This window comes from Conger conger, chromosome 16 (genome assembly GCF_963514075.1).
Source record: "Conger conger chromosome 16, fConCon1.1, whole genome shotgun sequence".
Classification (NCBI taxonomy): Eukaryota; Metazoa; Chordata; class Actinopteri; order Anguilliformes; family Congridae; genus Conger; species Conger conger.
In genome coordinates this window covers 30,279,237-30,423,415 of record NC_083775.1, presented here as the reverse complement: position 1 = coordinate 30,423,415, position 144,179 = coordinate 30,279,237, and the positions used below count along the sequence as shown (strand labels likewise).

The window sequence follows — 144,179 nt, the reverse complement described above, 5'->3', positions numbered from 1 at the left end:
CATAAAGGAAATTTAAAAAAGCATCCACTGCGAAGACACCAAAAAACTATTTACTTACCAAACCTTACCTCTCATGTTGTTCTCTCTAATGGACCCATTTTCTATATTTAAAGAGGCTACAAGCAAAAATTAATATTTTCTGTGCATGAACATTATCATTTCATGTATTATTTTCAAGGTGTTTTTTTCCCCTGGTCCTCAATTGCACAGTAATTCATGACTATTACTTGTTTAAGACATGCTAATTATTTCTGCTACAATTATAACATAAAACTTTAGAAATTCAGTCATTCAAGTTCCTATCTCTTAAAAGTTTCATTCACAGAAACTAACGCGCATTCTTTTTTTGTAGATCCCGCCACCACCCCCCCACTTTGGAGGTCAACTTTATTAATTCAGTCATTCAAGTTCCTGACTGGTAAAAGTTTCATTTCCAGAAACTAACGCGCATTCTTTTTTTGTAGATCCCGCCACCACCCCCCCACTTTGGAGGTCAACTTTATTAATTCAGTCATTCAAGTTCCTGAAACTAATTTCCAGAAACTAACGCGCATTCTTTTTTTGTAGATCCCGCCACCACCCCCCCACTTTGGAGGTCAACTTTATTAATTCAGTCATTCAAGTTTCTGAAACTAATTTCCAAAAACTAACGCGCATTCTTTTTTTGTAGATCCCGCCACCACCCCCCCACTTTGGAGGTCAAAATTATTAATTCAGTCATTCAAGTTCCAGACTGGTAAAAGTTTCATTTCCAGAAACTAACGCGCATTCTTTTTTTGTAGATCCCGCCACCACCCCCCCACTTTGGAGGTCAACTTTATTAATTCAGTCATTCAAGTTCCTGAAACTAATTTCCAGAAACTAACGCGCATTCTTTTTTTGTAGATCCCGCCACCACCCCCCCACTTTGGAGGTCAACTTTATTAATTCAGTCATTCAAGTTCCTGAAACTAATTTCCAGAAACTAACGCGCATTCTTTTTTTGTAGATCCCGCCACCACCCCCCCACTTTGGAGGTCAACATTATTAATTCAGTCATTCAAGTTCCAGACTGGTAAAAGTTTCATTTCCAGAAACTAACGCGCATTCTTTTTTTGTAGATCCCGCCACCACCCCCCCACTTTGGAGGTCAACTTTATTAATTCAGTCATTCAAGTTCCAGACTGGTGAAAGTTTCATTTCCAGAAACTAACGCGCATTCCTTTTTTGTAGATCCCGCCACCACCCCCCCACTTTGGAGGTCAACTTTATTAATTCAGTCATTCAAGTTCCAGACTGGTGAAAGTTTCATTTCCAGAAACTAACGCGCATTCTTTTTTTGTAGATCCCGCCACCACCCCCCCACTTTGGAGGTCAACATTATTAATTCAGTCATTCATGTTTCAGACTGGTAAAAGTTTCATTTCCAGAAACTAATGCGCATTCGTTTTTTTGTAGATCCCGCCACCACCCCCCCACTTTGGAGGTCAACTTTATTAATTCAGTCATTCAAGTTCCTGACTGGTAAAAGTTTCATTCACAGAAACTAAAGCGCATTCTTTTTTTGTAGATCCCGCCACCACCCCCCCACTTTGGAGGTCAACATTATTAATTCAGTCATTCATGTTTCAGACTGGTAAAAGTTTCATTTCCATAAACTAATGCGCATTCGTTTTTTTGTAGATCCCGCCACCACCCCCCCACTTTGGAGGTCAACATTATTAATTCAGTCATTCAAGTTCCAGACTGGTAAAAGTTTCATTTCCAGAAACTAACGCGCATTCTTTTTTTGTAGATCCCGCCACCACCCCCCCACTTTGGAGGTCAACTTTATTAATTCAGTCATTCAAGTTCCAGACTGGTAAAAGTTTCATTTCCAGAAACTAACGCGCATTCTTGGTTATTCATAAAGGAAATTTAAAAAAGCATCCACTGCGAAGACACCGAAAAACTATTTACTTACCAAACCTTACCTCTCATGTTGTTCTCTCTAATGGACCCATTTTCTATATTTAAAGAGGCTACAAGCAAAAATTAATATTTTCTGTGCATGAACATTATCATTTTATGTATTATTTTCAAGGTGTTTTTTTCCCCTGGTCCTCAATTGCATAGTAATTCATGACTATTACTTGTTTAAGACATGCTAATTATTTCTGTTACAATTGTAACATAAAACTTTAGAAATTCAGTCATTCAAGTTCCTATCTCTTAAAAGTTTCATTCACAGAAACTAACGCGCATTCTTTTTTGTAGATCCCGCCACCACCCCCCCACTTTGGAGGTCAACTTTATTAATTCAGTCATTCAAGTTCCTGACTGGTAAAAGTTTCATTTCCAGAAACTAACGCGCATTCTTTTTTTGTAGATCCCGCCACCACCCCCCCACTTTGGAGGTCAACTTTATTAATTCAGTCATTCAAGTTCCTGAAACTAATTTCCAGAAACTAACGCGCATTCTTTTTTTGTAGATCCCGCCACCACCCCCCCACTTTGGAGGTCAACTTTATTAATTCAGTCATTCAAGTTCCTGAAATTAATTTCCAGAAACTAACGCGCATTCTTTTTTTGTAGATCCCGCCACCACCCCCCCACTTTGGAGGTCAACATTATTAATTCAGTCATTCATGTTTCAGACTGGTAAAAGTTTCATTTCCAGAAACTAATGCGCATTCTTTTTTTTGTAGATCCCGCCACCACCCCCCCACTTTGGAGGTCAACTTTATTAATTCAGTCATTCAAGTTCCTGACTGGTAAAAGTTTAATTCACAGAAACTAAAGCGCATTCTTTTTTTGTAGATCCCGCCACCACCCCCCCACTTTGGAGGTCAACATTATTAATTCAGTCATTCAAGTTCCAGACTGGTAAAAGTTTCATTTCCAGAAACTAACGCGCATTCTTGGTTATTCATAAAGGAAATTTAAAAAAGCATCCACTGCGAAGACACCAAAAAACTATTTACTTACCAAACCTTACCTCTCATGTTGTTCTCTCTAATGGACCCATTTTCTATATTTAAAGAGGCTACAAGCAAAAATTAATATTTTCTGTGCATGAACATTATCATTTTATGTATTATTTTCAAGGTGTTTTTTTCCCCTGGTCCTCAATTGCACAGTAATTCATGACTATTACTTGTTTAAGACATGCTAATTATTTCTGCTACAATTATAACATAAAACTTTAGAAATTCAGTCATTCAAGTTCCTATCTCTTAAAAGTTTCATTCACAGAAACTAACGCGCATTCTTTTTTTGTAGATCCCGCCACCACCCCCCCACTTTGGAGGTCAACTTTATTAATTCAGTCATTCAAGTTCCTGACTGGTAAAAGTTTCATTTCCAGAAACTAACGCGCATTCTTTTTTTGTAGATCCCGCCACCACCCCCCCACTTTGGAGGTCAACTTTATTAATTCAGTCATTCAAGTTCCTGAAACTAATTTCCAGAAACTAACGCGCATTCTTTTTTTGTAGATCCCGCCACCACCCCCCCACTTTGGAGGTCAACTTTATTAATTCAGTCATTCAAGTTCCTGAAACTAATTTCCAGAAACTAACGCGCATTCTTTTTTTGTAGATCCCGCCACCACCCCCCCACTTTGGAGGTCAACTTTATTAATTCAGTCATTCAAGTTCCTGAAATTAATTTCCAGAAACTACCGCGCATTCTTTTTTTGTAGATCCCGCCACCACCCCCCCACTTTGGAGGTCAACATTATTAATTCAGTCATTCAAGTTCCAGACTGGTAAAAGTTTCATTTCCAGAAACTAACGCGCATTCTTTTTTTGTAGATCCCGCCACCACCCCCCCACTTTGGAGGTCAACTTTATTAATTCAGTCATTCAAGTTCCAGACTGGTGAAAGTTTCATTTCCAGAAACTAACGCGCATTCTTTTTTTGTAGATCCCGCCACCACCCCCCCACTTTGGAGGTCAACATTATTAATTCAGTCATTCATGTTTCAGACTGGTAAAAGTTTCATTTCCAGAAACTAATGCGCATTCTTTTTTTTGTAGATCCCGCCACCACCCCCCCACTTTGGAGGTCAACTTTATTAATTCAGTCATTCAAGTTCCTGACTGGTAAAAGTTTCATTCACAGAAACTAAAGCGCATTCTTTTTTTGTAGATCCCGCCACCACCCCCCCACTTTGGAGGTCAACATTATTAATTCAGTCATTCAAGTTCCAGACTGGTAAAAGTTTCATTTCCAGAAACTAACGCGCATTCTTTTTTTGTAGATCCCGCCACCACCCCCCCACTTTGGAGGTCAACTTTATTAATTCAGTCATTCAAGTTCCAGACTGGTAAAAGTTTCATTTCCAGAAACTAACGCGCATTCTTGGTTATTCATAAAGGAAATTTAAAAAAGCATCCACTGCGAAGACACCAAAAACCTATTTACTTACCAAACCTTACCTCTCATGTTGTTCTCTCTAATGGACCCATTTTCTATATTTAAAGAGGCTACAAGCAAAAATTAATATTTTCTGTGCATGAACATTATCATTTTATGTATTATTTTCAAGGTGTTTTTTTCCCCTGGTCCTCAATTGCATTGTAATTCATGACTATTACTTGTTTAAGACATGCTAATTATTTCTGTTACAATTATAACATAAAACTTTAGAAATTCAGTCATTCAAGTTCCTATCTCTTAAAAGTTTCATTCACAGAAACTAACGCGCATTCTTTTTTTGTAGATCCCGCCACCACCCCCCCACTTTGGAGGTCAACTTTATTAATTCAGTCATTCAAGTTCCTGACTGGTAAAAGTTTCATTTCCAGAAACTAACGCGCATTCTTTTTTTGTAGATCCCGCCACCACCCCCCCACTTTGGAGGTCAACTTTATTAATTCAGTCATTCAAGTTCCTGAAACTAATTTCCAGAAACTAACGCGCATTCTTTTTTTGTATATCCCGCCACCACCCCCCCACTTTGGAGGTCAACTTTATTAATTCAGTCATTCAAGTTCCTGAAACTAATTTCCAGAAACTAACGCGCATTCTTTTTTTGTAGATCCCGCCACCACCCCCCCACTTTGGAGGTCAACTTTATTAATTCAGTCATTCAAGTTCCTGAAATTAATTTCCAGAAACTACCGCGCATTCTTTTTTTGTAGATCCCGCCACCACCCCCCCACTTTGGAGGTCAACATTATTAATTCAGTCATTCAAGTTCCAGACTGGTAAAAGTTTCATTTCCAGAAACTAACGCGCATTCTTTTTTTGTAGATCCCGCCACCACCCCCCCACTTTGGAGGTCAACTTTATTAATTCAGTCATTCAAGTTCCTGACTGGTAAAAGTTTCATTTCCAAAAACTAACGCGCATTCTTTTTTTGTAGATCCCGCCACCACCCCCCCACTTTGGAGGTCAAAATTATTAATTCAGTCATTCAAGTTCCAGACTGGTAAAAGTTTCATTTCCAGAAACTAACGCGCATTCTTTTTTTGTAGATCCCGCCACCACCCCCCCACTTTGGAGGTCAACATTATTAATTCAGTCATTCAAGTTCCAGACTGGTAAAAGTTTCATTTCCAGAAACTAACGCGCATTCTTTTTTTGTAGATCCCGCCACCACCCCCCCACTTTGGAGGTCAACTTCATTAATTCAGTCATTCAAGTTCCAGACTGGTAAAAGTTTCATTTCCAGAAACTAACGCGTATTCTTTTTTTGTAGATCCCGCCACCACCCCCCCACTTTGGAGGTCAACTTTATTAATTCAGTCATTCAAGTTCCAGACTGGTAAAAGTTTCATTTCCAGAAACTAACGCGTATTCTTTTTTTGTCGATCCCGCCACCACCCCCCCACTTTGGAGGTCAAAATTATTAATTCAGTCATTCAAGTTCCAGACTGGTAAAAGTTTAATTTCCAGAAACTAACGCGCATTCTTTTTTTGTAGATCCCGCCACCACCCCCCCACTTTGGAGGTCAACTTTATTAATTCAGTCATTCAAGTTCCTGAAACTAATTTCCAGAAACTAATGCGCATTCTTTTTTTGTAGATCCCGCCACCACCCCCCCACTTTGGAGGTCAACTTCATTAATTCAGTCATTCAAGTTCCTGAAACTAATTTCCAGAAACTAACGCGCATTCTTTTTTTGTAGATCCCGCCACCACCCCCCCACTTTGGAGGTCAACTTTATTAATTCAGTCATTCAAGTTCCTGACTGGTAAAAGTTTCATTCACAGAAACTAAAGCGCATTCTTTTTTTGTAGATCTCGCCACCACCCCCCCACTTTGGAGCTCAACTTTATTAATTCAGTCATTCAAGTTCCTGACTGGTAAAAGTTTCATTTCCAAAAACTAACGCGCATTCTTTTTTTGTAGATCCCGCCACCACCCCCCCACTTTGGAGGTCAAAATTATGAATTCAGTCTTTCAAGTTCCAGACTGGTAAAAGTTTCATTTCCAGAAACTAACGCGCATTCTTTTTTTGTAGATCCCGCCACCACCCCCCCACTTTGGAGGTCAACTTTATTAATTCAGTCATTCAAGTTCCTATCTCTTAAAAGTTTCATTTCCAAAAACTAACGCGCATTCTTTTTTTGTAGATCCCGCCACCACCCCCCCACTTTGGAGGTCAAAATTATGAATTCAGTCATTCAAGTTCCAGACTGGTAAAAGTTTCATTTCCAGAAACTAACGCGCATTCTTTTTTTGTAGATCCCGCCACCACCCCCCGACTTTGGAGGTCAACTTTATTAATTCAGTCATTCAAGTTCCAGACTGGTAAAAGTTTCATTTCCAGAAACTAACGTGCATTCTTGGTTAGTCATAAAGGAAATTTAAAAAAGCATCCACTGCGAAGACACCAAAAAACTATTTACTTACCAAACCTTACCTCTCATGTTGTTCTCTCTAATGGACCCATTTTCTATATTTAAAGAGGCTACAAGCAAAAATTAATATTTTCTGTGCATGAACATTATCATTTCATGTGTTATTTTCAAGGTGTTTTTTTCCCCTGGTCCTCAATTGCATAGTAATTCATGACTATTACTTGTTTAAGACATGCTAATTATTTCTGTTACAATTATAACATAAAACTTTAGAAATTCAGTCATTCAAGTTCCTATCTCTTAAAAGTTTCATTCACAGAAACTAACGCGCATTCTTTTTTGTAGATCCCGCCACCACCCCCCCACTTTGGAGGTCAACTTTATTAATTCAGTCATTCAAGTTCCTGACTGGTAAAAGTTTCATTTCCAGAAACTAACGTGCATTCTTTTTTTGTAGATCCCGCCACCACCCCCCCACTTTGGAGGTCAACTTTATTAATTCAGTCATTCAAGTTCCTGAAACTAATTTCCAGAAACTAACGCGCATTCTTTTTTTGTAGATCCCGCCACCACCTCCCCACTTTGGAGGTCAACTTTATTAATTCAGTCATTCAAGTTCCTGAAACTGGCGGCACGGATGGTGCAGTGGGTAGCACTGCCGCCTCACAGCAAGGAGGTCCTGGGTTCGAATCCCCGTCGGCCGGGGCCTCTCTGTGCGGAGTTTGCATGTTCTCCCCGTGTCTGCGTGGGTTTCCTCCGGGTACTCCGGTTTCCTCCCACAGTCCAAAGACATGCACGTTAGGCTGATTGGAGAGTCTAAATTGCCCGTAGGTATGAGTGTGTGAGTGAATGGTGTGTGTGCCCTGCGATGGACTGGCGACCTGTCCAGGGTGTATTCCTGCCTTTCGCCCAATGTATGCTGGGATAGGCTCCAGCCCCCCTGCGACCCTGATCAGGATAAGCGGGTTCAGATAATGGATGGATGGATGGAAGTTCCTGAAACTAATTTCCAGAAACTACCGCGCATTCTTTTTTTGTAGATCCCGCCACCACCCCCCCACTTTGGAGGTCAACATTATTAATTCAGTCATTCAAGTTCCAGACTGGTAAAAGTTTCATTTCCAGAAACTAACGCGCATTCTTTTTTTGTAGATCCCGCCACCACCCCCCCACTTTGGAGGTCAACTTTATTAATTCAGTCATTCAAGTTCCTGAAACTAATTTCCAGAAACTAACGCGCATTCTTTTTTTGTAGATCCCGCCACCACCTCCCCACTTTGGAGGTCAACTTTATTAATTCAGTCATTCAAGTTCCTGAAACTAATTTCCAGAAACTACCGCGCATTCTTTTTTTGTAGATCCCGCCACCACCCCCCCACTTTGGAGGTCAACATTATTAATTCAGTCATTCAAGTTCCAGACTGGTAAAAGTTTCATTTCCAGAAACTAACGCGCATTCTTTTTTTGTAGATCCCGCCACCACCCCCCCACTTTGGAGGTCAACTTTATTAATTCAGTCATTCAAGTTCCTGAAACTAATTTCCAGAAACTACCGCGCTTTCTTTTTTTGTAGATCCCGCCACCACCCCCCCACTTTGGAGGTCAACATTATTAATTCAGTCATTCAAGTTCCAGACTGGTGAAAGTTTCATTTCCAGAAACTAACGTGCATTCTTTTTTTGTAGATCCCGCCACCACCCCCCCACTTTGGAGGTCAACATTATTAATTCAGTCATTCATGTTTCAGACTGGTAAAAGTTTCATTTCCAGAAACTAATGCGCATTCTTTTTTTGTAGATCCCGCCACCACCCCCCCACTTTGGAGGTCAACATTATTAATTCAGTCATTCAAGTTCCAGACTGGTAAAAGTTTCATTTCCAGAAACTAACGCGCATTCTTTTTTTGTAGATCCCGCCACCACCCCCCCACTTTGGAGGTCAACTTTATTAATTCAGTCATTCAAGTTCCAGACTGGTAAAAGTTTCATTTCCAGAAACTAACGCGCATTCTTGGTTATTCATAAAGGAAATTTAAAAAAGCATCCACTGCGAAGACACCAAAAAACTATTTACTTACCAAACCTTACCTCTCATGTTGTTCTCTCTAATGGACCCATTTTCTATATTTAAAGAGGCTACAAGCAAAAATTAATATTTTCTGTGCATGAACATTATCATTTTATGTATTATTTTCAAGGTGTTTTTTTCCCCTGGTCCTCAATTGCATAGTAATTCATGACTATTACTTGTTTAAGACATGCTAATTATTTCTGTTACAATTATAACATAAAACTTTAGAAATTCAGTCATTCAAGTTCCTATCTCTTAAAAGTTTCATTCACAGAAACTAACGCGCATTCTTTTTTTGTAGATCCCGCCACCACCCCCCCACTTTGGAGGTCAACTTTATTAATTCAGTCATTCAAGTTCCTGACTGGTAAAAGTTTCATTTCCAGAAACTAACGCGCATTCTTTTTTTGTAGATCCCGCCACCACCCCCCCACTTTGGAGGTCAACTTTATTAATTCAGTCATTCAAGTTCCTGAAACTAATTTCCAGAAACTAACGCGCATTCTTTTTTTGTAGATCCCGCCACCACCCCCCCACTTTGAAGGTCAACTTTATTAATTCAGTCATTCAAGTTCCTGAAACTAATTTCCAGAAACTAACGCGCATTCTTTTTTTGTAGATCCCGCCACCACCCCCCCACTTTGGAGGTCAACTTTATTAATTCAGTCATTCAAGTTCCTGAAACTAATTTCCAGAAACTACCGCGCTTTCTTTTTTTGTAGATCCCGCCACCACCCCCCCACTTTGGAGGTCAACATTATTAATTCAGTCATTCAAGTTCCAGACTGGTAAAAGTTTCATTTCCAGAAACTAACGCGCATTCTTTTTTTGTAGATCCCGCCACCACCCCCCCACTTTGGAGGTCAACTTTATTAATTCAGTCATTCAAGTTCCTGACTGGTAAAAGTTTCATTTCCAAAAACTAACGCGCATTCTTTTTTTGTAGATCCCGCCACCACCCCCCCACTTTGGAGGTCAAAATTATTAATTCAGTCATTCAAGTTCCAGACTGGTAAAAGTTTCATTTCCAGAAACTAACGCGCATTCTTTTTTTGTAGATCCCGCCACCACCCCCCCACTTTGGAGGTCAAAATTATTAATTCAGTCATTCAAGTTCCAGACTGGTAAAAGTTTCATTTCCAGAAACTAACGCGCATTCTTTTTTTGTAGATCCCGCCACCACCCCCCCACTTTGGAGGTCAACTTTATTAATTCAGTCATTCAAGTTCCTGAAACTAATTTCCAGAAACTAACGCGCATTCTTTTTTTGTAGATCCCGCCACCACCCCCCCACTTTGGAGGTCAACATTATTAATTCAGTCATTCAAGTTCCAGACTGGTAAAAGTTTCATTTCCAGAAACTAACGCGCATTCTTTTTTTGTAGATCCCGCCACCACCCCCCCACTTTGGAGGTCAACTTTATTAATTCAGTCATTCAAGTTCCTGAAACTAATTTCCAGAAACTAACGCGCATTCTTTTTTTGTAGATCCCGCCACCACCCCCCCACTTTGGAGGTCAACTTTATTAATTCAGTCATTCAAGTTCCAGACTGGTAAAAGTTTCATTTCCAGAAACTAACGCGTATTCTTGGTTAGTCATGAAGGAAATTTAAAAAAGCATCCACTGCGAAGACACCAAAAAACAATTTACTTACCAAACCTTACCTCTCATGTTGTTCTCTCTAATGGACCCATTTTCTATATTTAAAGAGGCTACAAGCAAAAATTAATATTTTCTGTGCATGAACATTATCATTTTATGTATTATTTTCAAGGTGTTTTTTTCCCCTGGTCCTCAATTGCATAGTAATTCATGACTATTACTTGTTTAAGACATGCTAATTATTTCTGTTACAATTATAACATAAAACTTTAGAAATTCAGTCATTCAAGTTCCTATCTCTTAAAAGTTTCATTCACAGAAACTAACGCGCATTCTTTTTTGTAGATCCCGCCACCACCCCCCCACTTTGGAGGTCAACATTATTAATTCAGTCATTCAAGTTCCTGAAACTAATTTCCAGAAACTACCGCGCATTCTTTTTTTGTAGATCCCGCCACCACCCCCCCACTTTGGAGGTCAACTTTATTAATTCAGTCATTCAAGTTCCTGAAACTAATTTCCAGAAACTAACGCGCATTCTTTTTTTGTAGATCCCGCCACCACCCCCCCACTTTGGAGGTCAACTTTATTAATTCAGTCATTCAAGTTCCTGAAACTAATTTCCAGAAACTACCGCGCATTCTTTTTTTGTAGATCCCGCCACCACCCCCCCACTTTGGAGGTCAACTTTATTAATTCTGTCATTCAAGTTCCAGACTGGTGAAAGTTTCATTTCCAGAAACTAACGCGCATTCTTTTTTTGTAGATCCCGCCACCACCCCCCCACTTTGGAGGTCAACTTTATTAACATTAACAGAAACTAACGCGCATTCTTTTTTTGTTGATCCCGCCACCACCCCCCCACTTTGGAGGTCAACATTATTAATTCAGTCATTCAAGTTCCTGACTGGTAAAAGTTTCATTTCCAGAAACTAACGCGCATTCTTTTTTTGTAGATCCCGCCACCACCCCCCCACTTTGGAGGTCAACTTTATTAACATTAACAGAAACTAACGTGCATTCTTTTTATGTAGATCCCGCCACCACCCCCCCACTTTGGAGGTCAACATTATTAATTCAGTCATTCAAGTTCCTGAAACTAATTTCCAGAAACTAACGCGCATTCTTTTTTTGTAGATCCCGCCACCACCCCCCCACTTTGGAGGTCAACATTATTAATTCAGTCATTCAAGTTCCTGAAACTAATTTCCAGAAACTAACACGCATTCTTTTTTTGTAGATCCCGCCACCACCCCCCCCACTTTGGCGGTCAACTTTATTAATTCAGTCATTCAAGTTCCTGAAACTAATTTCCAGAAACTACCGCGCATTCTTTTTTTGTAGATCCCGCCACCACCCCCCCACTTTGGAGGTCAACATTATTAATTCAGTCATTCAAGTTCCTGAAACTAATTTCCAGAAACTAACGCGCATTCTTTTTTTGTAGATCCCGCCACCACCCCCCCACTTTGGAGGTCAACATTATTCATTCAGTCATTCAAGTTCCTGAAACTAATTTCCAGAAACTAACACGCATTCTTTTTTTGTAGATCCCGCCACCAATCCCCCCACTTTGGAGGTCAACTTTATTAATTCAGTCATTCAAGTTCCTGAAACTAATTTCCAGAAACTACCGCGCATTCTTTTTTTGTAGATCCCGCCACCACCCCCCCACTTTGGAGGTCAACTTTATTAACATTAACAGAAACTAACGCGCATTCTTTTTTTGTAGATCCCGCCACCACCCCCCCACTTTGGAGGTCAACATTATTAATTCAGTCATTCAAGTTCCTGACTGGTAAAAGTTTCATTTCCAGAAACTAACGCGCATTCTTTTTTTGTAGATCCCGCCACCACCCCCCCACTTTGGAGGTCAACATTATTAATTCAGTCATTCATGTTCCAGACTGGTGAAAGTTTCATTTCCAGAAACTAACGCGCATTCTTGGTTAGTCATAAAGGACATTTAAAAAAGCATCCACTGCAAAGACACCAAAAAACAATTTACTTACCAAACCTTACCTTTCATGTTGTTCTCTCTAATGGAGCCATTTTCTATATTTTTCTATTTTTTTGTAGATCCCGCCACCACCCTTCCCACTTTGGAGGTCAACTTTATTAACATTAACAGAAACTAACGCGCATTCTTTTTTTGTTGATCCCGCCACCACCCCCCCACTTTGGAGGTCAACTTTATTAATTCAGTCATTCAAGTTCCTGAAACTAATTTCCAGAAACTACCGCGCATTCTTTTTTTGTAGATCCCGCCACCACCCCCCCACTTTGGAGGTCAACTTTATTAACATTAACAGAAACTAACGCGCATTCTTTTTTTGTAGATCCCGCCACCACCCCCCCACTTTGGAGGTCAACATTATTAATTCAGTCATTCAAGTTCCTGACTGGTAAAAGTTTCATTTCCAGAAACTAACGCGCATTCTTTTTTTGTAGATCCCGCCACCACCCCCCCACTTTGGAGGTCAACATTATTAATTCAGTCATTCATGTTCCAGACTGGTGAAAGTTTCATTTCCAGAAACTAACGCGCATTCTTGGTTAGTCATAAAGGACATTTAAAAAAGCATCCACTGCAAAGACACCAAAAAACAATTTACTTACCAAACCTTACCTTTCATGTTGTTCTCTCTAATGGAGCCATTTTCTATATTTTTCTATTTTTTTGTAGATCCCGCCACCACCCTTCCCACTTTGGAGGTCAACTTTATTAACATTAACAGAAACTAACGCGCATTCTTTTTTTGTTGATCCCGCCACCACCCCCCCACTTTGGAGGTCAACTTTATTAATTCAGTCATTCAAGTTCCTGAAACTAATTTCCAGAAACTACCGCGCATTCTTTTTTTGTAGATCCCGCCACCACCCCCCCACTTTGGAGGTCAACATTATTAATTCAGTCATTCAAGTTCCTGAAACTAATTTCCAGAAACTAACGCGCATTCTTTTTTTGTAGATCCCGCCACCACCCCCCCACTTTGGAGGTCAACATTATTCATTCAGTCATTCAAGTTCCTGAAACTAATTTCCAGAAACTAACACGCATTCTTTTTTTGTAGATCCCGCCACCAATCCCCCCACTTTGGAGGTCAACTTTATTAATTCAGTCATTCAAGTTCCTGAAACTAATTTCCAGAAACTACCGCGCATTCTTTTTTTGTAGATCCCGCCACCACCCCCCCACTTTGGAGGTCAACTTTATTAACATTAACAGAAACTAACGCGCATTCTTTTTTTGTAGATCCCGCCACCACCCCCCCACTTTGGAGGTCAACATTATTAATTCAGTCATTCAAGTTCCTGACTGGTAAAAGTTTCATTTCCAGAAACTAACGCGCATTCTTTTTTTGTAGATCCCGCCACCACCCCCCCACTTTGGAGGTCAACATTATTAATTCAGTCATTCATGTTCCAGACTGGTGAAAGTTTCATTTCCAGAAACTAACGCGCATTCTTGGTTAGTCATAAAGGACATTTAAAAAAGCATCCACTGCAAAGACACCAAAAAACAATTTACTTACCAAACCTTACCTTTCATGTTGTTCTCTCTAATGGAGCCATTTTCTATATTTTTCTATTTTTTTGTAGATCCCGCCACCACCCTTCCCACTTTGGAGGTCAACTTTATTAACATTAACAGAAACTAACGCGCATTCTTTTTTTGTTGATCCCGCCACCACCCCCCCACTTTGGAGGTCAACTTTATTAATTCAGTCATTCAAGTTCCTGAAACTAATTTCCAGAAACTACCGCGCATTCTTTTTTTGTAGATCCCGCCACCACCCCCCCACTTTGGAGGTCAACTTTATTAACATTAACAGAAACTAACGCGCATTCTTTTTTTGTAGATCCCGCCACCACCCCCCCACTTTGGAGGTCAACATTATTAATTCAGTCATTCAAGTTCCTGACTGGTAAAAGTTTCATTTCCAGAAACTAACGCGCATTCTTTTTTTGTAGATCCCGCCACCACCCCCCCACTTTGGAGGTCAACATTATTAATTCAGTCATTCATGTTCCAGACTGGTGAAAGTTTCATTTCCAGAAACTAACGCGCATTCTTGGTTAGTCATAAAGGACATTTAAAAAAGCATCCACTGCAAAGACACCAAAAAACAATTTACTTACCAAACCTTACCTTTCATGTTGTTCTCTCTAATGGAGCCATTTTCTATATTTTTCTATTTTTTTGTAGATCCCGCCACCACCCTTCCCACTTTGGAGGTCAACTTTATTAACATTAACAGAAACTAACGCGCATTCTTTTTTTGTTGATCCCGCCACCACCCCCCCACTTTGGAGGTCAACTTTATTAATTCAGTCATTCAAGTTCCTGAAACTAATTTCCAGAAACTACCGCGCATTCTTTTTTTGTAGATCCCGCCACCACCCCCCCACTTTGGAGGTCAACTTTATTAACATTAACAGAAACTAACGCGCATTCTTTTTTTGTAGATCCCGCCACCACCCCCCCACTTTGGAGGTCAACATTATTAATTCAGTCATTCAAGTTCCTGACTGGTAAAAGTTTCATTTCCAGAAACTAACGCGCATTCTTTTTTTGTAGATCCCGCCACCACCCCCCCACTTTGGAGGTCAACATTATTAATTCAGTCATTCATGTTCCAGACTGGTGAAAGTTTCATTTCCAGAAACTAACGCGCATTCTTGGTTAGTCATAAAGGACATTTAAAAAAGCATCCACTGCAAAGACACCAAAAAACAATTTACTTACCAAACCTTACCTTTCATGTTGTTCTCTCTAATGGAGCCATTTTCTATATTTTTCTATTTTTTTGTAGATCCCGCCACCACCCTTCCCACTTTGGAGGTCAACTTTATTAACATTAACAGAAACTAACGCGCATTCTTTTTTTGTTGATCCCGCCACCACCCCCCCACTTTGGAGGTCAACATTATTAATTCAGTCATTCAAGTTCCTGACTGGTAAAAGTTTCATTTCCAGAAACTAACGCGCATTCTTTTTTTGTAGATCCCGCCACCACCCCCCCACTTTGGAGGTCAACTTTATTAATTCAGTCATTCAAGTTCCAGACTGGTAAAAGTTTCATTTCCAGAAACTAACGCGCATTCTTTTTTTGTAGATCCCGCCACCACCCCCCCACTTTGGTGGTCAACATTATTAATTCAGTCATTCAAGTTCCTGACTGGTAAAAGTTTCATTTCCAGAAACTAACGCGCATTCTTTTTTTGTAGATCCCGCCACCACCCCCCCACTTTGGAGGTCAACATTATTAATTCAGTCATTCATGTTCCAGACTGGTGAAAGTTTCATTTCCAGAAACTAACGCGCATTCTTGGTTAGTCATAAAGGACATTTAAAAAAGGATCCACTGCAAAGACACCAAAAAACAATTTACTTACCAAACCTTACCTTTCATGTTGTTCTCTCTAATGGAGCCATTTTCTATATTTAAAGAGGCTACAAGCAAAAATAAATATTTTCTGTGCATGAACATTATCATTTCATGTATTATTTTCAAGGTCTTTTTTTCCCCTGGTCCTCAATTGCATCGTAATTAATGACTATTACTTGTTTAAGACATGCTAATTGTTTTTGTTACATTCATTACATAAAGCCTATTGCTAACAAAGCAAAGACAATCGTGTAAGTAGAGCACCGATAACTAGCCTCTTATTCATCGTTACCGCAAGTTGCCTAATTATCTAATTCAAAATCACCTTTTCTCGTTCTGCTAAGTATGGTTGGGCTTAAAACATTTTGAAAGACATTGGCTACATTCATTTTTTAACATATTGCTAATCGTATACAAAAGTAAATGTACAGTATTCACGTTACGTATGTACGTCTCACCTGATTAGATTGATCTTCGTTATGAGCCGTTAAACGTGATAAATGCCCTGTTTATATTATTTGAATCCGTTTCACCCTTGTGACGTAGATAATAGCTCTTCTTTCGGTCTATCCGATCATCGTCGACGTCCAAAAGGTGGGCAAAGTGTCTGTGACGTCACCCATTGACTTTCCTTGGATTTGAAATAAAACGGGTGGCCACTCAGCCGCGGAACGCAGTAATGTTACTTAAAAGTAAACTGAACCAGAGCTATGTACAAACCATTAGCTAGTTAACTATGCCGAAATCGTGTTGTGTTTGGGACTTAATGCCAAATATAATCTGGCACACAGTGGATTGAGTTTTTCCCGATTCTTATAAGGGAGGATAACGCGGATCCTACAGTCCGTTTACAGGGCGGCCTCGGGTGCTTGGCACAGACATGTACGTTTCAAAGTGTCAGAAACATGGGGGGAAACAAAAAACAAAACCAGAACTTCTAATTGTATTGGTCATGTCCTTCACAAACGTTATTGACAGCTAACGTTCGCTAATAAACACCAGACGCTCATCGGTGGCCGTACAGAGGAACACTGGGATGATAACTTGAAGAAACATGAAACGATTAAACGTTAAATCCGACCTTGCTTGTTGTAAAACTAGTTCGCTAGTTAGCTAGTTTTGGTGGTAACGTTACAGTAATAGGATTTCCAATAACGCTAGCTAGCTAGTTTGCACTGGTCGTTCATGTTAATGATGTCGGCTAGCTAACGTTAGCTACAACTTTGGGGGCTATTTATATATTCATATAAATCCTATAAATAAAACAATGAAAATGAGTGTAAATAATCTATACCTTGTTGTTTGTTTGTATATTGTTCCGACAGTACTGTACAAAAGTCAAAGACCACCTTTATTTAATTTACTTTCCAGTTATTTTATTTTCAGTGTCAGAAAATAATGCAGCAAACATATTTTAACTCCATAAAACCCTCCATAACTATATATGCAATATAACATCCTTCAGGATTTACTGTGTCCACTCTTTGCCTTTATGACAGTTTCTTTTCAAGTGACTTGCTTTGACTTTTTAAAATTAATCTGCCAGGATATTTTCCATGCCAGTGTGAGTTTTATTTTTTAAATAAATGAACATGAAATACTGCTGGCTGCTCCCTAATATGTGCATTACATCCACAGGGGGGAGACAGAGGACAGGCACAAAGGCAAAATAAGGTAACCCAGGAAAGGAATATCAGGCCAGAAAGATTTGACAATCATTTGGGATTGGGGAAAACCCAAAGGTCCTGCCCCACACACAACATGCCATCGACGGTTAGCATCATAGTGGTTAGCATATTAGCATGCAGCATGAATGCAGGGCAACGTAAACAAACAACACCACAGGGAGGTGAACTTACTACCTTTCGACAAAATGTGCTGTTTTGATTCTGAAATTAGTGAAGCACATGCATAATGTAGGTCCAATAAGAAAATAATTTGGAGGGTGCAGAGTCTCATCATATCCAATTGCCGTAGGACTACACAAGGTTGTCGACCCATTTGTTCTTCAATCGATTGTTGGGTCAGAAAGAAGGAAGCCAGTCATGTTTTAAGCAGCTCCATCACATCGGGCACCTGGATGCACATGGCTGGCTGCATTGTGTAGCCTGACCACAGAACTGACACTCCTGGAAAATCTCTGACATGTAAACTACCTGCAAAGGGGACAGCACGCCCTGGTGAGATGGAGGTGTGACAGCAGTCTCCATGGGTCCGTTTGGGCTTGGGCATCCTGGGCAAGCCTACATTGGCCCTGCTGTGGGGAGACATGGAGCCGATCATGCAGCTTCTCCAGGTTTCCTCTGGAGTTCAGACTGAATCGCTTCAGCTGCAGGTCCAGTGCTCTGCACGGACGCACAGCGGAATCATATTTTAGCCAGGTAAGTACTCAAAATACAATAAACTAACAATGGCATTTGGCAGATGCTCTTATCCAGTGCGATGTACAGTTGACTAGACTAAGCAGGAGACAATCCTCCCCTGGAGCAATGTAGAGTTAAGGGCCTTGCTCAAGGGCTCAACGGCTGTGTGGATCTTATTGTGGCTACACTGGGGATCAAACCACCGACCTTGCCAGTCCAAGTCATTTATCTTAACCACTACGCTACAGGCCGCCCTTTACTTTAATTGCTTGCAATTGAAAAAGACACCAGTGTTTGTTGGAGGCCAATCTGTATATACAGCTCATTCTAAATCTAGGCTATGAATCACTACTTTTATAACAACCATATCCCACGACTAGTAATTGTTTTAACCTCTGGGAGCAGTATACAGATTTTCATAGTTGTGCATTTTTCAATCAGAGACTTTATATATTATGGTGCGGTAGCTGTTTGCATTGGTTGGGTCTCCCATTGGAAACATCATGATTTGAACCTCAACATCCCACCTGTTTCAAAACCAATCCAAACCAACCGCAATTTCGCAGGTAAACTGCAATGGCAACGGGCTCGCCAACTACTGATTGTACAATCTAGCGTTCATATATGGAAGCTGTTGAAAAGGCAGTGTATTAAGGGGGGAGATTGTAATCTAGCATTCATATATGGAAGCTGATGAAAAGGCAGTGTATTAAGGGGGGAGATTGTAATCTAGCATTCATATATGGAAGCTGATGAAAAGGCAGTGTATTAAGGGGGGAGATTGTAATCTAGCGTTCATATATGGAAGCTGATGAAAAGGCAGTGTATGAAGGGGGGAGATTGTAATCTAGCGTTCATATATGGAAGCTGATGAAAAGGCAGTGTATTAAGGGGGGAGATGCTGGTCCTCACTTTACAAAAAATGCAACCCATCTAATTTTTGTGTCATATATAAATGGTAAATGTATTACAGTTGCAATCAAAATTATTCAACCCCCATTGCACATTAGGTTTATTGGCAAAATATACAATTTCTCAGCTGTTTGCAATAAACAAATTACACGAGAACTGTTTAAGTAGTTCAATGAAACATAATATTACAAAATATTACAAGGGTTTTTATCCACATTCAACACAAAATGCTACTTTTAATCACTACTGCAGTCTCAGAATTATTCAACCCCCTGTCTCAAAATTATTCTACTCCCTGTCTCAAGCACACCTGATGCAACTAATCAAAATTACCCAACCCCCTGTTTCAAGCACACCTGGTGCAACTAATTAGTTCAGGTGTGCTTGAGATAAAACACATAAATACCTGGACTGGCTAGGGGTTTGTTGAGAGTGATTGATTGCATGTTAGAAATATGGCTAAGTCAAAAGAATTGTCCAAAAAGTTCAGAGAAGAGATCATTGCCTTGCACAAACAAGGAAAAGGATACAAAAAGATAGCAAAAGCACTGAATGTTCCTAGAGAAACAGTTGGAAGCATAGTTCATAAGTTAAAAGTTAAAGGAACAGTGGCTACACTACCTGGACGTGGCAGAGAGAGGAACCTATCAGCAGCTGCCACCAGATTCCTGAGGAGGCAAGTGGTCAAAAACCGTAGAGTGACTGCAAAACACCTGCAGCAAGACTTGGTGGCAGCAGGCACTGAGGTTTCAGTTTGCACAGTAAGGCGCATATTGAACACTGACTCCAAGACGTACACCACTACTGACCCAAAAGCACAAGAAAAGTCAGCTCCAATATGCTCAAAACCATCAAAATAAGCCACAGAAGTTTTGGAATTCTGTTCTATGGAGCGATGAAACGAAACTGGAACTTTTCGGGCCTATGGATCAGTGGTATGTCTGGAGGAAGAAGAATGAAGCATATGCTGAAAAGAACACCCTGCCTACAGTGAAGCATGGCGGTGGCTCAGTGATGCTCTGGGGCTGCTTTGCTGCCTCTGGCACTGGAAACCTGCAGCGTGTGGAGGGCACAATGGATTCAGTCAAGTATCAGGAAATCTTAGGGAAAAACCTCATGCCTCTGTGATGAAGCTGAAGCTTGGGCGTCGTTGGACCTTCCAGCAGGACAATGATCCCAAGCATACCTCAAAGTCCACCAAGGCTTGGTTTCAGAAGAAGAAATGGAAGATTCTAGAGTGGCCATCACAGTCGCCTGACTTGAACCCCATAGAAAATCTCTGGTGGGATTTGAAGAAGGCGGTTGCCAAACGCACACCCAAGAATATTACTGAACTGGAGGCCATTGCCCATGAGGAATGGGCTAAGATTCTTCAGGAACACTGTCAGAAGCTGGTGTATGGCTATGCATCGCGTTTCCAGCAGGTCATAACAGCAAAAGGGTGCTCTACTAAGTACTGAAGATGCTTGTCATAAAGGGGTTGAATAATTTTGAGACTGCAGTAGTGATTAAAAGTAGCATTTTGTGTTGAATGTGGATAAAAACCCTTGTAATATTTTGTAATATGTTTCTTTGAACTACTTAAACAGTTCTTGTGTAATTTGTTTATTGCAAACAGCTGAGAAATTGTATATTTTGCTAATAAACCTAATGTGCAATGGGGGTTGAATAATTTTGATTGTAACTGTATGCTTTAGCCCACATCAAAGAAAATGCTTAGTGCCCTACCCCAAAGTAATTATGTCACCCAGGTATACCTCCTCCCCTTTCCCCACTATAGAGAATGGACTCTGAAAACTTAGTGGAGGTCAGTGCAGACAAAACTGATACAGGATTGTCACTTATGTCTTAAATATTGTGACTTGAAGGATATTGAGAATATAATTGATGTGTTACCATTACACAGTATTATCCAATTCAAAAGACACCCCCATTCTCTTAAATGATAAGAGCAGGAGGAGTTAAATACCAATAACATCAGCACTTTAAATTGACTGTTTCCGATGGAGATGGAGATAAAAAATTAGGTTTTGACAGGCCTCGCCCATTCTTCTGAGCGGAAGACAGAAGATTTTTGGGTGTGCCTCCTCCAATTCTCTGATAAGGTTTAGTATTTTGTCCAGAACATGAGTAAATGGATTGGGACTAATCTGATGTTAGTCTATCCAGGCTACCTTCCACAGTCAGATCTGGAAAACAGTTCAAGACATAAGTGTTAAATGATAATTAAGTTTCATTAGTTAAATTTTGTGTGTGTGTGTGTGTGTGTGTGTGTGTGTGTGTGTGTGTGTGTGTGTGTGTGTGTGTGTGTGTGTGTGTGTGTGTGTGTTTAAAAAGACAGACTTGTTTTTGGCTGACTGGGATGGGCACAAATGTAATAGTATGTGGTACCACTCTGCAAACAGCAGATGTCACTGTTGCCCAGTATTTGCCGTTGTCCTTGTATAAATAGTGATTCTGAAACGCCGATATGTTGCACTATGGTGTGGTACTTAAACGTTATACATATGAAACTGGATAGTACAAATAACCTGTCAATAAAATAAAAGAGAATGACATCCAGTTTAACAGCATCTTTTGAAGAATGTTAGCTAAATCCAAAAATTAATATCTGTCAACAATTACTATGATTCTTACTGTTAGTCACTCTTATTATCCTAAATAAGATAAATGGTAAATTAATTGCGCTCCTTAAAACAGAGGGACTTACCTAGAAGCCTTTGGCCTTAAACAACAATCCGTAAAACACACATTCATTTTATCCATAACAAACTCACTGATTCAGGGCCAGCGATTGGGCGCTGAATCTAAGCGGGCCTTCAAGCCCCGCCCCCTCCCATGGAAGGCACCAGTGAGCATAGAAGGAGGGGGGGATTTGGCTCTGATTTAATTACCAGGCTCTCCCCAGTCCCTCACTCAAACCTCCTTCATCAATAATGCATGGGCCCCTTGTTCCTCCCACCATAATTAATCCACCGTTACTATAATTAAAAGGCCAAAATCCCACAAGGTGGTTAGGCTTGGCCTGGCATCGCGGGCACGGGAACTGATGAATCCAGCGAGCTCAGTCACCCCCACGGACAGACTGAAGGATGGATGGAGTGAGTCACAAAGACAAAAACATTCAGTGTTTCTAACTAAAGTCATACATTATACGACTTGCCAATTGTTCTTTTCAAATCGGGACCAAATCGCAAGAAAAATATTCGGTCTTAACGTCACTACTCGCTAGGTGTGATATACCGCTCCGACACAGGGGTTAAACTAGGCCTAGTTTACATGGCATCCATTCAAATATTATGATGGTGCCCTGTCAATATCAGTTTTCATATAAAGGTTGTGTAGGACTGGGTTGCACCAGCTGTGCTTCAGTTCAAACGTAGCCTAGTTAGCCATAACTTTAAATCCTACGAATACTCTTGATTTATGTAAAAGCGGTGACACAACGTAACTAGCTAACAGTCCTATAGCCTACAGCTACACTCAGGTGTTATCACACAATCACAACAGTAAAACATATTTTCTGCACACAGCATAGTTTTTCGGCAACACCATGGCATTTAGCAACTCGGTAATCAAGTAGAGGTTTCATTTATGGATATGATATTTCAGTAGCGATCTGGCTAGCGAACTAGTTACGATGCCAAGTGGAAGACGGTAACCACGAGGAGGTAACGTCTTCATTCTTGATTACTCACCTTAGTAATGACTTTATGTCCAAAAGAGTTAGGATATAACCAGTTAGTAAGTAATCATGGTGTCACCATTAGCTGACTTTGTTGTAAAATATCTCGTAGCTTGCTTGTTTGGACTTTACACTTGGTAAAACTGGTCCTTGGGATTTTTCAGTTCACTGGTTAACTTGAATGTGAGGAGTTATGTGACAGAAGGCATTAAAAGCAAGATTGTGTGATCCGAACGAAGTCGTATATATTACATTTTTTATGATGTAAGATCTTGCCGACTTATATTGCAAATCCACCTTGCTGACCTTAAATTGTTTTATCCGTGGTGGGTGATAATCTTTGGCAAACGAGAAAATCAGCTCGATTTAAGCAACCATACACTACACAGACATGAACTATAATGAATCTGTGTTATCGCTGTATTTATATGCTTTGTCGTTGACCTGATATATATATATATATATATATATATATATATATATATATATATATATATATATATAATATTAAAAAATATATCTATATATTTCTGGTGGAAAAATACATTGAGTTCTATGGGTAGCTTGTCCTCCAGCATAGCGGATGAGTCAAAGGTCACATGGTTTGTGACGTATATTAAAAAAGATCCAAATTGATCCAAGACTGGCTAATACACGCTAATACATACACAGACACACGCACATACACACATATAAACACACACATATAAACAAACACAGGCGCGCACACATACACATACACGCAACACACACACAGTTGTTGGCCGCTTTCTGGCCTTCAATCTCAGCAGCACTGAGAGGTGGAGATTTCTGAAGCCGCAATTAGGCCACACTCAGCCATCGCACAGCGGATAAATATTTCAGACCGGAGATCTCCGTGGACACCTACGATGGGGGCCTGGCAAGCTTACAGGAACACACGCACAAACGGGCAGCTGCCAGCCCTGTCACAGCGCTTCTCATTGATGACTACTGTCATTAACATACTAACAGTTATCACTGATGCCTGAACCGAGAGAATACGAGCTGACATATTCACTCTGTCGCTGTTATTAATTCTTCGAATGGTATCTGCCAGATTTTAAATGGTCAGGAATAAATAGTGGTATGAGTTAGGTTTTTATCACTTTTTCATGATGATTCTTAGAATCATTACCTGTCTAATAGAAGGAGGGCAACCAGGTTACGACTTAATATTGCAATCCTGGCATTCAGACAGGAAAAACACAGACTGCACACAGGGAGATACATATACATGCACACACACACACATACACACAAAGGCATGTTGTACAACAGACTAAGTAAACCCTTTTATTGAGGGGTTACTCAACTCTTGCGCCTATTTTGGGAATAGACTCCCATGAGTACAAAGCATATTTACCTGGCATTCACATCTCTGCTTTTTACAAGACCGCCATTTTGCCCCATACCCATTTTCACCATGTCATACAAAGGACCTGGCGTACTACCATGTACAGAGTAACCTGACGCTGTTTAAATTGCTTGAATATCTTGTATAATATACTGTCTTTACAGCTAAGACCCACTGGAGGGTCACAAGGGCTGAGATTTGATTGCAAGCACTGTGGCTTAAACATGGCTGTTTTAAAGTAGGCCTACACAGTAAAATGTCCAGTGTTAAAGGGATAGTTTTATAGTCTTTAATATTTATTTTAGACACAGGTCTGCTGAGTTTCTCATCATACATTATGTAGAGTGAATTCAGGTAATTGCTGACACTTACAAATTAACAAAAAGTGTCCCAAATGACCTGAGTTTAACCCAATAGATTTGGGACATGTCGCATCAGGTTCGTGTAGCTCACGCTTTGTTAGCCATTAACTTTGTTAACCACTCAATAGCCAGATAACATTGATTTAATGGGGGCTAAAAAAAGAAAAAAGAAAAACACTTTATATTATATAATTCTTGATGAGAAATGCAAACTATGCCTTTAATTCAAATCTAATAGAATAGATAGGAGTCCAATGGGACCTATTGTATGTACCCTTGTAAAAGTTGACACTAGACATTTTACTGCGTTTCTTAAGAACGTTTACCTCCATAAGTAAACATGGCTGGCTTGCATGTTGATGGACTAGTCACAGTAAATGTACTCATATTCGGTGGGTGCTGGGGTTGAGAATCACTGGCCTATGTCACAGTCTACGGGCCTGCTTTTCTCCAGCAAACAAAATTGTATTGGTGCAAATGTGTGATGAACTGCAAAGTGCATGAGTGCTATTACAGTGGTATTATACTGTTATAACAGTATATGAATAGGTATCAGAGAGGTATTAGTGGCCCCTACAGGAAAAGGTGGAAAGGCCAGGGGTCAGAAAGTAAAAGTTCTGCCATGGGTTTCTTCCACCCATGAACTCAGCCATGACACACAACCCCACAACACACACACACACACACACAACAACAACAACGTACTGTAAAACACGACTCAATACGGTTCGACAAAACAACAACTCACAACTCCCTGCACACAAACTGACAACTGCACACAACGCACCAAACGAGCGCACACAATGTAAAAAGCAGGAGGATTACACTTCAGGCGAAGAGAATAACATCACACTTACTCCTTCACAGAAACTCGAGCGAACTTCCTCCCTCGCACGCGGCGAGCCGCTCCTTTCTGTCCTCACAGGTTTCCATGCCAAGAGCGACCGCCTCGCCTTCTGCATCCTCTGCGCCACCACCTTTCGTTTGATTTATCGCTCGCAAATAACACCGCGCTAATTAGTCACGTAATTAATTAATAGGCATTTGCATTTGTGCATGGGCAATTAGGAGTCTGGAGTGTAGATAGTACAGCTGGGTACAGGGCGGGGCGGAGTGGGGTGGGGGGGGGGGCTGTGTGGGGAAGTAGAGTGGGGCGAGTGGGCAGATGTTGGGGGGGGGGGAGCGGAAGAGAGAGTGGTCGTATAAAGGTCATGTGACTTCAGCAGCTGTGGCAGAGTCGCCCTCTACAGAGGAGGGAGGGAGAAAAAGCAGGAAGAGTGCTCAAAAAAAAATCTCTGTCCAGCCCCATTAAGCAGTAAAAACCTGTATGACCTAACTGTCCTTACAGTAGCCTGGTTACTGCAGCCGACTGGTTTGCAACAACTTGAAATCACAGGCAGCAACTACCACTAGATGGTGCTATTAATGACTAGTTCTGCGCTGGCAGTCTTGGTCGACTTATCCCGGACACCAGCTGGATATAGAAGCACACAGACCAAGAGGACACTGTGTTATATCTCACACACGCGCGCACGCACACACCCTCACGCACCCTCACACATACAGTGCAAGTATTTGGACAGTTTTTAATTTTTTTTTGTTTTGTTTTATATATTTTTTTTTTTATAAATCCTTTTTATACATAGTGTCCATATTTTAGGCGAACCTAAGTAATTGGACAAATTAAGAAAATCTTAAAAAATGAAAACAACTGTCATCATATTTTGTGCTATACTTAGCATGCAAATATTGTGCATTTGATAACTGCCTGACGTATGTGACCCACAGACATTACCAGATGCTGGGCACCTTCCCTGGTGATGCTCTGCCAGGCCTGTACTGCAGCCATCTTCAGCTCCTGCTTGTTCCAGGGAATTTCTTCCTTCAGTGTTGTCTTCAGCCTGAGAAAGGCATGTTCATTTGGATTTAGGTCAGGTGATTGACTTGGCCAGTCAAGAACGTTCTACTTTTTGGCCCTGAAAAACTTGGGTTGTGTTCTTGACCATTGTCCTGTTCTAAGGTGAAGCACCATCCATAGAGTTTAATTGATTGTTGATTGATGTTTCTGAATTCATCCTTCTACTACCGTCAGCAGTTACATCATCTAAAGACAGGTTAGCTAGTTCCAGTACAGGAAATTGTCTGTTTTTTAAATATAATCTTTGGCAAACTCTAACCTGGATGTTCTGTCCTTGAGGCTTACCAGGGGTCTGCATATTGTAGTGAAGCATCTGAGGTTATGCTGGTGTAAGTCTTCGCTTTATTTTAGTCTTTGCTACATCTATGCCTACATCCTGGAGTGTACTTAATCTGTTCAACAGTTGAAAAGAGGTTGTTCCTCTTATACTGAAAGGTCTTCTGTGGTCTACTGCATTTTGACATTACATTACAGCTGGCGCTTTTATCCAAAGCAACTTAGAGTTGATTAGACTAAGCAGGCGACAATTCCCCCAGGAGCAATGTGGGGGTAAGGGCTTTGATCAAGGACCCTACAGCTATGCTGATCATATCGTGGCTACATCGGGGATCGAACCATGACCTAGCGAGTCCCAGTCATGTACCTTAACCTTAACCCCTAGGCTACGGGCTGCCCTGTACATAGCCCTGACATAGCCATTTGACTGCTTTATTTAAATTTTTCAAACCCTGTGACACTTATTTGGTTCTCATGTACAGAGGCAACAGGCAAATGTCACGCCCAGAATCAACTGTAGACCTTTTGTTAGCTTTCTTGTGAAGCAATGATGCAACAGGCAGCATACAGCCAGCCAAGAAACTGCTGAGCAGCTAATTGTCCAACTATTATTGGTTCCAAAAATGGGGGGAATATGCATAAAAAGGCCTGCAATTCCATGGTTCACCCGATATGGATGGAAATACCCGCAAATTAAAGGTGACAGTCTGAACTTTAACCTCTGCACGATACATTCAGACACAGACATATGCAGACATATCACAAACAGAAACACACATACACATTCGCTCAAACACAGAAGCACACACACACACTACATAGAAACACATGAAATGATAAAACTACAGCCTGCTGTATTTCTACACAGTAGCCAATCTGAAAATAGTTCCTCGATGTATACAGTGGCTTCAGAAAGTATTCAGACCCCTTCATTTTTTTGCACACATTATTGTGTTTATTTATTAACCCATAATGACAAAGTGTTAACATGATTTTGGAATTTAAAACCTGAAGCTGAAACTAATTTACATAAGTATTCGGACATTTTGCTCAGGCACTCCAAATTGTGGTCAGGTGCATCCTGTTTGCTTTAATTATCCTTGAGATGTGTCTTTAAATTTGTCTAGAAGTCTAGACATTGGAGTCCACCTGTGGCAAATTGAATTGATTTGACATAGTTTAGAAAGGCACACACCTGTGTATATAAGGTCCCACAATTCACACTGCATATCAGGACAAAAACCAAACCACAAAATTCAAGGAACTCTCTGTAGACCCCTGCAATAAAATTGTGGTGAGGCATAGATCAGGGCAGGGGTATAACACCATTTCTAAAGCTTTGAGTGTTCCCAGGAGCACAGTTGCCTCAATAATTCTGAAATGGAAGAAGTTTGGAACCACCAAGACTCTTCCTAGGGTTGGCTGTCTGTCCAAACTGAGTAACTGGGAAAGAAGAGCCAGGGAGGTGAGCAAGAACCCAATGTTCACTCTAACAGAGCTTCGGAAGTCCTGCAGAGATGGGAGAACCTGCCAGAAAGACGACCATCTCAGCAGCACTCCATCAATCAGGCCTTTATGGTTCAGTGGCTAGACGGAAGCCACTCTTAAGTGCAAGGCATATGACAGCCCGCCAAACAGCATTTAAAGGACTCTGAGAGCATGAGGAAAAAGACTCTCTGGGCTGATGAGACAAAAATTAGCTCTTTGGGCAGAACTCCAAGCACTATGTCTGGTAAACACCAGGCACTACTCATCACCTGGTTAATACCATCCATACAGTGAAGCATGGTGATGGCAGCATCATGCTATGGGGGTGCTCCTCAGCAGCAGGGACAGGAAGACTGGTCACAATTGAGGGAAGGATGAATGCAGCCAAATACAGAGAGGTCCTTGAAGAAAACCTGCTTCAAGGAGTGCACACAACCTCAGACTGGGGTGACGGTACACCCTTCCCCACGATAATGACCTGAAGCATACAGCCGAGACAATGCTGGAGTAGCTTCGGGACAAGTCTCTGACTGTCCTTGTGTGGCCCAGCCAAAGCCCAGACTTAAGCCCCATAGAACATCTGTGGAGAGGCCTGAAAATGGCAGTGCACAGACACTTCCCATCCAATCTGACGAAGCTTGAGAGGATCTGCCAGGAAGAACGGGATAAACTGCCCAAATTCAGGTGTACAAAGCTTATGGAGACTTACCCAAGAAGACCCAAAGCTGTAATTGCTGCCAAGGGGACTTCTACAAAGAACTGAATTAAGGGTCTGAATACTTAATTCAATAAATTAGCAAAAACCTGATAGCATTTATCTGCATCAAAAAAATCATGTTCCAATAAGAACAAAAATATACAATTCAGAAGTTGCATGAATAAACTTTTCTATAAATTTCTTTTTTTTTCTTGGCTCACTTCTATTCCTCGTCCAGCCAACATATTTCCAGTTTGGTCTGATTTGCAAATGATTCGATACAGACATATTTATGGAACCAAATATCCCACCTGGTTATGAAGCTACAAGTGTTTTCTGACTAACGTTGAAGTTTATTTCATAATCTGTACAGCCATTTTCGAGAAAATAATGTTTTTGCCAGGACTATACTTAAGCAAATGCCATCTTGAACTACTTGTTATTGTTCCGTAAATGCATTGCTAGGTCATTTCAGTACTAAACTAATGTAAAACCTGGCATGGGTTTCCTACCCTTTCCAACAAGGCACAATGTGTCATATTCAGGTGAAGAACGGTTAAGGAATATTGTTGCATTCATATAGCAGAATGAATATGCAGACGTGCATAATTACAGGATTTGGACTTGCTATAGATGTAAATCTGTAATTGTACTGGCTAAGAGGGCTCTAGTTAACCTAATTTTGAAATAAATGTATATTTTAAATGTAATGCAGATTTGTTAGAAAGTGTTAGGTTGAGTAATCCTTTTTGGAAAGCTTTTTGAACACTTTGGGCATGTTTTATAAAAACATACTCTTACAGTCAGTTCCATAAATATTGGGACATTGACACAATTCAGGTGAACGGTGTAGGAATTACAACAGTTTGTATATGTGCCTCCCACTTTTTAAGGGACCAAAAGTAATGGGACAATTGGCTGCTCAGCTGTTCCATGGCCAGGTGTGTGTTATTCCCTCATTATCTCATTTACAAGGAGCAGATAAAAAGTCTAGAGTTAATTTCAAGTGTGCTATTTGCATTTGGAATCTGTTGCTGTCAACTCTCAATATGAGATCCTGTCACTATCAGTGAAGCAAGCCATCATTAGGCTGAAAAATCAAAACAAACCCATCAGAGAGATAGCAAAAACATTAGGTGTGGCCAAATCAACTGTTTGGAACATTCTTAAAAAGAAAGAACGCACCGGTGAGCTCAGCAACACCAAAAGACCCAGAAGACCACGGAAAACAACTGTGGTGGATGACAAAAGAATTCTTTCCCTGGTGAAGAAAAACCCCTTCACAACAGTTGGCCAGATCAAGAACACTCTCCAGGAGGTAGGTGTATGTGTGTCAAAGTCAACAATCAAGAGAAGACTTCACCAGAGTGAATACAGAGGGTTCACCACAAGATGTAAACCATTGGTGAGCCTCAAAAACAGGAAGACCAGATTAGAGTTTGCCAAACAACATCTAGAAAGCCTTTACACTTCTGGAACAACATCCTATGGACAGATGAGACAAAGATCAACTTGATCAGAATGATGGGAAGAGAAGAGTATGGAGAAGGAAAGGAACTGCTCACGATCCAAAACATACCACCTCATCAGTGAAGCATGGTGGTGGTAGTGTCAGGCTGCCAATGGAACTGGTTCCCTTGTATTTATTGATGATGTGACTGCTGACAAAAGCAGCAGGATGAATTCTGAAGTGTTTCGGGCAATATTATCTGCTCATATTCAGCCAAATGCTTCAGAACTCATTGGACGGCGCTACCAAAGAGTTTTTTAAGGCAAAGAAGTGGAATGTTATGCAATGGCCAAGTCAATCACCTGACCTGAATCAGATTGAACATGCATTTCACTTGCTGAAGACAAAACTGAAGGGGAAATGCCCCAAGAACAAGCAGGAACTGAAGACAGTTGCAGTAGAGGCCTGGCAGAGCATCACCAGGGATGAAACCCAGCATCTGGTGATATCTATGCTTTCCAGACTTCAGGCTGTAATTGACTGCAAAGGATTTGCAACCAAGTATTAAAAAGTGAAAGTTTGATTTATGATTGTTAGTTTGTCCCATTACTTTTGGTCCCTTAAAAAGTGGGAGGCACATATACAAACTGTTGTAATTCCTACACCGTTCACCTGATTTGGATGTAAATACCCTCAAATTAAAGCTGAAAGTCTGCAGTTAAAGCTCATCTTGTTCGTTTCATTTCAAATCCATTGTGGTGGTGTATAGAGCCAAAAAGATGAGAATTGTGTCGATGTGCCAATATTTATGGTCCTGACTGTATATACACTCAGTGAGCATTTTGTTAGGTATTTATTAGACTATTTTATTTATTAAGTCTTCTGCTGCGGTAGCCTATCCGCTTTGAAGGTTTGAAGGGCAGATGTTTTGTATTTGAAGACATTGGGGGACAAAACTTTTTTAGATATTGACACTTTTATAGGAATAGTACAAAATAGGTGGAAATTGGGTGGCAATTTGGCAAGCATTACAGGCAAAGACTCCATGCTATCCTCGAGGTTGGTGCACCAAGTACAAAACCAGGGGTGCCAATAATTATGAAACCTTGATTTTGGTGAAAAATGAACAATATAATTATTGAGATAAACTCAAAATGCCTACATATGAAAAACACAGTACTTTATGAAATGAATGTACGATTTTGGTAGGTTCCAAAATTTTAACATTGCCTACAGTATTTCTCACATGCGAGGCATTCTGAGTTTATCTAAAAAATTATATTGTTCATTTTTAAGTAGCTTTTGTGCATTGCCAGTCATGGGTGCCAATATTTCAGGACCCTGCTGCTTCTATACATAAATGCAAACACATAGTCCCAAAAGCCCCTGTTCCCAATCCTGAGCAATCCCACGTGATTCCACTCACAGAACAATGGGGAAAGCCACAGACGGAGCGAACCCACGTTTGACCCCGGTTTAAACAGCGTTTCCGCTCGCTTCGCCAGCGTCACCTTTCACCCTGAGCCTCGTGGCTGGGTTAAATTATACCGTCTCTGTTTGCCGCCTTCGCGTTGGCAAGGTGACCCAAATGCGGTAAAGCGCCCCTCTGCGCGGCTGAGCCGCGGTGCAGACAGCAGATTAGCTGACGCTGGAGTCTGGCTGGATGTTGACGCAGTGCCATGGAAAAGGGCCCACTGCTGTCACCGGGGATTGCTGGATTATGGTCTCTGCTGGTGTGGTGTGGTAGCACACAAGTCACGGTCATCGCAGCCATGATACCACTGGTGGCATTGGTATGTCTGTTACAGGTCCAGCTGCCACTGGGTTTGCTGCTATTGTGGCTATTAATGACAACATGAGAGACACAAAGCCTTATTTTCGTTTTGGTGACGTTATTTTGTGAAAGGAATGTCGATGATGTCGAGGATGACACCTATGGTTGCTGTATATTTGTTGTTCTTTTCCCATTTGATGCCCAGATAGGAGTTTGCCCTGTCTGGCCTGTTTGGACAGCAATAAGTAGGCTAAGGCGGGTGAGAAGTCGATCGTCATTCTTTGCGGCTGTGTTAGTTTATAACGCCGCCCGCCGCTGCTTAATAATGCACCGTCTAAGACTTTTTGGCACCGGTGCCAGCTCGCGCGCCGCCCCTCTGTGCCCCAGTGCTTCAGCTAGACCCGCAGCAACGTGCACCTGGGTCCCTCGCGCTCGCTGTGCAGCCAGGCTGGCGTCGCCTGCAAAACGCCCCCAGCGTCGCGCTCCGAAAACACCAGAGCTGCGACCCGCGCGCGAGCACCTCATTCATCTCTCAGCCTATCTGTCCGATCGATGCACTCATCTAGCAGACTATTGAGCTACTTAATAATCTACCAATCTGTTCATCTGTTTATTCCTCTATCGATCTCACTTCAGCGTTTCAATGTCTTTATAGCCATCCCATCAGTTCTGTCGAAATGCATGTGGTTTGTTTTGTTATTCCCGTCGCACACAGCGTTATATTTCTTTATTTAGTTCGATAAATAAGTAAATGAGTAAATAAATAAATAATGTTTGGTTGTGTTCTCGAGGCTCGACGATGTCACAACACTACATTAATTTATCTTTTTATATCCCAACCCTTTTCCCAATTGCTTTCATGGCCCTTCCGTGTAATGAAGAAAGAGCCTTTATACAAAGGCTACGTACAATAACTGTTTTTGCTTTGGTCAAGTGGAACCATTTTTGCCCTTCGTTTGCTTCTGTTTCTCTCTTTCCCTCATACTCTTTCTCTTTCTCTCTTTCTGGCTGTGAGTGCGAGCGAAGTGACAGATGGCGAGTCCCTCTTCCCTCGGGAAGGCAATCTCTCCGAATGCAGGCGCATGTCAATCACCGGCTCTCATGTGATGGCTCTTGCCAGTGACGTGCCAACCATATGGCCTGGCATCATAGCTGGTATGTAACCCTGCCTGGTAGCGATGCCACACTGTCTCAGCGCGCACGGATAGCACTCCCAAACAGACAGCCGCACCTATAGGAGTCTTTGCTCGAGGTCCCTGAAGATGGTTTAATCACTAACGCCTTCACCCCTAAAGAGCTCCCGCGGAGGTAAGTTGGATTATAAATAAATCGACAAATGATGAGGGAAAATCAACAAAATCCGATCGTGCAAATGCGATTTTCGACTAATTGTCCTCCAACATATTTGCATCTATATGCAAAGAATGAACGCGTGTCTATTTATGTTTGCACCTAATCGTTGATTTCTGGAAATCATTGCTGATTCTACGTTTGGCTCCTTGTCTCATGCCGTTATTTTCAATTCGTCCTTCAAGTTTTACACAGACATGAGACGCGATCTGCATGCCCCGCACTGCCTTTCTTAACAGGCGTACAATCAAATATTTCATGCTTTCTTGGCTCAGGAAGCTGATTGCCATCAAAGACGAGGCGACCGATGCCGCCGGATGTCTGAAGACGAGGAGATACTAGTTCTGCATTTTCTTCATTTTCTGATTTTTTTTTATGTCACTCCATCGCAAGGTACAAGTAATTAGTACCTATTTGGCAGAGATTATTAGATTTAATTGAGTAGCAACGAAACGAGCCCGCGTTTGGTCGGGCTGCTCAGTGCTAAGGGGAAATTAGATGAAATGGCTTTTTTCACTTTGACATTAATTTCCCTGCTGGCGATTCTTGTTTCTGGTACAGAATGAAGATTTATTGATAACGGTATTTGGGCATATATCTTGGAGATGTAATACACGGTGGGTTCATCGCTATCCCTAACAAGGAAAATGGATTGCAATAGTGAATGATTTGTTTGCTTATAAATTAAAGTACTGTGTGTTGTATATTTTTATTTGACCGATGATACACTTCGCTACCCCCAATCCTGTCATTCTACATGAGCCAAGCGGTACCTTTTTAGAGGCGCTTTGAGAAAAATGTTTTTATTTTAATTTTATTTCATATGAATATTTAACGAGACATAAAGGATTTTCATATTTTATTTCTGAACTGAAAGCATTCTGAAATTGCCAAGCGGTGCATATTGAACGTGTGCAATCAATTTGCTTGTAAAGTACATGGATTGTTAATTAAAAGTTTTTTTTTCGTTTCAACTGAGCAAACCCCATGTGCCTTAAATTTAAAAAATAGATTTTGCCCCTGGCATACCCCCGAGGCAAGAGGCGCTCTGTTCTGTACCACACTGATTTCCTTCTACAGAACAACAAATATTCACAACCGCCTTTGTATTCTAATTGGTATGTAGGGGTTTACGTGGAATATATGCAAAGGGGTATTCCAAAATTGTTACAGGATTAAAATACTATTTTCTACCTGTTTGAACAAACTATATATGTATTAAATATCAATAGAATAGTTTATAAAGTATTAATATATTATGCAAAATGTGTCCACCCGTGTGTGTGTGTGTGTGTGTGTGTATTTATCTGTGTGCAAAGCATAGCCTATACAAACTTATTCTATGAATGGGAAACATTGAATCCACCTTCACGGATAGCCTCCTTTTACATATCGCGTAGCTTTTCCCTGAGAACACGGATACATTATTCTTATTATTATTCGATGTTTATTACAAACATAGTGTATTGTGGAATCATGGTGAATATGACCTATTTGATTTATATCACTAGCCTGTGTAATAGGCCTACAATTATATTCTTATATATTTGCACAGAATCCGAATGATGATGGCCTACATTACAAAAGTTACTGAAGTATTCAGGAAGTAATGTAAGACGTAAAGTACGAAGCAAAATATCGTCCATGGGAAGGAGATATATGACCTCAGATCTGAGATTTGGTAGATTGAGGGGAAGTAGGCCTCGCGCTTCCTCAGGTGTTGCTTGGGCGCATGGCTTGCGACTGCAGGTGCGCAGGGTACGGTACGTGAAATAACAAGCGCACTACAAAATGGACGGACTTCATGCCAGTTAATTTTTTTTTTCATTCTGTCCTTTTTCAACAGAAACTCTCCAACTACCCATACGACTTTTACCAACACGAACACAACAGATAGAAAAAACAATAACAAGAGGTGTGTGGTATTCCTAGCCAAGGAATGCTTTGATGAACACAACGAGTAGTCGAAGGTGGTTTAACTGAGGTGTGTTGGAATGCAGCCAGGTTTGGGGGAGACGGGCGGAAGAAGCGCGTGCCTGCGTGCGTGTGGGAAGGGAGGGGGGCGGGGGGGGGGGGGGAGCATTTTCGCACAGACCCCCACGGGATCTGTAATGGGGCGCGCGCCGCAGAGACCCGCTGTGAGGGGGCACAGGAGGGCACATGGTTGACAGCCGGGAATTAAGAAGGGGACCCGTCTGGCTACTTCTGCCGCAATGCTACGGATAGAAAATTATCAGTGTTCTTGATAAGATTCTGTGTTAAAAACTGTTTTAATTCAATCATGTTCGGCATGTGCACTGACACCATCCCCCGCTTTAACTTTTGCAATGTGATTAATCAATTTGAACCCAGTGTTTTTTGTACACGTTTCACGTTTATATTTGACAATTTCATACGCTTATTTGATTTAATCACAGCCAAACTACCTAAACAAAGCAATGAGGGAATGTAATATGGGATGTCATTTCTAAAAGGAATTATTCAGTTAGGCTACCTTCACTCATTCAGATTAATTTACCTGAGGAAAATATAAGAGAGCTATTACTGATATTTATGAATAGGACATTACTTTAATTCCGTATATTGATGACTAAGTGAAATAATTGATGCATTTCTTTCAAAGCACTGAAACTGTCATGTGTCTGCAACCCCTGGACGCATTAAAAGGTTCTCCTCTAAATGTGTTTTTGTGTATGTGTGTGTATTACAGAGCCGTTATGTTGACGAGGCTATTCAGCGACCCCTCTCTCTTGCCTGACGTGCAGAAATACGCAGGCTGGGCGGATGACAGTGAAAGCGAAGACTCCAAGACCAAGGACGATGAGCAAGACCACTGCCGCTTGGGCGAGGAGGACTTGGAAGACGGAGATCTGGGGGGGGTCAGCAGTCGCGCCCACTCAGAAATTGCCGCTGAGGACGAGGAAGACGACGACGGCGAGGAAGAGGATGGGGAGGACGATATGGAAGGAGACAGACCCAAAAAGCGTGGCCCGAAGAAGCGTAAAATGACACCGGCGCGTGTGGAACGTTCCAAGGTGCGACGTCAGAAGGCCAACGCGCGCGAGAGAACGCGCATGCACGATTTGAACTCGGCGCTCGATAACCTGCGCAAAGTGGTTCCTTGTTATTCTAAAACCCAAAAGCTCTCAAAGATAGAGACTCTGCGTTTGGCTAAGAACTACATATGGGCTCTGTCTGAGATCCTCCGCTCTGGGAAAAGACCAGACTTGGTAGCCTATGTGCAGACTCTGTGTAAAGGCCTCTCCCAACCTACAACCAACCTTGTAGCTGGTTGTCTGCAGCTAAATTCCCGGAACTTCTTAACTGAACAGTGCCAAGATGGGGGCCGTTTCCACGGGCCCAATTCCTTCTCCATGCACCCCTATCCGTATCAGTGTCCGCGCCTGTCCAGCCCACAGTGTCAGTCCGGCTCTAACTCGCATTCCTTAAGGACCCACGGGTACGGTTCAGCGTATGACTCGCTGTACACAGGCAGTGCCTCGCCCGAATACAACAGCCCAGAGTACGAGGGACCCCTAAGTCCGCCTGTGTGTGTCAACGGAAACTTTTCACTGAAACAGGACTCTCCGGACGCCGAGAAAAGCTATCACTACTCTATGCACTACTCGGCTCTACCCAGTTCCCGTCAAACCGCTGCCCACAATCTCGTGTTCGGATCGTCAGGAGTGCGAGGCGGTGTCCACTCTGAAAACTCTGTCCTGCCTTACCACGACATGCACTTACACCACGACAGGCCACCGATGTACGAAGAACTGAATGCCTTTTTCCACAACTGAGAAACCAGCAGACCCCCCAATATCATAGCCCTTTTTTGTCTCATTGCCAATAACGACCAACCAGCGTGTGTTCTTATTATAGACCAGGTCCACTGTACTGCTATTCCCAACCCTTATACCGTCACAGTTGCACCACTGGACACTTAACATGACAGATAACGACGGAGCGAGAAATCCCACGTCATGAGATTAATTCTTTCCTTTTCTTTTTTTCATGCTATATTTTTTCGATCCCAAATAATAACAGTGTGAAAAACTGGCATTGTGCCCATATTCAAATGAGTGGAAAAGATATTTAAAACAGATTTAAATGCTACGTTAACAATAACAAAACAAGTATAAATTGTTTTATACATCTCTAATATCACTAATTTTAAAATGACACGTTAAATAGCACGTTGCATTTCAGTAGTGATTGGAGAACCAGTGTCTAGTTCATGATAAAAGACGAATTCACCAAGACAACAAATAAAAGCAATAATGGAATATAAATTACTGTTACATCTATGCAAGATATATAAAAGGGTTTACGTTGCAAATAATCTACTTACGGACCAAGTAGGCTACACGCTATTTCTTAAGGTAACTTTCCCCAAAACATTCAAGGAGACAAGGAGAATCACACATAACAAGGTATATTATTGTTTTGGAGAGGGAAAATCCTAATGGATATTCAGTGAGCGTATTCTATAAGTATTAAATGAAAATTAGTTAACTGTAGGCTACTTCGAAATGCGAGTACTTTCCCGCTTTTGATGTTAAGAGTATTCGAAGTCGTTACAGTATTTCTTAATAATTGCACACATCGCTCAGTGATAATTGTACTGTGGAGGCCATACTTTAAGGCCAAAAACAAATTTTTTAAGGCCTATTTTCTTTTCTTTTTTTTAGTCACGCAAATATGTGACTGGGTGCGTTTTTTATGTAGGCTACTTTACCATTACCAGTGTACATATTTTAATGTAATTTAGATTTACATGAAAACATTTTATTTATGTCAACTTATGATACGAAGTTCTCTAACATATCAACTCTCAACTGTAGCGTGGACAGGTTCGTTCGTTATCGGCTACTATTCATGTGTGCAAACATGCCAGTATATTTATGCTCACTTTGTGATGAAATTTGAGATGATAGCCTACCGCCACAGACCGCTTTATTGCTGCGTTATTATAGTTACAAAATAAAACAACATTTAATGAGTGCTGTTGTGTTGAAGAAGTGACTAAAATAAAAATGTAAATCTTTAAAACATGGTCTAATGAGTGTAGACGCATCTGAAAAAAATACATACAAATTAAACCGTCAATTTAAATACATTTTGTCAGAGTAAATAAACTGTGAGATAAGTTCATTTTGTTTTATCACAGGAAATGTATCGTTTGGCATACTAGCTGTGCGTCATGTTTGAATAAAGATGGATTTGGATTACTTGAAACGTCTTTCAATGTTAATTTCTTGCAGAAATGAAACTCGCTGGAGGAACCGAAAAATTGTCATTAAATGCCCAAACTAAAGCATTCCTGGTCCCAAAAATAGGATGTTATTATTATTATTATTATTATTATTATTATTATTATTATTATTATTACTACTACTACTACTACTACTACTACTACTACTACAACTACTACTGCTGCTGCTACTAACAACAACTGTTAGAATCAGTGTGTTAAACATGCAATTTTCAATGGCCATAGCGTTTTAAAACAAAAATAGGCCTATTACAAAGTTCACACATGAAGCTTTTTATTCGACAAAGATGTCAGTTTTACTTGTATAAGTAAAACAATTAGACAAACATTCCGATAGTAATTTCCATGTAAAGGTTTCATGTAGTCCGTGTTAATCTGTAGTAGTGCTACTTCATATATTTAGCAAATAATACGCTTAAAAATCGTAATCAAATTGTCCCCTCAGTTTCTTTTAAAGCAAATATCCCACATGTGACATATGACTGCATTGCATATGCGTTGCGTACGTAATCTTAGTTTCCAATAATCTTCCACCCAGATCCGGAAACACAAACGTTCCAGTGTCAGACCACAACCATTTCATTTCTCCATTTTTTCGCCTTTTCAATTTTTGTAATTGAAAAGTTGAAAAGTTGTCTTTAGTAAGGCCAACTGTATTATTATTATTATTATTATTATTATTATTATTATTATTATTATTATTATTATTATTGACAATCAGACCTTGCATGCTAACTAATGTGGAGGAAGCCGTATTTTGTGATACAGTAGTCCAAGTGGTTTTCAATCAATTAGTAAGCAATGTCAGTTGAGGAAGAAGAAACGCCCAGACTTTGCGTTGGAATCAGAGCAGTGAATGGTGCCAATGTATGCCAATTACTCTTACGACAGGGTATGGTACTGAAGTCAGAAAGCATTATAAAAAATACATAGGACAAAATAGATTACATGTTTGAGCACTTTGGCTTGTGCTGAATTGAAATGGACCAATCGAGGGCTTCAGAACCAGGTTGAGCCGCGAAAGCACCTGCATAGCCTACGTTTACCAGAATTGCTGGGAATTACCAAAGGCTGCATCAGGGTCTTTGTGAATTTCGAAAAAACGAGAATAACGGTTTCGACTCAGCTATGTGCTTCTAATGAACAGACTTTATGAAGATAAAGAACAAGTGTTTTGGAACGCGTGTGCTTTTGCAAGGTTGCAGTTCGACCGTCCAACATACCTGCACGTGCAGGTTCTTTTCCCATTTCGTGTCTTCAGCGAGCAGCAAGTTCTCTGTACCTTTGAGCACGTGCCAGAACATTCTTGGCTTCAAAGGTGGACTGGAATCAAACTAACACTAGGGTCGCTATACACGAGAGAGAAATTAATGGGCTTTGTAAATATGCTGTTTTTGGGAAAAAAGAAAGAAATGTCCGCCAAACTCTTTGTGATTCGGTATTTTTAGAAAAGCTCAGAATCACTGGGGCGACAGGTATACTAAATCACTACAGACATTGTACAGGACACACGTATGGACATACAACGGAATGCCTCCACCATTTATAGAAAGGAAATAAAGAGGGTAACACGGCAAATATTTACATCAGACATTTATTCCTGGATATTCCGCCATGTTCACATGGATTGACAATACTTTGAGTGGACACAAATAAGCATTGGGTTACCATGAAGAGAATATTTCTTGAAATTACTGCATATAAATATTTATTGATCTGAATGTACTACAAGATTTGTTGTGGTGCTGGGGGTATTTAATATTTCAATCAGAGTAATACTAAAAGTCTTTATCTGTATTTGATTTGATTAAATAGCACTTTAAACCCCCCTATATATTTCACTGCCGTCAAGGACAGAGCGTATTGGCATAGACGAAGCCATTTTTTCCAAGACTGAATCATTTCCTTTAAGTATTTTATGCACAGTACTGTTTACTTTTTTAATATTTGTCAATTTTATTCCCATTGTTCGATTTTTAATTTCAGTATTATTGCATAACGTAGGCTGTGTGTAAATGTATTTCTTGCTAATTTAAAAATACAAACGCAACCAATCCAGCAAACAAGTCTTTATCCCTCAAATACTTTTTTGACAGCTCAAACTGTAAAAGATGTTTTGGGGGGCTACAACACTTTGTATGAAGGGAAAATTTCCGTAAGCATAAATGGTGTTTCAAAGATTTGATTTTAATGTTTGAGTATTTTGTGCTCTGTGTGATGAATGCAATTACTTCAATAAATATCCATAATTTATATATACATCGCAATATGTTGTCATTTATTTTCCAGCAAATGAGAAACGGGCAGGGTATCAATATTACCAAAACATTGCGATTATGAATTATGAATATTGCTGAACGAAAAGCAAATTAAATACATCCAGTATATTATTTGCAGCACACATATGTCACACCACCTATGTGGACAATTGAGTCTGTGATTCAGTTGAATAGCATAGACTATCAAACCAACAAGAGAAAATATGTCGCAAATTCGATGTTTAACTATTAGATTATAGTTATAACAATTTGAATGTTCAATGAAGACTTCTTTATTTCTTTTTTATATGATAGCCTTGATCATGCTTTTGAGGGGGGAAAATCAGGAAATTTTAATACTGTAACTGTTTCGGTCAAATTACTGTGTCCAAGAGCTAAATCGGGTCCAAATAAAATTAGAAGTGAACTTGCAGACTATGTCGCCTAATTAAAAGCCACAAGTAATAAACAAATAATCATTTAGGCCTACCAAAGTATGGACTTTAAAATGGACTCCATTCATTTAAAATATAAATCTATGGACTCTATTTTAGCTGAATGGTTCTTTATTTCTTTCACCATTTCATTTTTGTGACATTACAAATCCGAGATAATATACAAATAACGTGACCACGCAGCACATAGTGCAAGTGTCCACTTCAAGTGACAAACGGCTCTGCAGTTAAAAACAACATTTGAGGAGTTCGGTGGAATGACGCAGCTGCGTTTTATGGAAGGTCGTGTTGATTTTAGCAAGTTAGCACATTTTACGCCCACGTGTTAGTTAACGTGAGAAATTAGAAAAACAAATAAATACAAATAATCCAATGAATGACCTTGAAATATTTCTCGAAGTAAAATAAATTCAAATGCAAACATGTTTATAGGTCATTTGAGAATGCCCAGCTTAAAGCAAATAGATCATATATGCGATTCATTACAAAAGACGGCGATGATGATGATGACGAAGGTAATGAAGATGTTGATGTTTACAAAATAAGTTCATAAAATGTTATTTTAAAAAACAAACAACTAATTTTATGTTACAATTCAAATGTACATAATATTAGCTCATTTCATGGAATTTAAGAAAATGAGAATACATCACAAGATATGAATAGTTTTTAAAAATGCAATTAATCTATTACCAAAGTGCATATATTAGTAAAGCATTACTTTTTGAAGTATCATAATTCATATAAACTTCACAGTAACAGAACTGTTGATATAGGCTACATTTTTTAAGTCCTGCAATCGCCCTTCAACCAAATATATTAACCCAACAGAGGTACAATTTGTAAATTTCATTGGAAGGGTTTTCGTTTCCAAAAACAGAAATATAATTTGTATAGACACCCGCGCACACACACAGACACCAGACACACAGACACACAGACACAGACACACACACGCACACACACACACACACACACACACACACACACACACACACACACACACACACACACACACACACACACACACACACTTTAAGAGCCTTACGGACACTTACAATAGGAAGGACAGCAGTTGTCCTCCACACGTCCCCAGAGTCCGGATGAACCGCTGCCACCTCGGCTCGGTTTGGAGCGCTGCCCCGGGACCCATATGGTCTGCAAACTGCCCAGGGTGCTATTAGCAGCGGACAGTCCGGCAGGGGACGGAATTGTGTTCATTTTTGCTTTCATTTCAGAAGATATAATTTCAATATCACCAGCAATAAATTCTCAAAATCAATGTTTTCTTATTCATCTTTCATATCCTCTACTTTGCAATACAGGACTGTTTTCGTAGAGCTAGAGATTTCTCTGTAAATACAATTATTATTTGAACGACCGGTCAAATAAATGTAATAGAAAAATCATGCAATACATGGGAAATACTTAGGATATGTCTATTATAGATGACGACTGTGTTGTGAGGTTATAGGCTACTCGAATAGGCAGTATAAATAAAATTGTATAAAATCATTGAGGATTGATTAGCTTAGACTATAGACTAGAGAATAGATTACAGTACCAATGACGTTTTTATCATTTGTATCATTTGTAACAAGTAGGTTACGGGACTATATTTCCAAGTAATTTGGCCACCATTGACCGGCTGAGTGTTGTTTTTTCAGTTTGTTAAAATTAATTACTATCTAGTTTGAATTTACACCCTGTTGCAGAAAGTATCTTCTTGGCCAGAGAGACCCCATGAACGTCATCCCTGCAGAGTAAACCCTATCCGATGGTGCATAAGATGGATTCTAGTGCCAGGCACTTTCCAGTGCCAACGGTGCCAGGCTTCAAAATTAAATCCATTGTTTGTATACTGTACAAGTACATTTACTCTAATAATTCAGTTCAGTTCAAACATATAAATCCATGTTTAGTTGTCAGTTGCCACTGCCTATACGATGCCATAGTCAATTATGTATGTCTTTGTGTTCGATCTTATGAATGAGGTATTTTATATGATAGTAGAAAAGTCAGAATTAAATGCGATGTTTTGCAGCGCTGGAGGTAAGGCCCCCTTTCGCAGGCGTTAAGACCGATTCTCAGAAGGCCAATAGAACTTCACTGATTCTCAGAACGCGCCAGCAGCGAGACGGGGTTCGTTGCCAAAAACCCATGGAAAGGGCCGGGCGCGAGTCTGCAGTGCTGTACCGTGAATCCGGAGTTCATGGTTTGCGGTTTCTGCTGTGGCGTCTTAATACAAGCACAAGAGACCTATATTATATACAAATGTCAGAAAAACAGGCAACATTCAGAAAAAAAAATCATAAATGTTTCTCCAAAACTTTGAAAGGCATTGTTCGAAAAAAAAAGTTTTGGACAGTGGTTGGGAACTGAAGCGCAGGAGGTGGGGCGGGGATAAAAACAAGTCTGCGGACAAGGCGAAGGCGCATCTATCAAAATATACCCCCATCCGGAATGAGGTGCGTGGTTTCCAGAGGCGGAAGTTGGCAGCTCTGGATGGCGAACGTTGCCAAGTTGCTTAATGTCTCTGCACCAGCACGCGCTCTGGAGCAGACATTGCGTGCCAGCTCGCCCAGCCAAAGTGGCGCTGTTGGGAGGAGCCTGTATTTCTTTCCTAATTCAGGGGCATCTGTTCATTATCCTCCAGATTTAAAGGAGAAGAGCTTCTGTGCCCCCCGCCCCAATTCACCAGAAAGCGTCCCTCACAGGAAACGGACAAAAGTGTAATATTACTGATTTGGCTGACATGCTGCGCCGAGCAAAACCCGACTATAGTATTCGCGGAACCACTGTATATTCTAATATCATTGCTGTATTATTGCAAGCCGAGAGCACTTTTTATTAGTTATTAGGCCTAAGCCATTGAATACTTAGCCCACGGGCGTTCTCACTGTTCCCCTGTTCCCTGGGCCGCGCGAGTAAACTGTGCACTTTTAAGTAGGCTAATTTATTGCAGAAAGGTAATTTATTGCAGAAGCAAAGGAAGAAAAGCTTCAGCTGACGTTTCAGAACCACGGAGAGCTCCGTGTGGTCTCAAGCTGTCCTCTAACCCGTATTGTGTACAGGCATCAATGGCTTACAGCGTAATATTTCAAGCTCCGTCCGCACACTAACAGTGGTTGGCTGAATCACAAGAACATTAAATAAACGTAGTGACGACAATGAATCAACGATGGGGTTTCAAACGTAAACGTCTCCCCATGTTTTACTAACACATAACTATTCATATCTCAGACAAGTATGACTTAAAGACGGAGTGAAGTTTGTCATTTTCCATAACAGTACATTTCTCTTTTGTTGCCGTTGTTCTTTTAAGCATTTATGTCGCCTATAGGACATCTGCCTATTTTAATTGCAGCTAACTGTTATGAAATATAAATTTAAATATTGTAACAAGTCCTTAAATTTGTTGTGTGAGATTCCCAGTAGCCTGCACGCGTTCTTTGTCAGTTGGCAGAGGTAGGCACAGACCAGAGCACTTGAATGAGAATGAGGCGCCCTTTATTGTAGAATTGAATCGGCATCGTCGGTTGCCTAGTTTTGACAGAAAATTGAATGTCAAAATGAATACAAAACAAACCGGGAGTAGCTACACATAAATATTAGCCACCGGCGAAAAGAAACAACGAAAGGTGCTGACATTACAGCCGAAAATGTGCTGTGATTTAACAAACATCTCACAGTGTTTACCTCACTCTTCGACTGTTAGCTCTGCACTTCAACTTCATGAACCGAGTTAAAGAAGAATGCTACTATGAGACTATGCTCACTTTCGTGGCCCAGGCTTTATACCCCAATGTATCACTTTATGCTGTTCTCTTTTAGGCCCGCTCCAGACCGCTGACAAAACTTGTGTGCTCTCGCCCTTATTGTTACACACAAAATCAAGAATGACATTTACAATACAATAAAGATCCATTAACAACCTGGTGATGTAGAAACTGCATTAGGCTCATCAGTGTATGCTGTTCTGAATACCTAGCATAACGTTACAGTAATGTAAAATGCATTTAATTCTGCTAAACAGAATATTTTTTAAGGGTGTGACAGTGTGTTCGCTAGCGCCCCCAAGTGAATCACACCCTAAGCAGCAGGTATCACCGCGAACACAAATCTGTCACAATTATGTACCACCATCATTCACAAAATCAGCATGATTGTTTATGAGTTTAAGAGATTGTTTGAATAATATTTGTAAAAGGTTGGTTTAATCATAACGTACTTTTCTACAAATATGTTATCATAATTATTAGATTAAAATAACGTTACAAGGGATACGCAAACTCTGAATTTTAGTACGCCTAGGCTGTAGGCCTACGCATCATGTACTGACAGAGAACGATATATAAACATTGCTCTTCCTGGTATTAAGTAGGAGTACTAGTCGTGGTACTACTACTGATCCTACTACCACAAGTAGGCTAATAGCAGTCAGAAACGCAAGGGTTCATTTTTACATTGGGCTGTTAAATGTGTCTGTTCCCGGAGAAGTTTTCAAATCCAACGCAAGTCCTTATATGTTCTCTCATGTTTCAGAAAAGGTGATAAATTGGTGAATGTATCTCACTGTATAAATTAGCGGGCCCACTCTTTTCTTAGCAAAGTAGCTCATATGAATGGATGGGAACAGTTCGTAGGAGGTAGCAGTTATATGAAAGTGCGATTGTGAAAATGTCAAGACTAAGTATTTTCCCACTTAACTGGTGTTAATTGCGGATTAAACGGCCTTTAATTATGACATCGAATATTGGAAAGTATTAAAGCACCAATGCAATGTTAAATAACGGTTTGTTAACTATTAATGATGTTAATAATCAACAGTCAAGAAAGCCTGGATCTGCCAGGCATTGGAGCCTGGCTAGCTTGACAGGAGCAGGCATAAATCCAATTCAGCTTTCCTTCAGTCAAGTAAATCTGAACGTTTGCATCCGACATATCGTGATTCTAATAATAACAAACAACATTATACAAGCAACAGTGTGGTAAGCCTGGGACCGCTAATTGTTCATCTATGTAGGCCATGCATTCCCCCCCTCGCGTCCGGGGACTCGGTTTCCCGTTGGCACCCTATGTACTGTAAGCCTGCGCTCCCTCTAGGTGAAAAAGCACAGTAATTAAATAAATGATCATTTATTTACTGCGGTATAAAAATAATGACGCATTCGGAATCATGTACCAATTGATAATTGGTCATACTAATACTAATTGGTAACACTGGCTAATACTAATATTACAAAAGACAAACAATGAACCTGGCTATGGAGCCATGTGCTGTTCTTGATCTTGATTAAAGATTTTCTAATCTTGATATATGTAGGCTATGTACCGCCTTGTGTATTTAGACTAAGGAAAGGCACGCAGGCGTAAACTACAATATGCAGCAACAAACATCTTGGGTCCAGCGAATGATGGACAAGAACGCAATTCTATATTTCCCATTTCTAATCATTTTATGATATACTTATAAATTATTAACTGATTATATTTATTGGGTATATATACCTATTATATGTTCATGATATCCGACATATTCAATAAAGTAGTTGACGGAATTATTTAATATTAAACTGCATACACACTGATAATTCACCCACACGAATCCGTTCACACAAAAGCTCCCAATGACACGGTGACCTCATCAAAAACAAACAAAACTCTCCCTCTCTCTCTCTCTCTCTCTCTCTCTCTCTCTCTCTCTCTCACACACACACACACACACACACACACACACACACACACACACAAACGAAATGGTTTCTTATTGTACTAACTGTACTACACCCTCTGCAGTAAATTATGGCAAATGGTACATGAATAATACAAATAATCTAAATAAATAAGTGAAATAAATAAATAGCAATGCAAGTAGTTGTAAAGGTGAAATAACTGTTGTGCGTGCCTTTAAAACCTGCAGTGAGGCAGTAAGGGAATGCAGCCAGAGTTTGGGTAGGGTGTCGGCTCCTGAGCTGCGTGTCCTGGCTACTCCTGTCGCCTCCCCCCCCCTCCCTCAGTCACTGTGCCAGACTGTACTCTGGCACCCCGATGCCAGCCAAGGGGCAAGGCTGGCTCTGATTCACAATTCAGCTCAAATTCCACAACATCTGTTCATTATCACACAGCGCTGTTTCTCAAAGCGGGGCGGGAGACAAGGTGGCTGAAATGGCGAGTCTGCTGCTAACGCGGCCGAACGTCATGACAGGGAGAAATGACTGGAGCCAGAACAGGGAGGGCGCTCCAACAACTGATGAGCCAGGGCATGGCAAAGCATTGCCCTGCAAGAGAACAGCCCTCAGCACACAACAGCACACAGTAGAATGGTCACCTATGACATGAAACTGAGGAAAGTACTGCTCATCTATGACATCACACTGCAGAAGCGCAGCTCTCAATACAAAACATCACACAGCGGAATGTACCGTTCACCTATTACATCACACTTTAGAATGTTCTGCTCACCTATGACATCACACTGTAGAATGTACTGCTCACCTAGACATGAAGCTGAGGAATGCACTGTCCATCTCTGACATCATACTGTAGAAGCACAGCCCTCAATACACAATAACACAAAGCAGAATGTACTGCTCACCTATGATATCACACTGTGGAATGTACTGCTTATCTATGACATCACACTCAGAACTTACTGCTCACCTATGACATCACACTGCAGAACATACTGCTCACCTAAAACGTCACACTGTACAATGTGCAGAAAGCACTGTATGTACAGTATTACAACCTGGCCATACAGACCAGTGACAGGTCTTGGCACTAGAAATAATTTATTTAACATAGCCAAGGACCGGAATAAATGTTATTAAATAATTAATTTTCTATATTTAAATATATTGCTTTTAAAGTGAGGGGCATGTTGATCAGCTATACGACTTCCTATTTAAAAGTGTAAATAGAAAAAAAAAAAAAATCTCAGTACTTTTTTAAGCCAGTGTTTATTACTGAGGACATTTATATTTTCGAATATGTACACATATAAAAAACAGGATTCTTTTTAATTATCGCATATAACATTGTTCAAATAAAATTAAACAGAGGGCTGTTAATATTATCTCTACACATTCAGAGGTGAGATACAGCAGTAAACCAAACAAGAAAATGATGACCTACAGCACTGACTTACAGAAGACGCACTCTTAAAACAGATGTGTTAAAAACAACACATGATGTGTCATTTTTTAAACACACCAACACATTTTGTGTTACATTCAACACAGTCTGTCTTAAAAAGTCTCCCTTTGTAACACATCAATTGTATTACGCAAAAGTAGTAACTGACACAAAACGTGTTGAGAGTAACACAAAAGTAGTAACACATAAAATGTGTTTGATATTAACAAATCCTTTTCGAGAGCGTGGGCAGAAGCGTTTCATTGAAGCTTATGGCACCAAGAGGTTCGGAAACTGATTGAACTTCAGTATCCAGCCTCTTCTGCGCACGCTTTTCTGCTGACACAAAAAACAAGTGCAGTCTTTGTCATCGGTTGGCCAATACATTGCATCAGATTTTGCCTTTGAGTGTAAAGTGGAGACCATATGTCAAGCATATATTGTTTAATTTGTCCTATTAAGGGAAAGTTTGGCTGACTGAGGGTACTTCAGTGCCTCTCACTGACAGCTGTCAGCAGGGATGGAGGCATTTATGTAAATCTATCAGACCTGCGAGCCCTGTGCTCTGACAGACCCGGTTTAGGAGGTTAAGTGTGTGTGTGTGTGTGTGTGTGTGTGTGTGTGTGTGTGTGTGTGTGTGTGTCTGTGCGCAGAGGGGGTATAGAGGTTGTTGCTGGTCTGCACAGATGGTGTGTGTGAATTGGAGTGTGTGTGTGCGTGTTTGTGGGGGGAGGGCTCAGATGACATCACGGTCACATGGGCAGCAGTAAGTGGCCGTATTGGCCGGTTTGCGGCGCTCTGGGGCGGGCGGGGCCCCAGCTGGACCCGTCAGACGGCATTGTGTCCGGCTCGCTGGCCCTCCTCGCCGTGTCACACTCCCCTCCCCAATCCCTTCATCCACCCCTCCCTTTCCTCCCCCTTTCCTCAATCACTATTCTGCCGGGCTGCTGCACTCCCCTCCAAAAGATTTGGAACCGCAAGGTCAATTCCGTTGTTTTTGCTATACACTGAAGACAACTGAGTTTGAGGTCAAAAGATGGACATGTCATGACAGATCCGAATTTCAGCTTTTATTTCATGGTATTTTTATCTAGATTTGTTAAGCAACTTAGAACATATCACCTTTTGTATCAGACCACCCAATTTTTAGGTGAGCAAAAGTATTGGAATATGTGACTGACAGGTGTTTCTTGTTTCCCATATGTGTCCTGTTAGATTGATTGGTTAAACAATAAATAGTTCTGAATGTCTACTCTTAATTTTAGCCTTGGGTTTTGCCTGTGAAGACCGCATTTGTGTTAGGAAAGATAAACCAACATGAAGAGGTCGACCAAGGAAAACAACAGCAGTTGATGACAGAAACATTGTGAGAGCTGCAAAGAAAAACCCCAAAACATCAGTGAGTGACATCACAAACAATCCCTAATCTCCACAGGGCAGTGGTGAAGGTATCCCAATCAACTGTTCAAAGAAGACTTTGAAAGCAGCAATATAGAGGCTATACCACAAGATGCAAACCACTCATCAGTAGTAAGAATCGGAAGGCAAGATTACAATTTGCAAAGAAGTACAGAGATGAGCCACAAAAGATCTGGAACAAAGTTCTATGGACTGAAGAGACCAAGATTAACCTCTACCAAAGTGATGGAAGCTCAGTCTGGACTGTTCATATATTTCATACAAAATTATAAATCATAGACCTTGAAGATAGAAATGTTTTTACACTTGTTTATTTTATTTATTATCAGTTCAGATAAATTTTAATTTGAGATCAATAATGAAAAACAATCAAGGCATTCTTCTTTAGTATAAATATTAAAAATGGCTTTATTAATGGGGCATATCCACAGAGGCAATTATTTTAAAAACCGTGTTGTAATTGCCTACGCATTTGAGCTTGCTTAGCCTTCATCAGGGTGAGAGACAGCATGTGTAGCAGGTGTTTTTAAGATTACTTTGATCACTGGCATAAATTATTTCTGCTTCTTAATCCTTATTTTTTTAAGGCTTTTTAGGGTGCCCCAAAAAACAGGAAATTGCATAAGGCACAAAATCTTAATATCCTAAATAAGGAAGAACCCCCCTCCTTTGAACGCCTTTCCACTTCAAATACACAAGAGCCTGAGCACCACTCTGTTGACAATTGGGGAGGACCCTGATATATTTCCTTCAATCTGAGACATTACATGAGACTGGCCTACAGTATGCATGAGGAACAACTTCATCTTTTGATGAAAATAAGGTATTACATTTTTTAATTGACTTGCTTGACCAAGGCTAATTATTTATCCCAACCACCCACCTTCTCTGGGGAATGTGGACAACCCTCCTCTATTTGTGATTACATGTTTTGAGATTTGGTGTCATGAGATTGAAATGTGAAATTATCTGGGAACTTCCCTCCATTTGAAAGCCTACCTAGATCACATGATCGCACTTGGCAGGCATGGTGCAAAATATTTAGTACCAAACTTTTCACCTGACTCACTTGGTTTTACCTGCAAGCCACACACCAGGTGTGTGAATTTGGAAAAGAGTGTACATTCCCCTGTGGCCAATTTGGCATTCAGGTGTTGGATAAATGATCACATGATCCAGACCTTCTGTGCAGCTATGCTCACTGATCTAACCTACACATTCTATGAAATTAGAGCGCTCCAGGAGAACCCGGCCTGGGGCTCAAATGTCCATTGACTCCAAGATCTTCTGCATACATTCTGTACCCATATGCCTCATGTGCAGGGAGATAGAGACACTGCACCTGCATATACACAGAGAGTGAGAGAGAAGAAGAGAGAGAGAGAGACCACCTGCATATACTCAGAGAATGAGAGAGAACGAGACAGAGAGACAGAGACTACACCTACATAGACACAGAGAATGAGAGAAAGAGACAGAGACACAGAGAACGAGAGAACAAGAGAGAGAGAGACAGAGACTACACCTGCATACACAGAAAACGAGAGAGAGAGAGAGAGAGAGAGAGAGACCACCTGCATACACACAAAGAGAGACTACACCTGCGTACACATACTGACAGACACCGCACCTGAACATGTTATATTCCAGCCTGGTTAAAATCAGCATAATTAAAAGGCAGGGAGCAGTCTGTATTATGTAGGAAATGCATACGTATGTACCAATACATAATGCAAGCACATGTATTTTAAACACTGTCCATCCTTGACAAATGCCCCCATTCAATCCCACAGGCTGAGCTGGCAGCATCACAAGCAGAGCATGTGCCAAGCAAGAGGACACACAGAGGTGTGTGTGTGTGTGTGTGTGAGAGAGAGAGAGAGAGAGAGAGAGAGAGAGGAAGAAAGAGAGAGTTGTTAGTTTTCTGTGCGTATGTGTGTGAATTAGTATATGAATGCGCATCACAGGTCAGAATGGAGTGTGTGCAAGGATGGAGTGTGTGTGAGTGTGTCAGGATGGAGTGCGTGTGCGTGTGTGTGATTTGATGCTGGCTATATCTTTGTGCTCTGTGTACATGTGTGTAAAACAGGAAGGAAGGGGGAGACGTGTGTGTGTGTGTGTGTGAGTGTCTGTAAGGATGGAGAGTGTGTGTGTGTGTGTGTGTGTGGGGGGGGGGGGGGTGTTTAGTGTGCATTTAAATTCAGTGACATCTGTTCATTACAACTGGAGTATGTTTATTTTTATACAGCCAGCAACAACCAGAGATAAACCAGTATCACGGAGACACATGCCTGTCTGTCTCCGGCTGTGCACCAAATTAAATATTTAAAACAAGGGAAAGAAAGAAAGAAAGAAAGAAAGAAAAACAAAATGAAGTATATTGCATCCAGAAAAAGAGACATAAAGCCAAAGGAATGTGGACTTTAACACGGCACAAGCCAAATTAATAGAAAAAATACTTTACAAAATTCAAAGGAAACGCATTCAAATCCAAAACAGAAAAGAAGTGAGTGATTACAAAAATATATACATATGTTTGATGCATCTGGACAGGGGGATATGCAATCTGTACATCACATGTTGTCCACGTTACATCACATGCCACATGTAACTCATTATAGTCTCCCTCTCTTCCTCACACACACAGACACAGACATGTAGACACGCAAACCAGACGTATTTTCATTGGCTTGAATGTGAGTGCACGTTTGTACACAGCGATGCATTTATCCGATCGGCAGAGTGACACGGATACGTGTCAAAAGTTTGAATTCTGTGGCGTAATTTGAACCAGTGTTCAAGCTGAAGATGTAGGCACAAACACAATTCTATTAAATACACGCACATGCCCCCTGACCTTATACATACAGACCAAATACATAATTGTTTTGGAGTCAAATACTTTTCTGTGATTGATTGATCTTGCCAGGTGCCACTGAGCCAGCCAAGAGGACCAGAAGGAAGAGATTTATATTTTTTTTAAGTTCCAAAACACCGGACAAGTTCAGTAGAAGTAAAATTATTCAAATCCAAAGCAATTACATATCTGACCCTGGTCTGACTCACTCACACACACACAATGCACACACACACAAAAACATTCACTTTATTCCCAGTCACAAACATGTTGTATTTTCCTAGTCTACACTCTTTGTCATGCAGTTTTATACAAATGGAAGGGCAGGACACCAATGACTTCGAGAAGAACCGCATCACATGATCATCATCTATGATGACCACTGATTCCTGAGGTTTGGACTTTAACCCTTGTTTATATTTACATTTACATTTTAGTCATTTGGTAGACGCTTTTAATCCAAAGCCACTTACAAGTGTATAGGTTCTTACACAGGTTAAAAGCAACACATCCATAATGAGTAAAATATGCATTAAGAGATGTTCTAAACAAAAAGACAGTCATTGTAAGTGCAATTTTTATTTTTGATGTATTTTTCTTATTAAGGGTCAGACTAGGGTTAGGTATTGTCTTAAGTGTCAAAAATGACCCGCCACTATTTTTTAAAAACAGAGAAAACCCCCTAAATTATCTTTTTTCAACTTGAAATTTGATGACAAAGTTTGTGATGAGTGCAAAATGCAAAGGCATCATGCAAAATAAAATGACTAATAAAATAGAAAATAAATTAAGGTGTCATTTGTGACCCTTAGGACAAGGGGAGTATACAGAGCGTTAAGAGTGGGGTTAAAATGAAAACATTTTTTAAAAATCACATGTAATTCTACGGCTGTATGCTGCTGGTACCGTGGCCTGAGCGTGCGTTTCAGACGGATTCCGTGGGGCTGTTGGACGGATGTGATTGGATAAAGCCCCTGTGCTGCAGGTGCCTGCAGGTACGCCCCCGCAGGTTGCCATGGCGCAGTGCCTGGCCGCTGTGCAGCCCCGTTAATCCCAGAGCCGCGCGGCCGCCCGCAACAGACCATCGGGAGGCAGAGCGTCGTCCCTCGAGGCCTGGGTCTCTGTCTCTCCCCCTCCCTCCTCCTCCTCTCCATTCCTCCCCCGCTCTCTCTCTCTCTCTGTCCTTCTTTCTAACAAGCTACCCCCCCCCACCCCCCCACCCCCCCAAAAACATCTCTGTCCGCCCACCCCCTGTCCTGCTCCCCTGGGACCGCCTCTCTGCTCTGGAATCTCACTCAGGAGGAAGAATCTTGCCGAGGGCGTTCAATATGTCACCTGCGTCTGACTGCCACTCTAACAGGGGAGTGTGTGTGTGTGTGTGTGTGTGTGTGTGTGTGTGGGCGGGTGTGGGTGGTGGGAATGTACATTTTTACAAAAAGACAAGCAGCGAGTGAAAATAGTTATACATTTATGTTCATAAATGAATAGAAATAAGTAGATGCAGAAAGCATGCCTGAAGTCAAAATCACCCTGGGAAAAAGAACAGGTGCTCTATAATACAAAGCTACCTGCCACAGTCTGCGAAATAGCACTGACTCTGTCATTTTATTGCAATAGATTTACAGTGAATATTATTTTATATAATTATTTTATTAATAATATTGCCTCTGTGAACAATACATCCATATACTGTATGTGTGGTTTTGTTGCTTTTTTCATCGCCAATGAAACTTCAATGATAGCTTAACTATACAGGCGTATACTGTAGGTTATGTGAATAAAGTTAAAGAAAAAATGTGGACATTTAAATACGTTTAAATAATTAAATACATCCTCGCAAGTTTCTTCCAATTAGCGCCATTTTACAGCTATAACCTCCTCTGTCATCTAGCGGAAGAGTTTCATTAAATCCAATTACCGAAATCCAGAAGACGACTTAAAAGCAAGCTTTCCCTGGAATGAAGGAACAGCATCTACATCTCGACATTTAGCAGAAGCTCATTTAACCCTTCACCCGAATGCCGCGGTTTACATTTCATATACAACGCACACAGCTGGATTTACTTCAGAAATGTAATTTGAGTACCCAGCAAGACTAGGGCACGTCCTCAGTTAGTCACATCAAAACCCTCTACCTAATGATTCCCAAACTAACCCATATTAAATAACGGAAGCAAATAACCTTCCTACACTCGGGTTTTGTTTTAAGAAATTTGACAGGCAGTGTCAAGGTACGTTTCAGCAGAGAGGCGAGCGGCCAAATATGCAGGCCTGTTACGCAGAGACCTGAACCCTATCCTTGTGAAAATGAAAGTATTCGCGAATCGCTTGGGGAACTGAAGTTGAAGCTTTTAATTAGACGGATATATATATATATATATTTTTTTTTTTAAAGCATACAAACAAACGTTAGTCCTTAACTTTTGATCGCAATTAAATGGAGGCGTTAGTTTTTATCGTTATCGGCTCAGTTTGTGGAGTTGTGAAAAAAGTCACTAAAATGAATTCATGCGTGCGAAGAAAATATATCGCGCATTGCTTTAGAATTGCAATTTAGTTTAGTGAATACAGGGCACGGCGTTCTCATAATAAAGGTTGAGGAGGAAAGCAAACAACCCCAAAAGGGTCCCGCTGCGTGGTTCAACAGCTTGGAAATGAGCAGAGGATCTGCACAGAAGGCCAAACCCCTCTCACTCAATTGGTGAGATTAAGAGATTACAGACCAAAGCGAGAAAATAAAACTGGCTAAACCCAGAACAGGCTCTCACACCTCCCTAGCCTTTATACTGTAGGGATGATCATGCCAGGGTATGCCCCGCCCCCTCAGTTCCATTATCCAATCAGCATTCTGCACGACTGTGGACATCGCTCACATGGAACAATGCCACGCGGCAGTCTTTGAATGGTCTAGAAAGATAGGAGGTCAAATAGTTCAAAGATGTCAAATGAATCACTGAAATTCATCATGACTGAATCTTGAGGTATACAAATTGAATGAACACATTTGATATTTTTTTGCAGTGTGTACTTATTCTCAATCGTAACATCAATAATAATGATGTTACAATATAATGACAGAAACATTGACGATAACAATAATATTGCCATAATCGTTATCATCGTCATAATTGCAGCAGTAGCAGTTGCAGTCTTCGTAATATAGGAATATAATTGAGTTTAAAATCAAGCAATGGGAAATATAGACTATCAAGATATCTAGACTAGAACAGTTCCATCTTACAAACCTGAAATATGTTTGTCAACTTGAAACGCAAGAACATCGCCAGCTGTTGAAACTTCAGTCGTCGTCCATCCAGAAAGCCGTTGGCTTGTTAAACTGTAAGAAGCCGCAACAATACTGGATGGTTGTAGGTTCGCTGCGGTTATAAAAGGCTAAATTATAAACTCACTTTCAGAAAGAGAAAATCCTGGGTTTACAACAAAATGTCAACAAAATAATCAGGCTCACTCGGTTAGCCGTGAAAGCCTACATGAAACGGCCCTGCCTGGGCTCTGTGCTGCTGGTGGCGGTAGGCTACATCTGCCTGCTTCATACACTCTGTGTTGCTGGTGGCGGTAGGCTACATCTGCCTGCTTCATACAAAGCTGTGTGTGATGATAGCGAAGGTCAGCTCCAAACAAGGTCAAAGTTTAAACGATTTGAACTTTCAACTTGGCTTTATTTTGAGCTGTGCGCTGCGCCAGGCTTAGCGTTGCTGCCAAGTCAGGTGTCAACACTCTCTCCATAGGAATGTAATGGCTCGACAGCGTGTTGAGCGTTTTGATGCTGATCATGTCAAAGCCGCTTTAGAGAAGACGACTGGCATACCTAACCTGGTCTCTCTATATTCACATGGCAGTGTTCTTTTAAGAAATGAGCCTTTAAATTCTGGCCTTTCATTTTACTTCAATGTGCAGTTCAGTTCTTGTAGATAAGATTAATGAATTCACTCTGCTTGGTACAGTTGTTGATGAACTGTAAAATACTACGAGTAAAAAAACAGGGAATACATGTTCAGTCTAGTTTAGATTAGTCACACCTGTTAAGAAATATATGTGATGTAGAAATGTTATTAAAAAAATATTAAAACTTCCATTTCCCTGAGATTGCTTCAAATGTACATAATACATTTTAAAATGTATTCATGCATTGATGACTGAACTGAATGTTCACTTAGCCTACATAATATTGTACAGTTGGTATCAAAATTATACATTTCAATGTTGCAGTGCATACTATTCACACGAGATTTGCTTTGTGTCGATATCAAAGTTTTGGATTGAACATGCTAGGAATCATGAAATACCAGTGTGCTCTCTCAACACACACAAGCACACACACAAGAAAAAAAAGAAGAAAAAATTAAGATAAACACAGCCTGTTTTTTGTGATGTGCTGGTTATGGCAGGACACTAATCCAAAACGTATAAAGCCAACTATCAGTGGCATATTGTAAACCACACACTGGGAAGTAAAAAAAAAAAAAAAGAAAAAAAAAAAGACCTTTCTGCATTTAAAGCCGAGTTTAACGACAAGATCAGACGCGAACAATGCGTTTCGCCATCGCTCCGTCGGGTTTCGCCCCTTACACTGTACGCGCGGCGGCGTGTCTTTGTGAGAGTGCAAGCAGAAAAGAGAGGGAGGGATGGAGGGTTTAGGAGTTTGGGTGGATTTCCAGTCGGCGGAGGAAGACAATGCGAAGCTGGCGCAGTGTGAGCGGGGTGCCAGGGGGAATGGCGTGCCACATGGTGCCCCTGTGCGGAGGCTAGCTGAGGGGAGGTGTGTAAGGGGGGGGGGGGGGGGGGAGAAGGGGAGGGGGGAGACGCGTTTGCATCTTAAATTCCACAACATCTGTTCTGCGGCGAGCTGTCGTATACGCCCGGTTGTTGCCGGCACTTTAATTAGGAATAGATTGAGACTCATTTTTAACAATAACTCAGGTGCTCCGTTGGCCTTAACGGCGCGCGCAGCACACAAAATGGCCCCCGCTCAAACCAATTACGCACAAATAAGGATGTGGAGCAACTGTCTGGACATGCCGGCTCCAGCTACAGTCTGGACTCTGCTGCAAAGTCGTTTGAGTGACGCCAGACCGCTGTTGGACCGGTGCTGGAGCTTTTGGGCTCGTTCAAATGTGATTGGAGCTGATGCGACCCGATCCAGAAACGGCCCGATTTAATTTCTGGTACTGGCAGGATTTTAATCGAGCTGGGAGCGAGCAATTACGTCAACAATGGTCACTGTGGCATTTTATCAAGAGGACAAGCCGGTACACCACAGATGAATGCAAGCAGCCTGGTCAACAAATGAATTCATAAAACTAAACCGTTCAGCTAACGGTACTGGGTCAAAGACAAGACATTAAAAAACAGACCCCTACCCCTGCTTAAATCTGGCATTTTTTAACCATGGCAATATTTATCCCTGATTAATATTTAGTCTTTATTCTGCAAGATTAGGCCCTGTTTGCATTCTCTCAAGGCTACACAACGCTGATATAGCTAAACACAAAGCAAAAATAAGGCTACACAAATTTTACACCATCACAGCTGCTTCTATTAAAGGAAACCACCCAGACCCACACCAAGCATCACTCACTACCTACACCCACACCCACACCCAACATCATTCACTACCTCCACCCAGAACCACACCAAACATCACTCACTAACTCCACCCAGAACCACACCAAACATCACTCACTGCCTCCACCCAGAACTACACCCAACATCACTCACTACCTCCACCCAGAACCACACCAAACATCACTCATTACCTCCACCCAGAACCACACCAAACATCACTCACTACCTCCACCCAGAACTACACCAAACATCACTCACTACCTCCACCCAGAACCACACCAAACATCACTCACTACCTCCACCCAGAACCACACCAAACATCACTCACTACCTCCACCCAGAACCATACCAAACATCACTCACTACCTCCACTGAGAACCACACCCAACATCACTCACTACCTCCACCCAGAACCACACCAAACATCACTCACTACCTCCACCCAGAACCACACCAAACATCACTCACTACCTCCACCCAGAACCACACCAAACATCACTCACTACCTCCACCCAGAACCACACCAAACATCACTCACTACCTCCACCCAGAACCACACCCAACATCACTCACTACCTCCACCCAGAACCACACCAAACATCACTCACTACCTCCACCCAGAACCACACCAAACATCACTCACTACCTCCACCCAGAACCACAACCAACATCACTCACTACCTCCACCCAGAACCACACCAAACATCACTCACTACCTCCACCCAGAACCACACCAAACATCACTCACTACCTCCACCCAGAACCACACCAAACATCACTCACTACCTCCACCCAGAAGCACACCAAACATCACTCACTACCTCCACCCAGAACCACACCAAACATCACTCACTACCTCCACCCAGAACCACACCAAGCATCACTCACTACCTACACCCACACCCACACCCAACATCATTCACTACCTCCACCCAGAACCACACCAAACATCACTCACTAACTCCACCCAGAACCACACCAAACATCACTCACTGCCTCCACCCAGAACTACACCCAACATCACTCACTACCTCCACCCAGAACCACACCAAACATCACTCACTACCTCCACCCAGAACCACACCAAACATCACTCACTACCTCCACCCAGAACTACACCAAACATCACTCACTACCTCCACCCAGAACCACACCAAACATCACTCACTACCTCCACCCAGAACCACACCAAACATCACTCACTACCTCCACCCAGAACCATACCAAACATCACTCACTACCTCCACTGAGAACCACACCCAACATCACTCACTACCTCCACCCAGAACCACACCAAACATCACTCACTACCTCCACCCAGAACCACACCAAACATCACTCACTACCTCCACCCAGAACCACACCAAACATCACTCACTACCTCCACCCAGAACCACACCAAACATCACTCACTACCTCCACCCAGAACCACACCCAACATCACTCACTACCTCCACCCAGAACCACACCAAACATCACTCACTACCTCCACCCAGAACCACACCAAACATCACTCACTACCTCCACCCAGAACCACAACCAACATCACTCACTACCTCCACCCAGAACCACACCAAACATCACTCACTACCTCCACCCAGAACCACACCAAACATCACTCACTACCTCCACCCAGAACCACACCAAACATCACTCACTACCTCCACCCAGAAGCACACCAAACATCACTCACTACCTCCACCCAGAACCACACCAAACATCACTCACTACCTCCACCCAGAACCACACCAAACATCACTCACTACCTCCACCCAGAACCACACCAAACATCACTCACTACCTCCACCCAGGAAACTTCATCAACCCTGTCACTGCAATATGAGTAGGCGGAATACATTTTTTTTTTTTACTTATTCATCAGAAATATGACATTCCCAGCCTCACAAACCGATATTCTACAAACGTGAATTCAATCTTCATCTGTCGCTAATCCGGTTACAAATATCTGTGAATTTGTCAAAAAAGTATCCTGTCCTTAATGTTGTTGTGTGTCAAAGTCAGGGGTTCTGGCGAAAAGCAAGCAGTTCAGTGTCGGCAGTTTAATTCCGGGCACGTTTTGTCCTCTGCATGATTGCGATGATAGGAAGATGTGACATTTAGCTCGCTTGCTTGCAAAGCTATTTACTCAGCATCTTTCTGAAATGCATAAAGGGAGATTAAAATGAATGATAAGCATTCCAAATGCCTCTGCTTCAAGCCCATTAAACCGGCTGCTGCACACCTCAAAACATTCGAGCAGTTAGCTCATACCTGAATCAAAGCCTCCTTTCAGATAAAATTTTCAAAAGCTTTTAGCATGCACACATAGCGTTAGCTCTGACCAAAACAACAGTTCTCCTGGTTTCATTTGTCAAGATTGATCTGTGTGTGTGACCTTTTTGCGAGTGCTAAAAGCTTTAGAAAATCTTCAGCTAATGTATTCCCGACTCTAACAAACTAACATCAAAAAAGCAGGGCTTGACAGAATTCACTCAGTCGTCTCATATTCAACACATTTTCCAGACATAGACTGCAGATGAACACAGACAGCTGCTCGTTGCTTGCATACCATAGACAGAGACAGAGTATCTATGGAAAATAGACATTAACAAAAAGCTGTAAAGCTACAATGCACAGACATTACAATAACATTGAAGTACCACTGAAATATTTTCTGCAGGAAGAAGTAATTCTGATTGATATAATAATAATAAAAAGTAATTCTACTGTAATTGCAATCACTGCTAGAGAACATTTTGTTAATTGCAATAAGCTAACATAGAGTTTGCAGCCTCACAACATTAAGAGTTGATGGAAATGGTTGATCCTACAGCATTACTGACTCCTCAGGCACAAAGTTTTACAGTTGTAAAATCATTCCTGAAACTGAAACCGAAATGTCCTTTAAATTTATTGTGGAAAAACCATATAGGATTAAAAAATCTGGCAGCTTCCAAAATGCTGAATCATTTTAAAGTCTAACATACATAAAATGAGTATTTTTTCAGTAAATTGTTTGATTAAAATAATGCTATTTCTCAGAAGAACAACATGTGTGAAAAATCCTTGGTTCAGATTATCTAAGCACAGACTCTGGCCCAAATAAAGCAACTGATGATATTGTGCTGATTTCAAAGCAATATCAATGTTAGTCCTGCATCCCAATGCTGCTTATAATATTGTTGAACTCTCAATTTTAATTAGACATCTAAGAGACCATGGGGGACTGTCTGAGAATTTGCAGAAGATTGTCTCAGCTAGGGAATTTGTGTGTTCCTCGGCATATATTACCTGTGGCATGCCCCAGGGATCGTTTTTGGGTCCTGCATTATTTTTTTCTGTTGATGCTTCTTCTTGTGCATATCATTTGTGAGCATGAAATTAGCTATTCTTATTTCAATCTTTATTATTCTTCGAACAATATGACTCCAGGACAACAATTATCTTGTAAGAATATTCACAGAATACAAAAAACTTAATTATTTTGCCGACCTTACTGTCCTAACGAACCATGTCATAGTTTTTTTAATTCTGCTGCAAATAATGTTGTAGAAGTGGTCTGTGCCTACAGGCCAAAAGTGCTGTAGACTCATTCTGGGCTTTGCTGACTCCTGAACTGGAGACCATGCAAGTCCAGCCTAAACAACAACCTTTCTAAATTTTGCGTAACTTTCCTTGTTCTCTTGTGTTTTGCTCCTTATTTAAGACTTTCCTAATCGCTCTAGCTCTCCTTTTATTCATAAATTGTGGAAATCATGTAAATTATACACTTAAAACTTTTAAATGAAAACAATGCAGTTGTTTTGCTGCGTGACAAATCACGCTCAATTTCCTTTGAAAATTTGCACTGAACAACAACGTGTGAGGCTCGTAAAAAAACAATAAATAAATGTGGAAATAAACGAATGAGTGAACATGTACAGTATGCTGATGATATGCTGATATTATTTTTTCCAGAGTTTTATTAGCATGTTTAATTAGCATTGGCATGTTTCTCCTCTTGTATTAGTCCTCTGGCCGTAGGAGCAAGCAGAGGAGCTACAGCAGGAAGCAGGGACCCCGGCAGAGGGCCGCAGCCCAGTCTGAGGGGGGATGGGCTAGTTCTGGAATCCTGAAAATCAGCAGCAGGGCTACACGGGGTCACTGAAGCCTTACCAATCTCACAAAGAGGATTCGGGCCCCCCCCCCCGCCCCCCTCGCTCTCCCTATCTTACGATGCCTGCTGGCACTCTGGGAGAGGTGCCCCCACAGTCTCCGTGCCCCCCTGAATGCCAGCCCACAGTGTGGCGTGCCATCTGCTGCCACCTCAGACAGCTACCCATAATGCACCCCTCCCGCAGCCCCGCACTGCACCGAACAGGAGGCTTTGGTGCGGATCACTTCACCCCAGATCCCCCCCCCCCCCCAATACAGGGGCAGAGAGGGGGGGTGGGGGGACAGGCCCAGGACTGTCACACACATACATGCGCACACGGCTCACACCTCACATATGCCGTCACGTCATCCCATGTCATTGAGCCACCCAAAGGTCACGTTCAGCTATAGGTGGCAGTCAGTGATCTGCAGCTGACCGCACAATTTAAATACACAGACAAAAGGAGGAACGCATGAATCTTCAACTAACTTTTAGACACGCGTACACGCACAAATGCATATCCACAAACATGTGCACTCACATATGAGTATGCACACATACGTATGCATGCAGACACACACACACACACACAAAAGCATGTGCGCGAGCACAGGCGCATGTACACACTCACACACACATTCACATGCACTCATATTATACAAATGTACACACACTAACGCGCACCAGCACATGCCAACACACACATAAAACAAACAATGCTCAATTCTAGAACTCACTTCTAGAGCCTCTAGTTTCTACCCTTTCTCAGCAAAATGGAGGTGGTTCTGTTAAATACTGTGAGACAGAAAGCATGATGGAGGACAGGTGGGTGAGAGAGAGGCGGAGGGGAGGGTGGAGGCCCAGAGAGGGGAGCGGGATTGGCTGGGTGATGGATTGGCAGTGCGGGACAGGAGGGAGAGGGAACGCCGTTCCTCAATCCATCTTCTCCGGGTCTGGAGGCTCACAGCCAGCAGCCCATCAATCAGCCGACGCCATGACAACTGTCTGGATCCCGACCAAGATGCTCAGGACCCATCTCTGCATCTCTCTCACCATCTCTACATCTGTCTCACACTATCTCTCTCTATCTTTACATCTCCCTCACCATCTCTACATCTATCCCACACCATCTCTCTATCTCTACATCTCTCTCACCATCTCTACATCTGTCTCACACTATCTCTATCTATATCTACATCTCCCTCACCATCTCTACATCTATCCCACACCATCTCTCTATCTCTACATCTCTCTCACCATCTCTACATCTGTCTCACACCATCTCTCTATATCTACATCTCTCTCACCATCTCTACATCTGTCTCACACATCTCTCTCTATCTCCACATCTCCCTCACCATCTCTACATATATCCCACACCATCTCTCTATCTCTACGTCTCTCTCACCATCTCTACATCTATCTCACACCATCTCTACATCTATCCCACACCATCTCTCTCTATCTCTACATCCGTCTCACACTATCTCTATCTCTACAACTCTCTCACCATCTCTACATCTGTCTCACACTATCACTATCTCTATCTCTACATCTCTCACCGTCTCTACATCCGTCTCACAATATCTCTACATCTGTCTCACACCATCTCTCACCGTCTCTACATCCGTCTCACAATATCTCTACATCTCTATCTCTACATCTCTCTCACCATCTCTCTCCCCATCTCTACATCACTCTCTATATCTCCACATCTCTCACGCCATCTCTATCTCCACATTTCTCTTTCCATCTCTACATATTTCTCACCAGCTCTCTCCCCATCTCTACATCGCTCTCACTATCTGTACATCTCACACCATCTTTCTCTCCATTTCTCCATCTCTCACACATCTCTCTATCTCTACATCTGTCTCACACTATCTCTATCTCTTACTCTCACCCCCACTCCATCTCTCTCCCTCTTTCTCCAACTGTCTCCGACTGTAATTGTAATTCACTCTCCCCGCCCTCTTATTGTATCTCTCCCTCTCTCCTACAGTATCCCAATCTCTCTCTCCCATTGTATCCCCACCCTAACAACATGTCCTCTGATTGGAAGATAAGGGGACTCCACTGGAGAGTGGAGCAGCAGGATCCAATGGGGAACCTCGCTGGTCCTGATCAAATTTCTCCCCTCTGCTAAGCTGGCACCACATTAGCATCTCAGCTCTAAAGCTGGCACCGGAAGAGGGGGAGGGGGCAGAGGGAGAGAGAGAGAGAGAGAGAGAGAGAGAGAGAGAGAGAGAGAGAGCGCGAAAACAGATGCCAAGGAATATAAACATCTGAACAACATCTCTCTTCTTCCAGCCCCTCCCTCTCTCCGGAGATATCTATCCACCGCCTTCATTCGCATATCAATAGTTGAAAATAACAACAGCAACACAAATAAGGAAAGAGAAGTGAGGCTAAAGCAGCCCGTGCAGCACAATGGAGGGACTCATTAAGTGCAGGGTGAAGGGGAACAGTCCAGCCTGGTTATGAGTCACGAGTCTTTCACCTCTCTCAGACCTGGGACCTCACTGGGGATCTCTGCTAAACCACAGCTGCCAGAATCTTACTGCACTGTGTTCTGCTCATACACTCACACTCACACACAGACACACACACACACACACACTCCCTCTCTCTCTCTCTCTTTCTCACACACACACACATGCACACGCATGCTCACACACACACACACACTCTCTCTCTCACAGACAGACACACACACACACACACACTCCCTCTCTCTCTCTCTCTCTCTTTCTCACACACACACATACATACACACACTCTCTCTCTCTCTCTCTCTCTCTCACACACACACTATCTCTCTCTCTCACACACACATACACACACACTCTCTCTCTCTCACACACACACACACACACACTCTCTCTCTCTTTCTCACACACACACACATACATACACGCTCACACACACACACTATCTCTCAAACACACACTCTCTCTCACACACACACACTCTCTCTCTCACAGACACACACACACAGACACACACACATACTCTCTCTCTCTCTCACACACTCTCTCACACACACATACACACACACTCTCTCTCTCACACACACACACTCACACTCACACACAGACACACACACACACACTCTCTCTCTCTTTCTCACACACACACACGCACACTCACACTCACACTCACACTATCTCTCAAACACACACTCTCTCTCACACACACACTCTCTCTCTCTCTCTCTCACACACACACACACACATACACACACTCTCTCTCTCAGGCAGGTGGCAGCCAGGTAGCAGGTGGACACATTCACACAGAACTGAAGGAGGAGACTCAGGCAGTTAGGCAAAGCTGCTGATAGGACAGATTAGCCTGTGCCTAGCATGTACAAGTGCACGGTTTCTGAACCAATCAGAGGTAAACAAGTTGAGTGTTTGGACCAATCAGAACTGAACAAGCAGAAAATTCCAGACCTTTTGTTAGCTTTCTTGCGCATGAACTACTGATGCAAAGACACACACCTAGCTAAGGAGCAACTGAGCAGCCAATTATTTTTGAAAAAATGTTTTTGTTCTTGCAAGAGAAATCAAACCTTTAAATCTAACCTGTTCAAAGAAACTAAACCAATGGCAATAATTCGGAAACAGAATAAATAAACAATTTTGGTTTATAATTTTTTTTTCCAGGGAGATGGTGTCACAATATGATTATACCATTTATCAGGAAATATTTGAGAAACAATATAATTAATTTAATCTAGTATCGTATATTGATCGAAGGTGCCAACAATTATAGAGGGGCCATAATGCATAAACGCATTGAAATGGGAGAAACTGTCCAGAGGTCAACAATCACTTCTGCACTTCTGGCCTCTTTGGAAGAGTGGCAAATTAAAATCTACTTCCGAGAAAGTTCAATGTTAAGTTGTGCCTGTTAAGTTTGCCAGATCCAATGTTAAGTTTGCCAGAAATCATGCATCATAAATACTTACTTTTGCAAATACTTTTGTAAATTAGAAATGATCTCATTTCTTTTCACACCCTTTTTTTTCCAAATTTACAGGCATAGAAATTCTAAGGTGAGGCAGGATAAAATATTCAAAGTGCATTTTATAGGTAAAATGCACACAGCCTACCTAAACCAAAGACTAACAAACACTATTATCGACCAGTGCAACCATTGCCATGTGATTTCTTGTTACACTTAATGACTTTCCTCATAATGTAAACAGATTGAAATGAACAGGCAACAGTTTTACCCTCCATATCAAGCTCTGACCTTGAACTGAAATTTACATTCAATGAAAGTTCTCCAAATACGACAACACATTCACTTATTTTCACGTTACACTACTTTTATCAAAAGCACAGCAGGGTTTGGCAATGTAATATGAATGAATACTTAATATATAATATTTAAGAGCAATTCACTCACCTGTCTGCATAATAATATGGGTTTATGAGCCATATCCTGTGAAATGTGAACCCTCATATGATATAGTCCAAAATGATTGGTTGTGCTGAATGACATTGGTGAAATTTAAAACCAATGACAAGAGAGTTTTAAGCAAAGATATTTCTTCAAATCATTTCTTAACCATTGCAGTACACTATTAGGTATTTTATCCTTTTAATTTTATTTTATTTTTTTACTTTGACTGCTGTGTAGCCTATCCTTAGAGGTATTATATATTGTGTGTTCAGAGATGCCCTTCTGCATATCCTTGTTGTAATGTGTGGTTATTTGTGTTACTGTCATCTTCTTGACCAGTCGAGCCATTCTCCTCTGACGTTTGTTTTTTGCACTATTTTTTGCAAACTCTAGAGACTAGTGTGTATGAAAATCCCAGGAGATCAGCGGTTTCTGAGATACTCAAACCACCCTGTCTGCCAGCAACAATCATTCCACGGTCAAAGTCACTTAGATCAAACTTTTCCCCATTCTGACATTTGGTCTGATCAACACCTGAACCTCTTGACCATGTCTGCATGCTTTTATGCATTTAGTTGCTGCCCCATGATTGGCTGATTAAATATTTGCATTAACAAGCTGGTGTACAGGTCTACCTAATAAATTGCTGACTGAGTACATCAAATAATTTACCTTCAAGGGAAAACTTTTGCACTTTAAAATGGTAGACATCACCTATATTATCAAGTAAAGTAAAGTGAACCAAAAATAAATAGTATCTTGCACTGGATCAAGCCTGGTCTTGAAAACCCCCCAGTGTTTCTGCCTGCACTACTATGTCCTGGCAAGCTATTCCACACAGTGACCACTCTCTGTGTGAAAAACACTTCCTAATATCTGTGCAGAATTTATCCTTTTATCCAATTTCCATTTGGACATAACAGTACATATTGGAGACGCTCTCCACCACTGTTGTTGAATGGCTGACGACAACATGTGGCTGCTTACACTTCACAGCACAAATCAAATGAAACCCTCCGGTAAAGCTGAAACCACACGGGGTGCAACCAGAGCAGGCAGCACAGAATTTGATAATAGTTTTGAACCATAATGTGTTATTTGCACATCAAAATTCCATTTTTTGCCTACCATTAGTCTACACGTTTCCTTATTTAGTAACAATCATAACCCTAATGTTCTGTTCGTGCGTCGTATATGTGGGCAAACGATTAAGAAAAAAAAGGGAACGAGCTTTCTTATTTTAGCGAAGCTCTGAGAGAATCGCGTAACGCCGTATGACAACAGAGATAATCACCTGAGAGAGAGGAGTGAAAATGCAAATGAGATTAATCTCACTGTGGGAGGAACCCCGGCCTGGGGATCGGTGTATGTAATTAGCGGACGCCACACGCTGAAACTCCGCGCTGGTGCCAGCCATCAGTCAAACGACGATGGGGTATCAAAGTCAAACTGTTAACCTGTAAAAAGCGCTATTAACAGCATCTACTGCCACATTCTATATGGTGTGTCAAATTTCCTCCAAACTCTCTCCTGATATTATATGAAAGGTTGGAAATGAAATTGCAATTGAAATTAAATTATTGAGAAATATTCTATTTGACTTTTCAATTACTTAAATAGCTAATTTCCTGAATGTACTGAATTAAAAACAAAATGGCCCCATACATACAGCCTTGGGGGAGACATGTCAACTCCGAGATTTTCCTATTAATTAATTGCTTGAATAGGTAGAACAGTACGCTCATCAGACTTGATGTTTCACTGCGTGAGACTAGGGGGTTGAAATTAAACCTACACCTATCAATGGGCCCAACCCTGATTGCTAGTTCTGCCGGAGCATTCTGTCGTATAAATGCGGCACTTAATAATTTTCTCTGGGCTCGTCTGGAGAATGAACAACAGCTTCCCGGGAGTGAGCGCTCGCCTGGTTAAAAAGGACACGATCTGTCGCTCTTTCCCTCTCGCCCCCGCCGCGCTCCAATGGGCTGCCGGAGCGGCACTGCCAGTCCTCGGCTCTCCGGGGTTCCAGCGCTGAGTAACCCCGCCCACGCACGGCCTGAGACGCCAGACCGGTACCGAATCGAGAAGCTCCCACGCACCAACCACCCCCCCTCCCCCCTCAACTCCAAACCCAAACTGAGCAGCATTCAGGTTGGATCTGGACCGAGGTCGGTTGACTCTGTTTTCGAGTGATGTCGGGTCTGTAGTTTTCTCCGAGTTGGGAATACGCCACAACCGACTTGTTCAAGTTCGCATGCTTTATGGTCGGACAGTTGAAGGAAATATTGTGGCTGCGTGTTAGTTCCTGCCGGACTAAGCTAGAAATCAAGTAGCTAGTTATATTATATTTTTGGCTATTCCTGCAAATACCGTAGGAAATCGAAGTGCTCCCACGTCCTGCCCACACGCTCATACAACCAGAGAGAAGATCGTAGCAACACGGCCTTCCAGCCTTACTGTTAGCCGTTGTTAGCAAATGGCTAAAGGCTTAAAGACCAGCTGAAACGGAAGTGCAGCATTAGCTTCCTCGACATGACGTTAACACGAGTGAAACGGAAACGGTTTGGGAGAATTTTTGAAGGACGCGGAGTCGATTTGACCGACGTCAAATGAGGATGGGGGCGTCAAATGTGGACGCACTACGCTGTGTGACAAGGATATTGTTGGGGGAGAACGGAAAATTGACCGACATTTCATCTGCATACTGGTACACGATGATGTAAAATCTCATTAAATCTCGTTTTCCAAGAAGTGGATGGAAAAAAAACTGTGTGAAAATACATAAGTATTACAATTTTATACTTTTTTCTTGTCTTTAAAGGCAAGCAGAGACGGAAATACAGTCCGGCTTTGCTCATATCGCCGTCCGATCACAGTGCCGTGAATAGCACTGCGGCCAGTCGATCCGAGACTGTCCTCCACAAAGCCCACTGAAATGATTCAGACCTATCACCAAAAAAAGAGAGAAAGAACAAACTCATCGCAGGATGTGAATTATTTTAAGAAAGAAAAACATAAACGGGCTATGAAAAAAAAAATGCAATGATTCAGTTCTTTCGTCCTACATGTCTGAGAATGGTGAAAGTGCGCCGATTATTAATAGACGATGAAAATGTCGGCGGAGGTTGAAGAAACAGAGTGGACATGCTGGAGACACAGCTTTACTGAAGCCACAGAACAGACAGGCTCTAATGAGGGAGCTCTCAGCCAGAAGGACGTCTGATGCTGATCCTGCCAACAGGGCCTGCATCCAGTGCCAGGGGTTAGCAGTGCGATATTACCGTAAAGCCTTTATAACAGAGACCTCTCTCTGTGCCAGGGGTTAGCAGTGCGATATTACCGTAAAGCCTTTATAACAGAGACCTCTCTCTGTGCCAGGGGTTAGCAGTGCGATATTACCGTAAAGCCTTTATAACAGAGACCTCTCTCTGTGCCAGGGGTTAGCAGTGCGATATTACCGTAAAGCCTTTATAACACAGACCTCTCTCTGTGCCAGGTGCTAGCAGTGCGATATTACTGTAAAGCCTTTATAACACAGACCTCTCTCTGTGCCAGGGGGTACCTATATAATAGCACATTAACACACCCTCATGTTGCACAGACACGCCCGCACAAAGGCGCACATGCCCACACACAACACCCATATGCCCACACACTACAGACGGGCACTCCTACACACAAACACACACAACACCCATATGCCCACACATTACAGACGGGCACACCTACACACAAACACACACAACACCCATATGCCCACACATTACAGACGGGCACACCTACACACAAACACACACAACACACACACACATACCCACAGACTGCAGGTGGACACATCCACACACTACACACACAACACACACATGCCCACACAGTGCACGCACCCACACACACATGCCCACACACTGCACGCACGCACTTATTTGTATGCATGTGCAGGTGTGCACATATGTGAATATGCATGTTTGATGTCTGATGTGTGTATACTTAAGGCGGCGTCACCAGTATTGACAGGTGGCTTCAGTGAAAGAGTAGGTCCCCAAGGTCTGTCTGTCTGAGGGAGGGAGGGAGGGAGGGATAGAGGGGGTGAGAGAGAAAGAACAAGAGATGAGTGAGCAAGATGGAGGGAGGGAGAGATAGAGAGGTGCGGGACGAGAGGGATGGAGGGGGAGAGAGATAGAGAGGTTCAGGGAGAGAGGGAGGGAGGGATGGAGGGGGAGAGAGGGGAAGAGAAAGAATGAGACGGAGAGAGAGAGGCACAGAGAAGGGGAAGGCAGCTGTGCCTTTAATTCCTCTAACACGGAGCTTGTGCTCTGATTAGAACACAGATCTGCCCCTAATTTCCTCCTGACACCGGCTAATGTGCTATATCTCAATCTCTGTGTCCCCCTCGCCACCAGTCAGCCAGACTGGACCCACAGACCAAAGATCAGATCCAGCCAGAGAGGGAGAGAGCAATGCCTCGTCCAGTAAATACAGATCCAACTGATAAATGCAGAGCAATGTGCCCTACAGAGGCGAGGCAACCAATACACATGAGCCTGAGATCCACACACACAAACTGTGTGTGTATGTCTGTGTATGTCTGTGTGTGTGTGCGTGTAACTGTTTGTACACACACAGTTACATACACACATACACACATGTATGTAACTGTGTGTGTATGTCTGTGTATGTCTGCGTGTGTGTGCGTGTAACTGTGTGTACACAGTTACAGTTACACACACATGGACACATAGGTATGCGTGTGCATATATACCTTGATGACACACAGACTGACAGACACACAGATCAATGATAATTTTACACTTCCAAGAAGATGTTGAACACAGCATTGCATTGTGAGCATAAAACAACATACCTGCATAAGACCTGCTGCCTTAATATTTCAGCATAGCATTCAGTAGACCTTTTACCAATTATAAAATCCCCAAATGATTTCTTCATATTATTAATAGTGCTTTTTGCAGAGCCGACAGGAATTTAAAAAAAGTTTTTTTTATCATAATTTCTCAATTCCTGTGTAGTTTCAATTTCTTTATTTCTTTTCCCCCATTTTGATCACATATGAATGGCAGCACTCTTACAAGAAAGTAAGATTACCTCAGTGTGCTGAGAATGATTGAATTCTCGCTGATATCGTTGTAGTTATCTCTGCAGAATGACCAGAATGATCTCACTGTAACAATTTTACAAAAAGATTGCTATAAGATTTTCAGGCGTATATATAAAATGTTATTGCTTATTGCAAATCTGCAGTGCTGTTGAAGTGGCTGTGTTGTATTGAGAGCTGTGATTATGTTCCTGGTTTTGTTGTTTTTCTTGTAATGTTCTCTTTTGTCAAAAGAAAGAAAAAAGAAAACCAAGGCTGAACCCTCTAGTGATGTCAGAAACTCTTAAAAACAGAAAAGACTTAAAAACAGTGGCAAGAAATTCCCAGCTGGGAAGAAATTTCAGGAGAATCCCAGCAACAGAAGGGGAGCCCATCTTTTACTGGTTGTTGTCAGTTGTTAAATATTGGCTAAATGGTCATTGGAAGGTAGAATATTGGGGAATCTATCGGAGCAACGAATCATACATGGACACATGACAAACTGAAGAATTAAACTAACTTGTGAAAGAGGCCGGGTAGAACTGTAGTTTGGGATTTTCAAGACTTTTAAAAAAGGTTATTCAAGACTGTAATACACCGAAACACATACACATGCTTGCAAACATTACTCACAAACTCATGCGCATGCACAGGCACGCACACACACATGCGCATGCATATACACACGCAAGCACACCAACACACACACACAAGTTTTTTTAATTAGATAAGCAAGATACGTTTTTTGCCGAGACTTCACTGCCAACATGCAAAAAAAATTAAAATGAAATAAAAACCAATTTCAAGTATCAATAATGAATTCTAATTCAGTTTTTGAGGGAAAATTGAGTCCTTATTTGACATATTCAGCTAAAGCCTTTTTCTGAGATTAAGTTTCAAATGACTATCATCTACAAAAAAAGCTAGGAATTAATTGAAAATGAAAAATAATTTACCTTTTAAAGGTAAGGTAATAGTACTGGACATTTTGCAACAGTGTCTAAAAAGGTCTGCTCTACCTCCCCCTACTGGAGAAACCCATTCATGACATGATGTCCTGTTCTGCCATAGTCGGCACCCTGCACATAAATAATCTGATAAAACAAAGATAATTCAAAGGTTTATATACTTCAAAGTCAAAATGATGAACTCTATAAAATACGACCCATTAATATATAGATTTTATTCTATAATCGAATAATGTATAATGGCACAAAAACACATTTAGACCACAATGAGATCAGAGGGGGTTCACTAGAATGGCCCAGCAGGAACAGAGGGGGGTCATTGAAACAGCATTATATTACATTAATGTCATTTTGGCAGACGCTCTTATCCAGAGTGACGTACCGTTGATTAGCCTAAGCAGGAGACAATCCTCACCTGGAGCAATGCACGGCTGTGTCTATTGTGGCTACACTGGGGATCGAACCACCGACCTTGCGGGTCCCAGTCATATACCTTAACTAGTGGTATATGGGCTAGTGGACAATGGAAACATGGAAGAGGTTTCGAAGCACGAATGCTACGTGTAAGAGGCCTTAATGACTATTGATGCATTGGTGTCACCGTGCCAACATCAGTGTGTATCAGGGTTTCAGTGGCACCGCGGCGACGTGCAGAATTCTCACGACGCCCACGCGCGCGGAAAACTGAAAAACGATTAACGGAGCACTGGCGTCTGAGAGCCAAAGTGTCCGTGAGTCTCTGTGTTTGTGTAGGCTGCTACGTGTGAGAACAGCGTGTGAGTGCCAGTGCATGGGGATGTGTTTCAGAGTGGTGTGTGTGTGTGTGTACTTGTGTTTGTGCGTGTGTAAGGGCGCGTACCTATGCATGTTCGTTTGTGAGTGCGTGCATACATTTGTGAGATAATCAGGGAGTTTTCCAGCGTGTGTACAGTGTGAGTGTCAGGTTGATTGTGAGTCCAGCGCAAACTGTGAGTGTTAATGCTAAAATGTTAGAAGTATAATCAGGAATAAGCTACTAGTGAGGACCAGACATGTTGTGAGGTCTGGGGAAAAGGAGTAAATGATAGTAATGAGCAGACAACTGCTTCATTCCCTTACAGGAGAGAGGTTTTAACCAGGTTACTCACTCCCTTAAAAAAGACGCTTAGAAATGTACCCCTAAAAACCATATGAAGCTGCTCACACATGCCTCAGAATAGGGACACTCAAATTTGGCCCTCAAGGCCAGTCTGGTGCTCTTTTCTACTGGATAGCTAATTGATTGACGCCATTGAATGATTTAGATTTGAGTATGCCCGCCCCTGAGCAACCAAAACACACTTCACCTGCAGGGCACTGTAAAAGTATTGAAAATGTATCTGAGAATGTATTGAAAGTAAACAACAATAGGAGGAGAAGATTTCTTGAGCGAGGAAATGCGAGCACATCCTTTAGCGGAAGTATTTTTTCGGAATGTGTAACCTAAATTATCAACCTGCAGGTCTACCTCTGCTCTCCCATTCCAATCACTGATTTTATTCCTCTTGTTCCTCGATTGCCCCAGACATCGATCGAGGTCCGTCATCTTTAAGGGCATTCCGATCCATAAAACGTTCCTTCAAGGAGTTAGGCCAGGACGCTCTCAAAGATTTCTTGAGCAAGGAAAAGAGAGTGTATTCTATGCCTAAGTATTTTTTTGGAATGCGTGACGCATAAATGATCTACTTGTGGATCCACCTCTCCCCTTCTGCTATATTTGTAACTAGCGTGGCTTCAAACAGTCTTCAAACTTTGAAGGAGCAGGGACATTTGCCTAATTCCATTCTCTCAATTTCCCCATTTTAATGTCCTTTCCTGGCTTCCTTTCCTAGCCTCCCCCGGTGGCTGGAGCTAGGAGCAAGGAAAGGACAAAAGGAAACTAAGGAGGAGGCAAAAAATAAGCAATTGGGATGAGCCCAAGGTATGCAGTCTAGCCAGTCAATGGGCTCTTTCCAATATTTGTACTTCCTTGTTACCTTTCCTAGCATAATTTCCTTGCTCCGAGCTCCACTCATCAGAGGATGCAAGGAAAGGATGCAAGGATGGAAGAATCAAGGAAATGTGGAAAATGGAACGTTCTTGCTCTTTCAAGCATCAAGCATTTTCCCTCCTTGTCACCTTGATCCTCACCTGACCTGAAAATCGATAGAGGTCAGCCATCCTTAAGGACATTAAATTCTCCTAGAAGGAGCTTGAGCTTGAGTGAGGATACACAAGTGCATCCTTTGCGGAAGTTATTTCTTCGGAATGAGTGACGTACATATAAATGATCAACCTGTGGATTCACCACTGGAGTACACTTCACAAACTGATGCTTGAAAAAACAAGGACATTCCATTTGCCTCGTACATTTCCTTGATTTCTCCATCTGAGCCACCTTTCCTCACTTCCTTTCCTTGCATCCTCAGATGGGCAGAGCTAAGGAGCAAGGAAAGGATACAAGGAAAGGATGCAAGGAGGCAAAAATAAGCAATTGGAATGAGCCTGTAGACCTCGAGACCCTCCAGGACTGGACTTGAAGACCCCTGGTTTCAACCGTTGATAAGGGCCACCCAATCCTGGTTAGAGAGAGCTGTGTCATCTGCTGCTTCTTAATTGCACATGAGATTAGCCAACCACTTTAGACCCAAGAAACCAAGAAAGGCCAGATAACTGTGTAGTCAGCCATACTGACTGATTTAAGTAACAGTGAAGACCTGTATGTCTTGTGGCTCTGCAGAACCAGGGCTGGGGAGACCCTCCTTATACTCAAATCTGCCCATTGAAGCCAGTAGTTCTGCTGGTGATTACTGATTGATTAATGACGGCAGTACTACAGAGCTAGATTTGAGAACCCCTGGAGCAGACAGTCGTGGTGAGAGTACCCAAATGCATCCGTTTTCCCATGGGTTTTTGTGCGCACCAACATCTTCATGACCTGAGTGCGTTAGATCAGTGTGCGGGATGTCAGTGCGTCAGTATTAACGTGTTCACTGTGTCAGGGCATTCGATCGGTGTGTGTGCACAAAATGTCCGCCTCAGTGTGTCATTATGAGTGTGTGTGGCTGCTGGTGTGTGTCGGGTATGGAGGTGGTGTTAGTGTGTGAGCAGAAGCAGGTTACCAGCGTGACATTGTGCATCGACATGTGAACGGTAAATCTTTGTGTGCGTATCTTTGTACGAGCAGCCAGTGCGAGACTAGAACAGATTACGAAATAGGAGAAATAAACTATACCGCAAATGTTATGTTGAATTTTCCTTTGCCTTCATAGCACCATAAAAAAAACAATAAGCATTCATCAAGACAGGCAGTTTAAGCGCATAAGGAGCAATCAATTGGCAGGATTTTATCGGTGCAAATAAAAAAATGGCGGCTATCATCGATGTAATATCCTGATTACTCTTGGATTAATACATTTCTAGTAGCCTGTTGAGCCTCATAACACCCTGTGGGGGCAGTTTTAAAGTATATAAGCAATGTCAGTGGGTTAGAATCAGTATAATGTCAGTGCACTAGATCCAGTTCGTAAAACGTGTCACTGCCTTTGTATAAGCAGAGTACCACTAACACGCTGAGGTGTGGCAGTGTGTTAGTGTGTTAATGATGTCACTGTGCTAGTATCAATGTGTTAATGTCAGTGTTCATATCAGTGCGTGAGATGTAAGCGTGCTTAAATCAATTTGTGAGAAGTGTCAGTGCATGTTAGTTTCAAAACGTGAGCAGTGTCGGTGCGCATTAATTGTTTTGTTAATATCACTGTGCTAGTATCAATGTGCTAATGCAATTGTCGTCATTGTATAAGTGTGATAGTATCTCTGTCAGTGCGAGAGTGGTGTCAGTGTGAGTGGTGTCTGTATCTGTGGGTTAGTATCAGTGTGATAGTATCAGTGTATCAGTGTGTGAGTGGTGTCTGTATCTGTGGGTTAGTATCAGTGTGTCAGTGTGTGAATGGGGTATCAGTGTATGAGTGGTGTCAGTATCAGTGTGTTAGTATCAGTGTGTGAGTGGTGTATCAGTGTGTGAATGGGGTATCAGTGTGTGAGTGATGACAGTATCAGTGTGTGAATGGTGTATCAGTGTGAGTGGTGTCAGTATCAGTGTGTGAATGGTGTATCAGTGTGTGAGTGGTGTCAGTATCACTGTGTCAGTATCAGTGTGTGATTATGTCAGTGTGGGGTATTGTTGTGGGCACCAGCTTGTGTGCAGACAGCAGCAGTTTGTGAAGCGAAAATAAAAAGTGAGGAGCGGTGCCAAGTGAGTCCCAGGAGAGAGATCCAGGAGGACAGAGAAAAGAAAGAGCACACACACACACACATACAGACACACAGACACACGTTAGCATACAGACACACACACAGAGACATACAGACAGATATGTGCATATAGACACACACACACACACATACAGACAGGTGCATACAGACACACGCACACACAGACCCACGCATACACAGACACAGACACCCATGCATGCAGACACACACGCACACACACAGAGTCAATCACAAACACACAATCAATCACGCGTATACCTACATATGCACACACACGTTCAATCACACATGCAATCACAAACACACACACAATCAATCACGCACATACCTACGTATGCACACTCATTCAATCACACGTGCCATCACACACATGCACACAGATCCAATCACACAAGAACACAGACACACGCAGTTAATCACACGTGTGCACATGTACACACATTCAATCACACATGCTGTATACACAGTACACACACACACAACCTATAAACAGAAACAGTACAGATACACATACAAAGGACACCCACCATGCACATACACACACTGTACACACACACGCATACACACACAAATGCGAACAAATACAGGTACTGTAAGCACAGCCTTTATGAGTCAAGAACAGATTGGTGAAGAAAATGACAGAGGTTCAATGCTGACACATGATTCACAACTGCAATAAACAGTACAAACACATGTACAAACACAGACAAGAGCACCATGTGTTCAGAAAACGTACAACATGCGTGTGGGCGCAAGCGTTAAAAAAAGCCAATTCAATTCAATAAGGCCAAGGCCACGCACATGCAAACTACAACACCACAGCAACGCAATCACAGCCACACACACATGCAAACTACAACACCACAGCAACGCAATCACAGCCACACACACAGGCAGACTACAACACCACAGCAACGCAATCACAGCCACACACACAGGCAAACTACAACACCACAGCAACGCAATCACAGCAACGCAATCACAGCCACACACACATGCACACACATGCAATCCTACCTCCTCTCACTTACACACTCGCAAACAGGCATGCATGCAGACACATCGGCATGTCCAAGCACATACACATGCACAGAAACTTACATGCACATCCCCCCAATGCGCACACGCACACGCACGCACACACACACACACACACACACACACACACACACACACACACACACACACACACACACACACACACACACACAGTCTTCACAGGCATAAAAACAACTTCAAAAACCTACAAATAAATAAGTAAATAAATGCAAACGAGTCAGATGAATAAATTAAACGGAGACGCACAGGAAGCAGACAGACACACTGGGGGAGAGGCTATGTGTCTGTAACCCTACTCTACAGAAACAGGCACACAGGCTAGGCGAAAGACTGTGTCTGTACCCCAGCTGCATAGAAAGGGTCACACACCGAGGTAGAAGATTAGAGCCACACAAAGGCAAAGGAAGGAGAAGACAGAGAGCAAGTCTGCATCAGTCTGTGTAACTGCCACGAAAACTGGTTGGCTTCTGTCCGCTTGTGTGCGCGCAGGGTTTGTGTGTGTGTGCGCGCGTGTGTACGCGTGCAATTTTGTCTCCACCTTTTTTCCGAGGGTCGACCCGCTTCCCATTGTTTTTTTTAACGTTATTTGTATTTTTTTTTTTTTTTTTTTTTCACAGCGAGTAGTGTGAATGCGGTATGCAAATGAGATGGTTATTACCGCATTGCTCATCAGCCAGCGCGGAGGAGACATTAATAGGCTGATGAATATGCATGCGAATTTGTTAATTAAGTTAATTATTCTGCTGAAAATGCATTCGTCTTCCAAGGACATCTTCCCTAGGATTCCAGCCCGCTCTTCTCATTAGTCATGCGATATTTTACACAGAAACGGAGGGGGTAGGGAGAGACGCTGCTAGTTATTTTATCCAAGTTACACTAAGGAAGGAAACGGAAGACTGCCGGCAGAACGGACAATAGATGAGCCGTTCAAAACAAGGAGTATAATATATACGTCTTCTTTTTCGAGCTTGAGGAATTCATGTTTTTCAGAGAAAATTCTCAGGTTCATCGCCCGATATCCCACAACACCTATGACTTTTATTCCACTGCCTGAGTATTTTCCTTCTCGCCCTCTCTAGCACCGCGCTCCTCTCCTCCAGTTCTCCTCTAATTGCTTATTAAAACCTCTTAAATGAACTTTTTGTGCCAACTTTCCGACACATTAATTAATTGTTGTAGCCAATTAAGTGTCGTCGTGCAAATGAGTTTCAGCACAAATGGTCCTGCAGGGCTGCACTCCTCCCCGACAGCCTGCTGCCTTCCCAGCAGCCCCTGCTCTTTTAAAGGGCCAGCTGCATAAAACTAACAACAGAGGGGCTGAGGGGAAGTATACGCAATGTGCCTTCCAGGAGCACGGAGTCTGGATCAGTTTAAGGACGTCCCAGTTTAGACTGGATCAGCGGTAAGGCAGCAGGTAAAGCTAAAAAAAATAGAAAAAAAGCTGGGAGCATACGGGAGTCTCAACTCAAATCAACTACAACAAAAGAGGATGATCGATAGGCAACATTAAAGGTGTCAGTCTGTGCAATAACAGCAGTCTGACTACAGAAGTTCATAAAAATGCCACTACACCACTCGACCCACCTTACTGTTTTGCATCCTTCAGTGTGGGGCTTCAGCTGAATTACTCTGATAAAAGAGGATGACTGTCTCTCAGAAAGTTGTAATGTTAAGTAGAAAACTGTCTCTGGCTCCTGTTAGGAAAATGAACAGCATTACTGCCAAGTGGTGGGAATCGGGACAACGATGTAAAGAGCCTTCAGAACGTTTTCATTTTGCTGTGCTGTCAAATGAAACTATTCTATATTTAAATCTGAGTTTTTGCAATTGAACTGCTACACAAGTAACTATTAAGAGTAAAATAATGCCAAAATATCCTCAAATGTCTTCAGAATTAAAACTAACTTTACTAAACACTCTAAATTAACATGCTAAATTGAGCCAGGTGTGCTCTACATTCACTTAATTAACAGGGTCCTCCTCTGTTGATTTCTGATCCACCTGTGTTCAGCTGCACAATTTCAGAATAAATATCGCCAACTTTGTGAGGTGTCAAATCAGAAACTGCAGACCATGTCAATGAATTGCTCATGGAATTTGACTTTACGTTTTAAGAGTGAAACCTGGAGAAGACTATTGTTTTAAAATGGCAAAAAAATGACACAACCCAGACACTACCGTGATCAGGACGTCCAACTAAGCAGAGTAACTGGATGAGAAAGGCAGTTGTTTGGGAATTGACCAAGAGGGTTTTTATTGGTTTCAAAGTTTCTTTACAATTTAAAAGCTTTTTCTTTTATTAAAACACATTCAATTAATTATACTTTCGCATTTAAGGCACGATACAAAAAAACTATTACTTACATTTGAACTAAGACTCAGTGAAGGCTTTTTTCATAAATCATTACAATTAATAAAACATTCAAAATTGACAAGACATAACAAAATCAATAAAGGCTGCAAACAAAAGGGAAAAGTGAATAAAAAATTCCCAAAGGGCATAAATGTGAAGAAGAAAGAGGTCCACTTCACTCAGGTTTGGGCAGGTGCCGAGTTGACCGAGAGGGCTGCTGCAGCCAGGGGCCGCATACGGGGGAAAAGGTACGATGATTCTAGGGGCCTTAACTTACAGGGATGTGCAGTGATGGTGTGGCCCGGGGTGGGGCAAGTTGTTTTCATGCGGCCCACAATCCCCGGCGGCCCCGCAGGCTACAACACTAGCGTAGTAGCGAAGCTCATTTGGCTGAAATGGGAGAAACTGCCCAGAGAGCAACAGTCTTTTCAGCACTCCATAGATATGGTCTATTTGGGAGAGTGCCCACTCCTGAGAAAGAACAACACTATCAAACGGTAATGCCTGGAGTTTACATGCTGGATAAAATGTATTTAACGTTATAACTGCACTGAGCTTATGGTTGGTTTAGAGGAGAGGCATTTTAAAGCATTACTAATGTGTAACAAGGCAAAATGTGAAAAGGTTTCAGGGGGTGAATATGTTGCCGAACTAACAGTATAGCTCATGTGAGATATTTCAGAAATATTTGTCATTGTAGGCTTTTTGGTTCAGTGGTTTACTTCAGTTTCATATCGAATGCTTTTGCGGTAATGCTATTATAAATGTGCTGCACGGAAACAGGATGCAGTGGGTGTGAACTGTTGGGCCAACAGGTTGACAGCCAGGGACGGATATTAGAAATATCAGGTTTTACAGAGGCGTTTATGGCGCTTTATTCTATTTACACAAAGTCCTTTCGTCAGAGATTACGGTACGATCTCCCACGTATCCCTTCCATAACAATCAATAGAACACCCACCACCAGGTGACTGAATTCACCTCCATGTTTGTTTACATGAATAACCCATAGAACTACAACTACATAATAGGTTCAAAATAACAGGCAAAATGGCAGCTCTGGTATTGACCATAGAGTCCAATATAATTTTTTTGGCTGTGAGAACAGGGCAGAAATGAAGCTCAGATCAGTGTAACCCTTGCATGCAGACTTCCTCCCCTACCCTAGTGGTGCCTAAAGATCTTCTACCGATTATGTGCCAGACTGCCACAACCACGTCTCAATGAAAACGCAACCACTAAACCCACAGCACAGAGAAACAAACAGGAGACAACAAGAGTGTATGCAGAAGCAATGAAAGTGCGAAGTGAAATTTTGACAGTTACCATGAGACAGCCAATAGTCCTGTTGTGGCAAGACTTGATTTCCCTAATGATTGTCCAAATTAAGACATTAATGTCCATTTAACACATTAATGATAACAAATCTGTTCAAAATTGTCAAACCAGCCAATGTAGGAGGCTACAGTGTGGGTTTTTCTTTCCATACTATTTATAGTAATTCCTCAAGGGTTTTCATCTCTCAAATCATAGGTTAGGAATGTAAGATCTTTATCATCTTCTTACACATAGAGTTCTTACTCTTGCTGTTAATGTGTAAGGAAGAGTATACAGGTATGCACATACGTCTAAACCATGTATCTGTATTTACTGTGTCAGACCTGTAGGACTTTTGATATACGTGAGTTCTTTGTTATCAGTCTTTCTCACTGAAAATGATCTCTCACTCTCTCACTCTCTCACTCTCCTCAACACTATATTATATTATACAAGTATATTTTAATTAATATCTGTATGAATGATGAATAAGGCATGAATCACACAAGTTGTACATGTCATGTGCTAAGGATCTCAACTACATTGCATTTAAAATGCAATTGAACAATTAATTAAACCAGAAAACATTTGAGAACATTTTATTTGACAATAACTGTAAGTAAACTCCTGATCAATTCATAATTTGATGATATCCTCTTATCCATGACTGGAGTCTCTCCTGTCACACTGGCCTCACACACCTGCATTCTCAGACACTTGTTTGTAAAGAAATGTCTGGTTCTGCTCCGCACTTTCTCAAACACATCTACCCTTTGTGCATGTGTGTGGCTGTGAGTGTGTGTGTGACAAGAGCATTAAACAGGCAGAGCTTATCCTGCTCATACATTCAGATGTAGACCCTCATGGAAAGGCATGGATGATGGATGTGCAGCTAACTTTATGAGTTCAACCAAAAGGTCAGATGCTTTTTGTCCCCCTAAAGTTTCTTACTTGTGGATACTTGGACTCTCAGAGTACCAACTGAAATGAACCTGATACCTTCAGAACCTATGTGGTCTATCCATGGGTATTTTCACAAGAAACAATAAAATGAGTAGTCCCTTGCGACTAACAACTGGTATGATACCAGTTGGCGACATGGCTCAGGCAGTAAGAGCAGTCGTCTGGCAGTCGGAGGGTTGCCGGTTCGATCCCCCGGCCGGGCTGTGATGAAGTGTCCCTGAGCGAGACACCTAACCCCCAAATGCTCCTGATGAGCTGGTTGGCTCCTTGCATGGCAGCCAATTGCCGTCGGTGTGTGTATGAATGGGTGAATGAGAAGCGCTTTGGATAAAGGTGCTATATAAATGCCAACCATGATACAGGAATGGCTCCATCTGTAAAACTACAATGAGTTCTCTCATGATTGGTATAACTGAACTCAGTACAAGTTGAATTTCAATAATATGTGGGTATCTTCAATATGAATGAGATTATGGGGGAAAATTGTAAAGATCATTTTTGTGATTTTATCCCTCCCCCCTTCTCTGAGAACACACTGACATTGAAACACCACCCCCAACCCCTCTTTTCTGAACATAATATTTTTAGTCTTTAGTCAAATATGGGTTCATTAAGAAATACTCCTTCTCAGACCCCGAAGAATCAATTCCAACATGCTTAGCTGAAGTTTAAACCTCAGGATTAGACCCCTAGACCAGATCTGCATTACAACCAGAAAAGCTATCCAAGTCTGTAAACTAAGGATTAGCTGATCCATTTGTAATGCAGTTCTGTGGTCTAGGGTTTTAAACCTAGAGTTCTAGAGTTCTGTCTAATGACAGTCAAGCTCACTCAAGGTTTTAACCCCAGTTAAGTTAAGCTTGACCCTAAATGTCACAATCAGAAGCAGTGGATTTAGCAGCGTATGTATGATACCTCGATAGCTTTTTCCCCCCTCTGACAGCTGATAACAGGACAGAATGTACAGCAATGAAGCCAGATACCAATTTCCTCCAGAAAATTTCTAGGTTTGGAAATCTTAACTTCCTGAAAAATCACATTCCTAAGTCTGCAGTCTGGAGCCTGGATACAGTGCAGCCCAAAGTGACTCTCAGCTCTGAGTGGAGGGACCCTCCTCTCCCCTCCCCTCACCCACCGTCATCAATCTAAAAGCCCCTCCCCAATTAGAGCACCCTTCCTCATCTCCCGCCAATCAGAAACCTCATCCGCACCTCCCACCGATCAGACGCCACCTCTCTCGGCAGTCAGAGTGAAATCCTCATCTCCCTCCAATCACACGCCACCACTTCTCACCCCACCCGTCGAACACCTCCCTCGACCGCCCTTCTCCCCCCCCCCCCCTCCTCCGGAGCCAGCTCGCCCAACCCGGCTCAACCGCCCTTCTCCCTCCCCCCCCCCCTCCGGAGGCAGCTCGCCCAGCCCAGCTCAGCTCTAAGCCCAGCCGTGAGCCAGTTGAGCCACGCTAATCAGGGGGTCTGCGCCACCAGCTCTCAGCCGGGGGCTGCTGAGATTACGGAGAATCCTTGCGAGGGAGACATAATCTCGCTTTCACATTTCGCCACCTGGTGAGGCGGCGCAGAGCTTTACCGGCTACGCGCTCCGTCCAATCAGCACAGTCCCTGTTGTAATCTAGCTTTATCTGAGTGCCGGGAGGCAGCGCAGGTATTCTACGGCAGGTCGGCCGTCGGCGATGGAGAGCAGGCGGCTTTAATGACGTTCAGTTGTGTTATTCCGGTTAACAACTGCAGTGTTTTGACTGCGTGTGGCCGTTCGCGTTAAGAACTTCAAGGGCTGTAAATATTACCGACATGTCAAATCTTGTATGTTTTTTTTCCTCCCCAAGTAAAATTATAAATATAGAATCATGAGGAGATATTACTGGCATGTGCCGTTCGTGGAGCACATTCCAGTGATATTACCTAAAATTATTTTCTTTTTATGGTCTAAAATTAGGCCTATTTTAGGATTGTTATCTCACATGGGAATCTGTTCAGTTACCCTTGTTTGTAACCCTTGTTTGTAATCTATTGGTTAACCAAGTTAGTAATCAATAAAAAGGCAAAACAAGCCAGTATGTAGCTAAGCATCAACTTTTGATTATGTCACAAAACTGTACAAGAGGCTACATAAAACAGGACATAGAGAAAGTTGGTGTATCGAGCTCTGTCCATTGCTATGCAACATGCAGCACGGACAGCACTTGTGAAGCACTGCCCGTTGCGCCCATTGCAAAGCTTTTACGATCGCCATACTTCATTATAATTACTGTAAGGCAACAGAGACGACTGCAGAGAATTAATTTTGTCGGAAAATGTGTCCAGAAGGACTTCAGTTCCTCAGACAAATGATTAAAATTCCTTCCATATCTACTATTAACATGGACATGGACGGCAGGGGTGTTTAGCAATATGTGACAGCATAATCTTTCAATCTTTGGACTCTTTGAAATACCAATTGAAAACAGAAATGATCATAAAGATTAAATATACAAAAATACATCCACATATACAACATGAATTCGATTTTTAAAAGGCAATTTGTATGTACATTCAGATATGTGTAAATCTTTTCTCAAAAGAAGCTGTCATGACCTTGCATTATTAATTGCTTTTTGAAATGCATTTGTCTTATGAATAAACTATATTTAGCTAATAAACACAATTTCTGTGTTTATACAGTGTTAATTCAAACACTGTATTAACAGCCTGAAGTGCATAAAGAATTGAATAAAAATACAATATGAACATTTTCCTGATCATATCAAATTAATTTCAGGCCCATTCAAGTTCATTGAGTTTTTGCAGTAAAACAGGCTAGTTATAACAGGCCAATAATAAGCTATGATAGCCTAAATAAGTTTGTGGTCATCTGTGCCTCCTCTCTGTGGCTTATATCTGACTGAAATCATTTCTTAGCGCTTGAGGAAGATTTGGGATAATAACAATGATAAGCTACTGTGCTTTTTAGGCAAAACAAGTGAAGTGGATATTTGAAATAGTAAGAACCATTATGAAGGCTCTAGCCTATAAATCTTTATTATTTCTTTGTCCATCCAGAATGGCAGAACTACCTTACGTTTCCATTAATCAGCATAGCTGATCTTAAATTAAACACATTTCTGTAAACATTTCGATCAATCAATCAGTTACCTGCAAGACAACATTCACACTAACCCAATAGTCAGTTAATGGAAAAGATGATTAAGCTAATGCAGACACGAATAAAATTATAATATTTGGAGAAACAACAACGCACACAAGTCCTTTCTCTGCGACTAGAGCTTCTCTACTCCTTCACATTACCCTCCGCTTACCAAATCTCATAAATGCAATTTGCGAGAGTAACGCAATAGGCGAGGAAACGCTGGCACTAAAGTAGCGAGAACAGTCTGCAGTCCAACGGATACCTGGCACTCTCCCCCTTCTCAAGCCTGGTGCACACTACAGGACTTTTCAAATCCTAACCGATTTTGAAAACGCGGGAGACCCTAGACATAACGACAGATTTCACAGATTTTATTTTTTTCCCCAAACGCAACGGTCCGGCGAAGTCGAGTGTGCCGCGAGAAAGATTCTACAGGATCCCCTCACAACAGTTAACCAGAATCGCGTGGGGAAACGCCGAATCCCATTCACAAAAGCCAAAATAAATGTCATTAAAATGCATTATCACTGAATTCAAAGCACAAACAATGAGGCCTACTGTTGACATGTCACATCGATGTGTGCCGCTCGCTTTTCAGAGAGGTGTGTCTGTGTTATGAGAATCTGTACACTTTAAAAGTGTGCTGTAGAAGGGAAAAGGATGGGGACCGGTACACTAGACTATTTGCCCAATGACGGAAAATCACACAGCGTTTGCACTCAAGATCAAGAACAGCGCCCCGATCGCCTCGGACTCACAGCTGCGGTTGGAGACGACGCGGCTTGGAGAAAGCGTGTCGCTTTCCGGATCATTAGATCCAGACGTGTTGCTGGGGGTCGTGGTTGTATATATGCGGTGTATCCTAGATAACAGGTATTACATTACATTACATTATTGGCATTTGGCAGACGCTCTTATCCAGAGCGACGTACAACAAAGTGCATACCCATAACCAGGGATAAGTTCGCTGAAAGACCCTAGAGGTAAGTACAATTTCAACTGCTACCTGTACAACAAAGATAAGGACAAGGGCCATTTTTTTTTTTTTTTTTTTTTTGAACAAACAAACAAACAAACAAGAGCAAAAGTGACCAAACTTAACTATCCAAACACTGCTTACCTAGCCAACTAAAAATACCGATACACAAAGCAAGTCACAGAGACAACAATTAAGGTTCACAGGGAGGTAGGGAGGGATGGGGAGAGGTGCTGCTTGAAGAGGTGCGTCTTCAGCTTGCGCTTGAAGGTGGGGAGAGGTATAAGAGGTATAAGTAGGGTACAATTGGCAACCAAATTTGGAGAAAAAAGGGAAAAATCTGAAATAAAAATGTATTAAATAAAAGTTCTGTGTCTCATTAACTAGGATCTCACACAAACCTGCGTGGTGATCATCCAACGTGACTTTTTGCTTCCCAGTCATCTCAGCTCCCATTGACTACTGCGAGTTCCTGCTTGAGATTGGATCGCTGTTCCCCTCAAACTACGGGATTTTGGGTCATAATTACCAGGCACATTTGATATTTACAATGAAAAACTCCAGTCGGGAGGGTTATTATTCTGTCCGTAAACACCTTTCATTACAAGATGATCTGGACAGTTAATCGGTCAGGCCATCCTCAAGTCTGGAAAACCCCCGAGACTAGGTTTCGAAACAGCTGATAGCTGGTTGACCAGTTCAAACCAACTCAATATAGTTTGACCAGCTCAAGCTATCTTTTTGAAACAGGTGGTAGCTGGTAAATTCAAGCTGGTCATAGCTGGATTTTACACCAACATTAAAGAAAATTAAAATACCTGGGCAAAAACCCGGGCATAGCTCGTGAGCATTAGGATGTTGCTGCTTTGAGTGAAGGCCTTAACCTGAATTACCTGTCTAGATGTAAACATTTGTAAACATATGTTGCGTAGGTCACTCTGGATTAGCGTGTCCGCTAAAAGCCTGACTATAATGGAACATAATGTTCTGAATTTGTGGAGAGGAATGAGCACCTGTATCACTTCAAGCCCCAGTCACATGACCTGGGTCTTCGGTCCCACTCTGCTGTGGACAGGAATCCACCCAGAGCAGGCAGACACAGAAGATTCTCATTCATTCTTTACATGACATTACATTAATGGCATTTTGGCAGACGCTCTTATCCAGAGCGACGTGCAGTTCTTTAGACTATGCAGGAGACAGTCCTCCCCTGGAGCAATGCAGGGTTAAGGGCCTTGCTCAAGGGCCCAATGATTGTGCATATCTTATTGTGGCTACACTGGAGATTGAACCACCTACCTTGCGGGCCCCAGCCTTAACCGCTACGCTACAGGCCGCTCTTCTGAAGGCGTTTTACTCACCTGGCATTCACAGATCCCAATGGACCTAAGGGCCTGATTTTTCAGTTCCCTCTGAACAAAGTCAACATGGCCTGGGTTGTCAGTCTTCGGTCCCCACTGAACAAAGTCTGCAGATTCTTTTGTATCATCCGCAAAGCCCCTGTGAATCACGCCAGAACATTCCCCTCTCAAAAGGGCACTCAACTGGTATGAAGCAGCTGGTGACGATGGGGGAAGTGGTTGGCCTGTACTATGGGATCTGCCAGTAACTCCAGGACTCACTGTGCGAGGACCTGAGAGGCTAATTTAGCATTTACCTGTAGCCTAGTGGCTAAGGTACATGACTGGGACCTGGAAGGTTGGTGGTTCAAGCCCCAGCGTAGTTGGGGCCTTGAGCAAGGCCCTTAACCCCACATTGCTCCAGGGGGGATTGTCTCCTTAGTCTAATCAACCGTAAGTCACTTTCGATAAAGACGTCAAACTGTAATGTAATTTGCAAGTGCCTTTCCACAAACATAGGCATGTGTAAGTGTGTGTTCATGCACAAACATGTGTTTGTGTGTAGGTGTGACTGAAGTGTGTGTGTGTGCATGCGTATATGTGGGTGGGGTATGTAAATGTGTGTGTGCGTGTTTGGAGGATTTATGCATTCTTGTGTGGTGAAGGGGCTCTAGAAGTGTGCTGGTGTGTGTATCTGTGCATCTGTATATGCTTTTAGTGCAAGTGCATGTGCATATCATATATGTGTGCTAGAGATATTTAAGTTTTTGTGTGTGCGTGTGTGTGTGTGTGTTAGAAGTGGTAAGTCCATACATGTATGCTTGGGGTGTATACACGCATGTGAGCATGTGTGTGTGTGTGCACGCGGGTGTAAGTGCGTGGGTCGGGGTGCTGCTGGCACAATCTGGTGAAGTACCCCCTGATTGATGGCAGGGATTCTGCTCCCAGTCCTCCCTCTCTTCTGGCAGTGCCCCCTCTACACCCCCCCCCCCCCCTCCCACACTCTTTTCTCCTCGGCTGCCCACGAAAGCCCCCCCACTCCGACCGCTCCCCGCGGGCACATTAATTACCGCGCTCAACCCCACATGCGCACGCACACGCGCTCTCTCACTCCCACGCTGGGCGCCGGGGCGGGTGAGCCGCCCCTCTAAAAGCGCTCTCTCACCCCGGGGCTCAGCTGCGAGCCGCTCGGAGACGGCGCGTCCGCGCGCCTGCCAAGCCGCCGACGCGTCCTCCGCGAGCAGGATCGTGCTTTCGGTCCCTCTCGCGCAAGCCCCGCGTGTGCGCCTCTGCATAGCAACCTCACGATTTCACGATTCGCCTGAAAGCTTCTTCTTCTTTTTTCAGATCCGCATTTTTTCCTGAAGACTGTTCGGAGCTCTGTAATATGGAGGCCATGCAGGAGGCAACACTGACCCCTGGTATTTTTCCACCTTTGAAATACATATTACATATACCATATGGGAACTGTCAATTTCTCCAGAAATACCAGTAAATAAGGTAGAATATGAGCTACAATACTTGAATAATGATTTAACAAATTTCATGGAGTTCAATCTTCAGTTAAAAAAACGACTGGGTGCCACCACTTTCCACACAAAAGGAACATTTGCTACATTTGTAGTAGTTATCCTGGGCCATGATGTAACTTTTGATTATTAAAAAAATGCTTCAAAATGAGCAAAATCACAGGTTTGTGAAGCCATTTTATTGGTCAAAGACATAATTATATATGACTAAGATGTGCAATCAATGGTGCTCCTCTCCCAAAATATTGATACAATCACTGCAAAATGTGGTTTAGGATACATTCAGGAATCAGCTGGCCTAAAATGATCATCACATTGCCAGCTTCACCAAATTGGTCTATCAACACAGCTCTATTCATTATCTGCTTGACCAAGCTGGTCTACCTCCTTGACCAGCAAAAAACCAGCACTGCCCAGCTTGAAGCGTTTGGGGAATCTTTTATCGTTACCATTGTCAAGCGATCGCTGCGTTCGGTTCCAGATTTGTTTGCGCTTACCACCCTCTGGTGGTACGATGTTGTGATTACACTCTAGCGCCATGATGCCCAAGGATTGTGCCTTTGTAGCCTTTTAACGCAAGAAAGAATAAATTATACAGCATTTATATTCAGTCAATATCCAACTTAAATACTTTATTTAAGAATATTAATGTAATGAATAGAAATATAAAGTATATTCAATGTATGCAAGATGTTGATGAAAATATATTCCTATCATTTCACAATCAAGAAAATTTGTGGGGGTTTATTGTGGATTTAAATCCTGGATTTATCATTCTGATCTTAGAGAAGCATCTTCATCCAAATTCACAGGGAAATACTTTGATATTTCTACAAACCTATTTCAACAGTTAATTTGCCACTCAAACAAATTCCCCTGGCATCCCATGTGACAAACAGTATTACTTTATAAAATAGTATTCAGCCTACTTTAACAAAATCACGTTATTCAGTCTGTTGTTTAGACAAATATCAACTCTCGATGCAGACTATTAAAACTATTTGAATTTAGAATCAAGTCATTGTGTACCAGTGGGCGTCAATCCAATGTCAGTCAATTTTCCATTTCCCTCCAATCAACATCCTTTCAAGCCCATTTCCTGTTTAGAGTGACACCTTTGCTGCCGCCTTTGGGTCTCTCGGCCATATTGGCTGAACCAGCAACCCTGCAACTGCCAGACAGACTGCTCTTACCTCCTGAGCCAATGTCGCCCAGTAGTAAAACTGGCCACGCACACCAAATTTCATGACGTGTGGCAGCCATATTGTTTTGAAGTCAACATTTATTTAGATAATTACTGAGGTTCCACAAGTTCTTCCAAGCAAAAGACTAGCCCCAGACTAGTTTACAAATAATTAAAAATGGCGGAAAATCAAAATGGCTGCCAACATTCTTGAGGCAAAGTTAAAAAGTTGAAGGAGAAAGATCTACTGCTGCAGGTTGTATGATTTTCTATTGACCATAGCCAAAGATACATTCTTTAAAACAGCATATATACAATTGACTAGTCGGTGAAATAATTGTTCAAGAGAATTGTTATCCCCTTAAAGTCTCACTGGCCCAGGGTAATATAGTATCACTTCTGCTCAGCGGAGAACCGACTACGGAAATGTTATTGAAGTGATGACTGAAAAACATTGTAGCTAATGGCATTACGTTTCCAACTGCGTATAGTTTGTTAGGCTTGCATAAAGCAACACAGTATTTTTTTCACCTGCATAACGAAACCATAGCATTTTCAATATGCATGGTGAAACTGTTGCGTTTGCGTTTTCAGATTTATTGCCAAAACAGGTGGACATTTTTGTGATGCCTAGATCTAAATAGAGGCCTTCCTTTGGAGGACTTTCAAGGAATCTCTCGTCTGAGTGACTATTCCTGAGGAAGAAAAAGAAAACGCATGCATTTAGATGCTTTAGTAAGCATCTAAAAATATTGGTAAGCATCTAAAAATATTGTATTATTCAGTATGCTTATAAATAAGGAGACAGGCTGGTTTTGAATAATAAATAGCATGTCAAATTGTGGAATGGGTTTTAGTTGTGCAGTGGAAAATTCCCTCTAGGGTCTTTCAGTGCACTTATCCATGGTTATGGGTATGCACTTTGCTGTACGTTGCTCTGGATAAGACCGCCTGCCAAATGCCATTAATGTAATGCAGAATGCTAATTGCTATATTTGAAAGGGGATTTCTCCAGCGTTCTGGCTCAGGCTCCATTGTGTTTTTAAACACACCAGCCACAGACACAATAATCTGCATCCAGTCAAAAACAGAAAATCTTGTCAGTGGGAATAAAATTGCCCACTTCACTGTGTTTGAGCTTCTGTAACTTTGTTTTAGTCATATTTTGAGTAATTACGACTCTTGTAAAACAATGCAACATTGTTGCTCGGCACCCTAAGTCTGTGAATTACCTGCATTGTCTGCACTCTGAACACACTACCAGCGATTAAGAACCACATTGGCGTACAAACGTTACCTTAAAGATGACCATGATAGGGTGCCGTCTGTGAATACAGCATACAGAAGATCTCCCTCTTCCTTGTCCTTGCGAGAGGTCTTACTATCACTGCCAATAGCAGCAGTGCTTTAGTCCGGTTTCTCCTATGCCAAATCTGTATCCCAGACCTAAAGGCCCTACGGAACTTGCTAAGAACAGTGGTTGGAGATATTAGTTTCATAGTATTCCTTCTGCCTCAGGTGGGCCTCAATCTAACATATTTGTAGTATTCGCAACTGTACAAAATAGCATAAACGTTGGTCTACTGGTAGTTATAGCCTACTGCAGGGGTCACAAACCCTGTTCCTGTTGGTTTTTGCTCCAAACCAGGAACAGGGTTGGTGATCACGAGCCTACTGGCATCATAGCAAAAATATTCAGTATTTCAGCACAGTCTGTGGTATGTTTTTTTTTTTGGGATCAGGATCTAGTATAAACCAGCTTCACAAGCAGGGAAACACCAGAGCAAGACAGTGATCAAAAGAATCAATTAGCCAGCTTTAGTCTAGCTTCAGCACCAGGGTCTGTGTGTCAGACAGGAAAAATGTTTGACCTGTTGGATGGAGCGTATTGGCCTGCCTGAAACTGGGATTATAAAGTTCCGGTAATTTCTTTTCGCATTGTATGAACAGAATAACCTAAATTCTCTGAAATTGAACACAAACAGTAACAGTTTTCCAGCTGTGTGAGTAAGTGCACCCTCTACTGGACACCTGCGCAATGACATCCAAAGTACAAGAGCTCCCTGCCGTCTCCAATGAAACACACAAACGCTGGCCTTCAGATTTCCTTTAATAAACAGAAAGAAGTAAACATGTATATAACAAAATATCTCTACGGTCACAGGTAACCCAGTAAGTCCGATTCCCCTTCTCTGCCGTTCTGAAGTGGAAGAAACAAAAAACATTACTCATGAACCTGTTAGCATTTTCAGCACTTTAAGTAGAAAATAACTGCACAAAACCTTGAGTTCACTGTGTAGAGTGAGCGAGAGGGGGGAGTGGGGAGCTCACAGGCGTAGAGGGATGACAACAGCTTACATGAAAGACGAGCAAAGGGTTGTTTTGTTTGTGTGCGGGTCGACATAATACTGAATTGTGGCCCCCCGGGGCGGTCAAAGAAAATGAACCCTCAGTATGAGACTAGTCTGCCGGTTTGGTACTTCAGATGACGGCTGCAACATCAACCTGAAAAGATGGCCGCTTCCACAAAGCAAGGTACCTCTGCAGCAAAGGATAGGGAGAGCAGCGAACTGTCGAAATTCCAGTTGTGCACACATATACGGACAGTGGACACACTACTCGTAGATTTTAGACCAAACCACCATCTGCAGCAACGCTTTGGCCCTAGACACAAAAAAGAAAACGAAACAAAAAAAGAAAAAAAAAAGATGGGCTTTAAATTATTATTTTTTAATTTCTCCATTTTTTAAACCCAATTTTCAACTTGATTATCAACTGCTGAAAAAAAGAAACGAAGAAAAGGAATAAGCAAACGAAAAAGAAAAAAAGGCTTTCCTTTGGAAAAGGTCATTCAGGGGTCGCTTAGGTCACTACAGAGGCACATGGTCAAGGTCAAAGGTCAGAGGTCAGTCAGGGCGAAAGCGTCGGAAACGGCCAGGTTCACCCGGGTTTGTGAGAAACCGCACGCTCACATCCGGGAGGTTCTGCTCCCCTCGGGAAATCTACGGCCTCGTTTCCGGCACCGCAAGGCTTGCAAGGTCCCCAAGCGAAGCCGGGAACCAGCGAAGGTGTCGTAAGGCTCGCTCCACACCTCCTAGGCTGAAAAGGAAAAGGGGGGGGGGGGGGAGAGGGGTAATCGTAATGGCTGCTTGCAAAATATGGGTTCTTTCCGAGGGGGAAAAAAAATAACAAACCAACTCCAAATTCATTCCATGTGCAAAAAACTTGAGGATTACATTCCAGGGCTGCCTCTCTCGACAGGAGGGCCATGAAGGTGGAGCGATGGCGCTAGTTCTATTAGCACTGTGCCAGGACCCGAAGAGGCTTGTGATTAAGAGTGGGCTATTTTGAGCAGGTTTTCTCTCGGGACATCAGCAGTCATAGACCTTCCTGTATAACCATACACACAGTTTCTGTTCTCCTCCGCGGTCCATCCCCCAACATCCCCCAACAGCTACATGGTCCCATCGCGATGCAGGGAAGGCTTTTCACCGCCTTCTTGCATGTCTGCACACCGCAGGTAGGGGGAGCTCCTTCCCCCTACTGACTGGACTACAGTAAGTCAGTAGGGTGGGCCTTTAGCCCTGCTGGCCCCTTGGCCCTGGGTCTGGCTGTTGCCCTGGAGATTCTCGGCCCCCTGGCTCCAGGCCTCTGTGCTAGTGTCGCTGGGGGCCCCGTGGGAGAAGCGGAAGTCCTGATCTCGCGGGAACTGAGCGCCGGGTTTGGGGTCGTTTTGGGGCTGGGTTTCGGGGGAGTCCGAGGGCTGGGTCCAGGAAGGCGGCGCAGCGCCCGTGGCCCCCTGCTGGTCGGAGGACTCCAGCGCCCCGGCGGTCTCGGCCGGGTCCTCGGCCTCCTGCTGGGACACGAGCCGGAGGAGGGGAGGGGCCGCGGCGGGGCCGATGTCCGGGGCCAGCGGGGGCTCGGGGCCCGGGGCCCGCTGGGGGGGGCAGGGGGCCGGCGGTGGGGGAGACCCCGGCGGAGAGGGGGGGCGTCTCTCGGGGGGCTGGGGGGCCTGACTCACGGCTGCCTTCCGCCGCCCGACCGCGCCATCTGAGAGGGGAACCGGAGAGAAACGGGGTCAGACAGACGCAGAAACACATCGACCCTCTTCTCAGACCGTACCAACTCACTAATCCGCCACCATCTCTCGACTAAGGCATGAAAGTCTGGTCTGCTGGTTTCTGTTTTCATCTTATACACAATTACCACTTAGACCAAAGAAACCCTGTGAGGCGAGTTAACGGTGTAATCGGCTGCTTTCATTGATAAATTAAGCGCAGAGGAACAAGAAACAAGCAGACCCTGCAGCTCTCAAGGAATTGGGTTGGCCTTCCCAGCACTATCACAATATACCACTTAGCCATGAGCACTATCACAACATACCACTTAGCCATGAGCATCTTCATCACAATATACCACTTAGCCATGAGCACTATCACAATATACCACTTAGCCATGAGCACTATCACAATATACCACTTAGCCATGAGCATCTTCATCACAATATACCACTTAGCCATGAGCACTATCACAATATACCACTTAGCCATGAGCATCTTCATCACAATATACCACTTAGCCATGAGCATCTTCATCACAATATACCACTTAACCATGAGCATCTCCAACATAATATACCACTTAGCCATGAGCATCTTCATCACAATATACCACTTAGCCATGAGCACTATCACAATATACCACTTAGCCATGAGCATCTTCATCACAATATACCACTTAGCCATGAGCACTATCACAATATACCACTTGACCTAGCCATGACCATCTCCAACATAATATACCACTTAGCCATGAGCATCTTCATCACAATATACCACTTAGCCATGAGCATCTTCATCACAATATACCACTTACCCTAGCCATGGCCATCTCCAACATAATATACCACTTAACCATGAGCATCTCCAACATAATATACCACTTAACCTAGCCATGAGCATCTTCATCACAATATACCACTTAACCTAGCCATGGCCATCTCCAACATAATATACCACTTAGCCATGACCATCTCCAACATAATACACCACTTAGCTATGAGCATTTCCATCACAATATACCACTTCAGGTAGCCACAACCATAACATCTGTATGTCCAAACCACTAAGACCACCTTGGCACTGCCAGACCAATACCAAACTGAAAACCAATCTGATACAATCTGCCTAACTTTCATTTAACTGGCATTTCAGAACTGGAGACAGATCATTTTATAAAATTGGGTTTTCCAGGCAGCGGTGTGGGTCCAGGCTCGTTTCAGCCCTTATGACATCCGATTAAGCTAATCTGCCAATCATTTTTAAACTCATATATTGTTACAAAACAAACATGCACCCGTAACAGCGATTTTCAGACCAAAGTCACCTGAAATAATAGAATTTGGAATAAATGGAATGATTTAAAGCACAATTATCCTCTGCAAGCAGTCTTTAAAAACCTGAAACACAGCTCGATGACTGCCCACTTAACTTCAAAACGAAGGAAGGCGACCTTTTCCCTCGTTTCTGAAAACCGTATAGTAGTAATCTTACACAAGAGAAAACGTAGGTGTATGCAGCAGCCGCGACGAGAGGGAAATTAAAACCGCATGCAGAGCAAAATAAATAGTTCCATTCTTCAAATTTCTGTGAACATTTCACCTGAAAGCAATATGCCAAACATAGTGGGAGGAACATGCAGGATGGGGTAGGGTTATAGTTCTCCAGCCCAAAGGGCAAAAACCTTAAATGTGAGCTTCACCTACCATTCTAGCCACATGCGTATATTCTATACTGGCCCTTGACTTTACCTGCCTTCGTCACCACACAAAATGAAGCACGTTTCGTCAAATGAAGGGATGGGAATATTTCATGATACTTAGATGTCGGGAATTGCAGGAAATTCAACCAAAGGGGAAAATCTTCACAGGGCGGGCCTAAGAATCTCCCACTGCACTAGAGATAATGGGAGGAGAGCCCGTCCATTTCAGCTGCAGAATTTCAGGTCGTGTTTGTTTTCCTGTGTGATGAAATCATTGCGGACAGTTGTTGCCTTCTGCAAGGCAATATTCCAATCTGTGTACCTATGCTAAAAGAGAACTTTCTTTAAGCTGGTCAGTCACACAACACACAACACAGCATAGACTGTACCACACACACACACAACCATAGACCGTATCCCCCCACACACACACACAACCATAGACCGTGCCCCCCCCCACACACACAACCATAGACCGTACCCCCCCACACATACACACACACACACGCGCGCGCATACACAGCACTACATGGAATACACCCTCACACACACACACAGATTGCCAGACCTACACAGTAGCACGCACGCACACAGCACCACAACACTCAGGCACATCACATGTAATACAGGGTTCTCCACAATGTTTTGTGCTGCTTGGTCCCTCGTGTCTTCGAAGCGGACGCAAGGGCAAAGGAAGGGTGGGGGGGGGGAGCGGGGGTTGGTTTTGAAAGCTCACCTTAAAAATACTTTCCTGCATTCTGTACTTTAGCATTAAACCCACCAACAAAAAAGCCTTTAGACAATAAGGGTTAAGAACCAAATCTCATTTAGGCCAGTGATGAAGTAACCTCAATTCTTATAAAGCCTAATAAAAAGGACAAAATACAGTCATTAAAAGTTTTTAATTTAAGTTCTGCACTGAATTTAACCACACGTGGGTTAAAGCAAGAATGTTCGGTATGCTGCGTGTGCCAAACTGAAAGTCAGGTAGTGAGGGAAACTTGATTTCACAGTAGTTCACAGAAGGCAGGTCTCTCCAGATTATGAGTAGGTAGAGCAGCAACAACTCACAGGTGATACGGGCTATTTTTACTCTCAGTGCTGAGGTAACCGTGCGGCGCACCACCACCATTATGCTCTTTGGGGAAACACACTGTACCGCACACACACACACACACTGTAACCGCATATACGCACACACACACACTGTACCACATATACGCACACACACACAAACACTGTAACCGCATATACGCACACACACACTGTACCGCACATACACAGTACCGCACATTAGCACACACATGCAGCAGGACTATATGTACGCACGCATGCACACACACACACACACACACACACACACACACACTGTACCACACATTAGCACACACATGCAGCAGCACTATATGTACGCACGCACGCACGCACGCACGCACACACACACACACACGCGCACACACACACACACACTGTACCACACATTAGCACACACATGCAGCAGCACTATACGCAAAACAAACAGAAAAACATTCACACACATACCATCTCGCACGCACAGGCGTTCGCTCACACAGATACAGATACACACACACACACACACACACACACACACACACACACACACACACAAACACACACACAAACACACACACAAACACACGCAGTCTCGCACATATACACACTCTCCCACTCACACAAATGTCAAAATGCACAAATAAATGCTGCTAGCCCTGAGAAGGTGCTTTTAAGATGGCGGGTCTGGGTCACCGGTCAGCAGAAGGCACTGAGTGAGGAGAGGAAGGAGAGTGGGGGTGATGGGGGAATACATTTGGGACTGGTGGACCCACAGGTTACACATACAGTGGGGTCCAAAAGTCTGAGACCACACAGAAAATCTGAGACCCCCCTCCATGTAATCCTGGAAATGAACAGAAAGTTTAAGATTTTGAAAATTTGAAAACAAATAAAAGTTACTTCAAAGCTTTGCAAGAACTACTTGAAGACCAAAGAAGAGCAAGGTGTGCTGGACAATCCAGTCACCTGACCTCAACCCCACTGAACATTTATGGGAACACTTGAAAACAGACAAAAGCCAAGCATTCAGTCACATGACAAGACACTCTCTGGAACATTGTCAAATAATGCTGGGACAGCATGGAGCATCAGGTTCTGCACAAGGAGTCCATGGCAGCTTGAGTGCACGTTGCCATTAAAGCAAAAGGGGGACATAACAAATATTAAGAAATTCATGTACATTTCTCAACTTTTCACTCAAATTGTTATCCTGATAATATAATTAGCAAAAGGTTGCATTAAATTAGAAAAGAATGCAAAAAGGTTTTTTCACTGGTGGTCTCAGACTTTTGGACCCCACTGTAGGTGGATTCAGCTCGGTCAGCGCCCCCACATAACAGTTCCCTGAAGTGCAGGAACATACATGCAGATATGAACACAGGAAAAAAAACAAGTGATCCTACTGAATCCAGCCAACACGCCCAGAGCTTTATGGTCCCTTACTGACTGCAAGCAGTTCGCACAGGGCTGCCCAACCCTGTTCATAGAGATCTACCGTCCTCTAGGTTTTCATTGCAACCCAAACAAAACACACCTCATTCAACAGCTAGAGCAGGCCTGCCCAACCCTGTTCCTGGAGAACTAGGCTTTTATTTCAACCTTATTTCAGCACACCTGATCATACTAGCTAACTGCTTAGTTCGATATCTAGCGGTTGAATGAGGAGGGCTTTGTTAGGTTCGGGAGTGAAAACCTACAGGACCGTAGATCTTCAGAAACGGGGTTGGGAAGCGTAGAGTTAGGGTCTGACCAGAGGCCAACCGGGTTCAATCTCCCGACCAGGTTAAAAGGGAATTGCAATGCATGCTGGGGTTTTTTTTTCAGTGGCAGGTAAAACCTCGAGGCTTCGTGAATTGAAGAGCTTCTGGAGACAACAAAAAAGACGACGCTTACCTCTCTTCACAAAATAAAGACCAAGACAGACCAAACAGAAAACGCCCGACGGCACACAAATGAGAAGATGGATAAAAGGAACAAAGAAAAATAAGACATGCAGGTGGATATCTATGGTTCAAAACATTTATTTTGAATTTTATAATTTATTAGACTTTTTCTTCATAAAAAGGCTGACATTACAGACATGTTTTTGTTTTCTTGTAAAAGCAAATACTTTTTTTTTTTTTTTTTCTCATGGAAAGAAAATAACAGTCCAACAAATCGTTTACAGACAAGAGAAGGAGAAAAGCGAGCAGCGAGACCTGTGTTTCTGTGACCCCCGCAGTACTGCGCCCCCTGCTGGACTATATTTACAGTGCGGACAGAGCGCGGGGTGGACCCTGTGCGTTTAGCAGCGCTCTGGTCCGTGTGGCGAGGCCTGCCGCCCGGAGCCGCTTCCTGTCTGACTGGACGTTAGGCTTCCCGCCGACTCCGTCACGTGCGCGCCCGTTACCCCGGATGGAGGATGAATGACGTTTCTGGGGTGGCTGAAAATTGGGGGGGGGGGGGGGGTGGGGGTGGGGGTGGTGGTTTGGGAGGAGGTGGTGGTGGTGGTGATGGGGGGGGGGGGGGGGGGGCGGAGACTGGCGGGGTCAGAGGTCAGCGGGGAAGAGGATCGACCCCCCCTTGCGAAATGACCTGGCGTCGGTCTGCTTGCGAACGCTCACAAATATTTCTGGCCTTTTTTTCTCTTTAAGGAAAAGAAACTCGTTTCCGAAATAACGGCTACTCCCGGCTTTTCCATCGTTGCTTTCTTTTCTTTTTTTTGGCCGTCCAAAAGAAAACAACAAAACAAAAAACAAAATGGAGGTCAAAAATATACAAAAGAAAATTCGGAAAAAGGGGGCGGAAGCGGGCTACAGCGCGGCTCTTTTTACAGCGGGACCGCACACCGTGAACCGCCACCTCCCCAGCCCCCGGCCCCCTGCTGCCCCCGGCCCCTCACCCCCCTGCCCCGGTGCGCTCTGCCGCCCCCTAGAGACTGAACTCAGACTTGCCCTTGCGGTCTCCGGGGCCCCGGGGGACCGGCTCCTCCGACTGGACCCCGTTGCTCTCGTCGGCCTGCTCCGGGCCCTCGGCGGGCGGCCGGATCAGCTGGCCCAGGAGCAGGGCCAGGAGGCCGGCCTGGTCCTCCTGGCTGAGGGCGTGCTCGGCCGCGGGCGGGGCCGGCCCCTCCCCGGGCCCCTCCTCGTCCCGCCGCGCGCGCTGGGGGTTGGAGGCCTCGCTGAGCGCCGTCAGAGACTGGCTCAGCGTCTCCAGCTGCTGCTGGCTCTCGGGGTTGGCCGGCACGCTGAGGAGCTGGGCCATCTGAGGCAGGCTGAGGTCCGTCTGCCTCTGGAGCAGGTTCAGCAGCACCGCCAGCTCGCTCTGGTTCAGCTGCTCCGCCGCCGCGCCCAGACCTGCGGGACGGACGGAAGGACGGACAGACAGAGACACTGTGACGCACCGCACTGGCACAAACTCTCACACACAGTCAGGGGCAAACACCGGGGTCAAACACACAATCGTTTGGATGCAAACACTCGACTGATTTTTACCTGGGGCAATTAAGCCAACCGAGAGAACCAGAAGGCAGGGTTTGCGCCTGTTTGCGCATGTTTCATAGGTTCCAATACACCAGACAAGCTAAGCAAAGTGTAGAAAATACTGAATCCAAAACAATTGCATGTTTGACCCAGATACTCTCTCACCTATACTCTCACATGCATACTCTCTCACCTATACTCTCACATGCATACTCTCTCACCTATACTCTCACATGCATACTCTCTCACCTATACTCTCACATGCATACTCTCTCACCTATACTCTCACATGCATACTCTCTCACCTATACTCTCACATACATACTCTCTCACCTATACTCTCACATACATACTCTCTCACCTATACTCTCACATACATACTCTCTCACCTATACTCTCACATACATACTCTCTCACCTATACTCTCACATACATACTCTCTCACCTATACTCTCACATACATACTCTCTCACCTATACTCTCAAATACATACTCTCTCACCTATACTCTCACATACATACTCTCTCACCTATACTCTCACATACATACTCTCTCACCTATACTCTCACATACATACTCTCTCACCTATACTCTCACATACATACTCTCTCACCTATACTCTCACATACATACTCTCTCACCTATACTCTCACATACATACTCTCTCACCTATACTCTCACATACATACTCTCTCACCTATACTCTCAAATACATACTCTCTCACCTATACTCTCACATACATACTCTCTCACCTATACTCTCACATACATACTCTCTCACCTATACTCTCACATACATACTCTCTCACCTATACTCTCACATACATACTCTCTCACCTATACTCTCACATACATACTCTCCCACCTATACTCTCACATACATACTCTCTCACCTATACTCTCACATACATAGTGGGAAAGGCAAGCACCTGAATGATCAATACTGCATGCAATAATATAATATAATTGTGTTGTGTTGTCTTTCTTTTTGCCCATGTCTCTTATAGCTGAAGCGGCAGTAAACATCCGAAACTGAGAGGCCGTGTGAAATGAGTCCGGGATGAACTGCCACTGACATCGATTGGGCGCCGATGAGAAAGAAAATGAGAAGCAAGGCCTTGCAGCTTCCATGTGATTGGCAAAAACACATCACATGATCACATGGAAGGCGTACAAACTTGCTGCTAATTGGCTGCATTATCAACACCCAATGAATAAGAGCGCTGACCTTTTTTCCCCAGTAGCACTTCTCGCGACCTCTGAAGTTTGACTGTTTACTTCCGCATCAGGTGTAATTAAAGAAAATGACAGACAAGACAAAAGGGAAAACTGCATAATAATGTCCCAGTGCTTTAACACAAGCGCTACTCGAACTCCACATCCCGTGGGCCGCAGTTTCTGCAGGCACTCGGCTCCTACCCTGCGCCACACCACCGGATCTCACTAATTATTTTACCTGCTTGCTTCAGATAAGCCAATCAGTGAAATCGGGCGGTGTAGCGCACGGCTGAAGCAAATGCCAGCAGACACTGCGGCCCGCAGGACGTGGAGTCGAGCCGCGCTGACGGACACAAGATGGAGGCCCGCTGACCTGCCAGCTCATTGGTCGGCAGGGCGGAGGGGGGCGGACGTCCGGGCGGCGGCGGGGGCGGGGGGGCCCCCGCGGGGCTGACGGGGGGGCGACTGTTGTCGCTGCTGGGGGCCCCTGCGGGGTCCTTGCGGGGCACTTTGGGCACAGGCACATCCTCGGGCAGCCCGCTCAGGCGCTGCCTCCGACGCTTTTTACTCCAGAGCTCGTGGCAGTCCTGCCAATGAGGGAGGCTGGGGGAGGGGCAGGGGGAGGAGCGTTAGAGGGAGAACGGGGCACAATGTTGTTCAATACGTTTTCGTCAGCTCTTTTGTTACCTCGTTTTTTTAACTTCTGTCTGTGATATAGAGCAATAAGCACAATGTGAACGATGGGACGTTAATTCTGACTGGGTCTGAGCGATGTCTATAAAAAATAACTACCACGATAGTGTCATGTGACACATCGGACACAATACTATCCAGCTTAGTGAAGCGAACTTTACCCTCAACCTAGTGTCTCATTTTGGGGAATAATTATATGTCTGAGATCTGGGGACGTTATTATTTAACATATTGTATTGCGTTTTTATTATGGAATAGCTTACTTGAACGCGCACATGAGCATGGACAGAAATCCACGGCTCACGTGGCCAGCATCCCCACCATTTTAAAAACCTTTGCTCTAAGCAATACCGCTCTAGAGAATGCAGTAAATTATGGCTGCCGTGAACTGAAAATCAGAGCTACGGGAAAATTTGGTCTGGAAATGAACGCATTAAAAAAAAGGTCATACAGCTTTCTGGATCTTCAAGTGGTGTTAATTCTTTTCTTGTAAGAAAATACCATATTAATAAATACCGTTTAAGCTTATAAAAAGAGTGCACTGGATTTTCTATAACCTTACAGACATTATGCAGAAGATTTTCACAGGGATGCACTGAGCGGATCTTTGCTAATCTAGCTGGGGACCCAACGTGCGCCTTTTCCAGTCGTTTTCATTTCTACTGAGAAATTGCATTCTGGGAAGTGAAGTAGCATTCCCCATCCGCATTGTCCAAAGCATATTTAGAGTTTGAGAGGGGGCAGACGGTAAGGTTGTCGGAGCACATTTTAAAGCAGAGCTCCGTCAGACCGCACTGCACGCGGGGCGGAGCAGAGGGGGCGAGGGGGCGAGGGGGCGAGGGGCGCTGCCGGGGGAACACTCACTCGGGCGGGGCCATCTTGCTGGGCTCCACGTCCCGCAGGAAGTCGCTGAGAAGAGCCTGCTCCGAGGTGCAGCGTCGCGCGGGGTCGAGGGTCAGCATGCGGTCCAGCAGGTCCAGAGCGTGGGAGGGAAGACTGGGAGGAAGGAGCGAGACTCAAAACACGCTGTTGAATCTCACGCGTGTGATTCACGAGTACGGGGGGGGATGCAGGCATTTAAAACGTCTGCACTCATACGGTGCACAAACACACTCGCGTACGAACACTGCCTGCATTCTACTAAACTCAAACCCAGCAACTCCTTCCGCTGGGGCCGCAGAGTGATATTCTGTGTGTAGTAGGACATGAGGAGATGTTCATCAACCCCTTAAACCCTTAATCCAGCTAACCCAGGTTCTCTGCTGCTTTGTGAAAGCATCATGGATGGAGGATCATGGGAAATTGGTAATACTCAAGAGTTGAGGGCACACTGGGGGCAGAGTTAGAGGCACACAGGCGGGAGAGTTAGAGGCACACAGGGGGCAGAGTTAGAGGCACACAGGGGGGAGAGTTAGGGGCACACAGGGGGCAGAGTTAGAGGCACACAGGGGGGAGAGTTAGAGGAACAAAGGGGGTAGAGTTAGAGGCACACAGGGGGTAGAGCTAGAGGCACACAGGGGACAGAGCTAGAGGCACACAGGGGACAGAGCTAGAGGCACACAGGGGACAGAGCTAGAGGCACACAGGGGACAGAGCTAGAGGCACACAGGGGACAGAGCTAGAGGCACACAGGGGACAGAGCTAGAGGCACACAGGGGACAGAGCTAGAGGCACACAGGGGACAGAGCTAGAGGCACACAGGGGACAGAGCTAGAGGCACACAGGGGGGAGAGTTAGGGGCACACAGGGGGCAGAGTTAGGGGCACACAGGGGGCAGAGTTAGGGGCACACAGGGGGGAGAGTTAGGGGCACACAGGGGGGAGAGTTAGGGGCACACAGGGGGCAGAGTTAGGGGTACACAGGGGGGAGAGTTAGGGGTACACAGGGGGCAGAGTTAGGGGCACACAGGGGGCAGAGTTAGGGGCACACAGGGGGCAGAGTTAGGGGCACACAGGGGGTAGAGTTAGGGGTAGATTTAGGGGCACAGGGAGGCAGAGTTAGGGGCAGAGTTAGGGGCAGAGAGGGTCAGTTTGGGCACGTGTTTGGGCGTGTTTGGGCGCGTGTTTCACATACAAGGCGAACTCCTCCCTCAGGCGGCGCCGGTACTGCTTCTTGGGCTTCATGGTGTTGAAGTACGGCAGCTTGATGACGTCGGGCCAGGCCGCCGGGCAGGGGCTCCCACACAGCCGGCTGAGAGAGAACGCACACAGAGCCGCTAGACTGAGGCCCAAAAAACACCAATATCCCCACCTCATTTCTGTCCCAACATTCAAACCTAACCTAACCTATCTTCTCGATAGCAGACATGGCGGTAGTGGAGGAAAGGAGGATGTATTTGTGACGTATTGGGATGTGCCCCAGGCATGGGTGCTGTGTCCAAGTTGCTTAAAAATGTGACATTGAAGAATGCAGCATTCACATAAGAATAAGCGTACAGCTTCTGTGCAGTGTGGACCAGCAGGCATAGCAGGTGGCACGCTTCAGGAAGTGTATGTGCATGTGCGAGATCGTACATGACAACCTACCTAATGAGTTCCAGCTGTAGCAATTCCTGATTGGCCTGGAAGATGGGCTTCTTGGTAAAGAGTTCTCCCAGAATGCACCTGGAAGGAGGGGATCATAAAGAGATTGAGGCCACCACTCATAAACCGTATCGCGCTGTGACTGGACAAACGCTACTCAAAACAAAGTTTACCACCAAAACAAGGTTTTCTGTCACTATGACGGTGCGTACAACACTGAAATGCTACCAATTCACAAGTAAGAAATGCAATAGTGACACCATGTGGATACAGTGTAATACTGCAGCATGACTCTTTAGGTCAGTGGTTCGAAACGGGGAGACATTTTTATTAAATATCTTGCCGATAGGGCAAAACATTTCCCCAAAATCTTATCTTATTTCAGCCACACGACTGAGGACAACCCCTAAGAGACATAGGACAGCTCATTTATGAGCACGCTCAACAGCAGGGCTACACTGAGCCAACGCAGCCAGAGTGAAACTATGTGCGTGTGTGTACTGTGCGTTGTGTGCATGTACACGCGAGTGTACAGGTGTGAGTGTGCATGTGAGTGAGTGCGTGCGTGCGTGCGTGCGTGCGTGCGTGCGTGAGAGTGTGTGAGAGTGTGTGAGAGTGTGTGAGAGTGTGTAAGAGTGTGTAAGAGTGTGTAAGAGTGTGTGAGAGTGTGTAAGAGTGTGTGAGAGTGAGTGAGTGAGTGAGTGAGTGAGTGAGTGAGTGAGTGAGAGAGAGTGAGAGTGAGAGTGAGAGTGAGAGTGAGTGTGAGAGTGAGAGTGAGAGTGAGTGTGAGTGTGTGAGAGTGTGTGAGAGTGAGTGAGTGAGTGAGTGTGTGAGAGTGAGTGTGTGAGAGTGAGTGTGTGTGAGTGTGAGTGTGTGAGTGAGTGTGTGAGTGTGTGTGAGTGAGTGAGTGAGTGAGTGAGTGAGTGAGTGTGAGTGTGTGAGTGAGTGAGTGAGTGAGTGAGTGAGTGAGTGAGTGAGTGAGTGAGTGAGTGTGTGTGTGTGAGTGTGTGTGTGTGTGTGTGTAAGAGCAGACTGACCCACAGCTCCAGACGTCGATGGCTGGAGAGTACCTCTCCTCTCCCAGCAGCAGCTCTGGGGGGCGGTACCATAGTGTGATCACCTTATTAGTGTACGGCCGGCTGAGAGGGGGAGGGAGAGAGGGTTACACACACACCAACATACACACGCATGCACGTAAGCACAAAGCTTAAATAAGTATGGTATACAGTACAGTAATATACAGTCGCTACAAAATGTTTTCCCTTAAAAAAAAGTCAAAGCCTGTTCAAGTTTTTAAATAATCTCATGAAAAATCCTGGAAAGGCGATTTGCTGTCGACTGTCAATAATAAAGGTACACAAACTTTCCGGAATGTTACAGACAGCAAGTTTGCTCACCTCTCCTCGGAGTTGTACAGCCGGGCCAGACCAAAGTCTGCAAGCTTTATATGCCCACTGCAAGAGAATAGAAGCAACACTGAGTCAATAGGAATTGAGCCATCTGCATTGCTGTCCTTTAGTCTAATGTTTAAACATATGTACATATTTAAACATATTTATACACACAAATAGATGCCAGACAGCCACTCAATAAATATGAATGTATCTCCATGACATTCAAAAGCACTACAGACGGCAACGTGCTAACAATGCTAGTCATAGACATGTAGGTCCCAGGACGTGGGATATTCCCTCTCCTTGGGACATACTACTGAATTACAGAACTAGTATATACGCTTGTAGATTGAATTTAAAGAAAAATCTCATCCAAAATTCTTGATTCTACAAATAGCTAGAGCACAACACGTGTAACAACCTATTCGACAAGAGTGGAGGTCTTCTCACCTCCATCATACCACAAAAAGTATGAATACATAGACATGAGGGATGTTCAGAGAGGCTGCCATTTGTATTTATATCTGTATTTATTGACACGACAAATTGTTTCACCACAAGCTCCCATAGTTCAACGCAAAGTCTATGCATGATGCCTATGAGACCTTAGGGAAACTGCTGATGGGTCGAAAACAGAAGACCCGTCTGGCTGAACGGCATTTCATTTAACAAAAGATTTCATTTTTAACAGTCTATTTGGTATCGTAAACATAAGCAGCAGCAATCCTACCCTCTGGAGACATAATGCCACTGCACACGCTGCTTCAGCGTTACTCCAAACTGTGTTTTACCTCTTTAGACCACAAACACTCAACGTCCCCCATATCCTCCATCCTAAAGCCAGCAGGACGTAAGGAACTTGCGCACGTATCAAAAATATCCGTCACCGCGCACAAAAACCGGGGCCAATTTCATACGCTAAAACGTCAACACCCAAAACGTGGACCCAGGACTGGGGTCGCTCACCTGTTGTTGAGCAGGATGTTGGAGCACTTGATGTCGCGGTGCAGGAAGTTCTTCTTGTGGCAGTAGTCCAGGCCCTCCATGAGCTGCCGCATGAAGCTGCGCACGTGCTCGTGGGAGAACTGCACCAGCCCCGACTCCAGCAGCCCCATCAGGTCGTGGTCCATGTACTCGAACACCAGGTAGAACGCGCCTGGGGAGGGAGAGGCACGTCACGTCAAGGATGAGGGGAGCCGAGACGCGCTATACCCCTCCCGTGCATTCCACTGAGGAGGTCCACAGGCATTCTGGGATTGATTGTGTGCCTTCATTTGGCTCTGTGGACTACATCTCCCACCGGACATGGACACCTCACCCAAGTACTCAGACACAAAGGGGAGCCAAGAGACACTATACCCCTCAAATGCATTTCACTGAGGAGGTCCAAAGGCATTCTGGGATTGATTGTGGACCTTTATTTGGCTCTGTGGACTACATCTCCCCATCCACTGGGTCTCATTTGTACACATGCATCAGGCACCAGCTAACCATCAAATCACAAGCGGAGGAAACTCTTGTACACTCCAACAAAAAAGGGATGTTTGTTCAATTCCACACTGACAGCAGCACTGAGATTGCAGCAATTTCCTTCAAACAGCATGGCAAATTGATATAAAGACATTGTGTACCTTTGAGCTGCACTAGCTCAGATCTAACAGTAGACTGATTAGGCACTCCGCTCCATAATCCAGTTCCACCCCGCTTCCCTTGATGCCAAAGCAATCTAATGTGACGCATCTTTTGGAAACTCCATACGGGGAACAAAAAGGTACAATACTGTGGAAAAGGACGCTTGGTAGCACTGTAAATTTGCTTAATGACCCAGAGCCTCCGGCAGAAAGGGAAACAGGAGACAGGACAGATGTACAGGCGACTGGGCTGGGACCTCCGACCTTTGTCCTTTTTGAAGTCGAGGGCGTCCTGCTTGTCGGTGACGATCTCCTTCATGTTGACCACGCTGCGGTGGTTGAGTTGCCGCAGGATCTTGATCTCTCTGATGGCCGTGATGGGGAAGCCCTCCTTCTCGTTGTCCAAGCGCACCTTCTTCAGAGCCACCAGCTCACCTGAGAGACCAGCGACCAGGCATTACATTACATTACGTGGCATTTAGCAGACGCTCTTATCCAGAGCGACGTACAACAAAGTGCAAATCAAACACAAGAACAAGTGCAAAAGTGGACCTGAGAGGACAGTACTGTTCCGAGTCCTAGTGTGAACATACAGAAATTCAGAACCCTTGAAGAGGCACAAGGTTAATACAATTGACTCCTGAACATGTAGGTGAGCAGACCTCTACTTGTGTTTAACACAAAAAGCATGATGTCATCCGTTTCGATACCAATCATACATACAAGTGTGGGTATCGGTCGTCTGTCAGTATGATGTTCCTGCTAAAAGGCAGCATATGCATTGTACATTTCCCTTTTTTTGCTAAACAAAGGCCTCTATAGTCATAAGACTGACAACCACAGTCAAACATCACATGCATACACAACTCTAGCGACCCAGGTGCTGAACAGTTCTAATTATGCATTTATTTTTTTAAATCCAAAGCTTAGGCACAATTCAGTTACAGAAAGCACAAACAAAATGTCTTCCTCACAATGTCAGCCTGAACCAGTACTCAGTGTTCGGGATCTACCATCTAACATAAAGGGGGGGGTTGCGAGATGGAGCAGCCCACCTGTGTCTTTGTCCTTGGCTTTGTACACCTGGCCGTAGGTGCCCTCGCCGATGATGCCGATGATGTCAAACTTGTCCACGCAGCGCTTGCCCCAGTCGCTCTGCGTCTGCTTGCGCTCCCCGTAGCGCGGGCAGCAAAACCTGTCCCGGGGGAAACGCAGAACAACCCGCTTAAGGTTCCGCTTCAGGTAACGAGGAGCTAAACTCCACCGGGAGTAAGTCCCAGGTCTCAATCTCTCAGCAGCCTCACACGGTGCATTCACACTCAAACGAGTATAAAAACAACCTCGGACTTCGGGTTTCTGAAACGTGCATCCTAATGTAGGTATGAACCTAGCCTGGGCAGTGCAACTGCAAAAAAAACAATTACAAAGCTTTTGACAAATTTTGCTTCATTGTCCCAAAATTGAAGCAGGAACGTAATGCATCTGATTTTTCATGACTCATCTGGAAATGCTGATTTTCTGTCCAGACAACGTTGGGCTTATCGCTAAATATCCTCTCCTATACATCAGCTGTCAGAGCAAATAAAAGCTGTTTATGTGTGTGCTTCTGACAGACCCACATCCATCACATCTGGCAGAGACGTTGAGACATTTCACGCCAGAATAATCAGCGTTTCCCGAATGACCAGGACAGAGCACATTCCAGTGACGGAGGTTATGGGTGGAGGAGGAGGGTGGGGCGGAGTCTCACTTTGGTCTCTTCTTGTAGACTGGCTGTGGAGGGGGCGGGGCCCTGTGCACGGGAGACTGAGGGGGGGAGGGGTCTCCTCCGGGCAGCGTGGGGGGCAAGGGCAGGTCACTCAGGAGGGGCCGAGTCCGCACCTCCTTCTCCTTCTTGTGGGACCTATGGGGAGGCGTCTTCTTTGGGCTGAGACAGGGAGGGAAAGGGGTCAGCATACCAACAAGCTGCAATATGTAACCTGACACCTCAAAATGGCTGCTTTGCCAAGAGAAGTGTTATTTTGCTGTCTCAACTCAAATGTGGGACACACTGACACCATGCATGAGCAGCCAAGCCTGCATAAGACACCTCTTGGCTTCAGAAGCACAGTAACCAAGTCAGAGGGTCTCACACATTGCGGGCTGGTCAAGGTTAATGAAAGCACAGCCGAGTGAGCTTGCTGAGTGTGAGGATGCCGTCGTGGCTTTCCAAGTGTAGCATTTCATTCAGAGTACAAGCATTTCACAGTGTACGAGCGTTTCAGTGTACAAGCATTTCAGTGTTTCTCACAGCTTTCGGGCAGGCATCTCTCTTTGGGTCTCCGAGTTCATGCTGTCATTTCTGCGTTAGCATCAGTCTCTCAGTGCTGTCTTTTTTCCAGTCGTGTTATCTAAATATTGGTATCTCTATGTTACCTCAGAGCTGCAGTTTCAGTGTTTATCTTAGTGTTACACCTCAGTGTTATAACCGCAGAGCTGCAGTTTCAGTGTTTATTTTAGCGTTACTTCAGTGTTATAACCGCAGTTTCAGTGTTTATCTTAGTGTTACTTCAGTGTTATAACTCAGAGCTGAAGTTTCAGTTTTGATATTTCAGTGTTTATCTGAGTATTACTGCAATGCTATTTGCTATTATCTCAGAGCTGAAGTTTCAGAGTGGATATGTCAGTGTTTATATCGTGCAACTTCAGTGTTATTACCGCAGAGCTGCACTTTCAGAGTGGATGTGTCAGTGTTGATGCTGGTTCTGGAGCACTCACCTGTCCTGACAGTCTCCCAGCAGCATGGGCGGCAGGGGCAGGGGGGGCAGGGTAGAGGTCTTCATGGGGGGCGGCTGACGGGCGGGGCTGCGGGCGGGTGGGGCGGCGGGGGATTTGGGCGGGGCCGAGGTGGAGGGGGCCGGGGACGGGGCTTGGGTGAGGGCCTGCAGGCCTGCCTCGGGCAGGGGGGGCTGGAGCAGGGCAGCGGGGAGGGGGGGCAGGGGCGGAGGGAGAGGGGGGGTCTGGCTGGGGGGTAGAGGTGGAGCCGGGGAAGAGAAGGCGGGTAGGGGGGGCGGGGGGGTGCCCTTCCCCTCCCGGGGGGGATTGTCCTGGGGAGGGGGGCCGGGGGTGAGGGGCTGCGGAGGGGGGTCCGGTGCGGGCGGCTCTCTGTCGAGGGGCTCGGGCTCCGGTTTGGGGGGCCGCGGGGCGGGGCGTTTGGCGGGTGCCGGTGCGGGGCCGGGGGGCGGGGAGGGGCCGCGGGCGGCGGCCACGGCGGCCTGACGCTCCTTCTTGCGGCGGCTCAGCTCCTCGCCCAGGCTGGAGTTGAGCGGCAGGCGGGACGAGGAGGGAGAGCGGCTGGAGGGCCGGCTGCTGTGGGAGGCTCCGCCCCCGCCCGCCGACGAGTGCTTCTTACCGCGGGAGCGCGAGGATGGCCGCCGAGACGAGCATGATGGGAAGGCTGCCGGGGAGCGACTCCGTGACCGAGCCGAACGCCTGCGGAGAGGGAGGGACATTTACATTTAAAACTGCAGATATATCACTCCTCAGTCACTCCTAAAACTGCAGATATATCACTCCTCAGTCACTCCTAAAACTGCAGATATATCACTCCTCAGTCACTCCTAAAACTGCAGATATATCACTCCTCAGTCACTCCTAAAACTGCAGATATATCACTCCTCAGTTCCTCCTAAAACTGCAGATATATCACTCCTCAGTCACTCCTAAAACTGCAGATATATTACTTCCGAATTACTTATAAAACTGCAGATATTGCGTCTGAACAAAGTTAAAAGCAAAACATTTCAACTGAAGTACAGTACACTCATGTGCTTCAGATATCTACAGGAGCTGAAGGCACAAGAGTATGACACAGCTTTGCTACAACTATTTTGTTGTAAACAAAAATAACCCCCCCACCCTGAACCCAAGATGAGCCAAATTGATCCAACAAGCTTTATAGGGATTATCTGGCTTCAGGAAGTGTTCTTCCCCTTCATTTTTTGCACATTTTATCGTGCTGTAGATTTCTTGTAAAATTGATAGCATTGCTATTTTCACCCAACAATCTATGTTTTTACGAATCAGTAACTGAAACCTCTCATTTATATAAGTATTCAAATCTTTAATTAGTACTTTCTAGAAGCCCCTTTGGCAGCAATTACAGCTTCGAGTCTTCTTGGGCAAGTCTCCATAAGCTTTGCACACCTGGATTTGGGCAGTTTATCCCATTCTTCCTGGCAGATCCTCTCAAGCTCCATTAGATTGAATGAGAAGTGTCTGAACTGCCATCTTCAGGCCTCTGCACAGATGTTCTATGGGGTTTCAGTCTGTGCTTTGGCTGGGCCACTCAAGGACAGTCAGAGACTTGTCCTGAAGCCACTCCAGCATTGTCTTGGCTGTATGCTTCAGGTCATTATCGTGGGGAAGCGTGTACTCTGGAGCAGGGTTTTTTTTTTTTTTTTTTTTTTCCTCAAGGACCTCTTTGTATTTGTGCTGCATTCATCCTTCCCTCAATTCTGACTGCCCCTGCTACTGAGGAGCACCCCCGTCCCATGATGCTGCCATCACCATGCTTCACTGTAGGGATGGTATTAACCAGGTGATGAGCAGTGCCTGGTGTTTACCAGACATAGGGCTTGGAGTTCTGCCCAAAGAGTTAAATTCTCTGGTTCAATCAGACCAGAGACTCTTTTTCCTCGTGCTGAGTCGTTTGGATAACTCAAAGCGGGCTGTCATATGCACCTGACCTGAATTTGGAGTACCACAGAAAAGAGTCTGAATACTTCTGGGAATTAAGTTTTTGATTTTATTTTTTTATTTTTTAAAATGTTTTCACTTTTTCATTATGGGTTAATTGAGTGTTGATCGATGGGCAAAAATGACAATTTAAAATCTGAAACACAAAGTGTGCAAAAAGTGAAGGGGTCTGAATACTTACAGAAGCCACTGTCAATGCTTCACAGAAGTGGTTTTGGACACTTGTTTGAGAAGTCCCGGGGCTGTAACATTCGTCATGGCTCAAAACTGACTTGGAGAACCGGCCAGTGTGGCTTTACAAAACTCACTTCCAACAATATATTGCTTTTCACAAGATCAAATCTAGACGTTGCCCCAGCTTAGCGCCAGGGTGGAACAGACATTCCCAAACAGCATTATCAATTCAGCTCATTATTCATTATCAATCAAATAAAAAAAAATAAAACAAACGGAAGTCCTCTTTCAACTTGTGCCTGTGGTCATCTTAAATACCTTACCCAGCAGGGCTGGAGGATGCATGGCCTTTTTATTTCTGCTTCCAACAACAGAGGAGATGGTTGAAGACAAATAATTGTAAAATCTGGGAGGTTGCAACCTCCCGTGTAATAAAATGAATTGCACTGCGTTGGTTTCCACTTGAAGCTGGAACTGTTTCTAACAATGAAGATTTCAACTGCCTGGCTCCAAAAACCATTATCTAGATAGACACTCAATTAATTCAATCAAATGTTACGGATTGTATTCAACCACTATACAGTGGTATTATAATGAACGTCAATGTGAAGAGTACGAAACGAACATAACGCGATTCAGTTCCCAGTCCAGTATTTATACACGAGCTGTGTACAATATGTTGTTTCTTTGACAGACGAGCAGCAGGCCATGAGAGGATAAACGCATAGACCAAGTGCTCTTGCTTGACACTGGCAAATCTGTAACAAATCCAGTGTGTGAATGGCACAGACAACAGTGAGACATTCCAATTACGTTGCATGCTTTGCCCAGGGGCACTTCTGAACTTCATGAACTCCGTTTGACAGTCACCATAAGCAGGATACGGACGGTCTCAAAGTTAAACATCACTAAAATGATCTATAACCATTTCCTTTAACAGAGTTAAATTCTGGCGGTGATTTTCCTAGACTCACGTTTAAAAGCCTATTAGCGCTGATCTCGTGTGTGTTTTGAGTGAAGTTGTGATATACAGACATGGGAAATATGTTTGGTCAGCTCCCAAGGTATAAAAAGTAGGCGTTGCTAAAAATGCTTCGCAGAGAAGGGAAAAGTGCCTTTTAGTCTCGAGTTGAGCAGATATCAGGCTAATGAAACCAAATATAAATGTTGTGACACCCAGCTAACATGACAGAACTGAAATGATGCAAAATCATGTAAAATATAAACACGACAGTGACAGACCGACCATTTTTTGCGACAACCATCTTGTGCAAAAAATGATTGGGTCAAGGAGAATATGCACAGCAAGCCTTAGCTATAAAAAAAAAATCTACTGGTGAAAAACTACACCACCCATAATCCAAAAGTACTGTTACCACAGAGATGTCCATCACTTCGAGTTTTGCGGGTGAACTATGAACTCTCTCCATTTCCATCGGTTAGCAACCTGTTCCACTCCACAATGGATATACTGCGATATATACAAGAATGAACTCAATATAAAATGCAACTTATCAAAAATATACATGATTATTATCCGCTTAAAACGAAAAAGTGAGTTTAAAGCAATTCAATTACATAATTCACAATGCTTTATGGGATGCGTAGTTCATTAAGTACACAGGGTAGCACAGTTGCCTTTTCTAAAGATTTTTCTTGCATTAACAAAAAATAATAATAAAAATAAAAAAAATGAATACCATGATTTATCTGGTAGCTGGATGGTTAAAAGGCTTTTGCTAGGAACTTTCTGAAATGTTTAAAACAAAAATGAATGGGAAAATCTCTTCCGGAACCTCGGTACTTGAGATGACCAGATTCACCATGTGCCATTCCTTCAGAAACGAGCACACTCATCTGAAACAGGAGTGGGAGGGGGGCGGATGTTCCAATTCCAAGAACGTGTGGGAACACGGGGTCTGAAACAGAGTGTCTCAGTAATTTGGTGTAAATTTAAAAGACAAACTGCTAAAGGCTAAGTGGATAACAACCCGTTGCAATTACGTCACGCAAAGGGCAGCATTTCCAGCTACCGTTCACATGCGTTTGCCATTTTCGTGTAATAAATGATACATTTTCTTACTTTGTACAGTTCTACCCTTATTCTTATTGCTGGTGTTTTCAGTAGAAAACCCTGCACCCACATCAACAATTTTGAGGTAAGGATGGTTAACCCTGGTCTACAGCAAACTAGCTAGCACAAAAGCTGCTACATGCAGAACGTTAATGTGAGGGGGTATGGATGGACCCAAGGTCAACACAAGGGAGTCACCAGCAGTTGAAAAGTAGAGCCCGTCTGGTATCCACTATAAGGGCACACATGCAGGTGAAAAGGGATCAGTCCATGGCTATAGGCTAAGTAGCCCTTAAGTCATTAAGAGTTAAGGCGATGCAACAGAGTCAAGTATATGGTTTTACAGTGTAGCAATTACCATACAAGTATAGGAGTTCCTTTGGCAAATCTTCCATTTTAATGAGGAATTCTACAAACTTATAATTGGCCTTTCAATATTGCCATCCAATGTGCGAAGCAAGTGGAGAGTTTTAAAACATTCAAGATGGTTACATGGCAAATTCCTGAGCGAGACATTTGAATTTATTTCTGGATTTTTCAACAGAGGAGTAGTATACTTGTCCGCTTTATTTATAAACTTAAGCAAATAACTCACTAAATGGGGTTGCCTGGTGGTTTGAGTTTTGCGCCTTTTGCTCTTGCTATGTGGGAGAGACTGCAACAAAATGTAGATTATCTGTAGGCAATATTGTCGTTTCATATGTGTTTTCAGTGAATAACAGAGTAAGCACTACACACACTTTCTGGACACGCATGCCCGTCCATCCGTTCAACTAGCTGCACTTCGGTTACCTGAGGTTCGCCAGCAGGGGTCATAGCCCTGGCTAAACCCTCTCCCCTCTCCTCATCTACGGCGTACGTGACCTGCAGTCGGGGTCTGTAGAAACGCTCAGCTTATCTTCACAGAGAACGCCCAACACCCACAGGCCGTGCAAACGCTCTCTGGACTTCAGCTCTGTGGCACTTCCCCCACTGGGCTCAACTCATGGCAATCAGTACCCCCGCCGCCCCCTTCCCCTGCTCAAGTCTACGTCCCTAAGTTGTCCCTGCAGCAGGAGAAGCTGGGTCTTTTGCAGAGTTTTGCAGCATGAAGTTTTGTATGAGTTCAGTTTTCTTCGAATTTAGCTCTTAATCGTTTCTGGTGGGTCAAATACATAAATGTAAAAAAAAAAGAGGGAGGGAGAGGGAGGGAGAGAGAGAGAGAGAGAGAGAGAGAGGGGGGAGAGAGAGACAGAGAGAGGGGGAGAAGGAGAAGGAGAGGGAGAGAGAGACAGAGAGGGGGGGAGAAGGAGAAGGAGAGGGAGAGGGAGAGAGAGAAGGAGAGGGAGAGGGAGAAGGAGAGAGAGAGAGAGAGAGAGAGAGAGAGAGGGATGGAGAGGGGGGAGAGAGAGACAGAGAGAGGGGGAGAAGGAGAAGGAGAGGGAGAGGGAGAAGGAGAGGGAGAGGGAGAGGGAGAGGGAGAGAGAGAGAGAGAGAGAGAGAGAGAGAGAGAGGGGCAGAGACAGAGAGAGAGAGAGAGAGAGAGGGGGGAGAGAGAGACAGAGAGAGGGGGAGAAGGAGAAGGAGAGGGAGAGGGAGAGAGAGACAGAGAGGGGGGAGAAGGAGAAGGAGAGGGAGAGGGAGAGGGAGAGAGAGAAGGAGAGGGAGAGGGAGAAGGAGAGAGAGAGAGAGAGAGAGAGAGAGAGAGAGGGATGGAGAGGGGGGAGAGAGAGACAGAGAGAGGGGGAGAAGGAGAAGGAGAGGGAGAGGGAGAGGGAGAAGGAGAGGGAGAGGGAGAGGGAGAAGGAGAGAGAGAGAGAGAGAGAGAGAGAGAGAAGGACAGAGACAGAGAGAGGGGGGGAGAGAGGGGGAGAAGGAGAAGGAGAGGGAGAGAGAGAGGGAGAGAGCGCGCTGGAGGACTTGACGGGCTGGAGCTCTCATTATAGGCACGTGCACGACCAGGCCTCGTCAGCACCCAGAGAACCAATTCTGGCACACTGCAGAGTACGCAAAAGGGCCATTTACACATGCAAAGCCCCACAGACGGGCACAAACTAACAAAGGGTTTTAAAAAGGAACCGGACCAAGCCACCCACTCGTATGCCGTTTCCACTCGCATGCAGGCCAACGTAAGAGCGTGCATACGCACACTGGCACGCAGGAAAAACACACACAGGGACATACACACCTTCTGTGGAGGCAGTGCCCTCCCTCTGGGAAAGTCACCATGCCCCTATTCATTCATTTTGACAGATCAGTTTACACACAGTAGCTAATGCCTTCTAGATTAGCTCATGAAAGAGGTTATTCTACGCAGTAGAATAGCTATAAAGAAGCACTTATCTTAAACCTCCCAGGTACAGGGTAGTGCGCAACAATGGCACTTTTCTTGCTCACATTTCCTTCTGCTCACAGGAACAGACGACCAGTTTCTACACTCAGCACGGTAAACACCAAGACAACCGTATCACACAGACCTTGTCAAAAAGAAAACAGGCAAATCTAATTCAGCTGAAAAAAAGGCTGCGTAGCAAATTTATGTTTGCACAAGAACGAGAAGTTACAACTATCTTCCTCAATCAGTTTCACAGGTTTGCTACCCGCTGGGAATCTGCACCCCTCAATTAACCCCAGAATGCAGCTGCAGTTCAGCAGCCGTTACCTACAGTAACCTGTATAAATGTTATGCGAGCCCTTTCCCAAAAATTAAAAAGGAAAATTCCGTTTTTATTTCAACCTGGGTCATATGTTCCATCATTCCCATCAGTTCTGATAGTATTTTATGCACTTGCCTCATACTCAAGGCTTTTGGGTTTTTTAGAGATTTTTCTTCTTCTCCGTGTTAGTAGCTTCACAACAGTCGTTGGGGCGTATCAAGATACAGGTTCAATTCACCTCCAAGAAGCTCTAATTTGGAAGTGAAAACAAAAGTGAAAGTTGACCTTTCTTTGGCAAGTACAATAATTAAGTGTTAAAATAATTCCGTTTCAACTTGCAGAATTTACCCATTGTACCTATTCTGACCTATTATTCGAGCACGCAAAATTATCTTTGCGCTTCGTCTGTGTATTCCTGACCGGCTCGAAAGAAATATGGATAGCCATCAAAGTGAAGAGACACAACAACATTGGATGGATGAAGAAACCTGATTTTACCTTGTAAAGGTTAGCCACAGACAGCACTAAGCAAAAAATATCTGTGCACAGATAAGAGTATGGTAGGTCAATTCTGTCATTTTAAACTTAATATTTTTATTTGAAATTTTGGTGAATAAATCACAACTTTCACATTCATCCTAACTTTCAAATAAGAAGTTTAGGTAAACTGGACTTGTTTGGGGTAAATTGAACCTGTATTTCGATATGCCCCAGAGGCACCATTGTGAGGCTACTGACCAAGAAAAAACCTCAACAACCAAAAACCTTGACAACGAAGCAGAGGCAGAAAATCTTATTAGAACGAAGAAAGGAAGGAAGAATACTACGAAAATAAGGTTGAAAAACCCAGGTTGAAAAAAAACAAAAAAAACAAACAAAAAAACAAAAAACAGAATGATCCTTTAAGCTTGAGAAACCCAGTTTGAAAAAACCCAGAATGCTCCTTTAAGCACATAAAGCGTCATACAAACATGACCGCATGAGTCATAACATTGCAGCCCGTGAAAGGTGTGACCACGAGGGGGTTTGAGGGCGCGATTAATGAGTAACTACTCACCATGTGAATCCGTCTCGTTTCGTCAGCCTGGAGTTCACTGCGCACTGAAAGCTATCTGCGCTCTCTGACAGTCTGACAGCCCCTCCAATCCACCCACCCCCCTCCCCAAGGCCACAGAGGTCCAGTCCGATGCAAAGCGCAATCAAAATGGCGGAGGCCGGTACCGATCCGTGTCTCTGGCACCAACTCGTCTGGCCTCACTTATACGCGACAGGACCTCCCGTCGAGTGTCCTGTTCTGCGCGAGCTGTTGTTGAAAGCTGTTGCTTTCCGAGAGAATGCCCCCTGTGTGTCTCTGAGAAAACCCAATTAATGTCAGCTTGGGGTGCAAAACCCTGACCTCACGACGATTCAATTCAACTGCGTAGGAAACGAGTCAATGAATCATGAAATCTCTCACCGCAAAATGATTCAATTATTGTTATATGATTCAATCCATTTCATTACAGAATTCATTATAAAAACACACCGAATACAGACATGTGACTGCAGATATTGATGTACTCAGCATTAGAGGAATATTGAGTTAAAACAATACATTAGGCTAAACGTAAACATTCTGAACATATTTATTTTCAAGAACGGAAATTGTTATTTTAATCAATTATAATCGACTCTAACGGTCCAAATCGATGTAATTGAATCTCCACCTTAAGATCGATGCGTCATGATGAACTGATGCATTTTCACAGCGCTAATGTCAGCCATTACAGATTTAAACTCGGCTATTGGCCTGCAGAGCCACAGTGTCATGTGTGAACATGGCTGAAGACACTTGGCCTTGACTTGGCCCCAAGGCTACATGTGAGTGAAGTAAGAACCAGAATCAGACAGTGGGATGAGTGGGGCCCTGTTTCACAAAGCAGGGTTATGCTAGACAACTGCACACAATAAAACCAAGGGGGCATTTCACAAGATGGCGAACTCACTAAGCTTGACATTTGCATCGAGTAAAAACTGGAACCCCTTCAAATATGGAACACGGACCAAAGTAAAAACAGCTGTTGTGGGTTTTACTCAGTGAACCAGCTTTGTGGAATACCCCCCTCTACCCAAATCTGGAGCATGCACTGAAGTAAAGAGAGCTGTTCCAGGTTTTACTCAGCGCAGTTATCCAGCTACCTCAGTAATCCTGCTTTGTGAAATACTCCGGCAAATAAAGCCCAGCCTAATCGCTAATCCGAACACTAAACCACCACAAACTGAATGGACAGTTTTCCTCAGGGACTTGCACACATCTTACATGGAGAATACCTTACATCTTGTTCAAACATACATGCCAATATATTACAAAGTTTCGGTAAACAAGAGTTAACTGCCGGAGGAATTTAATACAGTGCTGCTTTTCCAGCCAGATCATACCCTACTATGTAACGCAAGTTAACATTTGCATCATCGACTGTATTTCACCACTTGAACAATATAAGACGATATGTAAACAGTAATACTGTAGGTTGCTCATTAGGACAAACACTGGCCACAGTAACATGCAATCATGTCGTTTACTTGAATTTTGGCAGCTTTTCAGAGATGCCCGTTAACTTGGCCCAGTCTCTTCATCCATCTAAAGTCAAAAAGCCCACACACATCCGCATAATCCCGGTTTTAGTATCCAAAATGGCCACAAAATGTTTGCAAAGAGCAGTGATGTAGGTCCATCACACCTCCCCATCCTGGTGGCAATGCTATTAACTCTGTGTTAACATGGACAGTGACGAAAGTGTAGCTTAAGTGGAGAGAATACAATAGTGAAAAAGAGGGATCGAGGAGCAAAATAACCGGTAAATAACTTACTAAACAACCAACTAACTAATTTAGAAGATCTACAAGGTTCTCAAAAAGTATCTAAAGGCTTTTGGCTCGGTCTCAAAGAGGTAGACTACGTGGGCTCAGAAGTTTGTTTACCAACGTCACCCAGTAATTATGCAAAAACATGTCACGTAGGAAATCGTTTTCCAGACAGTTTCAGAAAAACAGCAGTTTCATCCTAAAATATGCACACTTCGAACAAAACTGCAATTTGTTTACTTGAATCAGCATGGAACACAAACCGAAAGCTTGGGGATGACATGAAAAGCTCAAAAACATTAAAGATATGCGTGTGGACCTTTAACGTTTTCCAAGCTCCTCTCTATAGCTGTCCATGTCTTTTATTAAAGTATTTTTGCATTTTGGGAGAGCGCCAGGACAAGTGTTGAAGGCCTTTCTTTAGAAGTATGTATGTCAGGATATTGTTTGGATCAACAGCCAGGTGCTACTGCAGTTGTGTTGTGAAAGTATTAGGTGTCGTCAGCTATTACGGGGGTGTCAAACTACAGTCCTGGAAGGCCGCAGTGTCAGCACTTTTTGTGGTTTCCTTGCAGCCGTTCAGGCTTTGGAAACAAGGTATGTCTTGCGTAGCGTCTTAGCAATTCAGAGAGCTGAATTAAGCCTTGAAGTGCTGAGTTACACTAAAAACAACACGGAAGCTGTCAAGGCCCGAAATCTCAGATCCCTAAACTGAGGCACCTGAACTTAAAAGGGAAGTTATGGTACTACAGAACAACACATTATATATTGCAATGCAGACCATTTCTACTAATGAGGAAATAGATTAGATAGATTTTCAGGGCCAAAATGTCTCCGCCCGAGGTGGACCCCAGAGAAACGGAGAGTCTGAACACACAGATTTCTTGACTAATCAGGGAAAACGCATCCCTGGCCTCAGTCTTTAATGCAATAACATCCGAGCACAAAAGTCAGAGAGGAAGCAAAGGAGTATGAAAGGGGAGTGAGGACACATGAAACCAAAAGCAGGCGGAGCTACATCGCTCACCAATTTCAGCCAATCATTGTACTTTGCTGTGGAGAGCACAACCTTATGGCTGATTTTAAAAAGCGAGCAATTGGCATTGTAGCATCACCCAATGAGGATTTAAGGAAATCGCTCGCTCCCCTTAGAAGGGAAGAGGGTAGGGAAGAGGGTACGGAAGGGAAGGGAGGGGGTGGGTGGGGGGGGCAGGGAGGGGGGGCAAGGGGGAGAAAGGGAGGTGGGGCAAGGGGGAGAAAGGGAGGTGGGGCAAGGGGGAGAAAGGGCGGTGGGGCAAGGGGGAGAAAGGGAGGTGGGGCAAGGGGGAGAAAGGGCGGTGGGGCAAGGGGGAGAAAGGGCGGTGGGGCAAGGGGGGGGCAGGGAGGTGGGGCAAGGGGGGGGCAGGGAGGTGGGGCAAGGGGGGGGCAAGGGGGGGGGGCAAGGGGGGGGGCAGGGAGGTGGGGCAAGGGGGAGAAAGGGCGGTGGGGCAAGGGGGAGAAAGGGCGGTGGGGCAAGGGGGAGAAAGGGCGGTGGGGCAAGGGGGAGAAAGGGAGGTGGGGCAAGGGGGAGAAAGGGCGGTGGGGCAAGGGGGAGAAAGGGCGGTGGGGCAAGGGGGGGCAGGGCGGTGGGGCAAGGGGGGGGCAGGGCGGTGGGGCAAGGGGGGGGCAGGGAGGTGGGGCAAGGGGGGGCAGGGAGGTGGGGCAAGGGGGGGGGAAAGAGGGGGGTAGGCGCACAGCTGGGACACTCACCTGGACACAGGGCTGGCGCTGGAGGAGCGGCGGTTGCCGTAGGGACTGATGGATGAGCGCTTCCTGGAGGACGAGTACGGGCTGCTGTCGTGCTCGTAGCTGGACGAGCGCTGGCGGCCGGCGTAGGGGCTGTCGGACCGCTGGCGGCTGCGCCTCGAGGCCTCCCGGTAGGGGCTGGGGCTGTGCTGGGCCGGCCGTCTCCGCCGGTGGTAGCTGTCCTCGGCCTCCTGAGCCTCCTGGGCGTAGCCGCCGCCCCCGGCGGGGCTGTCGTTGCCGCCCCGGGACGGGCTCGCCCGCGACGACGACGAGGCCTTCCCCTTCGGGCTGGCCTTGTAGCTTTTGGAGGCCTTGCGGTGGCTCTTCTCCCCCCGGTCCCGCTGGGAGGAGCTCCTGCCCTCCCGGCGCTGCTGCTTGTCTTTGCGGGCCTTCCCCGAGCGGCTGCTCCCTTCCTTGCTGCGGGAGGAGGAGGAGGAGGAGGCCGTGCTGCTGACGGAGGCCTCCGGCTGCACCTGCAGGCCACCCGGCAGCTCTCCCCTCTTAGGCCCCAAATCCCCCTCCTGCGGCCCCTGCCGCCTGGGGCCCGAGGAGAAGCCGGGAGCAGGGGTCCCCTTCTCCTTGCTCTTTCCTGAACTCCCCTTCTCTCTGTCCCTGTTGCTCTTTTTCTTTGAAGTCCCATCTCCGCCGTCACCCCCTCCCTCGCCCGCGTCCTTTGCCCTGTGCAGGTCCTTGGACTTCTTGCGAGGATGCCGGTGCTTGTGCCCCCGACTCTCCCTGCTTTCACCGGCCCCGCCCCCGTCGTCCCTACCGTAATCCCCGGCAGAATTTAATCTGTCCAGCCCCCCTCCTCTCCGATCTGCAGAGGGCCTAGCAGCTGGCGGATCCGAGAAAGTGTCAGAGTCAGAGCTGATGTCGTCATACTCGACCAGCGGCTTGATGGCGCTGACGGCAGGAGGCGCCGCGGAGTCCTGGGTAGCAAAGTCAGAGGCCTGGCCCAGCGAAGAGCCTTCCCGTCCGTGCTTGGATGATTTGTGCCTTTTGCGCTTCGACGAGGAAGACGAGGAGAGCTTCGACTGGAGCTTTCCGTCCTTGCTGTTCATGTTACCCGCAGATGAGTGCGGCGGCAGCAAGGGGGGGTACGCCCCGCTGTTACCGCTTGCCGTCTGCGGCAATAATGAAACGCTGGCGCTGGGATCCGGCTTTCTCTTGGTCCCATGGTGTCGGTCTGACCCAGGCATTCCTCACGTCAGCAGCGGTCCTTCTCCCAAACGCGGGCCTCTGTAGCCGAGACAATACATTAACGGAAGAATAGTACTCCAAAATCCGGCTAAAGCAACATGAAAATGTTCACATTAGTAGCGTTAGCTAGCTAGCTAAAGCAAACAAAACGAATCTCCCCACGTTATCTGTCCTTATGCTTCATCCGAGTTAATTCCAGTCAGGTCAGCTGCAAGCCTTTGCTTTTCAAAGGAAAAAAATATTAAGATAGAAACAAAAATACGATAATTTCTGATGAGCGGTCGAACATAAAACTAGTTCTTACAGACGACTACAAAAGCTCAAACAATAAGTCGGAGCATTGTGCTCGGTTTTCCCGTTTGTTTGGTTAGCCTGTTCGTGCTGTGTAGCTAGCAGACTCTTTCGTAAAAACGAAGAGGAAAAAATACTTTTTTTCTTTTAGCTACCTTTAGCCCGGTGCCAGGCTTAAGGGAAGGTGTTTTAATTCCTTCAGTTTACGATCTGAGTTCGGAAACAAGTATAGTCCATGATGAATGGGCAATATTGTTTCGCAGAACTGAAAATGAAAACTTGACCCGGTTGGTTCTGTTTACATGTTCGTTTAATATACAATTTTATCTCTTTATATTTTGTATTGGTCAGAAATTATACTATATTCATGTGCAAAAGATGATCCAGTTTATTTTTAGTGGCCCTGGATATCAACCAGGCCTGTATTTAGGGCGATGTTTGCGGATATAAGAACACCCACTGCCCCTGTTGTTAGGAGAGGACAGTCGCCATTGTGGCTCCTGCTATGAGCTTCAGCTTCTGTTCCCTTCTCGCTCTCTCCAAAGCCCATGCCGGAAGTCTCGGTCGCTGTCAGTCTTCACGGTAACTCAGCAACAGCCTTTCCAGTGTGACGCCCCGCCCTCTGTTCTTGGCGCGCTGCAATACCAATCCGAAACCTGCAGGGGCTCCGGAATGTAACTCCATTTGAAGTGAAAGTTTCATAATCGTGAAAAGTGGTGGTTTCAAGAAAACCAGTTTCTTTTCCGCATGATTATTATTTATATATAAAAAAACAACAAAAGAAAAGGCTGGTAATAGGTTATTTTCTTTGATTTTATTGTGGGAAATGTCATGTTGCAACCAAGGTATTTCAAACAAAAATCAAGTGAAAGCCAAATTTTAATAAGGCCTACCGGTTAGCTTGTGGATGCATCACTGCATCCAACTAATAGATGATGGACAAGATACTCCTAACTAAAGTTATGAATCACAACATAGCTAAGAAGTTTGCCGACGTCTTTATTGTTACGTTATCTGGCTAAGTAATATCACATAGCAGCTAAAATTGAGTAAGCGAGCCCAGAAATAAATACCTAGACTACGAGATAAAAACATAGTCAGTTAGCGTTGTTTGCACGAAAATAAACCCATCGTGTTCAACGGGAAGAAATCGATCTAGTTAAGTCAACCTATCAATGACCTAAAACACTGACGAGTTAGCTAGCTAGCCTATACCAAGCTACCCATGGTTGTCGATGACCACACGCCTGTAACAAAAGTATCAAACTAGAATAGGCAATATATTTCGATACTGTCTATCACAATCAAACGTTTCACCTTCGGTCTTCATCAGTGGCAAGATCTGGCGCAGAGTCTTCCAAAATCTGTTAAAACTAGCACAAAATCACATGATAATCAGAATCGTTAGCTTGCTAAATGTATCCGTTCTTCAGCAAATCTGGTACGTCGCAACGTTATGTCGTAAAGGAAGCTTTCATCAAAGCGACGGAAATGCTGTAACGTTAATGTTCCTCGCTTGGCAACACAATCGCCGCGAAAGCAGCATGCGGCAGAGCTGGTGCTAATGTAAAAGTGGATTTAATGCGTGGTTTCTGAGCAAAGAACCATGTAGGATATTCAGTTCAGTAGCTATACAAAGAGTGAAAGAGTATTATTTTTTAAATGACGCCAATAGTCGATGAAGTCGGAAAACGTCCGTTCAACAGGGCATACGCAAACAGCCTAATAATGGACAGTCAAAACCATATTTGTCATGAGTTCTCTCTCGTTCTCTTCATACATTTTCTTTTTATTTTAGACGATATCACACCTTAGACACGCTCGCCAGTCAATTTAGTAAAAATGAAAAAAATGTCCAAACCATCAAGAGAGGGCAATATATTCAACTTACATTATAACTAGTCTTTTTTCTAACCTTATGGAAAATATGGCCGTTTTCTTCAGTTTTTTAAATGTTTATCGAGGACTTGTAAAATTGACTGTCAGTGCCATTCATCAACCTGAAAAGTTTACAAAAAAAAAAAAAACTTTCCTAATAATGTTCCCGTATTCTTTATGCTGACGTGCATTTACATAGTCTAATTGCACAAATGTGTTTGCATGCGTTTACATAATTGCACGTGGTTTTGTACCAGGTAACAGGTCTATCATCATTAATGCAAATGGTAAATTATTACGTGGATGCTACTGAACGTCGCGCTCTCCATGATTTAGCACTGCAGGTCAAGACAGCAATAGGCTACAATGGGTCCACTTGCACAGGTCTGATAAACAGTAGGCTACAACAAATATTTTCAAACAAATATGATGCATCACAATGTGGATGTTAGGCTGCATGTACTTGTGTTCTATGACTGCATGCAGTAGCCTACATGTTGGCAGGTATTTCACTGCAGTTCCAGAGGCTCTAACAATCTCACGCTTGTTTTACCCATTGCAATGACGTCACAAAATTATAAATGGACTGTATTTTTATTGGTTTTAGCTGCTTTGGGGGTGGCGTTCACCCAAGGCGGAAGTTCTGTTGTTTTGTGAGAGCATAAAAAGTTGTTAGTTTGTATCAATTCTGCGGTTTATTGAGAAATCGCAGATTTTAGTAATTCATGTAGCCTAACTAGGCTACATCCCGAGGTTGGTTAGTCAGTAATCAGTCTTTTGGTGAATAGTTGTAGGTTTTATTCCCAACACCAACCCTTTCTTCAAATGACGGAGGGGTAACTTAATTATACGTGTCAGGTGTAGGCTAATAAGAATGGTTTAAATAGTTTAAATAATTTAATATAGCCTACACGATGGCAGTGACGTATACCACAATACTATGTTTAACCCCTGTTTCAATCCAATATTTTTTATGCCTCATGCATTAGAATTCGTGTAGCCTGATATGAATGTCACATAACAGAAAAAAACGAACCTTTGAAGCATTTATGTAGACAGTTTTGAGGTGAAATTACATCAGAACGACAGAAATGTCTGAATAGATGGGAGGGAGCAAGGACAAAAACATCGGTTCTACGTGACGTAAAGCACACGAATAGTTGCTAGTTAGTTCAACGCGACAATAAAGCAGTCTCCCCGTACCTTACAAAATTAAAGCTACGTATAAATAAGGATGCACAACGACAACTGACGATTAAATTACAACACCATCCTTGTCAAGACTGTTGTGGAGCATGACGTGAAAATAAAGCAGCGCATGACATACGAGGTCCTTTTTTCCTTTTGGCTGGGTTAAGGAAATATTGCCCTGTTTCGCTAGCTAGCTAGATAACGTAGGCTATACAAGCAGGTCCGCCGCAGCGGCTGCACAGACATCAGTGGCTAGCATGATGAGCTTTGAGGGGATCCACCAAACGATCATCAGTATTTGTGCACTGCAGCGTTTTTAATGTAGGCTAGTATTTGTTTTCCTCGGGTCCAGTCGGGTAATTCACTGTCCGAGATGGGGAAGGAAATCAACGGTGTGTCTCGGAGCCGGTTTGAGGTGAGTTTCTATGAGAATTAAAAGTGTTGACAATTGATATATTGAAGGGACTACGGACGTAAATAAAGATTAGCGTGTGATGGTAGAACAGAGCTGCTGTAAAACACACAGCTGACCTTTTGTTTTTCATTGTACCCATCGTTGTTTTCCCACGTTTCTGCTCGCTTCTATGCTCAATGTAACGTAGGTAGCCTACTCACGGTCTGTTTCTGTAGAATGTTTTTATTCGGATCCATGCGTCGTGGCAGGGGATATTTCTCTCCTTTTACTCGATACATTGAATAGGTCGGCACCCATAAGCTTTGGTTAATCCGTGATGTCAACACACAGGTTACACGGGAAATGCAATGTTAACCTTATTCCTCAACTAAAATGCACGGCATTATGTAGGCCTGTCGTAGGTTATAACAAGATGCAATGCCATGCCAGTGTCTCTTGTCATGTTTCACTTGGGGTTATTGGGCTGTAGTTTGTCCTCACGGGCTCGTTGCGTGCTCTTGTCTAGTGCGGATGCTGGGGCCCGAACAGTATGGGCTACTGCAACAAATCTACCCGTATGAGATTGTTAATCGAAAAAACTAAATTTCCAACTGGCTATGTGAACTTGCGAAAATTACTCTTGTCGTCCGTGCATGCTGCGATCTTACACATAGCCCAACCAATGTGTTGCTGCCTATTTAGCATCTGATAGGCTACGGTGTAGGCTGTTTCCAAAAATCATTATTTTTATTTATTTGTTTTCTAGCCTACCCATCAGCAGCCACGACACAAAATACAATAAAATATTTAGACCTATGGCAATTTATACCCTCATCCCGTTCATAAATAATGTGTATATGTGTTCTCTTGGTTTCAGTGACCCTCTATCCCGATTTCCCATAGTTTTTAATCCGTAGCCTGGCAGTGTAGGACATCTATGGTTTTATTATTTAGCAGCGCAACAGCTGACTACTCGAAACGATTCAGGCCGTACCTTCTGCTCCGACAGCTGCGGCAGATACGTGACCAGTAGCTTATTAGTAAGCTAGTAACAATGACATAGATTTCCACAAATTGGCATTCCGTGTAGTGCTTGAGGGGTATTGTTTTTGTTAGTCAGCGAACCGGGTTCATGGGTCACTTGCAGCGTGCTTAGCTGGTGTTTAAACTCTTTGATTTAAGACCACAGAACTGCATTACAACTGGAACAGCTAATCTATAGTTCAGATATTTGGGTAGCTGTTCCAGATGTAATGCAGTTCTGTTGCCTTGGGGTTTAAACATTAGCTTTAAACTCCAACTAAACACACTGCAGTTGACCCTATATGTCTTATGTAAATAGGTCTATTCTACTAGAACATTATATTTATATAATTAATAATAATAATAATAATAATAATAAGAAGAAGAAGAAGAACTTGTTCTGAATCAGTACCTCACACACCAGTGCACAGTAAAATATCTAGTGTCAATTCAACTTGGCCATAGTGGACTCGTATAAACCTGGTGAGAGTTGATTTAACACTTAAAAAAAAAAAACACCCACATTTTACTATGTAGCCTACTAATGACATGTCCAAAGAAAAATGTGAATGTTTCTAATGCGTGCCTAAAGTATACTTATTCTGTTAAGTCTCCTTCACGTTCCATTATAATCTAGAGCAGATGAAACAATGGAAAACCTTGATCTGTCTGTATGCTAATTCTCCAGCCTTCTGTACAAGGTTGCTGTTCAGTGTTATACATTCTTGTTTAGTTTGTGGTCTGCATTCACAGCAGCAAATTGGCCTTATTATAAAATCAAGATACTGAAAATATATTTAAACAAAATATTTTTTCATGATAATGCAGAACCTCAGCATTTCTGTTGCAGTATGTTCCATATCCATACGGGAGAACCAACCCTGGTTTTTCTATTTCTCAATAATTAAGGGTGAGCATCATACACTTGCCCAAGAACATGCACATCAGTCTGGAAATAACTGCTGGTTAATGCGATTGTAGGCCAACTCCCTGAATGTAGAAATGTTGCATCCTATCTACGGAACCCTGGCCAACCTGTAGCGTAGTGGTTAAGGTACAGGACTGGGACCAGCAAGGTTGGTGGTTCGATCCCCGGTGTTGCCATAATAAGATCCGCACAGCCGTTGGGCCCTTGAGCAAGGCCTTTAACCCTGCATGTCTCCTGCTTAGTCTAATCAACTGTACGTCGCTCTGGATGAGAGCATCTGCCAAATGCCTGTAATGTAATCTATATTCTAGTAGACCTCTATGGTAAATTACTCAGGCCATGTACAGAGCAGCCTGTGAGTGGATGTCGTTAAGTAGGCCAAAATGTCTTTCAATGTAGTGTACTTCAATGTACATATTCCCAGGGTTTCGCTGAGTGTATTTGTGAGTAGACCTTTTCAGGAAGTAAACCATACTTTTAAGAGGTCCCACAGAGAGGAAGAGGTGAAGCCAGTTTTGGGTCCAGTCACAGAGGTCATAGAGGAAGAGGTGGGGAATCTTACAACACATCTGCCGTACTGTCGTAAAATAGCATGGGGCCATGCCTCGCAGGGGACACTACATATTTTGAGGACACGGTCTGTTTGGGCACGCCCAATATATATTTTATTCCCAACGACTTTCTCATCCAGTGTACTTGATATACTTATGGAATGGTAAGTAAGTAAGCTGTTTCGGACACAGACATTTTGGGCTAATGGGTGCGTTTTGTCTGAAATCCAGATGTTCTCAAACAGCGATGAAGCTGTCATCAACAGGAAGCTGCCGAAGGAGCTGCTGCTTCGGTAGGTGGCACCCCAGCTTCCTCCAGGGCGCACTGTGATGATGTCACCAGCTGAACAGGGGGGACAAAACAATTCTCTTACAGCAAGACGCTTGTGATGATGTCACCAGAGTCAGGTGATCTAGGTCAGGTCAGGCTTCTGTGCTGATCAGGGTGTTTTGGTCAAGCAGGTTTAACATCTAACTATCTAATGTTAGATTGCTGAAATGGCTGCCTTACACCCAGCACCAGACTAAGTGAAACACTATGAAACATTCCACCTCATGAACCAAAAGCTCCGTCCGAATTCAAAATGAAAAAAAAAAAAAATGAAATCATTATTCACAAAGTGTTTTGTAGTAGTAGTGTTGATCTGTTTAGCCTCTGTCTCATAATGGATATGGTTTGTACACGGACAAGGGAAGCTGATCCTGGATTAGGACATTTTCTGATACAGGGGCCTGTATCACAAAGCAGGGTTACTGAGTTAACTGGATAACTGCACTGAGTAAAACCCGGAACTCAATCTGGAAAAATCCATCTGGAACATGGACTGAAGTGCAGTTATCCAGCTAACTCAATAATCCTGCATTGTGAAACAGGCCTCTGGTCTGCACTTTTGTGGTGGTCTTTACCGCTTGTCTTGTCTAGCATGTGCAATTTGTGTGCTTACCTCTTCACACATTCGGTATGCATTCAGGCAGGGTTGCTGCTGTTTGCTATCCCAACTCTATTAGGAATTGCATTCATGGCCGGCAGGCCCACAGACCCAGTGCTGCCTGCAGTGCTGATGGTTCAGATGTGTCCTGGGTATCCCTGCTCCACGGTCTCCTCTTTCCCTCTCTCTCCGCTTTTAGGATCTTCTCCTTCTTGGATGTGGTGACTCTCTGCCGCTGTGCCCAGGTCTCACGGGTGAGTCAATTTGTGTTTCGGAAGCAGCTGCTTGCGTGCGTGTGTGTGTGTGTGTGTGTGTGTGTGTGTGTGTATGCATGGTTATGTTTGGGTTTGTGAGCACTAGGAATGAACAAAAACAGTGTTAACAATGTATCGTGCTACATAATGCCTCCTAAAAATGTATCTTTAAACTCCAATCAAAAGGTTGCTTTGCAAGTGGCACCAAGAGATATAAATCACACAAAAGGTATATGCATATATGCAAAATATGCATAGCATTTAAATACATTTTCCATCTACATGTGTTTGAAATGCTGCCCATCACTGGGTGTGTGTGGAAAACCGTGTCTGGAACTGGTCATCCCCACTCTAGGCTTGGAATGTGCTGGCTTTGGACGGCAGTAACTGGCAGAGGATAGACCTGTTTGACTTCCAGAGAGACATTGAGGTGAGACCTGTGGACAATCCCTCCCCCCTCCTCTTCTCCTCTCCCTTCCCCTCTCCTCTCCTCTTCTCCCCTGGAGCTCCTTCTGTCTGCTCCTCTCTTAAAAAGGACAAAAAGTGTCTATCTGTGAAGTTCAGGCATTAGCATGAAACAGGTTGTTGGGTACAAGCGTGTTTCAGAGTGTATTTGGTCTATTATTTGTGTGGGGGCGGGTGTGTGTGTATGTGTGTCTGCGGTGTATGTGTGTGGGTGTGCGTTCACTGTGTGCTGACACTGCTGTGTGTTTACAGGGCCGTGTTGTGGAGAACATCTCCAAGCGATGTGGAGGCTTCCTGAGGAAGCTGAGCCTAAGGGGATGCCTTGGCGTCGGAGACAGTGCACTAAGGTAGGGCATAGGGGGCAGTGCACTAAGGTAGGGCATAGGGGGCAGTGCACTAAGGTAGGGCATAGGGGGCAGTGCACTAAGGTAGGGCATAGGGGGCAGTGCACTAAGGTAGGGCATAGGGGGCAGTGCACTAAGGTAGGGCATAGGGGGCAGTGCACTAAGGTAGGGCATAGGAGACAGTGCACTAAGGTAGGGCATAGGGGGCAGTGCACTAAGGTAGGGCATAGGAGACAGTGCACTAAAGTAGGGCATGGATGACAGATAGTGCACTTAGGAGACATAGGGGAGAGTGCACTAAGGTAGGGCATAGGGGGCAGTGCACTAAGGTAGGGCATAGGGGGCAGTGCACTAATTTATGATATAGGGGACAATGCATTAAGATAGGGCGAAGGGAACAATGCCCTAATGTAGGGCTCATTGAGAGGGTGTAAGCGACAGCTCATTCAGAGTATGTAGGGGCAGAACATGACTGTGGGAGAGTGGGGTTGTGAGCAGTAATGGGAGTGTTCTGTGAGGGGAAACCTCGGCTTACAAACAGCAGCTGCAGTGGCTTTGTGGTTCATTCTAGGACCTTCGCCCAGAACTGCAGGAACATCGAGTTACTCAGCCTGAACGGCTGCACCAAGATCACAGACACGTGAGTGAGTGTGTGTGTGTGTGTGTGTGTGTGAGAGTGACAGGAGGGCCAGGGTGTGGGCTACTGGACTGACAAACAGCGGTTACAAAATACACTGGAGTCTGGCCAGCAACCCACTACTCCCACTGTCTCGGCCCTGTGCATGATCGCATGGTAGTGTGTAAATACGAAAATCTATTTTTTCAGTCTGCGCCAAGGGAAGAGACGTAAAAGGCGAATTTCTCTCTCTCTCTCTCTCTCTCTCTCTCTCTCTCGCTCTCTCTCTCACCATCTCTTTTTCTCTCTCCCTTTCCCTCTCTTCCTCTTCCTTTTCCTCCTTCCCTCTCTCTCTCTCTCTCTCTCTCTCTCTCTCTCTCTCTCACCGTCTCTCACTCCCTGCAGCACGTGTAACAGTCTCAGTAAGTTCTGTCCGAAACTGAAACACTTGGACTTGGCCTCCTGCACCTCCGTCACTAACCTGTCCCTGAAAGCGCTCAGGTGAGACCAAACAGCGCACAGTGAGCATGCTCAGACCAGACGAGCACAGGCACACAGTGAGCATGCTCAGACCAGACGAGCACAGGCACACAGTGAGCATGCTCAGACCAGACCAGATGAGCACAGGCACACAGTGAGCATGCTCAGACCAGACGAGCACAGGCACACAGTGAGCATGCTCAGACCAGATGAGCACAGGCACACATTGAGCATGCTCAGACCAGATGAGCACAGGCACACATTGAGCATGCTCAGACCAGACGAGCACAGGCACACATTGAGCATGCTCAGACCAGACGAGCACAGGCACACAGTGAGCATGCTCAGACCAGACGAGCACAGGCACACAGTGAGCATGCTCAGACCAGATGAGCACTGGCACACAGTGAGCATGCTCAGACCAGATGAGCACAGGCACACATTGAGCATGCTCAGACCAGATGAGCACAGGCACACAGTGAGCATGCTCAGACCAGACCAGATGAGCACAGGCACACATTGAGCATGCTCAGACCAGACGAGCACAGGCACACAGTGAGCATGCTCAGACCAGACCAGATGAGCACAGGCACACAGTGAGCATGCTCAGACCAGATGAGCACAGGCACACATTGAGCATGCTCAGACCAGATGAGCACAGGCACACAGTGAGCATGCTCAGACCAGACGAGCACAGGCACACAGTGAGCATGCTCAGACCAGATGAGCACAGGCACACAGTGAGCATGCTCAGACCAGACGAGCACAGGCACACATTGAGCATGCTCAGACCAGACGAGCACAGGCACACAGTGAGCATGCTCAGACCAGACGAGCACAGGCACACATTGAGCATGCTCAGACCAGACGAGCACAGGCACACAGTGAGCATGCTCAGACCAGATGAGCACTGGCACACAGTGAGCATGCTCAGAACAGACAAACCCAGTGAGCATGCCTGTATTTGTCAGACTTCTTTTCTGAAGCTCACTTCTGGTCATGCTGAGAGACGGTGCTCACTAGTGCCACTGTGGTTGGCTCCAGTATAGGTCATTCAGACCTGTTTTCAGTGTTTCAAGTCAGTGGTTCAATTGGTACAATAATTTTTTTCCCCCCCAAAAGAAAATGTCGTCGCTCACTGTGTTTTTCTTCATATAATGCCTCACCGTGTGCCGATTTTCTTTTAAGTTATTGTGTTATTATGACAATACAGCAGCAATACATCGTCACAATCTAAGCTGACAGATTTCCATCTGTCTCCCCCGCCCCTCTCTGTGCAGTGAAGGCTGCCCCCTGCTGGAGCAGCTGAACATCTCCTGGTGTGACCAGGTGACCAAGGACGGGATCCAGGCGCTGGTGCGCTGCTGTCCGAGCCTGAAGGGCCTGTTTCTCAAGGGCTGCACACAGGTACGGTGGGGCTTGGGCTGCTACTTCCAGTTTAGCAGTGCTGGGGTTCGTCATAGGTTAGCCTATAGCCTCGTGGCTAAGGTGCTTTCCTGGGACCTGGAAGGTTGGTGGTTCAAACCCCAGTGTAGTCACAATTACATGTTGGGCCCTTGAGCAAGGCCGTTAACCCCTCATTGCTCCAGGGGGGTTGCCCCCTTCTTAATCTAATCAACCGCAAGTCACCTAAATAACTAATGTAATGAGACATAGAAGTTATATATAGGAGCTGGAGTTAGCAACGCTAAGGTTAGCGACACTGAGTTAAGCAGCACTTGTGGAAAAACTAACTTAAAGCCAAAGTCTTTATTTATTTATTTTCTTTCTCTCTCTGTCTCTCTGTCTCTCTGCCCGTATTGTTTTTTTCCAGTTGGAGGATGATGCACTGAAGTACATTGGTGGCCATTGTCCTGAGCTGATCACCCTCAATCTACAGACATGCTCGGTAAGAAATCCTCAGAGGGCTCTGTCTTTTAATACGGCTCACACTGTAACATAGACCACTGCAGACCTGCTCTGTGAAACAGCTCACATGCCAACATAGACCACTGTAGACCTGCTCTGTGAAACAGCTCACAAGCCAACATAGACCACTGTAGACCTGCTCTGTGAAACAGCGCACACTGTAACATAGACCACTGTAGACCTGCTCTGTGAAACAGCTCACACTGTAACATAGACTACTGTAGACCTGCTGTGTGAAACATCTCACAAGCCAACATAGACCACTGTAGACCTGCTCTGTGAAACAGCTCACACTGTAACATAGACCACTATAGATCTGCTCTGTGAAACAGCTCACACGCTAACATAGACCACTGTAGACTTGCTGTGTGAAACAGCTCACACATTAACATAGACCACTGCAGACCTGCTTTGTGACACAGCTCACACACTAACATAGACCACTGTAGACCTGCTCTGTGAAATAGCTCACACACTAACATAGACCACTGTAGACCTGCTCTGTGAAATAGCTCACACACGAACATAGTCCTACACCGTCTCATTTGGGGCTCGTCCCTGTGAAATTGTCCAAGTCCTGGCTGTAGAGCACATATTGGATTCTCCTTTTTTAGGTTGGGTATTTTCCTCTCTACAGCTTAGCACACTAAGAGAGACATAGTGTCGGAGAGCCTTTCAACTCTGTCCTTATTTCTCTGGAGCCATTGTTGAGCAAACCAACTGACCTCATCTGTTTGTATAGGGAAATGGGTCATGAGTGGGTGGCCTGTCTGAGTGACCTCCCTGGGTGTGAACCATGCTATCTTCCTCGTCCTCCTCCCCATATTTTCACTGTATTTGTTTGTGGGTTGGCCCGTTGTGTTTCTCGTGCTCCTCGACAAATGTAGAGAAATGGCCATGATTCATCCTTTTCCCTGGAACCCACATGGCTAATAGTGTGTGAAACAAGCCCGGGCGATTCATTCTTTTTCCTGTCTTTGTTTGTTTTCCTCCGTCATCACTTTTCTCCAGATCCATTTATCACTGGCAACACCCCCCGCCCCTCTTCACCTCACCTTTTCATTCTCTGAAACGCAAAGCCAGGATATTGCATGGACCTGTAGAAAACTAAAGGCGATGGAGTATTGTTTTCGTAAAAATAGGCTAATTCAACATAGCTTAACGGTCCTTTCGGCAAGGAAAACAGGTGAAATCAGAATTTGAGAGGAGGAAAAAAGAAGAGGAGAAAGTGTCGAGAGGGAGGGAGGGAAGGACTGGTTTGGGGAGTGAAAGAATAGAAAATACATGAGGGAACTGACAGTTTGCCTGACAGGGAACGTGTGCGGAGAGCTACCACTCATTCGGTTTAGGGATGTGGTCACTCTTAGCGCTGTAGCTAACCAACAGAAACTCAAGGATCCTAAAATTTGCTATTTATTGTAAGGCTAAATTTCCCACGACAAAAGTTCTCCCAAACTGTCTTGGCATGGAAATGAGAACAATTCAATTAGCTATGAATGACAGACCATGCTCTCACTTTCCACACATTGTTGTTTGTTACCATAGCTTCCTCCATGATACTCGCCCATCTTGGGAAACTCTCCCATTTTCACAAGCTAGCTAACACAGTATATCAACTATCGATAGCTAAGGTAAGGACGCTGACTTATCCGATGATAATTTTTGCTTGCTAGCTAGCCAAGTTAAAGTAAAAGTCTTTGAAAGCAAACTAGCCAGCTAATGTCATCAATAATATCACTTTATGAAAGCAAACTAATGAATATAACCAGAAATAGTCTAATTATGGGTCATGAGTTATAGGGTTAAGGGGAGTAGTTGTCCTTGTGTGACGCACTACAAGGAGAACATTCTCAACTTCTCCAAAACTAAAGAACGGACAAATTTAACACTTGCATTGTGTTTCTTCAATGCTCTCTTGTGCAAATTGCATATAAAAACCTAGAAAGTGTGACCAGCACCATGTTCCTCCTTTAACCCTTAAAAAGGCTCCCTGTTTAAAGGGTCTTCACCAATGGCTAACAGGGACTTTAACCCTTTGGAGTGGAGGGTTTTTCTTTAATTTTTAAAATGTTTATTATTATAATTCTTTTCAAAATTATCCTAAGTCCGTGTTCTAGAAGTCTATAGCTTTCAATTACCAGTAGTGATCGTCAGCATTAGAATGTACAGTTAAGAACATTAAAATTACATTTTGTGATCTTACACTTTAAAGGATACAGGTTGGCTCCTGGGCCAATACATTTCCTGTCTGCAAATTTGAATATTCAGTGCGCATTAGTGTGTTAAGGCGTAAGTTGGCGACAGTCTGAAAAGTATGAAATATTTTATAAACAGTGTTTGATTCAGTGTGACATTCCTGTTCCAACTAACTGAAAGAAGGTCCTGAGAACTGGGCACTTCACAATGCAATGAACTGGAGTAATACTCAGAACTGTGTGTGTGTGTGTGTGTGCGTGCGTGCGTGTGTGTGTGTGTGAGAGAGAGATGTATAGCCACAATTGTTTATGTGTACATTACCTCACCACCACTTGACTTTCCCTCTGAAAATAGCAGTTGTGCTTTTGCTGCAGTTCACTCCGGGTGGAAACGCCTAGCGGTTATTTGCGGTCTAGCCGACACTTCCTTGTACAGTCGAACCTCAGCGGTGCGAACCCAGTATTCACGCCTGTCAGGAAAACTGAAAGCCAGCAGCGAACCATTCTAGTAATGAAATCGGGTGTTTAGGGTGTTCTGAGTGTCCCTACTGTCAGGAAGAGTACTTTCTGCCATTGTTTAGAAAGTAAATGACTCACAGCAGTGTTTGCGCGCATTCGTGTGTGTGTGAGAGAGAGAGAGAGAGAAATGCTATCTAATGATATTGTAGTTTGCACTCTTGTTTGTGTTCTATGTTTGTATATGTTTTTAGTGCTCTGTTGTTTTATAGCCTGCAATTAAATGTGCCGTACATCGCACCAGGCGCTGCTGAAAGTGCAGTTTTACACTCGCTCTGATTGGCTCTGTGCTGCTGGTTTCTGCTCTGTCCCCGTTTGCCACCGTGTCCCCGCTCGGCTCAACGTCCCCGCTTGGCCCCGCGTGCCCCCCGAGCAGCAGATCACGGACGAGGGCCTCATCTGTATCTGCCGGGGCTGCCACCAGCTGCAGTCCCTCTGCGTGTCCGGCTGCGCCAACATCACGGACGCCTCGCTCAACGCGCTGGGACAGAACTGCCCGCGTCTCAGGTACCGCACGCGCCTGCCTCTCACACACACAGACGCACGCACGCACGCGCACACGCACACGCACTCAGTCGGGCAGAGCCAGGGCACTGTCACTGGTATAAACACCGCCACTGGGGTGCACTGCGTATCTGTCCTGAGCTGAGCTGGTGTTTGGAGGGTCCCGGACTCTGGTGTAGGACAGGTGACCAGGTGAAGAGCACCTGTCAATCATCTTCTTTTTTTTTTTTTTTTTTACATTTGCATTTTTACAGAATACTGGAGGTGGCTCGCTGCTCCCAGCTCACTGATGTGGGATTCACTACTCTAGCACGGGTGAGTCTCCACACACACACACACACACACACACACACACACACACACACACACACCCACAATCTGTACACACTCACTTGTACAGACATGCGCACACTCACACACAAGCACAAGCACTTATTTGTATACACACACACACACACACACATGCACAGCCAGAGCACTACTATAAGGTCTGTTCTAGCCTTCAGTAGTGCAGTAATCTATGACAGGCGTAGCTTTGTGCTAGCAGTGTGTTAACCCTGCGCTTTCCCTGCACAGAACTGTCATGAGCTGGAGAAGATGGATCTGGAGGAGTGTGTGCAGGTGAGACGCACGACCTGGGAATGGCTGGAACCAAATCCACTCACAAGAAGGGTGGGCGTGATGTGACCCCCCTTTTCCTGTCCGTCTCTCCTTCACTCTTCTCTCTCTCTCTCTCTCTCTCTCTCTCTCTCTCTCTCTCTCTCTCTCTCTCTCTCTCTCTCTCTCTCTCTCTTCTCCAGATCACAGACGGCACTCTCATCCAGCTTTCCGTTCACTGCCCTCGGCTGCAGGTCCTGGTGAGTTCAGCACGTTCCAGCCCACACACCCCATCACAAGCCCCCACGCTTAGCGTGACACACGGCACGGACGAGCTGTGCCTCAACTGCTTGCATGAGCGATGACTGCAAAGCTACTCCCACACAGTTGACGTGGCAGTTCTTCACCTTTTCTCTGGAGCAGGGTTAAGGGAGGCTAGATAAGGCTAGGCTAGGCTAGGCTAGGCTAGGCTAAGCTAAGCTAAGCTAATCAAAAATCAGATGTTGCCAGCAGAGGAATTGTACCTTACCTCACTTCCTGTGATGGAAGGGGATAGACTAAACATTGTTTCACAGTTTGGGTAAACAGCGCCATCTTCTGGAGAAGTTTGCATTGTGGAGCACACGTGGCTTGCCTGGAGAAATATAGCGCAAAAGAATCAGTACTATTGTATTCCTGTTACCCTTTTATAAAGGCCCTTTTATAAGTTCTTCCATTTAATTTAATTCCACCAGCAGCATAGCCTACCATAGTTAGCCCCAGGTATACTATGCTTAAGAGTATACAATTAACAACACTTGGCACCGTTTGAACAACTTGGCTCCGTTTGAACAGAACACATTTTTGTTGTTTTCCAAAAAAAACCAAAAAAACATCATCAGAGAAAGTGCCCATCAAGAAATGTGTTTTTGGAAGCATTAACTAAAGGCGAAATTAATCAACCTTAAAAGATCAGTTCGGGTTTATTAATCACATTTTGCTTTTAAAAATGATTTGTTCTCTTGGCGATTACTGGCGCAAATAACATCATGAATACAGAGCCAAACATCTGAAATGAAAATCTTTTGTAGGGGGCATGTGTTTGAAATGATATTGAACATGTCTCCGGTTAAAAAGTTTGACGTCCAACCAGACACTTTCCCTGGGTTGGCGTGTCTCAGAGCCTGTCGCACTGCGAGCTGATCACGGACGATGGGATCAGGCACCTGGGGGGCGGCCCCTGCGCCCACGACCGTCTGGAGGTCATCGAGCTGGACAACTGCCCGCTGATCACCGACGCCTCGCTGGAGCACCTGAAGAACTGCCACAGCCTGGACCGCATCGAGCTCTACGACTGCCAGCAGATCACCCGCGCCGGCATCAAGAGGCTGAGGGTGCGCGCCGTTTACACGCCGTTTACACGCTGATACTGTTACACGCCGTTTACACACTGATACTGTTACACGCCGTTTACACGTCGTTTACACGCTGATACTGTTACACGCCGTTTACACGTCGTTTACACGCTGATACTGTTACACGCCGTTTACACGTCGTTTACACACTGATACTGTTACACGCCGTTTACACACTGATACTGTTACACGCCGTTTACACACTGATACTGTTACACGCCGTTTACACGTCGTTTACACGCTGATACTGTTACACGCCGTTTACACGTCGTTTACACGCTGATACTGTTACACGCCGTTTACACGTCGTTTACACACTGATACTGTTACACGCCGTTTACACACTGATACTGTTACACGGTGTTTACACGCTGATACTGTTACACGGTGTTTACACGCTGATACTGTTACACGGTGTTTACACGCTGATACTGTTACACGGTGTTTACACGCTGATACTGTTACATGCCGTTTACACGCTGATACTGTTACACGGTGTTTACACGCTGATACTGTTACATGCCGTTTACACGCTGATACTGTTACACGCCGTTTACACGCTGATACTGTTACACGCCGTTTACACGCTGATACTGTTGCATGCCGTTTACACGCTGATACTGTTACACGACATTTACACGCTGATACTGTTGCATGCCGTTTACACGCTGATACTGTTACACGACATTTACACGCTGATACTGTTACATGCCGTTTACACGCTGATACTGTTACACGCCGTTTACATGCTGATACTGTTACGCCGTTTACACACTGATACTGTTACACGCCGTTTACACGCTGATACTGTTACACGCCGTTTACACGCTGATACTGTTACACGCCGTTTACACGCTGATACTGTTACACACCGTTTACACGCTGATGCTGTTACACACCGTTTACACACTGATACTGTTACACGTCGCTTACTGTTCACTGTTACACACGTTTTACACACCGATACTGTTACACGCTGTTTACACGCTGATACTGTTACACAACATTTACACACTGATGCTGTTACACATGTTTTACACACTGATACTGTTACACACGTTTTACACACTGCTACTGCTACACACAGTTTACACATGTTTGCACTCACAGTCCTACAGGCATGTTAAGTACAGACCGCTCTCCAAAGCACATTCACACACTGTCCTCTCTCTGTGAATTCACTAACTCCCTCTCTTTCTTTGCTGTCCGTTTCTGCCCATAGACTCACCTGCCCAACATCAAAGTACACGCCTACTTCGCCCCGGTGACTCCGCCCCCCTCCGTCGGGGGAAGCAGGCAGAGGTTCTGCCGCTGCTGCATCCTGCTATGATGTCAGCGACCCTCCCCCTCCCTTCGCCCACTTCCTGTGTGAGAGTCCACATCTGCATGGCCCCTCCTACTCCACACCTCAGTGTGGGACGTGGTCACCTGAGGGACTGAGACATCCTCACCTGGACTGAAGACACGCCCCTGCCACACTCCTGACCCCGCCCCCCGCCACGCACATCTCCACATTCCTATGACACACTGCCTATTTATGCTGCAAAGCAAACACACATGTACAAACACACATAGGTACGTACACACACACACACACACCCATGGCCTGTACACAAATACACATGCACGCATGTATGCATATGTTTGTACACGGGTGTACTGTACATGCATACACACACACACACACACGTACACACAAGCATATGGCTCGTACACGAATGCACATGCACACACGCAGGCATATGCTTGTACACGGATATACTGTACATGTATTCACACACTCACACACACACACACACACACACACACACGCGCGCGCGTCACGCTTCGACACTCTTCCCTCTCACATTTTGAAACTCCACTGTACTCAAAAGAAAACCATATATTTTTTCTAAAGGACAAAAAGAGATTTACGAGAAACGGGGACCTGAGAAAATGCCAAAAGCTGCATGTTAGAATTCTATTTTTTTGTAATATAAGCGTGTAAAGGAGGCTGCTCTCACGGAGCAACATTCCAGGCTTCCCCCGGTTTCACTGTGCGGGTGTGCGGGCGACGTCTACGCCCGTGGTGTGAATCGCAAAGCAAGGACCTGTCCCGTTTCACGAGCTAGCTGTGTGAGGGCAGGGCGGGGCCTCGACGCTCTCCTGCGCTGCCCGCGACCACGGCTGGGGGGGGCAGAGGGCGGGGGAACTCAAGTGACAAATGGCCTTATTTAAAAACCCAGCTGGGCCTGAGATGCTGCTAAGGGATCCTGTCAATTTCCCTGACAAAGGAGGGAGGGAGAGAGAGAAGGAGGGAAGGAAGGAGGGATGGAGGTGGACTTGAGCTCCACGGAGGACGGACAGCGGGGCGACCTGTGACCCCAGGAACTGAAGCCGGGTGGCGACATGTCCACGGACTTCCCAAACCTAAAGAGAGGGAGCCTACAATCCATCCCTGCAAACTGTCACACCCACCAACCGGACCATCCAACGAGCTCTGGAGATGAGAAAAATACATAAAGAGAGAATTAGGGGCATATATGAGTACAGTGAGGGAAGATGCACAGGTTTGAAAAACAGAACACTGGCTTTAGTCAGGATGCAGATTCTGTGCTATATTAACATGGTTGTTTGTCGAATGTCAGCCAGTGTATGAATGATGCAGTCGGAATATCTCTGGTTTGCATATCTGTACACGGTTAGTGAACGCGGTCTGATTGAGAAGGACTTTTACAACGGTCTACAGACTTGACTGGCACACTGTCTGAATTTGCCTGTACAACTCAGTTCTTCTTCTTTGGTATTACTTCCTGCCAGTTCCCATCATCCTATTCTCTGGTTTGGATGGATGACCGTGTTCTCGCCGGGTGAATAAATGACAGTCTTTGGCCTTGGTTTCCCTGCTCATGCACATGGAATCATTGCTCTTTGTCTGTTTTCAGTCTCGGTTCAGGGGTCTATAGCCCCGGTCCTGGAGAGCTGCAGGGTGACTTGTTTCAGTCTTAAAGATCCCATATTGTATACCTTTCCAGTGTTTAATTTTAATTTTAGGTCCTCATATCCAAAAGATGTTTGTGTGGTTTTAAGTACCAAAAACAATCTCTATCCAGTTTTACATGTCCTTTCTCCAGTGCCTCTCATGAGCTTTATTGAGAACAGGCTGTTTTAGTGCCTGTGCCTTTAAGGCTCATTGATATCAAAGAGCCTCTGTTCTGATTGTAGCTCCAGCAAACTGAACAGCGTCTGCCGAGTGCTTGGATTTGTTTCGGCTACTTGAGGTACTGAAGCAAATGGGCCTATCTTTATTATGTCATAACTTCACA

At 43.9% G+C, this 144,179-nt stretch overlaps 3 protein-coding genes across 8 annotated transcripts; 2 read left to right on the top strand and 1 right to left on the bottom strand.

Moving 5' to 3' along the window:
• Nucleotides 1–33,343: 33,343 nt before the first annotated feature.
• LOC133114736 (neurogenic differentiation factor 2-like) lies at nt 33,344–41,019 on the top strand. 2 transcript variants are annotated; one of them, XM_061224330.1, is made up of 2 exons: nt 33,344–33,446; nt 36,199–41,019. In XM_061224330.1, the coding sequence occupies exon 2, from the start codon at nt 36,206–36,208 to the stop codon at nt 37,283–37,285; it is 1,080 nt and encodes a 359-aa protein (XP_061080314.1). In that variant the 5' UTR covers nt 33,344–33,446; nt 36,199–36,205; the 3' UTR covers nt 37,286–41,019. The 2 variants fall into 2 exon arrangements, with proteins under 2 accessions (XP_061080314.1, XP_061080315.1); XM_061224331.1 differs by lacking the exon at nt 33,344–33,446 and adding an exon at nt 35,395–35,403.
• A 52,286-nt stretch (nt 41,020–93,305) lies between these two features.
• On the bottom strand, nt 93,306–126,161 carry cdk12 (cyclin dependent kinase 12). 4 transcript variants are annotated; one of them, XR_009705510.1, is made up of 16 exons: nt 126,025–126,157; nt 123,181–125,363; nt 111,724–112,437; nt 110,717–110,893; nt 110,022–110,161; nt 109,231–109,401; nt 108,302–108,491; nt 107,339–107,395; nt 106,979–107,080; nt 105,945–106,022; nt 105,493–105,609; nt 104,284–104,415; nt 103,100–103,329; nt 100,981–101,382; nt 94,450–95,263; nt 93,306–94,312 (listed from the first exon to the last, which is right to left on the bottom strand). XR_009705510.1 is itself a non-coding variant. In XM_061222990.1 (16 exons), exons 3-16 carry the CDS (start codon nt 124,413–124,415, stop codon nt 94,776–94,778), a joined length of 4,233 nt encoding a protein of 1,410 aa, XP_061078974.1. In that variant the 5' UTR covers nt 124,416–124,455; nt 124,579–125,363; nt 126,025–126,158; the 3' UTR covers nt 93,306–94,775. The 4 variants fall into 4 exon arrangements, 3 of the variants coding, with proteins under 3 accessions (XP_061078974.1, XP_061078973.1, XP_061078972.1); XM_061222990.1 differs by having other exon boundaries at nt 93,306–95,263; nt 123,181–124,455; nt 124,579–125,363; nt 126,025–126,158; XM_061222989.1 differs by having other exon boundaries at nt 93,306–95,263; nt 123,181–124,455; nt 125,168–125,363.
• Nucleotides 126,162–127,220: 1,059 nt separating this feature from the next.
• Nucleotides 127,221–143,753, top strand: LOC133113875 (F-box/LRR-repeat protein 20-like). Of its 2 annotated transcripts, none has more exons than XM_061222993.1 (15): nt 127,221–128,191; nt 130,904–130,965; nt 131,801–131,855; nt 132,211–132,285; nt 132,573–132,667; nt 133,236–133,304; nt 133,686–133,781; nt 135,041–135,167; nt 135,574–135,648; nt 138,756–138,886; nt 139,138–139,198; nt 139,460–139,504; nt 139,684–139,740; nt 140,641–140,853; nt 142,097–143,753. In XM_061222993.1, exons 1-15 carry the CDS (start codon nt 128,150–128,152, stop codon nt 142,202–142,204), a joined length of 1,311 nt encoding a protein of 436 aa, XP_061078977.1. In that variant the 5' UTR covers nt 127,221–128,149; the 3' UTR covers nt 142,205–143,753. The 2 variants fall into 2 exon arrangements, with proteins under 2 accessions (XP_061078977.1, XP_061078975.1); XM_061222991.1 differs by having other exon boundaries at nt 140,613–140,853.
• The last annotated feature ends 426 nt before the right edge of the window (nt 143,754–144,179 follow it).

What these genes read in the sequence shown, in the direction of transcription:
- LOC133113875 (XM_061222991.1), top strand. Translation starts at nt 128,150, where the DNA reads ATGGGGAAGGAAATCAACGGTGTGTCTCGGAGCCGGTTTGAG. An exon ending in TGTCTCGGAGCCGGTTTGAG is followed by an intron (nt 128,192 to 130,903) that starts GTGAGTTTCTAT and finishes TCTGAAATCCAG; the next exon opens with ATGTTCTCAAACAGCGATGA. An exon ending in ACTTCCAGAGAGACATTGAG is followed by an intron (nt 132,286 to 132,572) that starts GTGAGACCTGTG and finishes GTGTGTTTACAG; the next exon opens with GGCCGTGTTGTGGAGAACAT.
- LOC133114736 (XM_061224330.1), top strand. Translation starts at nt 36,206, where the DNA reads ATGTTGACGAGGCTATTCAGCGACCCCTCTCTCTTGCCTGACGTGCAG.
- cdk12 (XM_061222988.1), bottom strand. Translation starts at nt 124,415, where the DNA reads ATGCCTGGGTCAGACCGACACCATGGGACCAAGAGAAAGCCGGATCCC. An exon ending in CTGTACAACTCCGAGGAGAG is followed by an intron (nt 107,081 to 107,338) that starts GTGAGCAAACTT and finishes TCCCCCTCTCAG; the next exon opens with CCGGCCGTACACTAATAAGG. An exon ending in ATCGACGTCTGGAGCTGTGG is followed by an intron (nt 106,023 to 106,978) that starts GTCAGTCTGCTC and finishes CCCTCCTTCCAG; the next exon opens with GTGCATTCTGGGAGAACTCT.